The sequence below is a fragment of the Spermophilus citellus genome, assembly GCF_964194105.1.
Source record: "Spermophilus citellus genome assembly, chromosome: 2".
Lineage (NCBI taxonomy): Eukaryota > Metazoa > Chordata > Mammalia > Rodentia > Sciuridae > Spermophilus > Spermophilus citellus.
Genome location: NC_138183.1, coordinates 232,983,113 through 233,127,291, shown reverse-complemented (window position 1 = coordinate 233,127,291; position 144,179 = coordinate 232,983,113).

Genomic DNA, 144,179 nt, shown 5'->3' with positions numbered 1-144,179 from the left:
GGAATTGGAATCTCCCAAACAGATCAAAAAGGGGGTGGGTGGGACTAAAAAGGTACTTGAAGAAATAATGACTGAAAATGACCTAAAGTTAAGCAAAATATAGACAAAAGTAAAGGAGTTGAGTGTATTTTTTTTCATGTGCAAACCCAAAGAATACCATACCTTGATACAAAATAGAAAAGATCTTTATATTAAAACAATGGAAAAGTTATTGAAATCAGAGAAATAATATTTTACACAAAATAATGTTGAATGACAGCAGATTTCCTACTGTAATTCATGGAAGACAGAAGAAAGTAGAACAACATTTTTCAAGTGGTTGAAGAAGAGAATTGACAATTCAGAATTTATACACACACACACACACACACACACACACACACACATATCTTCATCCTTCAGAGAAATCAAGACGTTCTCAGATAAAGACAAAACAAAGGAATTCATCATTAAAGTCTATGTCTAGGAATGGGTAAAGCTTTATTTAAAAAAGTAATGATAAAAGTTTGAGGCATGGAAATGAAAGAATGATTGAAAAAGTAAAGTATGAATAAGTGCAATGCATGTCCTCTTGAATTTTCTTGACTACATTTAGCACTTTAAACAAAGAGTGTAAGATTTTCTATTCTGGTTTTCAATATTTATAGAAAAATATTTAATGCAGTAAGATAGTTACATTAATTCTACACTTTGCTACCATGGTAAAATATCAATTGGAAAATTCTGAGACGTCATGTAGCCATAATCCTGAGAACCACGAATAAAATAAATGAAGAGACATAATAAACAGTGCTATAGAAAACCATCACATAACTCCTAAAAAAATGTTTAGGTAGCCCACAGGAATTCAAAGGAAAGACAACAGTAAAACAAACAAAAAGCCAAAAACAATGGGGCTGAGATCATAGTTCAGTGGCTGAGCACTCGCCTTGCATGTGGAAGGCACTGGGTTCGATCCTCAGCACCACATAAAAAATAAAATAAAGGTATTGTGTCCATCTCTAAAATAAATAAATAAATAAATAAAACAGTAGACCTAAGCCCTAATTGATCAATAATTACATTAAATGTAAATAGTTTAAATACAATAATTTAAACATTGGCAGGTTATATTTAAAAAGTAATTTTAATATATTGCCTATAAGACTCATTTAAAACATGAAAATATCTTTTCAATCATTTCAGTTTATGAAAACAGTACTCAAAAGAAAATAGAAGTGGAAATATTTATCAGACAAGTGGGTGTTAATGCAAGAAAATTACCCAAGTGACATTATACATTGGTAAATGAATCCATCTTCCATAAAATACATTCAAAATTTGTATACATCAAACAACAGCGTTAACACAACATATGAAGTAAAAATAGAAATGAAAGGAGAAATAGGCAAATCCACAATTATACTAAAGTGTGCCACCATAACTCCCTCAATAGTTAATATAAAAGCTAGATAGAAATAAAAGTATAAAAATTGCATAAACCCACTGGATCTAAACAAAATTTATAGAAAATACATCTAAGAATAATAGAATACAAATTCTTCTCAAGCACCCATGGAACATGTATGAAGAATGAATCAAGTATGACTATGCCTGAACCAGAGGAGAAAAAAAAAAGACTAGTGGGGATTGAAGTGGAGCAAGGTATGTTAAAAAAGTAAAACCCCACTATTATGGATAACTATAATGCACAAAACGTGAGTAAAATCAGAGTGTTCCCTGACCACACAGAATTAAAGTTAAAATCAATAAAAGAAAAATCTCCCAACACTTCTAGCTAAATAATGTACTTCTGAATAATCTGTGTATCGAGAGGCAGTCTCAAAGGAAATTTTAAACTACATTAAACTGAAAAGTGAAAACACAAAATATTGAAATTGGAAGGGGCACAGTTTATGAATGCTAAGAACACTAAGTGGTTACATTAAAGAAGAGGAAAATATGATTCAAATCAATAATGCAGGCTTTCATTCCCTCAACCTACAAAACGAAGAGAAAAATAAATGCAAAGTAAGCAAACAGAACAAAATGAAAATAAAAACCAGAAAATGATGAAGAGCAGAATAAAGTAAGTTGAAAATTCTTATAGATTAAACATGAAGATATTGTTCTAACATTTATGTTCTAAGTTATATAAACCAGGACAACAGTGCCAGGTGCAGTGGTGCACTTTTGTAATCCCAGTGACTTGGGAGGCTAAGATGGGAGGAACACAAGTTCGAGGCCAGGCTCAGCAACTTAGTGAGGCCCCTATGAACTTAGGGAAACCTTGTCTCAAAAAAAAAAAAAAAAAAAAAGGCTGGGGATGTGGTTCAGCGGTACAGTGCCCCTGGTTTCAACCCCTGGTTTCAAAAACATAAAAAGTAAAAAAGGGCAATATTGTATGATTTCATTCATATAAAATACATAGAGTGCTCAGATTCAAAAAGTTGACATTCAGTCAGAAGGTATGCCTCTTTCCTAGAGTGGAGTGAGGGAGAATGGAGTGTTACATTTTCACAGGTATGGAGTTTCAGATTGAAGAAAATGAAAAAGTTCTGGAGATGTATGGTGGTCGTAGTTGGTTGCAGAGGTTTTAATGTACTAAGTGCTATAAGCTGTGTACTTAAAATTGTTTAAATAATAAATGCTATGTGTATTATACCCCAACTTAAAAATGACAAAAAAAGAGAAATCAATAAATTTGAACCAAATTGAAAAGTTCAAAAAAAAAAAATCACTTGTTATTAGGGTTCTCTAGAGGAACAGAATCAACAGAATATATAATTATAAAAAGGAGAATTACTAGGTAGGCTTACACGACCAGAAGCTGGGTAGTCCACAGGCCGGAGAGCTGGAAGAACCAGCAGCTACACAATCCAAGAGACTGAAGTTCTAAAACAAGAGGGATCGGTGGTGGTACCCTAGTCCAAGACCAGATGATGGCAGCAGCAATCAATAACCCATTCAAGAAGAATTGGCCTTGCATCTGCTGATGTTTCCTTGTCCTCCCAACTTTTATTCTATTCAAGCCATCATCATATTGGACACTGCTGCCAACACACTTACGGAGAGTCACCATTTCAGTTGGCTATCCCACATGCCAATCATTCCTAGACACACTCTCATTGACACACCCAGAAGCCTCCTAATCCTCAGCATCTCTTAATCCAATCAAGTTGACAATTCAAATTAACCATTACAGGAATGAAACAAAATTAGTTTAGTTTAAGAAAACCAATATAATTGACAATTCTCTAACAAAATTACTATGGTTTAAATGTATTTCCCATTCAAAACCTGTGTTGAAATTTGTCATTTTAATAATATTGAGCGGAACCTATAAAGGTGATTAGGGTATGAGAGCTTCACTTTCATGAACAGAGTAGATTAATGCATTATCATATAAATGACTTTGTTATCTTGGAAATGGTTCATTTATAAAAGGATGGTCTTTCCCCTCCTTTTATTCTCCTCCCCTCGCCCCCCCACCTGTCGTTCTACCATGTGATAATGCATCAAGACGGCCCTTAGCAGATGCCCACACTTTGATATTGGACTTCTCAGCCTCCAGAACTGTAAGTCAATGCAGTTTTCATTTGTTATAAGTTACACAGTCTCAGGTAATTTGTTATAGCAGCATAAAGTAGACTAGAAAAAAAAAGAGGGAGAGAGAAAGATTAAATCTCAGGAATGGAACACATCATATCACTGTAGATACTGTAGGATTGTAAAATGAATATAAATTAATTATATGAATAAATCTATATATAAAATTTGATGACTTCTATGAAATGGACCAACTTCTGGAAGTACATAGACTCCTACACCTCATACAATGTGAATTGTATTATTGGAATAGTTCTACATAACTCTTAAGAAAGCTGTGTTTGTAATTTAAAAACTTTCACAAAAGAAATTCCAGGTCCTGATTATTTTACTGAAAAATTTTCAGGACATTTACAGAGAAAGTGACACTAATTCTGTTACTGTTTTTTCATAAACTAGGGGAGGAGGAATACTTCCTATTACACTTTATAAAGCTTATGTTTTCCATTTCCAAATCCAGACCATGGCAATATATGGGGGGGGGGAAGGAGACAAAACTACAATCCAATGTGCTCATAAGTAGATATGAAAATCTCTAATGAAAACATTAAAATTGGATTCATCATGTATAAAAAGAACTGTAACCCTGTAACCAGGCAGATTTATTCCAGGAACTCAATGATGGTTCAATATTTAAAATTCAATCAATATAATCTACTATTATAGCAGTTTAGCAAAGAAAAAATTACACAATTACATCATTCAATGAAAAAAAATGCATGTGACACAATTCAGTGTACATTCATCATGAACAATCTTCAGAAAACAGAACTAGAATAATACTTTCATAATGGAAGTTTAACGTGTGAAGCTCTATGGTTAACACTGTACTTAAAGGTAGAAAACTGAATCATTTCTCCCTGGGGTCAGGAACAGAGCAAGGCTGTCTGCTCTCATAACTCTTAAGGCAGAGCTGGAAGTTCTTGTCACTGGAAGAAGGTTAGAAAAGAGAATAACTTCGAGACAAATTAGAAAGAAGTAAACCTCCATTTACAGATGACATGACGATATCTTTAGAGAATGCCAAGCAATCTACCATAGAACTTTCAGAATTAAAACACTGAGTTTATCAAGGTCATATAATAGAAGACATATACAGAAATAAATTGTATTTCAATATGCTAACAGTAAACATGGGGACACCCAAGTTCAATATCATACCATTTACAATTCATAAGAAGAAAAGGGAACACTTAGGTGTAAATACAATAAAAATGTACCAAGTTTTATATGCTAGGGCTGATGAAGGGAGTCAAGGAGATCTACTTAAACAGAGACATCCCATGCATATGGCTTGGAATCAGTATAGGAATCATAAAAAGGCAACATAAGGGACCCCTGTGGTAATAGAGATACTCTGTCTCTTGACTCTGTCAATGTCAATATCTGGGTTGTGATATTGTACTAGTGTTTTGTAAAATGTTACCATCGGGACAAATTGGTAAATGTATATGGGATTTTTGTATAATTTCACACAATGTCTTTGAATCTGCAATCACACCAAAATAAAGCAGATTAACTTTGGAAAAGTTGAAATGTAAGGGAAATAGGTCTGACAGAGAAACTAGATAGGGGTAAAACAGAAGTCAATGACATTTTAGAAAGCATTCAGAAGACATGGTGGAATATTGAAATGACTGCTTGAAATATAATTTGAGTGATTCCAGGTTTAAATTAGGAGAAAGTAGCAGAGCTCCCTTTAAAAAAAAAACTGCATTATGCAGAAACAGACACCCAACAACAGAGCTAGGAGAAATAACTGTGATTTCGAAGTTTTATTATAAAATACAATCTCAAAAATTAGGATAAAGTTTATCAAAGTGTTTTAGCACTTTTTTATAGCCTTCAAATTGATTAATGTTAGAATGATTGAATATTGGTAAAACCTGCTGTGCTAAAGCTAAAAATCAATGTTTAGTTCTCCCTGTTTATTATGTGAAGCTACACAAAGTACATAACCCTTTAATATAATTTTATATTATTTCTGAACCATGAGATGGAATATAAGCCCATTATCTAATTTTCTTCTAATGGTGACAGTTAAATTAATGGTGCATAAAAAATATGTACAAAATTATTTACACTAGATTGTGAAAAACAAAGATTGTGACTGAAGACTTTTTTAAATGTGCTTTTGAATGCATTTTATGGCTTTAAAAAGCCCAAATAAAAATGATGATACTGACTTTGCCTATATGGAGTTGGAAGCATCCATCCACCCTTAATGAGCTGAGTCCGCAATCCAAAAATTAGTCTTCCTAAACTACACTGCTCCCAACTTCACAGTGAAGCTGTCCAATGAGGTCTCTTTTGGTCAAGCTGTGGAGATTCATCTGTCAGAACTGTGCTGACAATTCTAATGCAGAATGGAGTTTGGTTTTATCAGCCCATTGCTCTTTAGAATTTGCAATGCTAGCAGGAGCTCAATGTATTTTTGTAGGTAAAGTCAGCAATTACAGCACTAAACTGCACTTTGGAACAAACAGGAGAGTGCCACTTCTGAGACCACAACTGCATTTTAATGACATAGCTTTCTGCTCTCTAAGCATAGGTCAAATCTGAAAATCAAAACCAGAGAGAAATATTAGGAGAATCCATGGTGGCATTTGTTAATCTCATGCTTATTTGACAATAAACATTAAATTAAATTTTACTTGACCTACGTAAGAGGAACTTAAGAATTGCATATGTATTTATATATCTATAAATATGTGACTCATAAGCCCCTAATATGTACAGGAAATACTTCGAACATATTAATGTACCCAATAATACTTGTAATAAATATAAAATAGGGTCTGAGAGGATAATAGTATAGTATTATTACTTCAATGAAACATTGTGGTAGGTATAAATAATTGAACTGAATGGTAATTTGCTGTGGAGAACAAATGGTACATATTAATAGCAAGTGATTGTAGATCCTCCTCTTAATATATATTACATCCAAATTATGGTCTCTGGGCTAGCAGCCACCATGTATTTGGAGGATGTTGAAATGCAAACTCTTGGGTCCAACTTCAGTGCTACTGAATTAGTTAAAATGTTCCATGATATTTGGGTAATTTATTTTCACTTTAAATTTTGGAAACATTTCTCTGACTTATATACTTCTGATGCATATAGTGGAGATGAAATTTTATTGCAGGATGCTTTGAATGACAATATGGCAAACTATGTGAAAGTACCTTCTTAATTGGGGATGAATTGACTAGGATTGAAACTGACAATAGAGAAATAAATAAAGGTTTAAGTTAAGTTAGTCTCTGTTGCAAAAAGAGCAGAACAGCCGAAAGGCTGGACCTGTTACTGTTACTAAGCAGTTGTCTGTTTCGGCTCCCAATCTCTGTACTGCTAGGGCTTTTCACCAGCTGCTGCTATTTTCAGATACCCCCCTTTTTATGGTATCCTGAAGTTTTCATAACTCTATTCACTGTTAGTCATTCCTTTACCATTTAGGAAGTTGGCTGCTTCCTTAGTTACTCTCTTTGGTTCAGTTCATGGTTCTTTCTGATTCTTAGCCTTCCAATACATAGGGAAAAAAAGAAAAAAAAAAGGACCTGTATTAAAGTATATCAGTTGAAGAACTTAGTATGGTTTCTGTTTTCTTGAATAGATTCTAACTGATATAAAGGTCAACAAGCTGAGATTGCTCACATATATTTTTCAGAATACTTTCAAGTTTATTATGATTTTGTACTTCGGCAGGATTTGTAGGTTTCCATACACTTCAGTTTTCCCTATTGTTTCACATATTTTTAAATTTTGATCCTTCTTAATAGACTCTTCACTGCCTATTTATGAATGCAATAATGTTAAGCATAACAAGAATAATGGGGGCTGTGGTCGTACCTCAGTGGCAGAGGTTTGCATAGCATATGTGAGGCCTTGGGTTTGATCCTCAGCACTACATAAAAATAAAGGAATCTTGTCTATCTATAAATAAAACAATTTTTTTTTTTAAAAAAGAATATGGCTGGAAGTTTCATTGGCTTCATTACTTTCTGTCCTGCATTTATAGTCTCCTTGTTTCCAGAGATTTTGTATGCTTGCCTAATTAAATTCAGAACTAGATCTAACTCTAAAAGTTGTGGTCATGAGTGTGTGTGTGTGTGTGTGTGTGTGTGTGTGTGTGTCTGTCTATCTGTCTATAACCATGCTTACTAGAAATACTGCTATCCTACCCACACTTTTATTTTGCTGTGGGGGGTTGTACCGGGGATTGAACTCAGGGGCACTCGACCACTAAGCACATCTCCAGCCCTATTATGTATTTTATTTAGAGACGGGTCTCACTGAGTTGCTTAGCACTTCACTTTTGCTGAGGCTGGCTTTGAACTCATGATCCTCCTGCCTCAGCCTCCTGAGATGCTAGGATTACAGGTCTGTGCTACCATGCCCAGCTCCTACCCACTCTAAGGACCAAGCAGTGTTCTTTTGCCTGTGCACACACCCTTCCTCTCTTAGGTTTGCAGTACCACTCTCCTCCTCGATGAATCAATAGCCTCAACTATCTTATGGAAAGGAAGGTAATGGTATAGATTCAGTTCAATTTCTGGTAAAATTAAAAAGCCATTGTTAATCATGCTGCTTTCTCCATTTCTTCTTCATGTGACGAATATCGTGTTCTCCCCTCCGGCCCACACTTGCTGTATTTTGCAAAACCAGCTTGCAGATGGAGTAAAGGGATACGCTAATCTCACCCATATCACCTCAGTTTGGCAGACCTTTATGTGACTGGTCACTTCATGGGGTTCCCTAAATGCCTAATGAGGATGTGCCTTTTGAGCATGATAGGTCTTGTTTATTGGGTAGAACTGAAAGATCTAGTAAGCCAATAACCGCCCTCCAGCCCTCCGTACTGGGGCAGGTCTCAGTTTACTAACACTATTCTCAAGGGTTATTCTAAGAAACAAAACAAATTCAAAACCCTAAGAAGGCAACAGACTTTTCTCACTTTTGAATTTGGCTAAACCTTGTCATTTAGTTCTTGGCAATACAAGCTCTAGTATACAACAGGCTCTGGTAAGTTATTCCTTTTCAAAGGCAAACATAATTGATAAAAAAAAAATACTTCAGCCTGAACTGTTCTTTCTGTTCCATATGATAAAATTGAAGTTGTTCCTTAAAATTATACTCCAATGCCATATCTTCCATGAAGATGCATGGTGAAGGAGACAGTGTACAATCTATCTGTTCTATAGAAGAAGGCTGTACCCAGTTAAAGGGAATATAGTTTGAATTCTGAGATCTTGGGACAGTGACCAAGATATTTTAGGTGCACAACAATGCTAATTAAACAATGAGTGAGTTCAACTTTGTGAGTTGGTTTCTATAGTTTGTTAATGTATTATGTCAGAATTTAAAAAGTATTGTACTGACTTTTATTACGTACTTAGAGAATCTATCTTACTTACTGAAATGAAAACACAAGAAGTAAAATCAAGAGTCAATAAATGGGATGGAATCAAATTAAAAGCTTCTTCATAGCAAAGGAAACAATCAGGAATGTGAACAGAGAGCCTACAGAATGGGAGAAAATCTTTACCACCTGCACCTCAGAGCAATAATCTCCAGGATCTACAAAGAACTCAAAAAAATTTAACAGACACACACACACACACACAAACAAAACAAAACAAAACAACCAAATAACCCAATCCATAAATGGGCAAAGAAAATAAATGGGTATTTCACAGAAAAAGAAATATAAATGGTAAAATAATATATAAAAATGTATAATATCTCTAGCAATTAGAGAAATGCAAATCAAAACTACACTGAGATTCCAACTCACTCCAGTCAGAAAGGCAGTTTATCAAGAATAAAAGCAAAAATAAATGTTGGCAAGATTGTCGGGGGGAAAGTTACACTCATATATTGCTGGTGGGAATGCAAATTGGTGCAACCAATCTGGAAAGCAGTGTGGAGATTCCTCAGAAAACTAGGAATGGAACCACTAGTTGACCTGGTTATATCACTCTTCAGCTTATACCCAAAGGACTTAAAATCAGCATACTAATGTAGCCACATCAATGTTTATAGGAGCTCAATTCACAATAGCCAAGCTATGGAACCAACCCAGGTGCCCTTCAACAGATGAATGGATAAAGAAAATGTGGTATATGCACACAATGAATATTACTCAGCCATAAAAAAATGAAATTATGGAATTTGCAGGTAAATAGATGGAACTAGAGAATATCATGCTAAGTGAAATAAGCCAGTCCTCCCCACAAAACAAAGGCTGAATGTTCTCTCTAATACGTGAATGCTAATCCATAATAAGAGAGAGTAGGGAGGTGAAGTATAGAAGTTTATTGGATTAGACAAAGGGGAATGAAAAGAAGGGAGGGTATGGGTAATGGGAATAGGAAAGATAGTAGAATCAATTGGACATAACTTTCCTATGTTCATATATAAATACACGACCAGTATAACTCCACATCATGTTCAACCACAAGAATGGGATCCAAATTGGAATGGGTTGCACTGCATGTATGCACAATATGTCAAAATACACCCCACTGTCATGTACATCTGAAAACAACAAAAAAAGTCAAAACAAGTGAAAATATCTGTTTGGTAGCACATATTCCAGCAAATAATTGATAACTCTTAATGATCATTTTTCTATTTTCCAGTTGCACACAAACTATGGGATTAATAATAAATTTAGAAATTTTTCAGGCACCAGTGTCATATTGTCATTAATGGCAGGGATATCCAATTATTTTCTCATTGCAAGGCTTTGGAAATAATAATATGCATATGGCCCACTGAAGTAAATAGAATGGGATTCTGGCAATACCTAGTCTCTGGTCCTTCCTGGCTGCCTTAGGAAATGAGGCAAACAGTGTATAACTGAACTCAGTGCCCATTGTAATAATATGCTACCCATCCAGCTAGGAACTTTGATTATGTTATGACAGTTCTAAATCCTACCTTTTCATTGTTTTTAAATCATGGAGTATTTAGCCATCTTTACACAATATTATACCCCAAAACTCAGATAAATATTCTACATTTGTTGAGTGAGTTTTAGGAAATCAAGAGCAGCAAACGAGTCAAAATACTAGAGGAAGACAAATTTCTAAATGGTCCCCAGTGTCAAGTGAAAAGCTTCACAAGTAATAGTTGTTCAATAAATACTAGATGATTTAAAGTACACCATCTGCTCTAGTGATTTCCTGTCTTATTCCTTTCCCTTTTGTGTACGTAGTCGGGAGTGCCCTTCAAATATTGACCTGGGAACACTGCAAGTGTCTTCAGGTGTGACCACTTATCTATTATAGAGTTCTCCTCTCCTGTCATTTATCCCTGCCATTGCTGAGTGGACATTTGTGAGATGCATGCAACCTCATTTGCTTCTTTGCAGAACTCTTTTTTTTTTTTTTCCTTTTACTAAGGATATGTGGCAGGCACTACTTGTTTAACATTCCCCACACATCTCCTTCCTGTCTTCTTTCCTAAAATATTAAACTGATAGTGTTCACTGAAGAGGTAAGGCTGGGTGACTGGGGTAAAGGTAGGCATATTGCCATGTTCTGACCAATGAGATAGAGCAGCAATTTGATGGAGAGAAGGACCCCTGGAAATAGGTGACTTTCTATATTTTTTAACTTGCCCCTGCTTTCTGCCTTGAGCACAGAGTACAGATTAGATGTTCAAAGATGCTATGATCATCTTACTGTCATGAGGGGCAAGCCAAGCAAATTGCAGAGAGGCCACATGAAGCTCCAGCTGTGATGAGCAAATGAACTTTTCAGTGTGAACTTCCAAACTTTTTGTTAGATGATAAAAAGAAACTCCTATCTTTCAAGTCCTTTTAGTCACATTTTATGTTACTTGGAGCCAAACCACACAATGATTAATGGATGACATGGGCTTATACAGTCATTGTAGCATTTCTTTGCAATCTCCCATGACTTTTGTGATACGATTTAAAATTCTTCAGATTGAGAATGTCTAATGGGCAATAAATACAAATTTTTCAACTTAACAAATGTTTACTTTCTCACTTCTCCGTTAAACAATGAGTTAATCGAGGACAATATTTTATTCATCTCTGTGTCTCAAGTATCTGGTAGATATTCAGTAAATTATTCTTGAATGAATCATATTTTAATTGACACCTAACTGTAGAAATTTATGAATTATTTGATTACTATGCAAGGAATTGTGTTAGAAATCAGTGACACAAATATGAATATCATATACTATTTTCATTTAATTGTGTATTTCAAAATTTAGATAATATTTGTATACTTTTTTTTCCTTTCCCAAGCCCTATTATACTCTGAGGGCAGGGTCTATGTCTGCTTTGTCCTTGTAGGTCAAACAGTTCCCAGTACTGGATCTTATATTGCTAAGTTAAAAGTCCAATAAAATTTGGGGCTGGGGTTGTGGGTCAGCAGTGGAGTGCTCACCTAGCACATGCAAGGCCTTGGGTGTCATGCTCAGTACCATATAAAAATAAATAAATAAAATGTATTGTGTCCAACTACAACTAAAATATAAATGTTTAAAAAGTCCAATAAAATTTATAAATATGTGTCAAATAAATGTCTTATGACTACTCAGCTCACTATTAGTCTTCAACTGTATGGCAGTTGTCTTAGGAATTTCATTCTTAGGTTCTGTTTGGTTCTTCCATTTGAGATCTTCTAAGAAATGCCACAGATTGGGCAATTTTTAAATAATATAAATTTATTTCTCAGTTAAAAGGAAACACAGACTGTTGGTGGGAATGTAAATTAGCATAGCAATTATCAAACAGCATAAAATAAAAAAAACTAAATATAAGCTATCATGTGACTTAGGGATCCCACTGATAGGTATATACCCAAAGGAAATTAAATAAATACATGGGAGAGACATCTATCCCTGATGTGTTGCAGCAATATTCATAATAGCCAAGAAAATGATTGACTTAAGTGTTTATGAGCAGATGAATGGATTCAAAAAAATGTGGGATATATACACAATGGAGTGCTACTCAGCTTTAAAAATGTGGGGTATATAATTTACAACCACAAAGTTGAGCCTGGAGGACAATATGCTAAGTGAAATAAATAGCAGGCACAGAAAAATGTCTCACTTATATACAGACTTGAAAAAAGCCCATCGTAATAGTTCATGTGGAAGAAAGAACATGGCATTGAGGTCTTCAGCTTCTGATCCTGGTGGGCACTGGAACAACTTTGGATTCCTTATTCCTACCTGGCTGTAGATGGTTGAGGTACAGGAGGTAGCCAGGTGGAATACACTGTGGCCAACTTCTTGTCTAGGCAGGTAAGGGAGTCTTTAGCACACACTGCAGGTAGAAGCCATATGGGAGCATCCTCTCCCCACCACAGGCTGGCAGCTTTTCAGGGGCTGGAGTTGAATGCCCTTGGGCTGGCCCAGAACCAGTATCTGTAGTGAACATGAGCCCAAAATATAGCAGTACTCAAAACATTTACAGGTGATAAAGAAATGTTTATTAAAATGCTTCTGAAATTCAACTGGAAGAATATCTTGGACAAAACTTGCACTTGTGTAATAAAATTGAACCCAGAGAAGATGACTTTCAATAATTACTAGGGCCCTCTTGGTATATTTCATCACATTGAGCACTGTTGATTAGAGAAGAGGATACAGAAACATGTAGCATCTAGCAATCTGAAGTTCCTGTCCCAAATTTAGAAGATTTATGGTATAGATACATTTAGATATTTAGCATGCCTGGTTCTGTAGTGGCCATTTTCTTTGTTTCCCTATGTCAATGAAAAATCAGTTTCATAGAAATAGAGTAGGGTAATGGCTCTTTCCCTTAAAAGCTGCTTGTGTGTGTGTGTGTGTGGCCAGCTCCCCAGATTAAGCTCAGTATCATTCTTGGCAAGGTGGTGCTAAAACAGTAATAATACAGGCGGAGCTTTCCTAGTTGCACCTTGCCAAAGTGACAGGAGAGGTGTCCCACTCCCCCAACTCTCCAAATTCCTAAGTGTGCTAAATCCACGTCGTATGTTCTCCACTTCAGTACCTGGGTTCAGAAAGAAAACACTGGGAAGTTGTATAACAACAAGAAATATGATCTCCTGGATCTGTAGAACAAGAAATTGTGTCTTGCATCAGGATCTCACAAACACAAGGAGAACCTGAAGGCCAAAAGGTAAAGTGGAAAGAATGGCTATATCCTCTGTGCAAATAAGCGGTCCAGGATTGAGCATCACAGAGTCGATAAAACTGGCAGAAAAAAAAAAAAAACAATAATAATGGTGACTAGAGGTTGGTGCAGAGTGTAGAGAGAAGTTGGATAACGTACCAAGTTACAACTGGGAGGAGCAAGTCCTAGGGTTCTATTGCACGGTAGGGCTCCTCTAATCAATATTGTATGTTTTGAAAAACCTAAAAAAAAAAGGTGTTTGAATATTCCACCTCAAAGCAATATTTGAGGTGATGGATGTGCTAACTACCTGATTTGTTCATTATAAATCTATCTGTGTACAAATATGTATATATATAAAATAATAACATTGTTAAATAATGACATTGTACCCCATACATTTTTACAATTATGTTTCAGTTAAAAATATAACTGTTTCAGAGTTCTGAAGGCTAGGAAATTCAAGGTCAAGGTCCTGCAGGTTTCAAGTCTGGTGAGGGTTGCTCTTCTTGCTTCCAAGATGGTGCCTTGATAACCTATTCTCTGGAGAGGATGAACACTGCATCCTCATGTGGATAAGGTTCAAGGTCAAAAGGAATCCCAGCGAATTTCCTTCAGCCCTTTCACAAGGCACTGGCCCCTTCAGGAGGGACTTAATCACTTCCCCAAATGCCCTACATCTCAACACTACCATGATGAGGAGTATTGACTTTTAACACAATCTGGGTAGAGGACACACATTCAAACCAGAGGAGTCAGATTACTTTCATCCTATTTCAACTTTTTTTTTTTCATATTTTCTCCCCTCTTACATCCATTTAAAAGTGTGCCACATATTCCATACAGTTTTAATTCATCCCCCTCCGCCCCCCCCCCTCACCAGCTTTCTCTCTGGACAAGGGTCAATTCTTCTATGCATATCTTGGCAATTTTTTGTATATGTCTCATAACATTTAACAAGTATATTATTACATGTCTTCTTTGAAATCAGTGTAGGGAAATCTAAGCACATGATTATCTTTTTGGTTATTTTTCTTGGATTTTTACATGTGCTACGCATCTCTTATATTTATTGTTCTTTGACAAACCTCACTGCTCTTTACAGCTGGTAAGAAGTGAGGCTAGATAAATTGTCAGAAAATAGAGAATGACCAGAAATGGTTTGAAATGACATTTGATTACACTTGTCTGTGATAATAAAAAGAAAAATAAGTTGTTCCCTCCAACAGATGATTGTACCTGACAAGCAAAGCTTGTGGTTTATTAATAATTAAAAATATTTTTATGTTCTACTACTGATGGAATATTTAATCACTTGTTCAGTCAATACCAATGTACCATTTATTATTCATTAAAGATAAATGTAGTGTAATGGCCTTGAATTGCAATGTGTTACATTGAGATTACAAAGGGCACAAAAAGTTGATTTATTATTTAGGAATTGATTAAACTTCTCTACTGATCTCAGTGACTGGGATAACCCATCAAATCTCTACAGTGACACTGAGTTTTAATTAAAATAAATATTGTCACCAACCTTTTTTTTTTTTTTTAAGCTAGCTGAATTCAGCCTGCTCAAGACAGAATTAAAGGGAGACTCTGCTTTAAGGGTTAATATGAGTTTCCTAGAAAACAAAGTGTGAAACCAAGAATGACTCCCACATTTTTCAGAGGCTTCTTTTTTTAATTTTATTTTTCCCCACTTTCTAGTGTGAGTCTGTCCAAAGCTTCTGCTTTTAGCACATGCTGTGCTGGGTCATTGAAGCTCAGCTGAGACTCATTCAAGACCTTTAGATTCAGATGCCTATTTTTCCCTTTTCAGGTAGAGTTGGTAGAATGTTTAAGGGCTTTATGAATGATTCATTTCCCTGTCTTTCTAGGTCTTTTAAATTTTATACTCAGATGAGGACCAAATATCAGGAAAGGATAGACTTTTCTCCAATTCTCATTCAAGTATTTTTGCTGCCCTCAGTGCTACTAGAAATGAAAACTTTCAGCTATTATCTCTCCTCTCCTTTCGGAACCTAAACAGTCTGTCCATCACAGGATCTAGATGCTACCTGCATATTTTTAAAGGCCTTTTATTTCTTTTTATTCAAGAGACATCAGAAAAAGTGAGAGAAAGGGAAAGAAAAAAAATTGTTTAAGATGGACCCTAAGACTTCAATAGATTTGTTTCCTATTTACATCAGCCCATAAGTTTGAACTTTAATCTAGGGCATGTTGCTATCATCTTTGAGAACAGATGGACTTGAGCCACAGTAGGCAATAAAGAGGGGTTCTTAGTATCCTGGGGCATTTAAAAGTCACAGTAACAGCTGCAATAAAGAAGCTTATGTTTTGGTGCACAAATGGCTATATGCTTGGTTCTTGCTATAGGGAATTATTTGTGTGTTTTTGGAACAGAGTTCAAATAGCATCCCAATATATAAAGATGATATTATGGAAGGGGATTAGGTAACTTCATTTTGGATTTTCAGATCTGTCAGAAATAAATTCATATGGTTTACAAATTACCTAATCTGAGGCATTTTTGTTATAGTAGCAGGAACTCTCTGAAACAGATTTGAGACAGTAGCAGTGATACATCAAATTCAACTCTGTAAAAGATCTTCTTGATTACAGAATGTCCATTGAATGACTTCTGTATACTGAACACAATGTTAGTTTATTATACCAACAGGTATAATTCGATGGAAATAAGGAAGAATCAGAAAGATATAATCTCATTAAAATAGAAATTAAAAATATAAATAGCTGTTTATAATTCTCTAAGGTTAGAACATAGATGATTCTGAAATATTACAATATATTTTATTTGATTTTTTTTTTGGTTTTTAATAATGTTATTGTATTTTTATTTTTATACCTTTATTTATTTATTTTTCTATGGTGCTGAGGATTGACCCCAGTGCCTCACACATGTTAGACAAGTACTCTACCACTAACATCAGCCCCTCATTTATTTATTTATTTATTTTATTTTTTTTTTTTAGATTTAGAAAGTTGCAGAAAACATGTACCCTCTCTTACCTTCTGTTACCAAGCCTTGAATAAAGTTTATGGCCCTGTAGCAGACTTTTGGAAAGTTTCCTAGTGCTATTTTTCAATTTCAATTAATTATCTTCATTTTTCTAGACCTTTATCTCTCAAAGCCATGGCATGTACATGATCCTAGCTCTGCTAAGAGAGGGATCTACAGTTAACAAAACGTAACGTTCTTATAGTGCTCTCTGAAAGTGATCAAATGTTTGGGTTTGTTTCAAAACTGTTCATCTCATATTCCCAGGTATGAATCAGGATACAGTCATTTGATTCAGAAAGCTCCAATACTTTACATTTTAAGCTGCTTTTTCTACCCTTTTATTTATTCACACAAGTTAACATACATAGTCTTCCATTGTGAAGATTACCAATTCGATAACTCCAATTTGTGACTTCAGTTTCTTTAAAGAATTTTTTTTTTAATTGTATCTTTTAGAGTTTCAAATCTTCTGTGGCCATTTAGGAGTCTCCGTGTAGATCTAGCTGTTCCTGCTTCCATCTCTCAGAGACAGTGGTAATGCTTTTCAAAGACCAATTTCATTTTCTACCTTTGTTTGTTTCTTTCATTATGATTCTCATAACTAGGATTTCAAGTCACACAGTCTTATCCTGCAGTTGGGAATGATATTTATTAAACAAGTTTCACCATGTGCCTTTTGGATAACAAATGCTGTGTCCGACACAGGATGCACCAGTAAGCATTTTGGAAGGCATCCCTTTCTCATGGAGCTTACGGTCTACTTGACACTAACCAGAGGCAGTGGAGAGAAAAATATACAAAACAGAAATGCAGGAATTCAAAATTTTAATAGGATCATAAATGCTATGAAAATAACTAAACCTTATAGTAAAGTACCAAACTGAAATCTGAATGACATGAGAGCCATTCCTGCAAAGATCTCAGCCCAAGCAGAACAGCAAGGCAAATGTTCTAGGACAGAAACGAGCTTGCAAGCTCCAACTACAAATAGAAAGGCAGAGAGGCTAAGAAAGCATGAGTGAGGTGGAGCGCTTTCATCTTTGCTCCCAGCCCAGGCCCTCAGCAAAGGCTACTAAGAAGGACTAATAAAAGTGAAAATGCAGGAACAGAAGTGGCATAAGAGGCATGAAATGCAAAAGGTGGTAAAGCCCACATGAGGATGTATTTTCAATGATAGGAATAATAGGAGGGAGGGATCTTTTTTAGAATTTGAGGAGCCCTTTGAAAAATCATGCAAACTATACCTAAGAAAGAACAATTACCCACCAGTTACCCTCATTCATTGATTAGGGGTTTCGAACTCTAGGGATCTCTCCCCACTCCTTCTGGGATGCACATGTTTTGGCCTAAGTGGGAGTCTGTTTTTTCCCTCCCTCAGCAACAGTGGAGAGACCTCCGAGGTATGTGGGACATTAGGGCATGTGAGGAAGTTGCTGTCAACTTGTACCTGAGTGAAGTCTGTCAGAATTCATCAAGATCTGGTGTCCATTAATGGTGAACATAGAGACCAAAAGGATCTGGATGGTGTATAAGTTATTTTTTTCCAAAGCACTTGGTTTGAGAGGATAAGCAAAGGCCAAATCTTCCATAGATCATGGTACTGAGTGTATGTTTTCTTAATAAGCATGTTGTAAAGACAAGAAAGATTGTTAATCAAGATTTCAATATAATCACTTTTATATCTGTAATAGTTTTCTCTGGGTTTCATGTGGAAAATCAGACATTGAGGTGTGGGTAAGAGTGGAACAGGTCCATCATAGGACTTTGAAAACTATGACCCTGGGACAAATCCAGACCATCTCCTTTTTGAAAATAAATTTTTATTGGAAGAGAGGTACAATTATTTGTTTCATACTGTCTATGGCTCCTTTGAACTGCTATGACAAGAGTTTGGGCATTTTAACAGATATCAGATATACTGAAAAGCCTACAATATTTATCTGATCATTCTCAGGAAAGTTTTGAACACTAAATTGCAGTAACTTTACTGTAACATGGTCATCACAACAAAAGCAACAGGAAATACAAGAAATCATAGCGAGCAGATAACTTTATGATTTACTGTAAAAATAACTTTAATTAATATATAACAAAACTTTCTTTGAAATGCAAATACTTCTTCTTTCAAAATGCATACATTTTCTTATATGTCCTGTCATTTATCTTATCCAAAGATAAACAAAATGCTGAGAACTGTAACCAGTGCTTCATACAAGTGAAATATATTAGCCTTGTTGCAGTTTAAGAAACCACACAATTTCTGTAGTTTGTAAGAACAAACATTTCTTTTGCATTGTTTGTAAGCAGTTTTAGTGAGCTGCTGAATCTTGGCCCCGTGAGTTTTCTCATTTTGGTATCTCAGTGGAAGAAACAGTCACTATTTGGGATATACCTTTTTCCTGAGAGTTGCAAATAATAGTAATTTTTGGAAATTCGAGAGTTTTTGTTCTAATAATACATATATTACTTCTGCTCATATTTCGTTGGTCGATGAATGCCACTTGGCCAAACCCAACATCCATAGAGTGAGGATGTACAATATTCTGTGATTGGGTGGACAAGGCGAATATCACCTATTAACAGTGAAATATGTTATACTCTATCAGGAAAGGTTGGGGGAAGGAAATAACTAGGGCCTGTCATCAATATATTGACTCAACTTCAATTCTGCATTTTATTGCTTTGTGTGTGTGTATGTGTATGAGAGAGAGAGAAAAAGTGTGTGTGGGGGGGATCTACAACATCCATGTTCCTACCCAACTTTATCAAATATTTTTGCTTTGCTTTTTTGATACTGGAGCAGGATCTTGTTAATGTTGATTCTTCAGCCAGTTGGCTCGGTGTTAGGCTTGGTCAATAGAGGGTGCTGGAGGGACGCTGCAAAGCAATTGCAGTAGCAAAGGGTTTTCCCTGATTAAGGTTGCCAGATATAGCAAACAAAATAAAAGATGCCCATATCAATTTGGATCTCAGATAAATAATTAATGATTTCTTTACAGTAAAATTCTGTCCAAAATATCCCACAGGACACACTTACACTAAAAATTTATTCAATGTTTGTTTGAAATTCAAAGTTAACTGGACAACCTGTATTTTTCTGGCCTCCCTATCCAGTTTCCAGTGAGCTGGTTTTGCAATCAGAGGATCATAGAGTAAGAGGCATGGCAACAGCTACTTTAGGAACCCATATTTCAGCTGCAACCTTGCCCTCGAGCAAGTTTCTTTATATATATCAGTTGGTCATCAATTTCAAGGGGATATTTCACTATGATGGGGCAGCCATATCCTCTCCAAAGCATTTGAATATCAGCTTTGAGGGAAGAGACTCTCAGATGGTCTGTCCCTTCCTCCTTTGCTCTACTTTAATATTGGTGGTAATAGCTGCTCTATGCCTTTTTACTTACATGCCCTTTAGAATTTTTTTTGTTCTTTTTTCCTAGTTAGCCATCTTTTATTGGTTTACAGTGATTTATATTAAAATTTTCATGTGAAAATTACTAGTGATGGTTCTCTGTTCCAGCTAGATTCTCACTAACACGTTAGGGATGTTAATGCAATCTACGAAACCACATAATGGTTAAATGACCCAGTGAGAAGATATTCTATGCCATTTTACGGATAAGAAGCTGTCTTTAGGAATTTATATAATGACTGAAAGTCACATATCTAGTGAATGATGGAGGTGAAATATGTTTCATGTTTAGACTCTCACTAAGGTTTTCCTTGACTATTTTTCCATACACTAAGCAAAAGATTATTTTAAATTTTACTCTGAATAGTCAATATACATCATTGAAATTATCAACTGGTAGAGTGGTACCTGTGTTTCTGCTCTCCTTTGCCTACTTATTCTGGTTGTATACTTGTCAATGTTACAGGCTGAAGATTTAGAGATAATAAGAGAATTTAAGAAAAATTAAAGATCTGGGTAGAATTTTATTCACAAAAAAACTGTACATTTTAAACTCCTAGTTCTTAAAACTTCAAAATGTGATCTTATTTGGGTGCAGGGCTTTTACAGAGAGAATTCAGTTAATGTGAAGCCATTTGGATGGATCCTGATCCAATATGGCTGTTGAACTGATTAAAAAGGGTAAATCTGAACACAGAGGTAGATACAGAGGAAAGATGATATACAGAGGCACAGGGAGAAGCCACAGAGAGAGCACTGGACACTCATTGCCTCATCACCTTCAGAAGGAATCAAACCTGCCAACACTTTGATTTGGGATTTTTAGCCTTCAAACCTGTATGATGATGGATTTCTATTGTTGAAGCCACTCAATCCATGATACTTTGCTATGGAAAAGTAATATAATTATTATCAAGTATTATCCTTTTATAGGAAGAAGGTGTGAATTTTCTCAAATTTGCTTTTCTGAGGTCCATAAACCTCACTTAAAAAATGGTTAAGAAGGCAAAATTTCAGACCTCCTCTCTCCATTAGTGAATTGGAAACCTCAGTTTAACTAAACTTATTCTTTTTTTATTTTGGGGTACCAGGGATTGAACTCGGGGGCAGTCAATTGCTGAGACACCTCCCCAGCCTCCCCAGCCCTATTTGTATTTTATTTAGAGACAGGGTGTTACTGAGTTGTTTAGTGCCTTGCCTCAGAAGCCACTGGGATTATAGGTGTGCACCTCTGCGCCCAGTCATACTTAAACTCTTTAGGGAATTAATAGGTATATAATATGTACATTACCCACCAAATCTCCCCCCAAAAAGAAAAAAATAATACTTATTTTTTACCTCTCTTTTGGAAATTTCTAAAGCAATACTTTGGATTGCTGAAGCTACCTTTTTGGAAGCACCAGAAATGTTTAGCAGGTCACACAAGCTCATCTATTTGATTCACAGCTGGTTTGAAATCAATTACCTGAAGTTGAAATGTCTCTCAAAACTCAATAATGTGATAATTGCTTTTAATTGTTTCACTGTGACTTTTTTCCTGCCTACTTGCTATTTGAATCATAATAGATGAGCTCTGGAATCTAGAAAGAGCCTTCCAGATGAGAGAAGAAGAGATGAACATTTAGCTTGTTGTGGTTATCCTGATATCTGGATAAATAGATGGGATTAGTTAAAGTTAAAAGTGAGATAGACTTCTGGCTACATTAATTGACTTTTGTTATCTTCAGATTCCCCTTAAATGAATTTCATCAGCTGCAAAGTTCTAAAAAAAAAACACAACATATTTTTCTGTTAGAATTAGTACTGATATTGAATTCTGCTGGATTCCACTTCATTTGTGTCTTTAGATTCTTTTTTTCCTAATACAAAAGAAACATTAGTTTGTCATTGAAGTTTCATGCTTCTAATTTTATTGTGATCAAGAGAGAATTGTCCTTTATCTTCTGGCTGGGAAAAATGTTCAGAAAAAGAATTAAAATCTCACAATTTTTTTCTTTTGGTTTTGGAGAAGTGAAGTGTCAGGAATAAGACACTCAGTTACTGCTAGTGGGAATATAAATTTGTAAAAGAAAAGGAAAAAAGAGAAAATTAATGTCATCTAAATTATAATTGTACATATCTTTTAACCCTACTATATCTTACATTTATCCTACAGTTTTACTTGTATAAATTTAAAATTGCATGTGAATAAAGTCGTTCACAGCAGCATTATTTGTGAAGGTAAAAAAAAAAGTCAGGAACAATTTAAATCTATAACTGGCTAAGCATAAAAGTCATCTGTTTCGAATTCCACTATTTGTATAAAAAGAGGAAAAGAGACTGTGAAGGCTTGAGCTGCTCCTATTAGCACAAAATATATCTGAAGGATATCTGAGAAACAAATGCATGTAAGGAGAGGATATGGATGAGAATGAGAAATTTTACCTTAGACACCAATTTGGTTTCAGATTTTGAAATCATTCAAATAAACATTAAATTTAGAGCTAGAGACAAAGCTCAGTGGTAGAGGACTTGCCTGGAATGCATAAAACCCTGTTTGATCCTGGTGTAAAAAGATAACAACAAAAAGGATTGTGTTTGAAAGCAATAGCAACAAAACCAGTTGCAACAGTCTATGATATTGAATCAGTACTGGAAGGTTCTAAAGTAATAATCAGGTTACTCCCGTACAGTCTACTAAAACAAATGCCAAAATTTCTCTGTCTCAGGTTTAGTATCGAGACTAAAGAAAGTATTTGTTTTAATCTTGTGCATGGAGAATGTACACATTGTAAAATGCTCAGGGATGGCTTTACACTTGTTATGAATTGTAATGAACATAACCATCTTAATCTATTTTGCTTGTTTGGTTCCCCCAGTGCTCAATGTTTGCACTACCAAACTGTGCTGGACAAATTCGGGTGGAAGAAACTACATGAATGATGAGAGATTCCCACTGTCCCAAAGAATCTAAACATGGTTCTATTTCATGCTTCAGAGCCTCTTGGCCACTTCTGACCCTCCAGTAATTAACTTCCCAAGGTACTTCCTTCTAATATAAGCTGCATCCACAGGACACCTCCTGCTGGTGACTAGCCACCATCACTAGCTGCATTTAAGAGTGTTCTCCATGGATATTGTAGGGTATTAATCAAGACAGAAACTTTAGATTCTCATTTGGAAAAAAATGCTTTGCAATTATTTATAAGTAGTAGGAGAAACAAATCAAAGCACAGAGAATATAAAATAAATAGTCTCTTGTGAAGGTGGTAGGTATGATCTCGGGCTCATTTTCTTACTGAGTTATGTAAACCTCACTCCTCCTTCCCCATATCATGAAGATATGACTACTTTATTTTACCCAGACCAATCATGTTGTTTTACCCTTCTAAATGTCTTTGAAATTTGTATTTCCTCCCACAGAAGTACTACCCCCCCAACCCTATCTACCTTCTGAACTCTACTTATCCTTCAAAAGAGATGCAGCCTTTTAGGTGAAGCCTTCTTGGTTCCTGGGTGGCTGCCTCAGATGCATTTCTTCTTCATGGGTGTTACTGCTATTTAAACACACTCCTGCAGGGACTGCACAGTGATTTTGTAGTTATATGTTCCTATAGCTGAAAAAAACACATTTTCTTAATTCTTTACATGTGTTCTAATAAAAGAATTATGACTTTTAGATTTACACAGATGCTATTTTGGGGGAAAAAAAGTTTAGACTGTAAGTATAAAATCCCATTAAATTAAACATTTTGGATTCATTCTCATTTTAAAGTTCATTGATATGGCATTTGGAATCTCATGAAGTATGGACTATATGACCACTCATATATCAATCAAATATATTTGTATATATACATTCATAAAGTTACTACATGCATTTATCCCTGCATATAGTACAATTACCTTAGAGTTCAGAGTCTCTGAAGTGGCATTCATACATAATAAAGTGTGTGTGTTTTCATGACCTCCTCACATGCTCCCATCTTCATGTTCCTCCTAGGGAAGAAGCACTATTGATTGGAGAGATTCCAGAGTACTGATTAGGCTGTCTGTGAAAGGGTGGGATCACTGGGCTGAAAATGGTCAGCACGTAACCCAGCATTATAATTCCTAAGCCAACATCTGTTACTGTCTCTTCCTCTGCTGGAGCTCTCATGTGATGTGTGCCTGGATATTAATTTGAATTTAGCCCCAAGGCACATTTATTTAGTCTCATCTGGCTCACCAGAGATTTTCATTGATTTGTGGGGCTAAAAGACAACTTGTGCATTGACATTCGTTGGCTGTAATTTCTTTCTTTTATGTTCTCTGAGAATGTTGTAAGGCAGAAAAGCAAGATAGCCTGAGGAGAGAATCTGGAATTTCTAAACTTCTTTTACCCTAGTATCTTCTAATAATATCCCAATCCTCACATTCCTTCTGAAACATGGATAATCCTTTAGTCCCTTTAACAAGTGTTAAGATTGAGTCTCATTATGTGTGTTTCTTCCTGAAGACACTTTCATGTTTTGTACTTGAATTTGGAAACTTCTGAAAAGTTTGGATTGACATGGGCACCTTTAGGCTAGGATTGTTGGTGGAGCATTAGGTCTGTGGGTGGAAATCCAGGGATTTACAAGTACTGGCATTCTGAGTTAGAGCATTAGCATGGGTGTGATCAGCATGTGGACAAGTGGTAGGAGTATAGTGTAGATATAGAGCCCCTGGGGTGTGCATTATCCCCTAAGGAAATTCTCAAATCTTTTCTCTAGGATTCAAGGCTTTAGTTGACAACCAAAAGATGTCTTAGATTCTACCACAGAGCTAAATACAGATTTAAAATTCAATGACAACATTATTGGTACATTACAGAGATGAGAGAATTGCCCTTTTTAACACTGGCACAAAAAATGAGAAAGGGTACCATCATTTACAATGTTTTCAGTGTACTTTCTATCCTCACTTGATTCCAAATTTGGGGGATAATTTATACCACAGAAATTCAGGTTTCCTAATATCAAAGAAAATATATCATTAGCAAGACTCTGTTTAGAATGTGAAACGTAGTTGGGTATGAAAGCAAGGCTAGTTTAAGACTTTGGTCTTGTACTCAGTGCTGGTGGCTGTGACAATAGTCATGTTTTATCAAGCAAACAAAGTGTGTTTCAAAAGCCCCTCAAAGTGTTTTAAAAACATCAGGGCTGATTCATGCAACACATTTGAATATCAAACCACAGGTATAAAAGAAAACTCTAAAGCAAATGTATAATAACAAGGTACTTATAAACAAATCAACGTGCAGCACTAGATACTGAAAATGCTCCTTTGGCAAGAAAATAGACTTGTTGTGCAGAACTTAGAAAGTCACAAATGCTTCAGGGTTTCTTTAAAACAGGGATATCATTGTCTCCTTGACATGCATGTGCCTGGGTTTATAATTTAGAGTTGTGTTGGTTTTGAAGAATTCTGTATCTGGAAACTTACATGCATCTGTATGATATGTAAGTGGGTATGTAGAGAATGTAAGTAGAATTTAACTCACTTATGTTTTGCAGGATTAATCTTCTAAGTAATGATTAAAATTAAAATTATTTTTAATTAATTGCACATATTATAGAATTGAGAATTGTCATTTTTTTAAAAAAAAGATAAAAGCATACAACATTTCTAACTACTTTTGGAAAAAAATACTTAGAAGATCTGGTTTCCCAGAACTTTCATTCCATTAGAATAACTTGATTTCAGAGTTCCAGTCTCCAAATATGTGAGAGAATACAATTGTTTTCATAAACAGAATGTGCATTTCTTTATTATAGCACCCTGAGAACTTTACATAGTGTTTAGTAAAAAAAAAAAAATGCTTTCTGAACTAGAGAAACTGGATGGATCTCTAATCTAGCCCCTGGTTATTTTTATAGTCTTAAGGATTGATATTAAAAGTAAGTACTTTTAAATTCTTACTGCATAGTATACAATTTAAGTATGATTTCACATTTAAACTTTCCCTAAAATTTGGGACAAATATTTAACACAATTTATAGAGGTAGACTTTAATAAAGATCTAACAAAGTGGTTTAAGGTAGGCTCTTGGGTGAAATAATTTACTGCTTTATGTCTTGGATTTCTTTATCTGCAAATCAGTAACAATGCTAGAAATAGTTAACAATACTAGAAAGCTAGTATCCCATTTTTTGTTAAAATTTAGTATTTTTTACAAAAATATTACTCTAGGGTTATGGGGAACATGAAGCAGGTTTAGGATCCTGGCTGTAAGGTAACAAGGGTTATGCAAGTGTCAGAGATCATTCAGTTTTCAAATATTTCTAACACAAAGCACTTTAAGGACCATACTATACAATGTCATATTTTCATAACTTTTTGAGAAAATAAATTTTAAAATCTCAATTGATAAGGAATGCTGAGCTGTTCTGACTTTTAGGTCTCTGTAGAACACATGACCTAATTTTTCAAGGAAAATGACTACTACAAAGAATCAGGTTCCACAGTGGGCCGTTTTGGATTTTCAATGACACATACTTCTGAGGAAAATGGTATAGCATCATAATCTCCATATGATATAAGACAAGGCCCTTGTATTTGTGTGATTTTTCTAAGTAATGGTAAAACTGGTTCTCAAACAAAGGTGTTCCAATTGTGTGTTCAGTTATTTTCTTCACAACAGGTTGGCTGAATTCAAACACATACACACATATACACTCATTCACAAACTAATTTGAAAAATACCATATCTTATCGCTATGCTTCCAATTTTTAAAGAAAGCTAGTATCCCATTTTTTATTACAATTTCTACAACCATCAAAGCATTTTAAGTTTTAAATTCCTGTTGCTAATGTTCTCATGGCTCTTTTTATAATCATACTTTTAAATTTCCTTACATTTTAAATTTCTTCTATGTCATTTGGCATTTTGTGTATGTTTAAGAAATCTCTCATTTTCTATTGCATATATCACATAATATGCACACACCTTTTCTTTTACATTATTTTTCTAGTCAATTTATATAATTTGTATGAAAAATACCAGCTTCTAGTTTAGAATACCATTATGTTATAATTTATCAAGAATGAATGCAAGAAGTTGTTGTAGTCAAAACACATACATTGATATTGATATCACAAATAAGAAACCATGCAGAAAAGAATGATCTCTTAACTATCCCATGTGGGATTTTTTTAGGTGGGTGCAGGGGGAGGGAGGCCAAAGACCAAACTAAATTTCAATGTCAATATAACCTCGCAAGACCTCTGAAATTTCACTAGCTACTAGCTGCTTCTTTGTAATTGGAATGAGGTCTAGCTGTCATTGCAGTGCAGGTAAGATCCATGGAGAATTGCTGTTCAAATTGGAAAGGAGTTTCCTTTCATTAAAAGCAAAAGAAACCAAGTGTAAATAGCATGGCTGTTAGGAAGGACCACATGGCATTGGCTCTGCTGATCCCTGGGGTTACTCTCCAATTCCAGAGGGAACCAGGGATAGAGCAGGAAGAACATCTCTTTTCTTCTTCTATTAATATTCAATTCCAGCTCACGGAGTACCTTGAAAGATATGAGGCTCAAAACAGAGATCTTTGGATGACAAGAAAACAGTACACTGATAGAAAAAAAGGTTTGGAAATGATAATATGTAAAATAAGTCAGCTGTCAATTTTCACTTAAAGTAACTCTACAGATTTTTCTATATTAGGTTTGATATTAATACTGATCTTTATAAATGCAACTATTGTGAATCTTTGATATTCTTGTTACTTGATAAGCATTCTCACATTTGGTCACAACCATAGAAACTAAAGAATGTGGTAAATTATTTAAAATCTTGAGCTTTAGAAACAAAATTCTGGGGCTCAAATATCCATGCTCTTTGCAACTACTTACTTGTCTAACTTAATTTTTATTTTCCTCATTCAAACAGTTTCTTGACACACAACAGTGGTAGTATTTTTTTTTTAAATGTTGTCATCGGTTTTAAAACAAATAATTCATCTAAAATATTTTGAGAAGTACTTGGCATAGATTCATGACTTAAGTGTTCCTTATTATTCACTCCTTTTACCACTTAAGAACCCAGACAGATGGTAAAAGAACACCAGCACTTTCCCAAGGTAAGACAGTAATTTCCACACTAGCGACATGACCAGCCAATCTTCTTCAGATATTTTTTAATTTTTATAAAACTTTTGGAGCTTTAAAGATAAAGTGGACACTCAAAGTGCTCACTAGAGAACAGTTTTATTATCTATCAAATTCAAATATACTCTCTGTTAGCATACAATATTTTTTTTCATTTCAAAACTTTGTTTCTCCTTATATAGTAGTAGGTGGTTAAATATAACTTCCCTGAAGTCTTGGCATATACAACAAAGTTCAGTGAAGCGATAGGCATACATTTCTCCACATTCCACAGTGAAATGTTAGAACACTCATCAAGAACCTGCAAAGGAAAAGGACCAAAATTAGATCTATCACTATTAGGCACTTATACATTTCCGATACATATGACAAAGAGGCAACTTATTTACTAGCTGAATACCAGAAAATCCTTTGAGATAACTCAAATATTTCATTTGTGAAAAATTAGTCCACAGAATTAGTTTATATAGAGATAGTGTAAGAAAGAATGATGTTACTTTCTGCTAAGAAATTTTAAGGCTACTCTGTACAATAAGCCAGTAAAATATTCATAGGTATTTACCATACATCCATTGACCCTGTTGTACACTTTCTGGGGATAAGAACTGCCTGCTTTCCATATTGTTTTAGTAAGATTTTTTGTTGCTGTGACCAAAGAGCTGACAACAGTTTTAGAGGAAGAAAAGTTTATTTGGCACTCAGGAGTTAGGAGGTCTCAGTTCATAGATAGATAGCTGGATTCTTTGCTCTGGGTTCGATGAAAGGCAGAACATCATGGAGGATGTGATGGAGGAAAGCATAATAGGACTTGACAATGGAAAAACAGAATGAGACTCCACTGACCAGGGACAAAATACATACCCCAAGGGCATACTGCAGTGACCTATTTCCTCCAGCCATATCCTATCTGCCTACAGGTACCACTCAGCTAATCCATTCAAGTGGATCAGTGCACTGAATAGGTTAATTCTCTCTTAACTGAATAATATCACTTCTAAACTTTCTTGCATTGTCTCACACAAGATTTTGGAGGATACTTTGTATCTAACCATAACGCTAATTGATCTTCAAAGTGTAAGGAAGAGTTTGTGCTTCATCAATATCATTGAGAGATTGAAGATGAAATTACTCTGAATTGCCCAAACAGTGACCAACTCCTTAAGTTAGTGATCTTTGTAATCACTAAGACAAAGAAAGATTTCCATGTAGACTACATGCAGCCATGTACATATCATAATTTCTGTTTCAGCAGCACTTTGAACTAACTATATTTTCATCAGCAGCTCCATTGACTTTGAAATCATGTGTAGGAGACTTAGGGTAGAGCATCCCCTTTAGTGTCATTAACTCAATATTATACATCCCATGTACCCTATCCTTAAATATTGTATCTACTATTTAATTAAATAAGTTTGGAGAAAAATTAAATCGATGAGCGATTATATCAAAACTATCTTTCATACAGACAGAAATGAATTGCCCTTGGTGACTTTAATAATATATCATGGGTCAAACTGTGAACTCTGTAGAAAAAGGCACATTAGTAGATGCTTGTGGCTCCAGAGTTGGGACAGTTAATACAGAAAATGAACACAATACCTGTGCATAAAAGTGATACAATGTTGAAAGAGTGAGAATTTTTATATAAGAATGGAAATATTACTTTCTATAGAAAAATAGTAACACTGGCTCTATATCTTGCACAAACACAATGGTCTTTAACCTAGGAGCAGCTGAATATGTTTCACTCTGACTTGAGCCTTTTAGACCAGGACATTTCACAACCTATCAAGCAATATATGCATAAATATCTACACATCACCTGTTTCACCCTGGCCCTGTCCTCCTTGTCCACTTTACAACCATTCCTACATTATTGATCTTCAGCATAAGAGTTGACATGTGGAAATATTTCACATGTTCTTTCTGGTCTCCCAAAGTGTAAATTAGAGAAGGATGGATCGCAAGTGTCAGGTATACTATGTCCCATACCACAGTCACTGCGGACATCACTATTACCTGCTGGAATTTCATTCTTGCTGAGTTTGGACATGAATGTGGAATCCTTCCTAACCTTAGTAAAACAGAGAATTGAAGTCTATGTTCAGAGTTGACACATGAGGTATCTTAGGCATTTATTGTGTAACCATATTACCACAAACTTAGTGACCTAAAATGACATGCATATATTATCACATTATCTGTGGGTCAGGAGGCTGCACACAATGTAGCTGGATCTCACAAAGCTAAAAGGTACAGTCTGGGCTTGGATTCTTATCAGAGGCTCCACTGGAGATGGATTTGATTCCAAAGTCCTATCGTTGCTGGCACTGGTTTGTATCTTATGGATTTGTAGACCAAGAGGTTTCTTATAGATTATTGGATTCAGGTCCTCAACTCTTAGTGACTGTCTTGAGGCTACCCTCATTTTTCTGCCATACAGACCTTCTCAACATGGCAATATCTTTACTCATCTGCAGCAAGGGAAAGAGACTGATCTTACAAAATAAGTGTATGAATTTTATGTAACATGATAACATAATATCACGTATCCTGTCATTTTGGCTACATGCTATTGATTAGAAGCAGGTCATAGGCCACACACCATATGTAAAAGGATGGAGTCACTTAAGAGAGTGAATACTAGGAGTCGGGAATCATAGAACTGCCTTAGATATGTCCAGTACATGAGGTTAAAAATACTTAAAATTCTGGCAAAAAATTATTAGTGATAGTTATAGAGATGCAGTTTTTGACCTTGCTTAAGGGAAAACCTTTTAAAAATTAGAGCAACTTGTGATTTAAGTATGTAACCAGGGACGATTTTTCAAATAGAAGTTGCAGCAAAATGATCCATACTTTTAATGAAATAAAGTAGGACTGAGATTTGACTTCTTGAAGTTCCCTTCAAGGCCTAGAATTTGGTGCAACTTTATAAGCAAAATAAAAAGTCCAACATACTGTGTGTGTAGCACAGAAGGAAAAGAGAATGTTTTGTAGGTGTGTAAGTCCTTTTGTCCTCCTATAGCAAAATACCTGAATCTGGGTAAACTATTTCATACATTTCTCAAAGCTTGGGAGTCCAAGATCAAGGCACAGTGGATTGAAGCCTGATGATGGCTGCTCCCTGTCTCCAAGATACTACCTTGTTGCTGTGTGTCCACCAGGGAACAAACCCTGTGTCTTTCTGTGCAAGGAGGAGGAAGAGCAAAAAGAGCCTACCTACTTTCCTCACATCTTGAATAATGTAGCTAATTACTTTCATGAGGTCCCTATTCTCAGGACTTAATCATATTCTAAAAGCTCTATCAATTAATACTAATTAATACTGTCATTATAGTTTAATTTGCAACATGAAGTTTGGAGGATTGCAAAGATTCAAACCAGAGAAGTAAGCATTTTAAATTTGTAGTGAGGGCTTTACTGCACAAAACAAATTAATGTACTTCCCAGAATGCATGTTTACAGAATTGTTAAGTGGTAAATATCTTTTTCTAAAAGCATTTATTGGTCACCTACTCTATGTCTGAGACTGTCTTTGCAATGGGGAATATAGGAGGAGAAAGAGATACATTTTATTTTTTTACTTCATAGAGTTTACGTTAAGTGGTATAAAAATAGGGTTCACAAATAAGTTTAAAATGGAACAAAATAAAAGAGGAAATCGAATCAAATATTTTTATAGATACACCTTTGTCCATTTTTTCTTTATGATTGGAAAAGGCAAAGAATATATAGAAATCAAAGTCCAAATCTATGAACATTTTCCACTACTGTTAATACTTTAAACAGGGAGACATTGAAATAGTTGACAGAGATGTTTTGTTTTGTTTGTTTTTGTTTACTGGCCTGGGAATTGATCTCAGACACTCTACTATTGAGCTACTCCCCTCCTCCATCCCTTTTTCATTTTTATTTTGAGACATAGTCTTGCTAAGTTGCTTAGGGTGGCCTTGTACTTAGGAGCCTCCTATCTGAACCTCCCAAGTATCTAGAATTTTAGATTTCCACCACCAAACCTGACTGAGGGAAATGCTTTTAAAGCTGCATATTATAAAGAGCAAATTCTATTGAAAATTGGTGGAAACATCACAAAGAGATAAAGACTTTATTTCCTTCAGTCATTTATTTTTGGTTATAAAACATACAGTTTTTGAGATACATACACACAAGCATGTGCATAAAGGTATTAAGTTTTCCATTACAAAATATTTTGATCTTTATGCATTTTGTTTCCAGCTAAAGCTTCCAATAATCACAAATCAAAAAAATCCAAATTTAACAGCAGAAATACAAAAAGAAAAGAAAGTCAGTGAGACTTTAAGAAGAATATAAACACCACAAAGTCCCAGACCTTCATCTGCTCTTGTGTGTGGTTGTGTATGATTTTGCTTTTTGGCTGATGTATCCCAAGCACTCTGAATGACATCTAAGTATATAGCTGTTGCTCAATAGGTGTTGATAAATAAATAGTCTAAAGTTCTAATATATATTTTTCACAATTGTAAACAATACTAACCTGCATGCAGGAAAGAAAGACATAGATTAAGTGAAATGGAGAATTTGGGTTGGTTTTACACTAATGGTATTATCTTGACTCTGATTTTAGATCTATATTTGTATTGAAAGGTGCAGGAAATATGTTTTTCTCCTGCACAGAATGTACTGAAACCTGTGTTTCTGTGTCTATAATTAAATGTGGTACTTATCTTAATGAGCACATGCCACTCTTCTCTCTGTGCAGAGCCTCTTAACACAACTGAAATAGACCAGTGATCCCAAAGAGCACACTGCAGAATCCTGTCACATCCTGAGATACAATTAGTTTCTGTAACAATGTGGTTGTTTTTTTTTTAATTGTGTATTTATCTTCACAGTGCAGAGAGTGAAAGTGGCAGGTAGCTCCATTTCCCAGAAAATGATTCCAATCCAGGTTGTCCTTTAGAGAGGGATCAGTTGTCACAAAAGAGGTTGAGTCTTGTGTGAGACTGTAGGAGGTAAAGTGGATCTGAGGGTTTCCTCCAGCCTTCTCTTTAGAACAATCCCAATCCTAGGCATCCACCTTCACCCCAAAACTCAGTTTATACCTCATGTGGAATAAGTTGTGTTCCCAAAAAGATATTTGGATGTTCTAACACCCGGCACCTATGACTTTGCCTTATTTGGAAGAAGGATATCTGTAGTTCTAATCAATTCAAAATAAGATCATGCTTGATTAAGATGGGCTCCAAACCTCCTGACTGGTGTCCTTAAATGGGAGAGAATAGAAAAAACAGGATGCAGAGGGAAACAGGTCATGTTTTGATGGAGGCAGAGTTGGCAATAATGAAATGGCAAGCCAAGGAACACCAGGAATTGCTAGCAACTAACAAAAGCTAGGAAAACTTCTTCTCTAGCATCTACAGACAGATCATGTCCCTAAAATACTTTAATTTTAGACTTCTGGCCTCCAGAACAATGAAATACTTTTTTTTCTTATTTTATTCCACTTAGATTATAATGATTGATGGCAGCCCTAGTAAACACATACAGTGCCTTCCCTGTATAAATGTGCCTGGTGTGTAGAGGCCATTTGCTTGAACAATATTTTATCTCCATGCCTTAACCCTACTTTCTTATAAAAAGAGTGAGCTCTGACTTTGGAAAGGGGTTTTCCATGCCTGCTTTTGAAGGCAGTCATTTTCTTCCACTTAACAACCATTTAGATGAGACCAACTATCTTAGGCCGTGCAGGTGACGATAACAAAAATATCACAGACGGGGTGGTTTAAAGAGCAAAGCTTTCTCACAGTTCTGGAGGCTTTGAGTTTAGGATCCCAATGACACTGACAGGTTTGGCGTCTGGCAAGAATCCACTTCCTGGTTCAGCTGTCTTCTGGCTATACTCTCATATGTTGAAAAGGAAAGGTGACGACAGTTTCTGAGGTTGTTGTTTTTTGTTTTGTTTTGTTTTGTTTTGGGTAAGGACACCACTTCCCATTTATGAGAATTCTGCTTCCTAATATCCAAATAAAGGTTACAATGGCTACATATGAAATTTGGGAGAACACAAATATTCCATGCACAGCACCAACTTGACAGCCATTCCATGGTGAAGTTGAGCTAAACCAAAACGTACCTGGTATGAAGCAGGGACAACTTTCTATGGAAAGGATGAAATTTTGCATAATGTGCTCACATATTTTAGTAAGAAACATTTGAAGAGAGGCAGAAATTGGGGTGATACAACTAAAAATTAGGAAAGCAAGGACTTTGTGGTAATCACCAGAAGACGGAAGGGGTGACTCTCCCTAGAGATTCATAGACAGTCCTGCCATGCTGTGATTTCAGACTTCCAGCTTCCAGAATGTCTGTTTTAGTGAGCTTTTTTTTTCTTTTTTTTTTTTCTTTTTTGCTGCTGTGACTTAAAGATCCCACCAAAACAATTGTAGAGGAGGAAGCATTCATTTGGAAGCTTACGGATCCAGAGGTCTCAATCCATAGACAGAAGGCTCCATTTCACCAGGCTTGAGGTAAGGCAGGACATCTTGGCAGGATAGTGTGGCATAAGGAAGCAGCTCACATCACAGTGATCAGGAAGCAGAGAGAGTGAGTTCACTCACCAGATACAAATGTCTGTACAATTCCCACCACACCCTACCACTTCAGTTGCCACTCAGTTAATCCCTATCAGGAAATTAATTCACTGATTGGGTTAAGACTCTCACAATCCAATCCTTTCTCCTCTGAACCACCTTGCATTGTTTCATATGTGAGCTTTGGGTGGACACCTCATATCCAAACCATAACAATGTCACAAGATTAATTTTGATTGGTTTAGTCATGCATCTTATGGTAGTTCATCATGAAAGTTAAATGAAATTATATGCACTAAACAAAACAAATAAAACATTGTTAATGATAAGATTTATGAAGGAAATATTACAATTGTATTTTTTAATATGATATTCACCAGTCATATGTGACTACATAAATTTAAACTTAAATCAATTTAAATATAATATATTTTGAAACATAGTTATACTAGCCACATTTGAAATATTCAATAGTTACATGTGACTATGACAGCTGTATCGGACAGAGCTACTATAGAATATTTTCATCATAGAAGTTTTTATTGGATAGTTATGCATTATGGTTTCAGACCTGTAGGAATTGCAGTTAAATAAATGGAGCAAAATGTACATATGTACCAGGAACTTGATCGGAAAAAAAGGGGGGAGGGGTTTGTATTCCTTTCAGAATTAGAAAATTACACATAAATAAAAATCAAATCAGATAATCAAGTTGCCTAATCAATATGTGTCATATTGTGTCCCTCAAATGTTTAACATTTTTCTAATATGTATTACAAGACACACTGAAGCATTTTAAGCTTTACTCAGTAAATTCACATTCTCTGCTTCTGTAAAAATAGAAACATACAACTGTTTATAATTGACATATATGTTCCAAAAACTCCTTGAATGAAAGAATATTTAAAAATACAAATTACAAAATATTTAGAAAATATGGGTATTAAAACACAAATATTTCACAGGAACACCTGGAGATCTCAGAAAACATTGTACCCATTAAAAATTATATATGCTTACTGACAATAAAAGAGTTTTAAAAATTGGAAAACTAATGAAAGTCACTCAATCTTAAAAATACAAATCAATCAACTATAGAAACCAAAATATGTAAAAAGAATCATATACATAAAATTAAAGGAAGTAGTTTATTTTTTAATTGTAGAAATTTTCTCCTCTGTCAAAGGCCCCAATTAATCACTATTAAAGCAAAAAGTGAATACAGAAATGTTAAAAAAAATCACACACACTATCTCTCTCTCTCTCTCTCTGTCACACACACACACACACACACACACACACTCATACACATGCATGAGATATTGCAGAATTATAAGACAATATCATATGAAACCCTATGTAGTGAAAACCACAAAGAAATTTCTGTTTTCCTAGAAAAAGTATAAATTACAAAATTTACCTTCAAATGATTCTGACTTTAAAAATTCACTGGAAACAGATGGTTGAACTAAATTTTTGTCATTTTTTAAAGACTTTAATACAGTTTAAGCTTTTCTTGAATAGAGAAAACATTAGAAATTTCAATGATAACACAAAAGGAAACATAATTATTCTCCCTTATGAATTAAGAAAAGTTATTCTTAAATATTTAGGGAATGGAGTCTACAACCCATCAAAAGAATCACATATGCTATGATAAAGTAGGTTTTATTCCAGGAATTCAAGAATGATTCCATATTTAAATCTACTAAGATAACTCAAAAACAAAAGTTTTTCTCTGATCATATTACCTTTCCTCTTGGTTTGCTTCACTAGCTGATTTGGTTTTTTTTTTTTGTTTCTTTTTGATCCTACATCTAAATATTCAAATGCCCAAGAGACTTGAACTCAATGTACAGTCCATAGACCAGCAGCACCGGGAATATTTATTGAAATGCAGAACCTGAAGCTCTATCACAGACCTGCAAAATCAGAATCTCCATTTTAACAAGATCCCACTTGATCAATATTCACAACCATGGTTGAGAAGCACTGGACCAGCACAGTAGAATAACAACAGTTGACAACAATTAATTGAATATTTCAAAATAGCTAGGAGAGATGACTTTGAATATTCCCAACACAAAGAAATGGTACATATCTGAAGGGATATATATGCCAATCTGAAGTGATAGATATGCCAATTGCCCTGATCTTATAATTAACCATTGTATTAGTCATATAAATATGTACAATCATAACATAGTAATTGAAAATGAATATATTTTAAAAATAGGGGAAAAAAACAATACCCTACGGCTTGGTACATAGAACTTACTGTAGCTAATTCACTGCCTAATGTATGTGAACTCACCCATTCTCCTATCTTTACATATCAAAACTATATCACTGCTAATGTTAATGACAGAATTGCATCTTCAATCTCAATTTATCCTCAGAACTCTTTAGTTAATATACATTTAAATTTAATATAGTCAAAATTGAACTTTTGATTCTTTCCACTCTGAAAAGTCTGATTTTTCACCTGGTCTTCTCATTTCAATAAATGATGTTAACCTCATTATTCAGGTCTAAGCTTGAAGATACTCTCATATTCTTTCTTTATATCACAGAGAATCGCTATTATCAAATGCTTTTGACTCTTGTTCAAAAGTTATCTCAACTCCATGATTGCTTACTATGAACCTGGCTGGTTGCCCTTCTTGGACTTCAAATGTATATATAAAGTGTGACATTGGTGACCAGTGGAGGAATACAAAGGCTAGCTTTATATTGGGGTCATAATAGAGAGGTTCTGAAGTTTTAAGTTCATGAGTCCTTTGCATTTTGAAAAAGTTAGCATATGATAGCTTCGTCCAAAAGCAATAATCTGTTTTTAAAAGGAACTTAAAATTTAGACCCTGTGCGAAGTTGCTGAGGTCTTAGCAAATACCCATGTTGGTAGCCTTGACCAAAGTGAACAGATGCTTGGGTCTTGAGAAAAGCAGAAGGGTGTGTAAATAGAATCAGTTGGCTGCAGAGATTCAGCAAAGGCACAGGGAGGGAGGGCATTTATTAGGCACAGGCAGCCCCAGGGAAGGTACTGCTTTAGGTCATTACATAGGCACGGTTTTGTTTTGTTTTTTTCTGGATATGAGTGGCTAAAGAAGGAATTTATATGTAAGACTTTTCATTTGTACAACTTTGGCTGTTCTTAAGGCATTTGTCAAACAATTCTGCAAGAAGTTGCTTTGAACATAGGTAGTCTGTCCCTTAATTCTACTCATAGTTATTATTTTGAACTGCCATCAAAACAGCTTTTGGGAGTAGATGTTCAGATAACTAACCTTGAATTCATGTGCTTGCCCACTGGCTCAAGAGTCATTCATAGCATCAGTCAATTTGGACATCAATGGTCTGATAATAGTTTGAGAATTATCATATTTAAATTTTGGTTTCACCCATGGAAAGTAGGTAAATTTTGTTAATAAACAATTAAAAAAAGATTTGGAATATGTTTTTGACATGGGCCAGCTATGGGCTATGTGTGTGAACTATGCGCATTTGAGCATATGAGGCAACTGGATTGACACTGCTGCTCTGTCTGGGCTGTGCCAGGTCTGTCCTTTTCACTTTCTCTGCCTTTGATCCCCATACCTCGCCTGAGATGGGTGTGGCTTTCCAAGATGTCATTCAACCTGCTGACCGCAAGATACCACCAAGCAACCCCCCGGAGCCCAATCCCCTGCCTTATTTGGGTTGAACTTTCTTGAATGACTTCCCCTCAATAAATAGGAGTGCTTCAGGCATATATTCTTTCTCTCTCTCTCTCTCTCTCTCTCTCTCTCTCTCTTTATCTCTATCTCTATCTCTATCTCTCTCATATCTGCCTCTCTTGCCTCCTTGATAGGAGCTGAGGTCGAGGAGCCTGAACCCTGAAAATGGTATTTTCTGTCACTGTGTGGTTATTTAGTAGCCAGCCCAAGTCACCTGGAGTGACCCTGACTGAATCAGTTACATCGTGGCAGACATTTTATCAATATTACTATGATGATATGGCATTTTCTTGGGTTGAGCAAGAAGAAACAAAAACCAAGAAGTTACCAAATACCTAAAGACAGAGAGTTTAATTAAAATGCCTTATACGTGTAATATTGCCTCTGAGAATTAAGTGTTAATAATGTCCAACAAATTTATTATGCTTAAAAAGCTGTATCATTCATTAGTTTTATTATTAGAACTGGAAAAATGAGAAAAATGGCAAACAAAATCACAATAGGCTGATTAAAGAGAAAAATTTCCCTAGAAGATGGGTGAAAAATTCGGCAAACAGGACACATAAGAGGGAGGGGTTTATATCTTAAGGTCCTACATTGACAGATCAGTTCAATATTAGTGTAAAAGGGGAGTATTTCCTGGGTGTTATTGTTCATCTTGGGAAGTGAAAATGAATGAAATGCAATAATGAATGATTTAGGCAGGTGCAGGAAACACATTTTTTTTTTTTTTATAATGGAAGAATTCACTGGAAAGATTCTGGAGAAGGGTGTTCTAGAAGGCAATGGGAGAAAGCAAAGAAAGCAAACCTTCAATGCCAGCCCTACCTGTAATGGAGAAGGAAAAGGATAGATCAAGAATTAAGCTGAATTCTATCAGGAATTTACTGGAATCTCCCTGCAAAGGACCTGGGGTACATAGAGAAAGCAAGCACCTTCAGTGCCCAGAGGGGATCTCCGGAGAGATAAGATGACTGGTTCCTCCATCTCACACCTTTCCCCAGCTTCGGATACTCATCCGTACTTGGGATTACTAGTAAAGTTCCTCTTAATCCATTCTAATAGATGTGCAGTGGAGTCTCATTGGGGTTTTAGCTTCCATTTCTCTAATACTAAAAACATTCTGCTTATTTAACATCCATATATTTTTGTCGGTGAAATTTTTGCCCCAAATCTGTCTCCCTCAGTTTCGTGTTCTTAAAGGCATCATTTGAAGGGAAGTTTAATTTGGATGAAGCTTACTTTTCTTTCTCTTTATGATGGGTGATGACTTTGTTGTCATATTCAAGGAAAGATTCCCTTTGTACTTAATGTTGAAGTTTTAGTTTTCTAATTCTAGTTCTATATTGTAGCTCTGCAGTTTTAGGTATTATTTGTAGACTCAAGACATGTTCAAGTTAATATTTGTGTATGATGTGATATTTAGTTGAAGGGTGTGTGTGTGTGTGTGTGTGTGTGTGTGTGTTGTATCCAGTTCTTCCAGTGCTCCACTTTTTAAAAGATCTTTCTCTAATGATTTGTTTTTGGAATTTTGTTGGCAATCCTTTGTCAATAGATGTGCAGTTCTATTTCAGGATTTTGCCCACTGCTCTATTGATCTAAGTGCGACCGTTTGATTATGTTTCTTGATTATTGGAGCTGTACAATATATCTTACAATTAGGTAATGTTTATAGTCAACCTTTTTTTTCCATTCTGATTTGGTGATTTTTCTTTGTTTCTATTCACTTTCACATCAATTTTTAAAATCAGCTTGTCAACTTCAATGAAAAATCCCTGTGACATTTTATCTGGAACCCCAAAGAATCTATATATTAATGAGTAAAGGACAGAAATCAGTACTGTAGTGAGTCCCTACTAATTTGGATATAGATCAGCATTTAGTAGATCTTTTAATTATTTTTTGTGTTGTGGTTTTTAACATCCAGGTTGGATAAGTGTTATGTTACGTATATACTTAAGGGTTTCGATGTTTTAGAGTCACTACAAATTATGTTGCTTTTCAAAAAATCTACCTTCAAATAATTGTATATGGTGCCACGTGTTATATAAGAACCTTTAAACAGTATGTTCCCAACTCCTGCCTCCAGTCTTATAGTCTTATGTCATAAAAGTGTCATATATTTAATTTTCCAATTCTATAAACCTAAAAACATGTTGATCTTTGTGTCTTAAACAATTACTTTTTAGAAAAATTAAAATGAAGACAAAAGGCATTTATATCCAAACCCAAGCCATTTTCATAGCATTCTTCCCTTTGTGTAAGATCATGCTTCTGCCATATAAATGCTTAAAGAAACTTCCCTTACATTTTGCATGGCAAAATCTGCTGGTAATGAACTCATTCAGCATTTTGGCCTGAATAAATCTCTACTTTATTTTAATTTTTGAAATATATTTTTACTGGATCTAAAATATGGGTTGATGATTTTTCTTTTAGCACTTTAAGTATACCATTCTATTGTCCCATTGTTTAAAAAGTTTCTGATAAGAAGTCTACTGAAACTCCTTTATTCTGTTCTTCATGTAATATGAATTGTTTCCATAGCTTCCTTCAAGACTTTTATTTAAATTTGTATTTCATTATAACTACCAGTTTGAATATAAGTTATTAAGAATGTGTGTGTGTGTGTGTGTGTGTGTGTGAGAGAGAGAGAGAGAGAGAGAGAGAGAGAGAGAGAGGATTCAAAATTAATTATTTTTAGAAAATTCTTTTTATAAAAATTTTATTATCACTTTATAATTTGTGCTACTACATACATTTAAGTCTTTAAGTTCCATTTGTTTTATATATATATATATATATATATATATATATATATATATATATATATATATAAAACAGTAGAGTATATTTCTGATATACTTGTACAAATATGGAGTATACCTTAATCTAACTGGTATCCCATTCCTGGTTGTGCATGATGTGGAGATTCATTTTGATTATTGATATATCTACATAGAAAAGTTTGTATGAGGTTAATTTCACTATCTTTCCTATTTCTGTTCCCTCCTCCCTTCCCTTCATTCTGCTTGGTCTAATTCAATAAACATTTATTCTTCCTCCTCACCCCCACTTCCACTTATTGTGTGTTAGGATCCACATACTAGTGAGAACATGTGATCTTTGTTTTGGGGGATTGGATTTTTTCACTTAGCATGATAGTCTCCAGATCCATCCATTACCAGCAAATGTCATAGTGTCATTCTTTTTATGCCTGAATAATGTTTCATCATGTGTAAATTCCACATTTTCTTTATCCATTCATTTGTTGAAGGGCATCTAGTTTGGTTCCATGGCTTAGCTATTGTGAATTGAGCTGTTATAAACAATGAAGTGGCTGGGTCACTGTAGTATACTGATTTTAACTCCTTTGAATATATACCAAGGAGTGGTATAACCAGGTCAACTGGTGGTTCCATTTCTAGTTTTTTGAGGAATCTCCCTATTGCTTTCCAGAGTGGTTGCTGAAACCAGTGCAGCCAAACTAGCAGGTTTAGGTGAGGGGCAATGGGCTATTAGAAAAATAAAGACTCTCACACACAGATTTTGAAGATAAAATAACTGGATGAGGTGAAGTGCTACTCTCTGATGGAGAAGCAGATCTAAAGAGTTATGCCCGGTGGGTCAAATGATGGTTCCATTCCAAGTTTTCTGAGGAATCTCTATACTGCTTTCCATAGTGGTTGCTCCAATTTGCAGTCTCACCAGCAATGTATGAGTGTTCTTTTTTCAACATATCCTTGCAAACATTTATTGTTGCCTGTATTCTTGATGGTTACCATTCTGATAGAAGTGAGATGAAGTCTCAGAGTAGTTTCAATTTGCATTTCTCCTAATTGCTAGAGATATTTAAACACTTTTTCATATTTGTTGATCAATTGTAGTTCTTCTTCTGTGAAGTGTCTGTTCAGTTCCTTAGCCCATTTGTTCATTGGGTTATTTGGGGGGTCTTTTTGGCATTAAGTTTTTTGAGTTCTTTATACATCCTAGAGATTAATGCTTTATCAGAGGTGGATGTGGTAAAGATTTTTTTCCAATCTTTAGGCTCTCTCCTCAATTAATTGTTTTCTAATACCCAAAATTCTTAAAATCAGCATACTATAGTGATGCAGCCACATCAATGTTTATAGCATCTCAATTCACAATAGCTAGATTATAGAACCAACCTAGGTGTGCCTCAAAAGATGAAGGGATAAAGAAAATGTGGTATATATACTTAATGGAATATTCCTCAGCTTTAAAGAAGAGTAAAATTATAGAATTTGCCAGTAAATGGTTGGAGTTGGAGAATATCATGCTAAGTGAAATAAGCCAATCCCACAAAACCAAAGGCCGAATGTTTTTCTAATATGAAGATCCTGATTCAGAATAAGATGAGGAGACAAGGGAAGAATAGTATCACCTTAGATTAGGGAGAGAAAAGTGATGGGAGGGTAAAGGAGGAAATGTGGTGATAGAAAAGATAGTAGAATGAAACAGATATTATTACTCTATGTATTTATGTGACTACATGATCATTATGATTCTGCAACATGTACATTCCAAAAAATGAGAAATTATATCCCATCTATGTATGATATATCAAAGTCCTAAATGCATTCTACTATCATGTATAACTAATTTTAAAAAGTTTTGCCAGCAATATTTACTTATATATGACTCATTATCAGATTAAAGAGTATGCAAGCATTATTCTTTGTAATCAGAAAGTTACAGGACTAGAAAAATTTATGTAGCTTTTCCAGTTTAAGTTTACAGTTGTAATGTGCAATTTTAGGAGCTTTTTGTAGCTCTCAGGAAAGTTCATTGTTTAAAGTTGCTGTTAAGTGGGCAGATTCAGAAGTAATGGAGCTGGTGAAACATTGTGGTTGTTTAGCAGGAGTATTCCTCTATTATCAGGAACTATGGGTCTGAGATCAAGGTCAAGGCTGATAAGACTCTTCTGCAGAATATTCTCATGCAGGGCATTGCTATAGCAGCTAGGACCTTGCACCCTTACACGGGAACATTCCCAGGCACTAGGCTTGCCACAGCCATGAGGTCCTCAGAGACCCCAGTCTCAGACATTGCTCCTCCATTATCCCTCACTGCTGTCCACAAGTGGTTGCATCAATTTGCAGTCCCACCTGCAATGTATGAATGTACCTTTTCCCCTACATTCTCACAACCATTTATTGTTACTTGTATTCTTGACTGTTGCCATTATGATTGGAGGGAGGTGAAATTTCAGTGTAATTTTGATTTGCATTGCTAGAGATGTTGAACATTTTTTTTCATGCATTTGTTTAGAAAATTCTTGGCCACTGTTTCAATATTTAATTCTCCTGATTCTCTTTTCCTTCTGTAATCCCAAATACAAGTATAACACCTTTCTTCCTCACAGGGTTCTGGCATAGGGAACTAGCATTCATATTTTGGCTCACCTTTGAGTGAGAGAACTCAAAGCAGTATGGCTTCGGGGCTGGGGATGTGCCTCAAGTGGTAGCGTGATCGCCTGGCATGCATGGGGACTGGGTTCATCTGCCAAAAAAATTTAAAAAAAAAGCAGTATGGCTTCAAGGAAATGTGATAAAGCTTATATATTGCTGATATCAGTGGTATGTTAAAGTTAACTTCTACAGAATAAATAGCATCCTCACAACATTCTTGTGTTGAAAACTAACCCTCAATGTGATCATACCTTGAGATTGGACCTTCCAGGTTAAAGTAAGGTTAAATGAGACCATAAGTGGTCGTTGATCCATTAAGGTTAGGACCCTTTATTAAGAGTGCACATATGTTGAAGATGCTATCCTTCCTCCATTGCATGCTTTTAGCCCCTTTATCAAATATAAGATAGTTGTAACTTTGTGGATTAGTCTCTGTGTCCTCTATTCTATACCATTGGTGTTGGGAAAACTGGAAATCCATATGCAACAAAATGAAACTGAATCCCTTTCTCTCGCCATGCACAAAAGTTAACTCAAAATGGATCAAGGAGCTTGATATCAAATCAGAGACTCTGCATCTGATAGAAGAAAAAGTTGGCTCCGATCTACAGATTGTGGGGTCGGGCTCCAAATTCCTTAATAGGACACCCATAGCACAAGAGTTAATAACAAGAATCAACAAATGGGACTTACTTAAACTAAAAAGTTTTTTCTCAGCAAGAGAAACAATAAGAGAGGTAAATAGGGAGCCTACATCCTGGGAACAATTTTTTACTCCTCACACTTCAGATAGATCCCTAATATCCAGAGTATACAAAGAACTCAAAAAATTAGACAATAAGATAACAAATAACCCAATCAACAAATGGGCCAAGGACCTGAACAGACACTTCTCAGAGGAGGATATACAATCAATCAACAAGTACATGAAAAAATGCTCACCATCTCTAGCAGTCAGAGAAATGCAAATCAAAACCACCCTAAGATACCATCTCACTCCAGTAAGATTGGCAGCCATTAAGAAGTCCAACAACAACATGTGCTGGCGAGGATGTGGAGAAAAGGGTACACTTGTACATTGCTGGTGGGACTGCAAATTGGTGCGGCCAATTTGGAAAGCAGTTTGGAGATTCCTGGGAAAGATGGGAATGGAACCACCATTTGACCCTGCTATTGCCCTTCTCGGACTATTCCCTGAAGACCTTAAAAGAGCATGCTACAGGGATACTGCCACATCGATGTTCATAGCAGCACAATTCACAATAGCTAGACTGTGGAACCAACCCAGATGCCCTTCAATAGATGAATGGTTAAAAAAATGTGGCATCTATACACAATGGAGTACTATGCAGCAATAAAAAATGACAAAATCAGAGAATTTGCAGGTAAATGGATGGCACTAGAGCAGATTATGCTTAGTGAAGCTAGCCAATCCCTAAAAAACAAATACCAAGTGTCTTCTTTGATATAATGAGAACAACTATGAACAGAGCAGGGAGGAAGAGCAGGAAGAAAAGATTAACATTAAACAGAGACATGAGATGGGTGGGAAAGGGAGAGAAAAGAAATATTGCATGGAAATGAAGGGAGACCCTCATTGCTATACAAAATTACATATAAGAGGTTGTGAGGGGAATGGGAAAATAAACAAGGAGAGAAATGAATTACAGTAGATGGGGTAGAGAGAGAAGATGGGAGGGGAGGGGAGGGGGGATAGTAGGGGATAGGAAAGGTAGCAGAATACAACAATTACTAATAGGGCATTATGTAAAATTGTGGATGTGTAACCGACGTGATTCTGCAATCTGCATTTGGGGTAAAATTGGGGGTTCATAACCCACTTCAATCTAATGTATGAAATATGATATGTCAAGAGCTTTGTAATGTTGTGAACAACCAATAAAAAAATAAAATTAAAGAAAATAATAAAAGAATAAAAAATAATGAAAAAAAAAGAGTGCACATACTCAAAACAGAGCTTGTGTGGTAGCACAATGAGAAGATGACTATCATGAGTCAGGTAGAAACTGAACCCTGCCAGACCTGGACCTTCTGGCTTCTGTCTTACCTTAAACTTCAAACCAATTCTGTAGAAATGCAATTTATTAATAGGTTCAAGAACAGTAATGATTTTGTAGAGTGTAATGTTATTATGATGCAAACGCTGTAGCTCTATGTATATGCTATGCCTAAAATGGAAGTTATTTCTAACATTGTGAACTTTTTACATATATTCCTCAGAGGCCCATTAACACAGACACATTCATCCTCTCTTCATATAAATGATTTTTGGTTAACTAAATCTTCATTTTTTAAAACTTTTTATCACAAAGTAAATGTTATTCATAGCAGGATAAGTATTCTTCTGGGAATATGTATGCTTTCTTTTTTGTATGACATTTTTTTTTCTTTCTGGAAGTTCCTAGATTTCTTACATTTTTATTGCTTAATTTTTATTTATCTGTTACTGATTCCTTCCCAAATTCTTAGCCAGAAAAGTAAATACAATCATAATGTAGTCATATGCTTATAATGTGGCTCTCTGGCACTGAAGGAAATCACAGATTTCCCAGGATTGCAAAAGAAAGTATCAGACCGTGCGGCATAGACATGAGAAATTTTTTTTTTTTTCTCACAGTTCTGAAAGTTGGAAGGCCCATGTCAAGATATGGCAGGGTTTAGTTTCTCATGAGGTCTCTCTTCCTGCTTATAAATGGCCACTTCCCATCATGTCCTTACCTGGCCTTGCCTCTGAGCCTGAGAGAAAGAAAGCAAACAATCAAGTGTCTACTCTTAAAAGGGCACTGACCCTATTGGATCAAGGCTACCCTGATGACCTCATTTACCATTAATTATCTCCTTATAAGCCCCATCTCTAAACATAATTGCATTGGGGGTTAGAATTTCAACAAATACATTTTTGGGTGAGGTAAAATTCAGTCCATTAGCAACTGCCTTCAGGATCCCACTGACATTAATAATATTTAAATTTCAGGTTTTCCTTGGATACATGCCACTTAGAACCCTCCACTCTCTTACTGCCAGCTCCACTAGGTGCCCCGACCAAGTCCTTGTGTTTAAATGCCATCTTGGAAAACTCATTCCCCATCCATCTGGGAATTTTCTTATTATGCTAGGTAGATTGGTTTTGAACCACAATATGTTCTTTCTTGGTTTATTCACAATTCAAGTCACTTCCTGTGGAAAATAAGAAAGGCTATTTCAAAAGATTATAGAATTTTATTATATTTTCATTCTATATTAGGATTTTGTCAAGTGGAGTTCTAGGTTGAAATGATTTTTTCTTCAAAAATGTAGTAACTACATTCACTGTCACGTGGCTTCCAATGTTAGTATCCGGAAGTCACATACTGCTGTGATTCTTTTCTTTCTTCCTTTTCATGTTAGATTAGTTTTCTCCCTAGAAGCTTTTAAAGCCCTTAATAGCAATATCTTCAAATTTCTAACTAGTGCTTAATAGGGCTTGATTTGTACAGCAGAAGCTAACAGAGACAAGGAAAACATAGAAGAAAGCAACTGAATTTCTTTTATCATGAAAAGTTTTACTGTTATAAAAAAGGAGAAGGCTAAATCCTGTCATTTCTTTCTCAAAAATATATTATTTTGGTGTAGAACTAGACTAATTATCTAATTATACTTTCCTCAATGTCTTATTTTTATCTACATATTACTTGCAGATGTCCTTTCCTTTATCTCCAGCATTTTTCTCTATATTTTTTAAAAGATTGCATTGTTATATTTAAAACAGATTATTCTTATTTTCTTTTTTAAATTTTTTTTAATTCTTATTTTCTAAATATATTTTTTTGTATAGTATACTATTCTTATTCACTCAGGAAACATCTCATTTTATCTTCCTGATATATAACAAACAAGAATTACCTTAAGTTTTTTTTTTCATCCAATTTTACAATGTGTGTTTCCTACAAATTTTCTTTTTTTACACTTGTTTTGGTCTTCACTGTTATCTGTTTGTTTTTCTAAAATGTCAATCTGTTACTATATGTAAAATTCTATTTGGACATTCAATTATTTAATGTTGAGTGGTTGAATTCAGGATAAAATTTCATTCTTTTTGCTTTGTTTTCTTCTTTTCTTTTTTCCTCCACCTCCTTCTCACTGCTGCTCGTGCTCCTTCTCCTCCTCCTCTTCCTCCTCTTTCTTCTTCCCCCATACCCTTTTCACTTTTTTAAACACTGAATCTCTATAGTTTGCCCAGGCTGGTCTCCAACTCCTAGGCACACAGAGTCCTGCTGCCTCAGTCTGCTGAGTACCTGGTATTATATTTACATACCACCATACTTGGAAGGATATAGAGAATTTAAATGTCACTTCCCCCCCACACACCTTTTTTTCCTGCCCAATATTTAATTGGTGGATCATAGTTGTGCATAATGGTGGGATTTGCTGCTACATTTTCATACATGTACACAATATAACAATATAATTTGGACCATATCAGTCCTTAGCACTTCCCCTTCTCTCCCTACCTCCCACCTTCTGGTCTGTTTTCTCTACTGATCTCCCTTTGATTTTCATGAGATATGCCTCACCTTTATTTTCCTTTTTCCTCTCTAGCTTCCACATTGGAAAAGACATGTGAAATAAAACCTTGACCTTCTGAATTTGACTTATTTCACTTAACAGAATGATCTCTATCTAGTTCCGTCCATTTTCCTGCAAATGACATGGTTTAATTTCTCTTTATGGGTAAATAAAACTCCACTGTGTGCATATACCACTTTAAAAAAATCCATCTATTGATGGCACCTAGGCTGGTTCCATCATTTGGCTGTTGTGAGTTGTGCTGCTCTGAACATGGGTATGCATGTATCACTGTGGTAAGATAAGGTTAATTCTTCAGGATAAATACTAAGGAGTGGGAAATCTGGGTCATACGGTGGTCCCATGCCTAGTCTTTGGAGAAACCTCCATATTTTTTTTATATAGTGGTTGTACTGATTTCCAATTCCTCCAACAGTGTATAAGTGTTCCTTTTTTCCACATAGGCTCTAGCATTTTTATTGTTTGGATTCTTGATGTCTGCTACTCTGACTGGTGTGAGATGAGCATATTTAACCTTCAGTCTTTAATGGGATAAAATCATTAAACCTTTTGCCTCAGTGGCTGTTATTTTTGGTGCCATTATTCTCTAAACTGAGCTCAGTAGGGAAGGGAGCATGTTGATCTTCTAGTTCCTTAAGTAGACTTTAAATATCTGTTTTCTCTGTGGATTATACATACATACGCACACACACTACACACTCACTCTACATACCCGTGCCTGGTATCCCAAGATAGAGTTAATATTTCAGCTTCTTCAAAGAGTTAACTGCCATCTTCTTGATTTTTTGCAGCCATTTCCCAAAATGAACTTATGTTTGGGATAAGTTTTAAAAGGAGACTAGTGTGCTAGAATTGGATAATTTATTTTTGGAATTTCCTCAGAAGCAAAATTGTACAGTCAAATAAGCTCTGTTTTAATTCTCTTTCTGCTTATTCAGATTTGGGATGTTATTGCCTCTGACCATCTCTTTTTAAGTGACCTTCTTCCTGTCAATTCATATTTAATGATCAGAGCCATGACCTAAGCTCCCTTTTGTCTTAGAATGATGCCCTCTTTTTGCTAAGTTTATATCCACATAATTTTGCTCTTTTCCAATTCTGTTTATGCAGGATATGAGCAAGGATGCAAGCCTTAACAGATCTATCAGATTGCATAAGTCATATAAGCAGAGGTTGTAACTAAAGAATAATGCAGATTAAAGGAGAGAATGGGGGAAAATCTGGGAAAAAATGTTTCAGAATCAGAACCCAATTGTAGATTTTTCACCTCAAAATCTACAAGGTATCACTACTCCACCAAGTCTCCTCTCTCTCTCTCTGTCTCTCTTTCACACACACACAAAGGTACACACATACTCTCACACACACTCACACAAACAATCTTTAGTGATTTATATGGGGACTAAAATTTGGAGATGATTTTAAAATGTTCTGTGTAAAAGGCATTCCTAAGGTATATAAAAGTGCTAGTTAAAAACATTCTGCATTGTGCCAAGCTTGGGATGAATCATATTAATTTTATGATGCAAACAAATTCACCCAAGTTCATCTGTTGATTGTTATCATCCTCATCACAAGACATGTACATTACAGGGCCATCACTACCAAAAGTAAGTGCTTGACTACATAACAATTCTCTCAATCCATCAGCTCTTTCTGATTTTGAAAATTTCAAATAATTTTATAGCCTAATTCCTGATGTTCACCTGTATTCATACACATTGGTATCTTGGATGGGTTGTTGTATTAATTTTAAACATTGATTCAGTATTTTCATCAAAGGATAGTGCCATTCAAGGCACTGTTTATTATTCTGTATGTAATTTTTTCATTCACTCCAGGATATCTCAAACTGAATGGGAAATGGATAAAACTGTAGGTTAAGCCTCATGAGACTTTCCTTTGATTGCCATTGACTATACTGTAAGATCAAGGTTATAAACCTTTATTATTCCAAAGAATCATATATCACACTAGCAATATGGCCAAGTAGAAAGTCCATTACTTCCCGAAATGAATACAGTGATTCAGCAATAATTCAAGGGCATATTCCCTTTGTGAGAAGTGAGAAACCAACTGAAAGGCTCATACATGCTAGGAGATGCAAAACCAATTCTCACCGAAGTCATTAGGAGGCTTGAGACACCTACTTGACAGAAAACCTGCTCCAAGTTCAATGCTGCATGATCAGGATGTGACTGTAGGTGCCATCTTCACCCAAAAAAGGAAAGAGGTTGGTTTGTGAATTCAACTTCTCAAGTTTTTTGAGGAGGCTTCACAATGGACTAACTTCTGCTTGGAATTCTGAGTCCATGACATCCTGTCCATTTAGGTAGAGCACTTGCCTAGCCTGGGTGAAGCCTGCATTCCATCCCTCACACCACTCATACACATGCATGTGTTAGCACCCATAAACACATAAACACAAATTCAGAAACACATGCTCACCAAGGTGAAGAGGACAATGCATTAATGAAGTAATGTTTAGCAGAGAAAGAAAACATTAAAATATATAGACATTCCTCGTTTTATTGCACTTCACAGATATTGCATGTTTTACAAATGGAAGATCCATGCCAACCCAGCATGGAGCAGATATATGAGTGCCATTTTTTCTAATAGCATGTGCTTGCTTCATAACTCTGAGTTACATTTTAGTAATTAACATAATATTTCAATTTTTTTCATTAATATAATTGTCAGGGTCTTCTATAACCAGTGATTTTTTATCTTACTATCACCACTATTTTGGGGAGCTGCAAACTCCATCCATATAAAACCGAGGAATACAGTGTGCATTTGGACTGCTCCACTTACTTGTTTTTTCTCTCACCTATTTCCCTATCCTAAGGCCTCCCTATCCCTGAGAAACAACCATATTAAAATTTAGCCAATTAGCAATCCTACAATGACCACTGAGTGTTCAAGTAATAGGAAGATTTTCATCTTTCTTGCTTCAAATAAAATGCTAGAAATTATGAAGCTTCATGAGAATTGCATGCCAAAAGCCAATATAGACTTAAAACTGGGCCTCTTGCACTAACCAGTTAAGTTTTAAATGTCATGGAAAAACTTCTTGACGGAAACTCAAAAGTGCAACAAATAATTAGAAAGTAAGCATTATTACTGCTGGTATGGAGAAAGTTTTAGTAGTCCAAATAGGAGATGAAACTGTCAAGCCATCTGTGGGCTATGTATGAACCAAAAATGGGCATTGTAGCCAGTGAATAGGAGAATCTGATGCCTGGGAACTTCCAGTGGACATTTCCTCTGGCCAAGACCACCCAGACACATGTGAGCCCTATTCAAGCTCTGCCTGGTCCCACACAGCATGGTAGATGGAGTGACCTGCTGCAGCCCCACAGCCTCTCAGAGATGGGTATAACCTGCCGAGATGCCAACCAACCTGTTGACTGCAAGACGTCAGGAAGCAAGACTCCACCCCTGAAACCTTACTCCTGCCTTTGATGCTCCCCCTCTAAAGAAACAAATGGAGCCATTTTCCTGATTGTCCAGCTCCAGCTCCAGCTCCTGTGGGGGCTGAACCTACCAGGCACTGCATCCTTTAAAACTATAATTTTGACTCTTGTCTTTTGTTCTTCACTAGTTATTTCTGACTTACCTTTTCTGGGGGCTTATACCCTCCTGGGCAGGAAAAAAGGACCCCTGACAAGGTTCAGGCAGCCTAGTGATAAACCATAACTTTTCTTTAAACCGAATTCTAATCCAGAGTTAATGCTCTAACTTCCTTCAATTCTATAAAGACTGAAAGAGAATGAAAAAATTGCAGAAGAAAAGTTTAACAAAGATTAATTTCTGAGGTTTCAGAAAAATAACTGGTTTTCTAACATGAAAGTGTAAAGTGAAAATCCAAGTGCTGATGTAGAAGTGGCAGCAAATAATCCAGAAAAATCTGGCCACAATAATTGATCCAATTATTGTCTACCCCAAGCAACAGATTTTTAATGTAAGTGAAGCAGCTTTGTAATGGAATAAGATACCATCTAGGACTTTCATCACTAGGGAGAACTCATGCCTGGCTTCAGATATTCGAAGGACAGGCTGACTCTCTTTTTAGGGGCTGTTGCAGCTGGTGACTTTAAGTCAGTCAATAATGATTTATCATTCTGAAAATGCTGCGTCCCTTAAGCATAATGTTAAATCTACTCTTTCTGTGGTTTATAAATGGAACAACAAAGCCTGGATGAGGGTACATCTGTTTACTACATAGCTTACTGAAAAATGTAAGCCTCCTATTGAGACATACTGCTCAGGGAAAAAAATATTCAAAATATTATTGCTCATTAAAAATGCACCTGGTCACCCAAGAGCTCTGATGAAGATGTACAATGAGATTAATGTTTTCATGCTTGCTAATAAAACATCAATTCTATAGTTCATGGATCAAGGACTAAGTCTGACTTTCAAGTCTGATTATTTAATAAGTACACTTCATCAGGCTATAGTTTTCAAAATGATTTGTCTGATGGGCCTGAGTAAAATCATTTGAAAATCATCCTGAAAGGATTCTTTATTCCATATACCATTGAGAGCATTCCTAATTCATAGGGGGAGGTGAAAATATCAACACCAACAGGAGTTTAGAAGTTGAGTGCAGGTCTCATCAATGACTTTGAGGGGTTCCAGACTTCTGAAGATAATAATATTGTAGATATGTTGAAAATAATAATAGAAATAAATTAGAATTAGAACCTAAAGATGTGACTGAATTAGTGAAATCTCATGATAAAAAATAAATAGTTGATGAACTACTTCTTGTAGATGAGTAAAGAAAGCAGTTTCTTGAGATGGAGTCTATTTCTGGTGTAGATGCTGTAAACATTGTTGGAAAGACAACAAAATCCTTAGACTATTACATATTGGTAGTTTGAGAATGATGCAACAGGGTTTGAGAGGATGGACTGATTTTGAAAGAAGTTGTATGTGAGGTAAAATGCTCTCAAGTTGCATTCCAGGCAACACAGAAGTTTCTCATGAAAGTAAGTGTAAATTGATGCAGCAAAATTTATTGCTTTAGTTTAAGAAATTGCCCCAGCCACCCTAACCTTCCATTACTGTCGTCCTTGACTGTCAGCAGAAACCAATATCAAGGCAAGATGGTCAATCAGCAAGTAGAATATAAGTCTCTAAAGTTTCAGATAATTATGAGCATTTTAAGCAGTAATGTATTTTTTGTGTTTGTTTTGGCAGTACTAGGGATTAAACCCATGGCCTCGTGACCATAGGGAAGATATGTCTGATTTATTCTACTGTCTTTTCTATTCCCATTTCTGCTCTGTTCATTTCATTCTCCTCTAATTTAATAAACTCTGAATCTTCCCCTCCCTTATTGTGAGTTGTCATCCACATATCAGAAAAAATATTCATCCTTTGTTTTTTGGGGGACTGGATAATTTCAGCACAACATTCTCTAGTTCAACCCATTTACCAGTATATGCCATAATTTCATTCTTCTTTAAGGCTGAGTAATATTCCATTGTGTATAAATACCACATTTTATTTATCCATTTTGTTGTAGGGCACCTAGGTTGGTTCCATAGCTTGGCTATTGTGAATTGAGCTGCTATAAACATTGATGTGGCTGTGTCACTACAGTATGCTGATTTTAAGTCCTTTGAATATAAACGGAGGAGTGGGATAACTAGGTCAAATGGTGGTTCCATTCCAAGTTTTCTAAGTAATCTCAATACTGCTTTCCAGGGTGGTTGTTCCAAATTGCCGTCCCACCAACAATATATAAATAAACTTTCTCCACATCCTTGTCAACACTTATTGTTACTTGTATTCTTAATAACTGCCATTCTGACTGGTTGTCACAGGAGGCATCACAGTACCAGACCTTAAACTATACTACAGAGGTATAGTAACAAAAACAGCATGACATTGGCACAAAAACAAACATGAAGACCAACGGAACCGAAGACACAGAGACATTCCCACATAAATACAGCTATTTCATACTAGACAAAAGTGCCATAAACATACATTGGTGAAAAGGTAGCCTATTAAACAAATGGGACTAGGAAAACTGAAAATCTATATGTTATACAATGAATTGAACCTCTATCTCTCATCCTGTGCAAAACTCAACTCCAAGTGAATCAAGGACCTAGGCATTCCACTAGAGATTCTGCACCTACTAGAAGAAAAAGTAGGCTCACCTATCCACCATTTTAGTTTAGGAATGAACTTCCTTAATAAGACTACAAGAGTGAAAGAAGTAAAATCAAGAATAAAAAAAAAAAAGTGTGACATCAAACTAAAAAGCTTCTTTACAGCAAAAGAAAAACTCAAGATCATTGACAGAGCCTACAAAATGGGAGAAATTCTACCACCAGCACTTCAGATAGTGCATTAATCTCTAGGATATACAAAGAACTAAAAACAAACAACAACAACAACAACAACAACAACAACAAAACCTTTAACATCAAAAATAAATAAATAAAAACCCAACAGTAAATGGGCTAAGGAACTGAACAGGCACTTCACAGAAAAAGAAATACAAATGGTCAAAAAATACATGAAAAAATGTTCAACATCTCTAGCAATTAGAGAAATTAAAATCAAATGCACATGAATATTTTTTTCTGGACTAAACCACATGTTGTTTCACAAAAACATCTTTAAACACTTAGGAAGATTGAAACCATAATAAGCAGTTTTTTTCTGACAACTCATTAAAATTAGCAGAAGTGAATAATAGGAGGGAAACTGAAAAATTCATAAATAGATTAATATTAAACTACATATTCTCTAATATTCATTGGGTCAAAGAAAAGATGAAAAAGAAAATGGAAAATGCATTGAGACTAAGAAAAATAAAAATATGCCATGCCAACACTTACGAGATGCAGCCAAAGCAATAATGAGAGGGAAATGCATAGTGGTAAAAATCTTTGTTGAAAAGAAGAAAAGAGATCAAATAACCTAACTTTGCACCTCGAGGTGCAATTAGCCTAAATTTATCTGAATGAAGAAAATAACAAAGATTGGAGCAGAAAGAAATTAAATAGATAATTTTTAAAAAATGGTAGAGTTGGCTTTTTGAAAGAATAAACAAAATGAACAAACCCTTAGCTAAACCAAGGAGGAAAGGAAAAAGGACTGTGAGTGAGGGGACTGGGAAAAAAACAGGGAGAGAGGAAAGGAGGGAGGGGAGTCAAATAAATTTAAAATAAGAGATTTTTACAACTAAAAAAAAATAATGTGTCGATGAATCAAATAATCTGTAAGAAATGGGTAAATTCCTGGAAACATTACAAGTAGAAAAATCAAATCATAAAAAAATAGAAAATGAATCGTTCTATGATTAGTATGATATTGAATCAGCAATGAAAAACTTTGTAACAAAGAAAATTACTGAACCAGATAGCTTTATTGGTAAAATGTCAGAATGGCTGTATCAAAACAAAAACAAACAAACAACAACAACAAAAAAAAACAAGTGCGCACAAGGATGTGGAGAAAAGGGAATCTTTGCATACTGGCAAATCTTTGACTAGTGGCAATGCAAAATGTACAGTTTCTGTGGAAAAGTGTATGGACACTCCTTCCAGACAGGGAATAGTTACTACAAAACCTAACAATCTTACATCTGGACACTGTATCTAAAATAGTTGAAATCTGGATCTCAAAGAGATGTTAGCATCCCTGTGTTCATTGCCACACTATTTACAATAGCTAAAATGTAGAAACAAGCTAAATATCCACTGATGGACAGATTTTTAAAAATATGCTATATACATACAATAGAATAGTATTTGGCCTTTAAAAATAAGGAAATTATGCAATATGCAACAACATGAAACAATGAGTGAACCTTGATAACTCAGTCACAGAAAGACAAATCTGGCACCATCCCACTTTTCAACATACTTAAAATAGTAAAGAATAGTAAAAAGAATCATCGGGTGGAGTGGTGGTTATCAGGAACTTGGAGGAGGGAGGAGGAAATAGTAAGTTAATTATAATCAATGAGCATATAATCAGAGTAAAGCAAGATGCTTCAGAGATCTGTTGTACAACACTGTACACTGTTTATCCATAGGTGACAGTATTGTATGATACATGTAAAATTTATTGATACATCTTGTGTTCTTTCCTAAATAAAAGAATCTCATAGAATCTTGTTAATAACAGTTTCCCAATGGGACTTCAGAGTACTTAATTTTGAGTGAGCCCGCGAAACATGCATTTTTAAGCAACTAAGTAATTTGTCCATTACAAGTCACTCTGAGTGTTTTTTTCCCCCCTCGAAGAAAAGTGATTTAGATCTAACATATAAAGGTGCTAATGAAGACAGCCTTCTCTTCTTTCACCAACTTTATATTCTCTTCTGCCTCTTTGGGGTCCTTCTAGTTTTCTTGTTTCTGGATTTCTACCTTCTGTATCTTCATGTTCTCTAAGTCGAAGGTATCCACATAAAATAACTGGAGATTAAGAAATATTCCTTTATGCTTTCCATCTTCTCTTCTGATATCCCCTTTTATGTCTATGGCACCCATAATAAAGCAGAAGCACCCACAGAAGGTCACATGTCATACTCCAAGCAGGCCCTCAGCAATTCAGTGTAGAGCATTTCTTCCTGGTCTCACCATCCTTTTGGGTATTCAATGCAGAAAAAAAAATTATATCTCTGCTGTATTCCTAACAATTATTTTGATTTGCTTTTGGATGATAGGAAAATATTTTAGTTTAAGGATATACATTTGAACTCCTACTTCTGTCGCTTCTCAGTGGCCTGCAAATCCTTGGCAGGTATCCAGCAATTATATTTGTTTTACCAGGTGTAGGTTTTAATAAGAGAGTTCCTAATTAACTCTAATAATTCAACTCTATTTATACCTCACCTGTTACAGGCAACTGAAAGTGACGTTTGTTTGCATATATGTATGGGCATTTATAAACATTGATATTTTATTTAAATTTTCTATAAATATTGTCATATCAAATCACAAAAGGTATCTGCCAATTAAGTTAATGTAATCATATATAGATGAGGAAATCTTTTATGCATTTGTTGATACAGACTAAAAAATAAAATGAAAAAAAAATAAAGCCCGTCATGGTTTAGGATATTAGTGAAAAAACTCAGGGACTAATTAAATTATTTAAAAATAATATTCTGACACCAAAAGGATTCCAGAGACCTACATTCTCCTTCCTAGGATACAGTCGTTAGGAAGGTGATTTGGTATAGATTTAAAAAAAAATGCAATTCTTGACTTTCATCTTCTGTGAAATAAGCTTGCAGGGTTAGATAGACTTCATGTCATTTATGCTTTCAATTTTGTACTGCTGTGGTTTTTAAAGTGAACTATGGACCTATTCCAACTGTCTCGCAAGAAATACATAGATAAATTTCAATGTATTCAGCATTATTTATCAATTTTTGTTAGACCGCAAGGAACATAAATAAGAGATATTAATTTCTCACTAAAAGTTTTATATATTATAGAAGTGATATAAAATGAAATACTAGAAAAATGTTAAGCTTTATTTTTTAGGGGATAAGATAAAATTTGTTTTCTCGTTAGAAAAAGTAAACTGTTTCAAAGGTATATTCCATAAATGGAGTGTACCTGAAATTAGATGGCTGTGGGTCATATCCACAGACTTTTCTAGACCATAGATCAATGGCAGAATTTTACCCTGAAGAAGGCAATATTGAAAACATGAGAGGGTTGTTTTTGGCTCTGTCTGGTCATGGAAAAATACCACAATGACCTTGAACATGTAAAAAGGAATGTTATTTCTTGTTTTTATTTTCTAATGAATTATTATAAATTTGAGGTGCCTATGTAGTATCATTTTATAATCATTAACAAAAAACACCCATAAAAATTATCTTCTGTGAACCATAATTAGCCTTGGTTGATTTCTTGACTAGAAAATTTAGAATTGTCTTTCTGACTAGTTTGTGTGACTCTGACCAGCTTAGTCTGCAGTTTTTCCTACAGGTGGTTGGAGTTAAGCTTTCTCAGGCATGATTCTAATCAGGTATAAAAGCTGCCCACAAGTCCCATTGTCTAATTCAGAAAGTATAAAGTCCAAACCAAGTCAAGCAGCTTCTGATACCTTTCTCTTGCCTATTGTTCAATAGGCTATTCCTAAAATAGTATTAAGTATCTTATATATTTCAGGTTGTGCATAACCAAAGCTTATAGCTATGACAAACTGCCTAAAGTTCGTTTAATGCAATGTTTATTATGAACTTTTTCTCTTTTCTGACTCTGCCCCTCTTACTGAAAATTTTTATTTCACTTTCCTCTTTCAGAACTCCCATACCAGATGCATACTTACAAAGGAAAACACTGCTTTTCTTTCATATGCTGTCTTCCTTTTGTTGCAACAAATATATTATTCCTTATAATCTAAAATCAAAATTAATTAGAAGAAATAACTGATTTTAGGAAGCAAAGCAAATAAATTGATTGAAATGCAAATGGATGAAATTATTTTGAGCTTTGCTATTCTTACCATAGCAAATTAATGGGCACTGTGTTTAAGAATGGAGTATATCAGAAAAGACATGTATCTTGAGTCTGTAACTTGGTGAATTTCCACAAAGTGATCACCCATAATTTCATTTCTAGATCATGAAACAACACAGTAGCAGAAAACCAATAGCTTCATATTTTATCTTACCTTCAGTTCCCCAAAGTGTGACTACTGACCTGATTTCTATTAACCTGGATTAGTTTTGCCTTTTATGGGCCTTTTGGAATCACATATTTCGAACTTACTTGTAACTGACTTCTTTGGGTCAACATCAAACTTGTGAGATTCAACCATGATCTGACAGGCATTTGTAGATATTCAAATACACACACATGAACATATTTACATACACATTTTTCTTTGTTGTCCATGCTAAGAAATAGAAAAGCTAGAAATACACACGGTGAGTTTTAGTGAATATTGTCCATTAAAAGTGACTAAGCCAATTTCCACTCAAAATAGGAATTTCAGTGTTTGGTTGCTGATTATTGATTGGATGCATGCGTGTTGAACATATTTCTTATCCTCATTAGATCACCTAGAGAATTTTCTTGTCATTGGAGGAAATGTAAGAGGGCCAGTGGCAACAACATTGTCTATTATGGCTCTGGTTGAGAATTGGCATCCTGTAAAGTCTGCCTATATTTTATTGGTGCAAACAAATATACATCATGTCACAATATCAATAAATGCCACCTCTTTAGGGGAAAGAGCTGAAAAAACACATAATGAATTGATGGATGTAGAGAAACACTAGGGACAACATTGTAATAAAGCACAGTTCTCTTGATGATAATCATTTATTTTCTTCCCACACAAAGCACACTTGCTTCCCAAATGCTATGGTCTAGATATGTGGTATTCCCCAAAAGCTAAATTGTGAGACAATGCAAGAGAATTTAGAGGTGCAATGGTTGTTTTGTGAGAGCTTTAATCTAATTAATGCATTCATCTGCTGATAGGGATTAACCAAGTGTTAATTGGAAGCAGGTAGGGTGTGGCTGAAGGAGGTGGGTCATTGGGGGTATGACTTTGATTTCTCTCTCCTTTCTGATTGTTATTTCCTGAGCTGATTTCCTCCATCATGTCTTTCTATCTTCATGTTCTGCCTAGCTTTTGGCCCAGAGCTGTGGAGTTGGCCATCTATGGACTGAGACCTCTGAAACTGTGAGCACCAAATAGACTTTCCCTCCTCTAACATTGTGAAAAAGCTGACTAAAGCATCAAGATACTCCAAAGTTATTATCTGATCCTCATATCAGGTGTGAAGACCAGAATTCTATGCTTTATGTTAGGTTAGTATTTTTATTCACCCATATTCAATCTGTAGGGGGACAAAAGTGCAAGTCTACCTTTATACAGACTTAACACTGGGAGAGAATATCACAATTAGCAATTTCATTTTTAAAGAGTGATGAATAGGGGATTTATGACTGTTTTCCTATACATTCTGGATCTCAGTGCACAAATGTTGTTGGGTTTGGCTGTCTTTAGGATGGATACAGAATGCTCCTTGATTGGACTCATTTCATACCTTGAGGTGGTTTCCAAGTTCTATTTGTCTCCATGACTCTTAGATCCACCCTGAGATCTTTTTCTTCCCATCATTTTGTTGGTCGTGTTTAAAGAGGCATTATAAGATATTTTATTTTTGCCCCCCAAGATGGTTTCTCAGGCTGTTTCTTGGTTATAGAAGAGATGTTGGAACTTGAGTAGCTTTAGTATTTTACAAATACAATTATTTTGCGCATTTCATATGCAGTGCTATCCAATCAGCTCTACATGACAAAACTGTGCTCACAATTATCATCAAAGCACACCTTTCCCTTCAGACTTCCTCATGGGTACTGCGGGCATATCAGGTTTCTATTAATTTTATAGTGGAGAGGATCTACTAGTTGTTACCTTAATATCTCTCAGAGTTCTCAACAAAGGATGTGATGGCCATGACCTTGTGCTGCTTCATGTTCGGACACGATATCTTAGTAGGCATGCCTTTTATTTTATCTTTCCTTGTAAAATGTAATGTAATTTCCAAAACTTTTATTATCTGTGGAGCCTAGATATGACAAAAAAATGATTTCCCTGCCTAGCAAGTATTAGAAATTTGTGACTCTCTGTAGACACTCAGTTATGCTTATACACTACCAGTTATATTCTGAGCTTCTCTTTCTTGGAGCACCTGGTCATCGCTGGCATTTTGCACAGCAGTCTAGCTCACATTTTTCACATCTTGCTCAGAATCTTCCCTGAACAAAGCCATAATTCCTTCAAGTAAACTAAGTTCTAAATAATCACAGAAAATTTACCTGTGAATTTACCTTCTATATAAAAGCTATTTCCATTTTTCTATTTCCTCTAACAGTTTCTTTATCATTTCACAGAATCAAACAATAGTTTAACACTTTTTCCTAAATGCAAAGTATGTTTTCACATTCGTTGCAACCATATCATACTTCTACTTATGTATTTCTGTACAGCAAGATGATGATACAATCATATTGCATTAAGAAGCACTCATCAAATTAGATTCCTACAACAAAGTGATTTGTTCTTACCTATGTCTGTGAATCAGCTAGAAGTTCAAGTATCCACACAGGTCTTTCCTGGGCTTTTTTTCAAGATGTATCCTGAGTGTATCCAACCTATTTATTAGTTTTTTGGAAGCACTGGGATACCAGGGTCATGTTCTTTTCATGATACAGATAGAAACAGAATGCAGTAAGGTATGTATGTGTTATCATATGTCTTAGTCTAGGATCAAAATTGACATGCTACCAGTTTTTAACAAATTCAGTTAACCGGAGCAAGTCAAAAGCCAAGCTAGGTGTCAGTGGGACTGAGAGACATTTTGGTATTAATGAAAAGAAAGGCAAAGTCACATGGCCAATAAAGAACAAGAAACAAGAATACAATTTATCACGTTATCTATTATATACTAATTATATCTTAACAAATTCTTAATTTTGAAGCAGTCCATATTTTTCTCCTTATCCCTTAATTGCTAGTGCTTTTCTTTTTTTATTTGTTCTAACTACTTATACAGGATGGTAGAATGCATTTAGACACATCATATACAAATGTAGTATAAGTTTTCTTATGCTTGTACATGATGTAAAATCACATTAATCATGTAGTCATATAAATAAATATATAAATATATATACACACACACAAACACACACATACATACATAGGGTGAAATGTCAGATTCATTCTACTGTCATTTCTAACCCCATACCTCTCCTCTCCTTTGTCTCTCCTCTACATAAAGTAACAGCATTCTTCCCTAGCAGCCCCCCTGCCCTTATTGTGAATTAGCATTGGCATAGCAAAGAAAATATTTGGACTTTGGTGGTTTTTTTTTTTTTGGATTGGCTTATTTCACATAACGTGATGTTTTCTAGCTACATACATTTATCTGAAATTGGGATAATTTCATTTTATTTATGGCTGAGTAATATTCCATTGCGCATATATACGTATCACATTTTCTTTATTCATTCATCTGATGAAAAACATCAAGGTTAGTTCTGTAGTTTAGCTATCATGAGTTGAGCTGCTGTAAACATTGACATGGCTGCATCACTGTAGTATGATAATTTTTAATCCTTTGGGTGTAAACCAAGGAGTGAAATAACTGGGTGAAATTGTGATTGAATTCCAAGTTTTCTGAGGAATCTTCATACTTCTTTCCAGAGTGGTTGCACCAGTTTACAGTCCCACCAGCAATATATGAGTGTACCTTTTCTCCCACATCCTTGCCAACATTTATTGTGGATTTTATTTTTGATAATTGTGATCCTGACTAGAGTGAGATGAAATTGTAGTTTTGATTTTTATGTCTCTAATTGCTAGAGATTGAACATTTTTTCATATATTTTTGATTGGTTGTATTTCTTCTGTGAAGTGTCTGTTCAGTTCCTTAGCCCATTTATTGACTGGGTTATTTCTTTTTTTCTTTTCTTTTTTTTTTTTTTTGAGTTCTTTGTATATCCTGGAGATTAATGATTTGAAGTGCATTTGGTAAAGTTTTTCTCCCATTCTATAGGCTCTGTCTTTGCATTATTGAATTTTCCTTTGCAGTGAAGTAGATTTTTAGTTTGAATCTATCTCATTTATTGATTGTTGATTTTACTTCTTGTGCTTTCGGAGTCTTGTCAAGGAAGTCAGATCCCAGGATGACATGTGAAGATTTGGACCTACTTTTACTTCTAATAAGATGGTGAAAAACAAATAGAAAATGGTGCAGGGTCTCTCTTTTATTGCCTTAGTCTTTGATCCACTTTGAGTTGAGTTTTGTGCAGGGAGAGATAGAGGTTTAATTTCCTTTTGTTACATGTGGCTTTCCATTTTTCCAGCACCATTTGTTGAATAGGCTATCTTTTCACCAGTTAATGTTTTGGGCAACTTTGTCTAGTATAAGATAACTGTATTTGTGTAGGTTTTTCTCTGTGTCTTCTATTCTGTACCATTGGTCCATGTCTCTTTTGGTGCCAATACCATGCTTTTTTTTTATTACTATGGATCTGTAGTATAGTTTTAAGATCTGGTACTGTGATGCCTCCTGCTTCACTCTTCTTACTAAGTATTGCTTTGGATATGCTGGGTCTCTTATTTTTCCAAATAAATTCCATGATTGCTTTATCTAGTTCTATAAAAAATATCATTGGGATTTTAATTGGAATCACATTATATCTGTATAATGTTTTTATAGCTATAGAAATTTTGACTATTGATGCTGCCTATCTAGGAGCATGGGAGGTCTTTTCTTTAGTGTTAAGTAGTTTTCATTGTAGAGTACTTGCACTGATTTTGTTAAATTGATTCCTAAATATTTTATTTTATTTTTGAGGCTGTTGTGAATGGGGTAGTTTTCCTAATTTCTCTTTCAATTGATTCATTACTGATGTATAGGAATGTGTTTGACTTATGGATGTTAATTTTATATGCTGGTATTTTGCTGAATCATTTATTAGATCTTTAAGTTGTCTGGTGTTATTTTTTTAATCCTCTAAATATAGAATCATGCCATCAGCAAATAGCAATAGTTGGAGTTGTTCATTTCCTATTCATATCCCCTTAATTTCTTTCATCGGTCTAATTGCTCTGGCTAGAGTTTCAAGGACAGTGTTGAATAAAAGTAGTGAAAGAGGGCATCCTTGTCATGTTTCAACTTTTTTGGTCTTTCTTTCAACTTTTCTCCATTTAGAATGATGTTGGCCTTCAGTTTAGCATATATAGATTTTATAAGGTTGAGGTATGTTATTACTATCCCTAGTTTTTCTAGTGTTTTGAACATAAAGGGATGCTGAATTTTGTCAAATATTTTTCCCACATCTATTGAGATGATCATATGATTCTTAAAGTCTATTGATGGGATGAATTATGTTTATTGATTTTCATGTTGAATCAATCTTGCATCTCTGGGATGAGCCCCATTTATTAAGAGCAGTCTCTTTTTAATATGTTTTTGTATGCAATTGCCACAATTTTGAGAATTTTTGCATATATGTTCATCAGGAATATTGGTGTGAAGTGTTCTTTCCTTGATGTGTCTTTGTCTGGTTTTGGTATCAAGGTGACACTAGTCTTGAATAAACTTGGAAGAGTTGCCTCATGTTCTATTTAATAAACTAATTTGGTGTTAATTCTTTATTGAAGATCTTGTAGAACTTGTAGAACTTGTAGAACTCGGCTGAGAATCCATTTGGTCCTGGGCTTTTCTTGATTTGGGGCTTTTGTTGGCATCTTCTATTTCATTACTTGAAATTGATCCGTTTAAATTGTGTATGTCTTCCTGATTTCATTTGGGTATTTCATATGGCTCTAGAAATTTGTCAATGTCTTTATAATTTTTTATTTTATTGGAGAATAAATTTTCAAAATAATTTCTAATTATTTTCTGTATTTCAATAGTATCCATTGTAATGTTTTTCATCACTTATTACAGTAATTTGAGTTTTTTTTCTCTCTCTCCATTAGCATGGCTAAGATTTATCAGTTTTAATTATGTATTCAAAGAACCAGATTTTTTTCAATTTTTGGATTGTTTCTTTTCTTTTTTCTTTCTTGATTTCCACTCTTATTTTAAATGTTAGGTCATTTATTCATTGACTTTTATTCTTTTAATGAATGAGCTCAATGCAATGAATTTTCCTCTTAGCACTGCCTTCGTAGTATCCCAGATATTTTGATATGTCGTATCACTATTCTCATTTACCTCTAAATATTTTTTAAATTTTATCCTTGATTTCTTCTGCTATCCATTCATCATTCAATGGAGTATTATCTAGTCTCCATGCATTAGAGTAGCTTCTGTTTTTTATTCTGTCACTAATTTTATTCCATTATGATCTGATAGAGTTGCTTTGTGGCATAAGATATGGTCTATTTTAGAGAAGGATCTGTGTGCTTCCAAGAAGAAAATGTATTTGCTCATTGATAGATTAAATATTCTATATATGTCTGATAAGTCTAAATTATTGATTGTATTATTTATTTCTATAGTTTCTTTATTTAGTCTTGTTTAGACAATCTGCCCAGTTGTGAGAGAGGTATGTTAAAGTCACCAAGTATTATTGTGTTCTGGTCTATTTGATTCTTGAAATTGAGAAGGGTTTTATTTGATGCACATAGATGCTCCATTGTTTGGGGCATATATATTTATGATTGTTTATCTTACTGATATATAATTCCTTTAAGCACTATAAAATGTCCTTCTCTGTCCTTCTGATAACTTAAGCTTGAAGTCCACTTTATCTGATATGAGGTTATAAGTAATATGTTTTTTTCCCATTCTTTCACCTTCAGTCTGTAGATAAAGTTAGACTCTTGGAGACAGCATATTGTTGGTTCTTGTTTTTTAATCAAATATGCCAGTCTGTCTTTGGATTGATGAGGTTAGGCCATTTACATTAATGTTATTATTGAGATATGATCTTTATTCCCTATCATTTTGATTTATTTCTGGTTTTTAATTTGACTTAGTTTTTCTTTTGATTATTTCTTTAGTGTAATTCCTCCCTATTTTGGTTTTCACTTTTTTTATTCATTTCATCCTCATGGAATATTTTGTTGAGGATATTCCATAGTACAGGCTTTCTACTTATGAGTTCTTTTAATTTTTGCTTATCATGTAAGATTTTATATCATCTTCAAATCTGCAGTTTAATTTTCTGGATATAAAACTCTTGGTTGGCATCTATTTTCTTTCAGAATTTGAATATATTATTCTAGGACCTTCTAGCTTTGAGGGTGTGGGATGAGAAATCAGTTGAGATCTGAATTGGTTTTCCTCTATATGTAATTTGATTTTTTTTATTGCAGCCTTTAAAATTCTCTCCATATTATCCTTATGTTATTCATTCTTATTATAATATGCCTTGTTGTGGGTCTGCTATAATTTTATATATTTGTTGTCCTGTAAGCCTCTTGTAGTTTATTTAACATTTTATTTTTTAAATTTGGAAAATTTTCTGATGATAATGTCATTGAAAGGATTGTGCATTCTTTTGCTTTGTGTCTCTGTTCCTTCATCTATCCCAATAAATCTTAAATTTGATCTTTTCATGTTATGCCATAGTTCTCAAAAGTTGTGTTCATAGTTTCTTACCATCTTCTTTGCATGGTCAACTTTATTTTCAAGATTATTTATATTTTGTCTTCATCGTCTTCATTATGTATTTGTCTTCTATTCTGTTTGACGCTTTCTATTGAGTTTTTAATTTGGTTTATTGTTTCAAGGATTTCTGCTTTTTCTTTATTCCTTTTTTCAAAATCTCTGCCTCCTTATTGAAGTGATCTTTCACTTTCGGTATTTTCTCTCTAATTTTATTTCTTATACTGTATGTACATTCTAAGCTGATTCTCTGACATTTCTTCCACTGTGGTGTCCATGGATTGTGTTATTGGAGTATCTTGGTTTGTTGGGGCAATTTCTTTCCTTCCTTATATCAAAAAAGTGATATAGGATGTAAGGATTATAAGGAAAAGGAGAGAAGATAAAACTAAACCTAAAAGGAAGAGGGAAAGCAAGAATAATAGTGATTGGCTGTTAGTGGAAGAAAAGAGAGAATCTTGGGATATGGGTAAAAGAAAAATATTTATACAAAGTAAAAATTTTTAAAAAATTAAAAATAAAAAAATACAAAAGTAAATATACTAATCAAATCTCCTAGTTCACAAAAAAATGAATGCATGAAAAGTAACTGACTTTAAAAATGCTAGAAAGGAGGGGAAAAAATGTGAAAATGTATAAACATCCTTGAACCATCAAGGTCACAATTAAATAGAGAAAAATATAAAAAAAAGGGGGAAAATGTTGATGAAAGTTAAAGAGTTCTTCCCATTAGAGTTCAAAATATTTTCAGCTTCTCTTCTCAGCAGTTTATGGTGGGGTTGTCAGGAGCGTGATGCTCCACCCTCTGGATTGCTGGAGTGAGAGAGGTGATCCCATAGACAGAATTTCTGGAGGCAGGGTTTAGGCCCAGCTGGGCCTCAGGCTCTTTGCTCAATGCCAATTGGTCTAGAGATTTTTAAATCAGAGCACCTCCAGCACTCAGTTCTTGCTGATCTATGCTGGAAGACTTTATCCTAAGGATCTATCTCCCTTGAGTTCCATTTTTGTGGTGAGGGAGCCGATTCTTAGTCCCCTATGTCACTTTCATACCCCATGTTTCTTGGTCTCATGTTCAGACTCCAAACAATCTTTCCTCCTCCCACCCTTCTGAGTTCCAGGCCAGATGGGTCTCTCCAGGCAGGTCCTGCAAGCAGTTGGATTAGAGGGGAAGGGGTAGAGCCAGTTAGATTTCCATGGCAAGTTGTCCCCTGGGAAAACCTCTCTCCATATTTGATTTTTTTCGGGTCACTTGAGCATACTCTGTGTTGTGCAGTGTGTGTTCACTGGGCCTGCTATTTTTGGTCAAACTTAGATTTGCCAGGAATTGGATTCCTCAGTTGTTGGCCCTGTACCCTGGCTGCAAAATACTTCCTTTGTCCTCCACATGCCCACTAGAGAGATAGTGGCTCTCCCCCCCCCAACACACACACACACACACACACACACACACACACACACACAATGTGCTGTGTGTCTTTCAGGTTTGTTGGGCAATATCCTTGGTCTATAAACACTCTGTACCCACACATGCCTTGGGCATCGCCAAAATGTGGGTAGCTTTAATTCCCTTATCCATCTACTATGCTCATGGAGGGACGACTCTGGCAGGTGCTTCTGGCTCAACTGAAGCAGTGGCTGTGCTTCTGGGATTTTTAAATTTTATTTTATTATATCCAACCTCCTGAATCCCTGCTCTGCTTTGAATGTCCAGTTTTAAATTCCAGTAAAGTCTCCCACCTCTCTCCTTTTTGTTTATCCACCTTGCAGAGAAGCTGCCTTTCTGCTTTCTTGGTTTCACACCATAGACCAACCAGGAACACACCTCCACTATTCCTTCATCTTGAAAAAATCCTTTTTAAAAAAAAAATATTCTAATTCTCTGATATATTAGGCGCCTATTCATTTATTTTCTGTTTTCTTTGATTACGTTAAATATGTTAAAGTCTTTGTCAGTTAACTCAAACATCATCATTTATGAGTTTACTTTTATTTCCATTTTAAATTTATTTTTATTTCATTTTATTTTTTATTTTATTTTGAGATGGGGACTCACTCTCTTGCCTAGGCTGGTCTCAAACTGTTGGACTCAAGTGATCCTCCCATTTCAATCTCCCTGAGTTGCTGAGATTAGAGGTATATACCTACAACATCTGTTATATCTACCTTTATAGCCTCCTGTTTCTCCTGGTCACAGTCTCATCCTGTGGGTGAGATTTTTGAGTATTTTATTTTAGTTTATTTTTATTTTTATTTGATCATTTATTTTATTTTATTTTTTATTGGTTGTTCACAACATTACAAAGCTCTTGACATATCATATTTCATACATTAGATTGAAGTGGGTTATGAACCCCCAATTTTACCCCAAATGCAGATTGCAGAATCACGTCGGTTACACATCCACAATTTTACATAATGCCCTATTAGTAATTGTTGTATTCTGCTACCTTTCCTATCCCCTACTATCCCCCCTCCCCTCCCCTCCCATCTTCTCTCTCTACCCCATCTACTGTAATTCATTTCTCTCCTTGTTTATTTTCCCATTCCCCTCACAACCTCTTATATGTAATTTTGTATAGCAATGAGGGTCTCCCTTCATTTCCATGCAATTTCCCTTTTCTCTCCCTTTCCCTCCCATCTCATGTCTCTGTTTAAAGTTAATCTTTTCTTCCTGGTCTTCCTCCCTACTCTGTTCATAGTTGCTCTCATTATATCAAAGAAGACACTTGGTATTTGTTTTTTAGGGATTGGCTAGCTTCACTAAGCATAATCTGCTCTAGTGCCATCCATTTCCCTGCAAATTCTATGATTTGTCATTTTTTAGTGCTGCATAATATTCCATGGTGTATAAATGCCACTTTTTTTTTTTTTTTTTTTTTTTTTTTTTTTTTTTTTACCATTCATCTATTGAAGGGCATCTGGGTTGGTTCCACAGTCTAGCTATTGTGAATTGTGCTGCTATGAATATCGATGTGGCAGTATCCCTGTAGCATGCTCTTTTAAGGTCTTCAGGGAATAGTCCGAGAAGGGCAATAGCAGGGTCAAATGGTGGTTCCACTCCCAGCTTTCCCAGGAATCTCCAAACTGCTTTCCAAATTGGCCACACCAATTTGCAGTCCCACCAGCAATGTACACGTGTACCCTTTTCTCCACATCCTCGCCAGCACTTGTTGTTGTTTGACTTCATAGTGGCTGCCAATCTTACTGGAGTGAGATGGTATCTTAGGGTGGTTTTGATTTGCATTTCTCTGACTGCTAGAGATGGTGAGCATTTTTTCATGTACTTGTTGATTGATTGTATGTCCTCCTCTGAGAAGTGTCTGTTCAGGTCCTTGGCCCATTTGTTGATTGGGTTATTTGTTATCTTATTGTCTAATTTTTTGAGTTCTTTGTATACTCTGGATATTAGGGCTCTATGTGAAGTGTGAGGAGTAAAAATTTGTTCCCAGGATGTAGGCTCCCTATTTACCTCTCTTATTGTTTCTCTTGCTGAGAAAAAAACTTTTAAGTTTAATTAAGTCCCATTTGTTGATTCTTGTTATTAACTCTTGTGCTATGGGTGTCCTATTAAGGAATTTGGAGCCCGACCCCACAATATGTAGATCGGAGCCAACTTTTTCTTCTATCAGACGCAGAGTCTCTGATTTGATATCAAGCTCCTTGATCCATTTTGAGTTAACTTTTGTGCATGGCAAGAGAAAGGGATTCAGTTTCATTTTGTTGCATATGGATTTCCAGTTTTCCCAACACCATTTGTTGAAGATGCTATCCTTTCTCCATTGCATGCTTTTAGCCCCTTTATCAAATATAAGATAGTTGTAACTTTGTGGATTAGTCTCTGTGTCCTCTATTCTATACCATTGGTCCACCCGCCTGTTTTGGTACCAGTACCATGCTGTTTTTGTCACTATTGCTCTGTAATATAGTTTGAAATCTGGTATCGCTATACTGCCTGATTCACACTTCCTGCTTAGAATTGCTTTTGCTATTCTGGGTCTTTTATTTTTCCATATGAATTTCATGATTGCTTTATCTATTTCTACAAGAAATGCCATTGGGATTTTGATTGGCATTGCATTAAACCTATAGAGAACTTTTGGTAATATCGCCATTTTGATAATGTTAGTTCTGCCTATCCATGAACAGGGTATATTTTTCCATCTTCTAAGATCTTCTTCTACTTCTCTCTTTAGGGTTCTGTAGTTTTCATTGTATAAATCTTTCACCTCTTTTGTTAGGTTGATTCCCAAGTATTTTATCTTTTTTGAGGATATTGTGAATGGAGTGTTTTTCCTCATTTCCGTTTCAGAAGTTTTGTCACTGATATACAGAAATGCCTTTGATTTATGCGTGTTGATTTTATATCCTGCCACTTTGCTGAATTCATTTATTAGTTCTAGTAGTTTCTTTGTAGACCCTTTTGGGTCTTCTAGGTATAGAATCATGTCATCTGCAAATAGTTATAATTTAAGTTCTTCTTTTCCTATTTTTATGCCTTTAATTTCTTTCGTCTGTCTAATTGCTCTGGCCAGTGTTTCGAGAACTATATTGAATAGAAGTGGTGATAGAGGGCATCCCTGTCTTGTTCCAGATTTTAGAGGGAATGCCTTCAACTTTTGTCCATTCAGAATGATGCTAGCCTGAGGCTTAGCATAGATAGCTTTTACAATGTCAAGGTAAGTTCCTGTTATCCCTAGTTTTTCTAATGTTTTGAACATAAAGGGATGCTGTACTTTGTCGAATGCTTTCTCTGAGTCTATCGAGATGATCATATGGTTCTTATCTTTAAGTCTATTGATGTGGTGAATAACATTTATTGATTTCCGTATATTGAACCATCCTTGCATCCCAGGGATGAATCCTACTTGATCATGGTGCACAATTTTTTTGATGTGTTTTTGTATTTGATTCGCCAGAATTTTATTGAGGATTTTTGCATCTAGGTTCATTAGAGATATTGGTCTGTAGTTTTCTTTCTTTGAGGTGTCTTTGTCTGGTTTTGGAATCAGGGTGATGTTGGCCTCATAGAATGAATTTGGAAGAGCTCCCTCTTTTTCGATTTCCTGAAATAACTTGAAAAGTATTGGTATTCATTCTTCTTTAAAGGTTTTGTAAAACTCCGCTGTATACCCATCCGGTCCTGAGCTTTTCTTGGTTGGTAGTCTTTTGATGGCTTCTTCAATTTCATCCATTGATATTGGTCTGTTCAAATTGTGTGTATCCTCCTGACTCAGTCTAGGCAAATCATATGACTTAAGAAATTTATCGATGTCTTCACTATCTTCTATTTTATTGGAATATAGGTTTTCAAAATAATTTCTAATTGTCTTTAATGCAATGCCAGAAACCAGTTTAAAAACTGTCGAGGACATTGGGGATCCATGTCCCTATGTCCCTATGTAGGCAGGCAGGGTGGTGATGGATCATGTCATTCAACTATTGGGAGGTGCTGAATCAAAGCTAAGTTTAAATGCTGATAAAACTGAATCTTATTGCAGCTCGCCCCTCTTTCTAGGTTTTTTGACCAAAAACTTTTTTATGCTATTTGACTCAGTACTTGAACAGATCACAAACTAACCTTTCTCTGTTCTGCTTTCCAGCCTAATTCTGCTTAGGTCCTACCCCTCAAAATTAAAGTTCATCAACTATACTAAGAGAAAAATGATCATTGCACTTTAGTTCTCTAATATTTGCCCAAACTCCTCCATTCCTCTCTCCCCTTCGCAAGGTGCCTGGGTTGTAATTCCTACACTTTTGGCCTATTGGCCATAACTAGAACCATTAAATGTCTCCAGGGTAAAGGTAGTTCCAGGGGGTACGTTCATCTCACTGAACTTCTTTCTCATCAATCTTAAGTCTTTGTGGCCTCTTTGCTGATTCAGACAGAATATTTTCCTATTTTATTCAGCCTTTTCTTTTGAAATAGGCAAGCACACTGATCTTCTATCAATTTCTTAATACTATAAACAAGTAGAAAACTTTTCTTCTATAAAATTGGTCAAAAAATCTACTTTGTCATAATTTGTGGGAGTCATCCAGCATGCATTTATTTCCTGAAAGAGATCATAAGAACATGCCTTACTTGATGGCAGAAATTACCTCTAATTGAATATTTTATGTTATACATAAAATTTTATCCTTTGTGGAATGAATTATATATAGCATAGGTCCCTTTGGTAATCTAATAAATAATGTGAACACCAACCAGTCAAAATAAATCACAAACATACATTCAAATGTTTGGATATAATTGTTGTGGGTTTAACAAACCTTCAATCACTCCATTAGCTGCCTAGGCTTTATAGACCCCAAGTCTGCAAAAAAGCTATTGGAAAGCCAGTGATTCCCCTTGTTTCTGTTATTACACTATTAGAGCCCTATTGTATTATGACAAAAATATTATATTTCTACAACAATTACTTGAAAATAATAGTGACTACATAATTTCCTTAACTTACAAAGGGGATATATCTGAATAAACCCACCATATTTTGTATAACAAATAATATATTATTTTAATACACCTAAATTGCAGAACATCATAGCTTACAAGCAGCACATTGTAGAGTTTTGTTTTTATTTCCTTATGATCGAGTGGCTGTTGAGGGCTGCATCTTACTGCCCAGCAGCTCAAGATAATTTTTTACCACATCTATGGATTTTGATTGCCCAACATTGAATTTTCCATGATGAAATTTGTTTAACATGCTTTGAAGAAAATTTATCTTTATTTTATTTTTAGATACCAGTGTTACCAATGTTCTTTTTAGATACCAAGAAACCCCTGTTACTGTGACAATTAAGCAGATATCCAACAGGCTTCTTCTGCCACATGGGTTATTTTCCATTTGAAACCATCAAGAGGTTGATCCATAACTTTAATCAGCTGGATACTGTCTTCCAGATCTGATATCCAGAACATGGTAAGAAAGGAGTTTGTACATTCTGGTGTTGGTGCTTGAAAGAGAAAGAGGATCAACTTCTGTTATAAGACTTTCCAGAGTTTCCCTGTGGAATTAATTTCATGACCTATACAAATTCCTTATTATGTGTTTTTTTAATAAGTTTTGTTTGGCCCAAGTTAAACATCAGCTAACATGCCAAGATATGCACACATTAATACATAAACAGGCATTAAGCCCCATCTCAACATAATAATTACTATACTTCCCTTCTTGAGCAAGCAGAAAGATTCACAGAGCATGGGTCCTGAGACAGGAATAAAGATACAGGAGATGAACACTGGGGAGTGGATCATCACAGGGAGATATTGCTGTAACTGAGGAGATGACTAGGTTCTGTCAACCCACCATGTTTTCCCCTTTAGGTTAATTGTGAAGTTTACCCATCTACAGCACCAAAATTTTCATCTATATCTTCATCATATATATCTTTCATATCTGCATCGGATATAATAGGGATATAATAGTCCTTAAGGCAACTTCTTTTACGTTAGCATGTTATTTCTACTCTGTGACAATAGAAATCAGTATTGTTTATTACACAGTGAGGTCAAGACATGGATTTTACAGTTCAGTTCCCTGCTTTACCCCTTACTAGTTGTGTTACCATGAGCCTTTGACTTTTCTGAACTTTGGATTCTTCAGTTTTAGAAAGAGGATACTTGTATGGTGTTATTATATAGATTCAATTAGATGGTATACATAATGGACTTGGCACAATGCCTGCACTGTATTGTGGTTAGAAAAACAACAACAACAAAACTTGGTGCTGTATTTTTCTTTTTAAAAGCTCTTCAGTGAAAGATAAATGAACATTTAAACCAATGCTTAATTTTATCCAATTAACAAATGAAATACATAATTAAATAGGAGTGTGTGTTTTGGCTCTGATATCAGAATTCCACCATCATTTTTAAATACATATAACAATTAATTGGGTATATATAGTGCATGAGAAAGAGTAAAATTACATTGAAGGATGGAACTATGAGAATTATGCTACTACTCCCAAGAGGAAAATAATCTGAGAGAAATGAATCTTTATGAAAGACATTGGTCTTTACATTCATACTCTAAATATTCTCCAAGGAAAACATGTTCTTGAGTTTTGTAGAGCATATCTGCAAATGAAATCAAAGCCTTCTACAATAGCTGTATATTTGTGGTAATATGAGACAAACCCAAACAGTCACACTTTGAATGAATGTTGTTTTAAATGCTTGAGAAACCATGGAACAGAAAAGGATTTTTAAATATGAGGAGTGGGGAAGAAAGCAATACATTCAACTTACCAGAGAGAAGGACATTCTGAAGACCCTAATCTTGTGATTTGAATTGACTTTATTTATTCACTTTAAAGAAGCCATTCAAAATGTAATAAATAGTTCCTTCTAATGAAAAGGGAGGTACAGAGTATGCTTAATAAAATGGAAAGTGTAGGCTCAGGGTTTGTGGAGAACAAATAATATTTTCATGAAATTTTAGAGGAAGAAAGAGCTTTAGCCCATATTACTTTTTGTTTTAGAGTGAGGAAATGGAGAATCAGATTCAATGCGTTTTTAAATCCATACAATTGAGAGTAAAGCCAAGTCCCAAGCTTCTGATTTCATTTTTTAAATAGAATCCTCTTTCCAATCTGCAAATTTTCATGAGGTAATGAAAACTCCATGACGTTTTGATAGCATTTTCATGGATTTGAAAAAGTTCAGTGAATATTTGTTCATTATTGGCCCCAAATATGGCACCATACACATCACATATCCAACTGTTCCTTCATTTCCAAGAAATTAAAAAAGGTGTAAGAATAAATTCAAGTTCATTTGAGAACACATACACAATATTGTCTCACAAGTGTAGGGTAGCAGAGCATTAAATATAAAATTTAAATTCCAAGGTAGTTTGCAAAGTACCACTTAGTGGCAGCAGTTAATTTCATTTTCCCTTAAATCTATTTACCAGGTCTTCTCCCTTAGGTAAAAAAAAACAGTGGACTTGGTGAAAGCTCTATCTAAAACTTCTCTCTATTCTCCATGAGATAGAATGAGAATAATTGAGGAAACAAATGCTGCGAGAATTGACCAAAGAAGTTCTTCTTCACACCAGATCCAGAGTCCCAGCCTACATAATGTCCACCTAGCTCTCTCTGGTCACTCTTCTGGTTGCCTGTTGTCTTGCTGTAGCTAGAATTCTCAAAGTTGGCATAGTTTTCTCTTGATATGAACTACTCAAGGGCTCCTGTTCTTTTACAAATTATATATTTGATGTTCTTATTATCTATTTTATCAGTTGATCAACATGTGACTAGAATTTTCTAATTACTCAGGTCTCAACGCAAATATCTTTCACACTACCATTTCCTCCTCTACCTGAACCAAGTATTTTCTGACTGATTTGTCTGATTTTGTATTCTATCTCACTACTACTGAGATTATTTTACTTAGTTCTAAATTTATACATACTGTACCTTTCCCCCAGAGGGAAGTAGAATGCTTAATAAAGGCAGAGACTTCCTAAATTTTTTATAGCTATATTCTCTGTACCAAAATATTCCTTCAATGTAGTAGGGAATTTAATCATATTTGTTGCAAGAATAAATAAATTAACACGTATTTGAAGTATATGTACCTTCCCTATCCTTCCAATTTCTTCTTGATATATTTAATTTTGAATTCTACACTGTTGCAGAGCATTGATTGACTTACTTAAAGACTTTAGGAGTCTGATTAATAGTTGCCTAAGGAGAACTTCCTCTCCATTTGCACTATATACTTTGAGAGGAAATTGAGAAAGCAATGTGGTTTTAAATACCTCCTGCAATCTCCCTGATTACATAATTACCAACTCCTTGGCTTCTTCATTCTGTTAAATCTATTCCCTTTGTAACATCTACTGGTAAAAGGAGTAAGGGCCATTTTTAATTAAGATAATATGTATAGGAAAATACAGAAAATACGAAGAGTAAATGGGATTTGATTGTTGTTGCTTCATCTTTAGCTAGAAAACACATACTTATATATAATTGTATTTTTCTTCCAAACTTTGGGAATAAAAATGTATTAGTTTAATGTGGCTTTTGTGGCAAATACAAGAAACTAGGTAGCTTAAAACAACATAAACTTATTCCCTTACAGTTCTGGAGTCAAAAATCCAAAATTGAGATGTAGGGAGGGCTGCACTCCTCTGGATGCCCCAGGGTGAATCCACTCCTTGTTCTGAGTTCTGGTGTCTTTGGCATTCCCTTACTTTTGGCTGCATCTCTTCTGCATCTTCACATCACCTTCTCCTCTCTCTCCCTGCATGCATGTGTGTAATGTGTGTGTCTAGCACCCTCTGCCTTCTTCTCCATAGGATGGAGATATGTATATATGTATATGTATGTATAAATATGTGTGTCTATGAACGCATGTGTGTCTATGAACATATATGTGTATGTGCATATATACATATGCATGTAGATATATATGTATGTGCATGTGTATATATAAGTATGTGTATGTGCATTTGTATATATAAGTATGTATTTGTATGTGCATGTGCATGTATATGTGTATGTGTATGGGCATGCATATATAAGTATGTGTATATGTGTATATGTGTATGTGTGTATGTGTATGTGTATGTATGTGTATGCATGTGTGCATATTATGTGTATAAGTGCATACATGTGTGCATGTATATGGGCTTACATATGTGTGTATATATGTACACATACATGTGTATGTCGATGTGTACGTGTGTATGTGTACATGTACGTGTGTATGTATATATATGCGTGTATGTTTGTGCATATGTATATACACATGTGTAAGGACGTGTGTATGTGGGTGTATGTGTGCATGTATATGTGTGTATGTGGTATATATGTGTAAAAATGTGTTTATGTGTAAAAGTAGGTGTGTGGTTATGTGTGGTATGTATGGGTGTGTGTACGTTCATGTATGTTTGTATACATATGTATACATGTTTCCATGTGTTTGTGTGTATATATATGTGTGTATGTGGGTGTGAATGTATACATATGTGTGTATATATGTATATGTATATATATGTGTATACATCTGTATTGTGTATATGGGCATGTATGTGTGTATATGGGTGTATACGTGTACATATGTGTGAATGCATGTATGCATGTATACATGTGTGTATATAAATGTATACATGTATGTGTGTTTGCCTTATAGATGGAAGTATATGTGTATGTGTGTATGTGTCATGTATATATACATATGTGTATACACAGATACATGTGTATGTGTGCATATATATACATATATGGATGTATGTGCCTATGTGTGTCTGTATAAACGTATATGTGTATGTGCCTGTATGTATAAGCATATATGTATATGTGCCTGTGTATATTTGTATGTGTGTATGTGCTTGTATGTATAGACATATGTGTGTATGTGCCTGTATATATATGTGTGTATGTGTGCATGTAAGTATAGACTTGTATGTGCATGAATGTATAGTTGCATATATTTGTGCTTATAGAGGCGCATGTGTGGGTGTGTATGTGCATGTATGTATAGACATGTACGTATGCATGTGCATGTATGTATACGCCTGTGGTGTATGTGTGTATGTATATACATATGTGTAAGTAGGTGTATGTATAAATGTGTATGTATATGTGTGTGTATAGATGTATATGTGTGTGTATGTTTAGAGGTATTTGTATGTGTGATGTGTGTATGTATAGGCTGTATGTGTGTGCGTATATATAGATGTATATAGACGTATGTGTATGTGCATATACATATAGATGTGTGTATGTATAGACATATGTGTGTATGTACATGTATGTATAGACACATATGTGTATGTGTGTATGTGCATATATGCATAGGCTATATATGTGTATCTATAGACTTTTGTGTCTATATGTGCATGCATGTACAGACGTATGTGTGTGTATAGACTGTGTGTATATGTATAGACTATGTGTGTATAGGTGTATAAGAGTGTGCATGCATATGTATAGGCATATATGTGTGTGCATGTGCATGTGTATAGGCATATATATATATGCTTGTGTGTGTGCATATGTATAGGCATATGTACGTATGCATGTGGATATCTGTGTATAGGCATATATGTATGCATGCATGTGTTTGTGTGTGCATGTCTATAGGCATATGTGTGTGCATGTGTGCATATGTGTGCCTTTGTTTAGGTATGTTTGTGTTCATGTGTGTATGCATGTATATGCATACATTCGTATGCATATGTGTATGTGTGTATGCATGTATATGTGCACTCATGTATGTGTATGGGTATACGTATGTGTGTTGCATGTACATGCATGTATTTATGTACATGTGTGTCTGCATGTATGTGTATGCATGTATATTGTTTGTATGTGTATGTATGCATGCATATGCATGTGTGTATATGGGTATGCATGCATATAGCACACATGTGTTTATACATGTATATGCATGTGTACATATGCATGTATGTATATTCACACACATGCACATGTGTGTATGTGCATGCACACATACACATGCATATGCATGTGCATGTATGCATGCATGTGTGTATGTATATTCATGCATGTACATACATGTATATGCATATATATGTGTATGTGCATATGTGTATGTATATATGTACATCTTTGTATGTTTATGCGTGTGTGCATGTACACGTGTGCATATGCATGCATATATATACGTGCGTGCACACATGCACACACACGTATGCATATACATATGTGTATATGTATATGACATTTATGACCAACCCAAATAATCCAGGACAGTCTTTTTACTTCATGATCCTTCATTTAATTATATCTGTAAAACTTTACCACATAAGGTCACAGTCCCAGGTTCTGCAGAATAAGATGAGATATTTTTGAAGGCAACCATTTCATTCTTCTACACAGAGTTAGAATGAATATTAAGTCAATTGGATGCTCTTGACATGATATTCACAATGGCCTTGCCAGTAAGTGACCTGTCTCCCCATTCTCCTTTCCTCTTTTCCTTCCTTCCCTAGCCCAATTCTGTGCTTGTGCCAACCTTGCGGCCTCAGGTATGCCTAAGAACTAAAACCAAATCCTAACCCAGGTTTACTTGTCCATCTCTCAGTTATTCAGGGCCTGGAAGGGCCACTTGTATTCCCTCTGCAGAGGTATCAGATTTGGTTATCGTTCTTTCTTCTGCTACTAAAAGTCATTGATGAAGTGTTCTGCTTTCTTTCCAGAAGTATAATATCATCACAGTACTGCAGAGCATGTCAAACTGGGCATCTTTCAGGGTGAAGGAATTTCAAGAGAGCATTCAATGTGGACGATCATTCATCTTCTATAGCAATATTTCTCTCTTCAATAGAAAGTCTACTCTTCTTACTTCATAGATCTTCCTGAATCTCCTCTAATTAACATAATGTCACTTTCTTCACTCCAACTAAACCACCAAGTTTAATATTTCTATATCTTCTTCTATGATTAAGAAAGTTTCTTCATTTTGCTTGATTTTTGAGATAAGATCTTTCCCAGAAAATATGGACTATACTTGTTTGATGACTCTCCAAAAGAACCTAATAAAATCACACTACTAAATACCAGCAGTCCTGGTATGAGAAGAATTGAGATAAAGGTCAGAAAAAGATGTAAACAATATGTGAATAGGTTTGTCTTTGTTGACAAAGTTTTTGTATCTCAGTATAAGCTCTAGACCATTATATGCAACATGATTTAAAAGTTTAATAGTCATCTCAGACATAACTAAATTCCTGATCCCCACCCCTCCATGTTACTGTTATTCTTTCAGGTTTTTTTTTTGTTTGTTTGTTCAGTAATGGAGAATCCTTTTTATCTAGTTGCCTCCCAAAACTATTGGAGGCAACTTGACTCCTCTCTTTCTCTTAAACCACATACATAATCTGTCCATAAATCTGAATACTCTCTTATGTACCCTGAATTTAAGCTTTTATGAGAACCTCCACTACCACAGCTTTGGACCATTGTGCCACATTCTCTTACCTAGATTATTGTGGATATCTTATAATCACTGTCTCTGTTTCCACTCTTGATCTCCCACAGCTCATGGTCTACACCACAGGAGCAAACACAAGTCACACTGTCATTTCTGTCTCAAAACCAGTGACCTCCCATCACTGAGAATAACCCCTGAATATGGCTCATAAGGCTGAATCTAACTTTGTCCCATGTGTCTCTTAGACTTCATTTTTGCTCCTTCTCCTTCTCTCATGATGCTCCGCCAGGTTTAAGGGTCACTTGGTTCCTCCCAGAACTGAGCAGACTCAAACATTTCAAAATGGCTCCCTCTTAGGTGCTTTGTACGTTCTTTTTCTTCTGCACAAATTGTTATCCTGCTTCTAGGGCCATGGCTCACAGACACGCCTTGTCACCCTCTGCCTGATGCCTCGTCATCCACTAGAGGCCTTCCACTAGAGCAAACCCCACCACTCTCTAGAGGCCACACATTGTTCTCTCTTTAATTCATGGTCAGTAACCCCACCTGAAAAATTACAAATCAAATGACAAATTGCACATCAACTTTGTATGTTGGCTTTGTTTTGCATCAACCCCATAAGGATACGCACAGTTCTGTTTTTATATTCTGTAGAATCCCCAGTTCTTAGGGCAGTGCTTGTCACATATTAGGAACACGATTTAACTTTTTTGTCCAACAAATGAATGAACATATAAAGCTTTATGAGTACTGTGACTTGAGAATGGAGTGAGGTGGGGGTGAGAATAAGTGATAGTGCAAAGAAAAACTTGAGTCTGAGTATTATTCTGGTTCTTTTCACCTTAAATTTGGCAAGTTAGCTAACTTGTAAATGTATGACACAAAACACACACACACACACACACACACACACAATAGTGCTTGGTTTACTATGGTTCACCTTATAATATCTGTTGACTTCATGATGGTGTGAAAACTATGTGCTTTCAGTGGGAACTCTACATTGAATTTTGAATTTCTATATTTTTCTGGCCAATACTTGATAGTAGGATACTGTCTCATGATGCTGGGCAGCAGCAGTGAGCCACAGCTCCCTGTCAGCACCACAAACACAAGAATGACCAGCTGTTGCTCTCTAGTATACTGGGTTGCCAGGCCTTAATGTTCCATAGGTTAGGTATATTAAATGTATTTTCAACTCACAGTATTTTGCAACCACACTATAAGTTAGGGAATGCATGAGAGAAACAAAGAAGCAAGAATTATGTATACAAAACTTTTCTCATAGTATGTGGCCTCTGAAAGTCAATAAAGAACCAAAAAAATTAATATACACACACACATACACACACATACACACAGCTAACACAGTTAATAAATGGTCAAATGAAATGAAAAAAACACTTCTCAAAAGAAGTACAAACTGCCAATAATTATACGTGGGAAAAAAAAAAAGAGTTCAACATCTTAAGCCAGAAGGGAAATGCAAATCAATACTACATCAAGATTCCATCTCAGTCCAGTTAGAATGGCAAGCATCAGGAATACAAATAGCACCTGGAATGGTGGTGCACACCTGTAATCCTAGCAACTTGGGGAGGATGAGGCAGGAAGATTGCAAGTTCAAGGCCAGCTTCAGAAATTTAGTAAGACCTTCAGCAACTTAGCAAAACTCTGTCTCAAAATTTAAAAAATTAAAAAGTTCTAGGGACGAAGCTTAGTGGTAAACCATTGTTTGGTTCAATCCCCAGTACTCCCCCCCCCCAATAATAGCAAGAAATACTGGGAAGGATGTGGGGGAAGGAACCCTTATGCACTGATGGTGGGAAGGTAAATTAGTACAGCCACTATAGAAAAATCAAATCAATATGGAGGTCCTCATAAAACTAAAGAAAAAACTATACAATCCAGCTATACTACTCCTCAGTATATATCCAAAAGAATTAAAGTCATCCTACTGTAGAGATACCTGCATATCTGTATTTGTTGTCGCACAATTCATAATAGCCAAGTTATGAAAACAGTCTAGATGCCTATAATCAGATGAACTGATAAAGAAAATATACCATTTAGGCATAATGGAATATTATTGAGCCCAAAAGAATGAAATCAGAAAAAAATGGATGGAATTAGAGATCGTCATTTTAAGCAAAATGAGCCAAACTCAAAAAAACAAGTATCACATTTTCCTTCATATGTGAAATCTCAAAAAAAGCAAAAAAGTTGCCACGAATATAGAAGGGAGTCCATTATTGGAGAGGAAGAGAATTAGGGGAGGGGAGAGTAATGCTGGGTAGTGAAAATGATTAAAATATGTCATATACCTGTGCAAATGTGCCACAGTAAAATTCACGATTATGCATAATTATTATGCACATTTTTGGCCCTGCCCTTTCAACCTTCCCCTCTGGTTTTTCTTTCTTTTATTTTTTATTTTTTAGTACCAGTGATTGAACCCAAAGGTGCCACTGAGCCACATCCCCAGCCCTTCGTATTTTTTTTTTTTTTTAATTTTGAGACAGGGTCTCGCTCAGTTGCTTAGGGTCTCACTATGTGCTGAGGCTGGCTTTGAACTCACCATCTTTCTGCCTCAGCCTCCCAAGTCTCTGGGATTACAAGGGTACACTATTGCACCCAGCACTTTGGCCCTTTCTTCTTTGTGTATCTCACTCACCTTGCCTAGATTATGTCTTGGCTGGTGTCTGAAGAACTTCATTGCTACCATGAAGAATCCTTGAGAGACCCATAAAAGGCTCCTCCACCAAGATAAGTGGAGGATGTGTGCCTATGTTTGTCTGCAAGTTTGGCTTTTTACAAGCAGTAGATGTTTTGTTCGGCAGAATTTTGACATCATTTGTCTCCCAGCGTGGGCCATGAATTATGTTGATATCTAGATTCAGGTTGGGAACTGCCATTGAAATTAGTGTTGCATGAGTCTCCTGCTGTTACCTCCAAAGGGTGACTCAGATCCTGGAGTTGAATGTGGATTTAATTTAAATGCCTCTGCTGATGTGCTAAGTGCAAAAGGCACATTCTCTGCAGCATGTTCATGTCCTGTGCTGCCATATTATCTGTTGACTCTCACTCAACCGTAGTCTGACAGAGTGGGGAAGAGAGGGCCTATGATCCAAATCAACATGCCGTATGGCTAGCACAGTGGTTCAGAGCTTGGCTTCTGTAGGCAGACTGCCTAAAATTGCATGCAGACTTCACAAAGGTTTAGCATCAGGGCCTTGGGCAATTGATGAATAGGTTCAATTTCCTCATCGGTAAAATCAGGATGACCCTTTATAGTACTCATCTCTTTGAGTCATTGTGAAGATTAAAAAATATATTTAAGTAAAGCACTTAAGAACACTTCCTCGAATGCAGTGGCTTTGATCAATAAGTATAGGTCATTGTTATCAGGTATAGAATAAGGTGCAAGTTGAGCCAATCGGAAAGGACCATTTAAGGAAATGTGGAATCTCCTAATGAGACAGACTTGTAAATAACTGATACAGAAAAAAGGTGGAGTCAGAAACAAAATATTCACAAGAAAATGCAATGGATTGTAGGAGAAAGAAAAATTCACCAAAGGTTAAGGATGGAAGGAAGGAATATATCAAAGAAGAGAAACTGAATTCTATTTAAATAGAAAGAAGTAGTATTTGGCATTGTAAGCAAAGACATAGGTACTATTAAAAACGATCTTTCTTATTATGAAAGGTATAGAAGACTTTTATCTTATTTGAAGGGTCTTTCAGTTTCTAATTGAGGAACTAGTATTCACATGTGGCCCTCGTCAGTGAGCACTGGGGGCCAGGAGTGTTCACTGTGCACTGGGTTCCAGGCCAAGAAATTGGCTTTTAACAGTATCATAAGTTTTCTCCATTCTTATGAGAAAATAGAGCTCAGATGGATCAGATAGATAAAACTTCCCTTAGCTAGTAGAATTCTGGGTATAAATCCAGGTGTAAACAGCTGTGGTTTTGCATACTTTCTACAGTGTTGTGTTATCTACTTCTTTTCCCTAAGTGGATACATATTCCAGATTTCTCCCTTAGAAATTAATTCTGTATGTAAATCATCTTACATGGCACGATACATATAAAATATGGCAATATTTGTCAGGCACACAGAAAAAAAACAGATGAGGTTGCCCTAGTCGCTGGCTGCCTTAATCCCTGAAGAATTGAGGGAAAGAGTCTCTTAACAGGACTTTGTTCTTGGTACAAAGGCACAAATCTGGGCTAGAGGAATAAGATACATTAAATCACCCTCACTGGCTGCTTCTGCTTCTGTCACTTCCTTTGGGTTTTGCTAAACCACCGAGGAGCAGATGGCATAAGGAGACCCATGGCATAGGAATACCCACCGTGAGTTCTGCTTAGGAAATCACCACCCAGTCTCCTTTGCCATTGCTGTGGTTTGGATATAGACACGGTTTGTTCGTCTCTCCCAAGGTTTCATGTCTTGAAATTTACTCAGAGTGTGAACACCTAATCTGTCCATGGTGTGGAGGTAGGGTCTTTGGGAGGTGGTTAGGTTAGATAAGGTCATGAGGGTAGGACCCCAGGATTGAATCCTGGTGGCTTTATACAAAGAGGGAGAAAGACCAGGAGAGTGACAGATACATGCATGTGCTCCTTGTCTCTTGGCACCCAATGCTCAGCACCATCAGAAAGCCATTACCAGATGCAGCCCTTCAGTCTTGGACTTCCAGCACCAGGAGCCAAAATCGACCTCCACTCTTTATGGCTCCCCTAAGCCTCAGTGTTGTGTTGTTGGCAACAGATAAAGGACTGATGCAGCCACATGAGTGAAAGCTCAGTGCAAAGAACATTTCAGGAATTGAGCATTCTCTACAAGGCTATTCCACATTTTGACTGTGCCACGAAACACCATATGTATTTATATCACACGAGTGAAAACCTTTTAAGTCAGTTTTCACATTATTGCAAATGATGGGAAAAGATCATTTTGTTTCACTCCTGTGGCTAGGAAGGTAGGCTTTTTATTCCCTGCCAGTCGTCAAGAGGATCGAGTGTTTCTACACTTGTGATGATTATCCTTTAGGACCTGCAGGGTCTGGCATACATCTAGGTGGATCTGACATCTTTCTATAACTAGATGCAGAATGCTGTGGCTTTCTCTTTCCTGATTGAATAAACTTAGTGTCCCTCTTACCTTAATCTTATTGATAATCCTGTATCCAACTGCTTATGGGAATTTCTTCATTGTCTGTTTCGTCAAGGCTTATTCTGTAGGTCCAGACCTGTACTTAAAAGAATTGTTTTTTTTTTTGTTGTTGTTGTTTGTTTGTTTGTTTGTTTTTACCTTCTCGACTCATACTGAGTCTTATGTTCTGAGTCTTCTTTCCCAGCTTATTGGAATTTATTCTGTTTCATGACCTTCAGACATATGACAACAGACACCCTCCATGTGCAGCAGGTCTCTTTGAAAACCATGCTGGACATAGCTCCAGGCCAATTCTTACCTGGGTAAGTGGCAAAAGATATAGGGAAGGGAAGACAAGAGGAGCTTCAGTAGAGGCAGCTGGGTAAAAATTGTAGGAGGTAAGTGGGCTGATTCCCTTTCAATGTTAGATCCTAACTCAAAAGTAACTTTTCTAGGACATGTTATAGTTTGTATAGAGCTTCTTACATCTGATTGTCTGTTTTTAACTTAAAGAAATTAGTTTTATGTCCATATCGTGGGATTTCAAAAAGACTACTTTCTGTATTGCAATAGTACTGTGAGCTGTGATACCAACCATTGGCTTCAGGTTTTTAAGAGGCCTGCATTCTAGAAACATTAGTGATATCCCATGCATTATCATCAGCTTCCAGGATGTCTAAACAAGAGAATTCAGGCCCTCCAGGTTCACTTCCTGAGATTGTGATATGAAAATTTCAAATTACAGAAGAGGTTACAAAGAAAATCTAGTGAGAAACGAGGGATGGAAAAGGATTGAAGGTCTAAAAATGATTTTTTGAAAGGGAGAAAAAATACAGTGAAAATGCACAGGGAATGGCTAATAAGAAGGAAGTACTTTGTGTCCGGCCAAAAACAAACAAACAAAAACACTTGGTCATGGATTAAATGTAATCTATATATTAATTAGAGCCTATAAAGAGAGCAAATACCTATGGTGAGAGACTCCAACATAATGCAATTTAGAATTAGAAATGTTAATGTGTTATTATCTAGAACTGACTAATGATTTGGTAAGGAGTGAAGTTCTAGCCGAGAAGAAAATAATCCTAACCATGCTGGAAACACAAACTTTCTTTTTTTTCTTATTAGTTCCTCAACACATTACAAAGCTCTTGACATATCATATTTTATACATTCGATTCAAGTGGGTTATGAACTCCCATTTTTACCCCAAATACAGATTGCAGAATCACATCAATTACACATCCGCATTTTTACATAATGCCATATTAGTAACTGTTGTATTCTGCTACCTTTCCTATCCTCTACTATCCCCCCTCCCCTCCCCTCCCATCTTCTGTCTCTACCCCATCTGTTGTAATTTAATTCTTTCTCTTATTTTTTCCCTTCCCCCTCAAATTCTCTTATATGTAATTTTGTATATCAAGGAGGGTCTCCTTCCATCTCCATGCAATTTCCCTTTTCTCTCCCTTTCCCTCCCACCTCATGTCTCTGTTTAAAGTTGATCATTTCCTCCTGCTCTTCCTCCCTGCTCTGTTCTTAGTTGCTCTCATTATATCAAAGAAGACATTTGGCATTTGTTTTTTAGGGATTGGCTAGCTTCACTTAGCATAATCTGCTCTAATGCCATCCATTTCCCTGCAAATTCCATGATCTTGTCATTTTTTAGTGCTGCGTAATACTCCATTGTGTATAAATGCCACATTTTTATCCATTCATCTATTGAAGGACATCTGGGTTGGTTCCACAGTCTAGCTATTTTGAATTGCCCTGCTAAGAACATCGATGTGGCAGTATCCCTGTAGTATGCTCTTTTAAGGTCTTCAGGGAATAGTCCGAGAAGGGCAATAGCAGGGTCAAATGGTGGTTCCACTCCCAGCTTTCCCAGGAATCTCCAAACTGCTTTCCAAATTGGCCGCACCAATTTGCAGTCCCACCAGCAATGTACAAGTGTACCCTTCTCCCCACATCCTCCCCAGAATTTGTTGTTGTTTGACTTCATAGTGGCTGCCAATCTTACTGGAGTGAGATGGTATCTTAGGGTGGTTTTGATTTGCATTTCTCTGACTGCTAGAGATAGTGAACATTTTTTCATGTACTTGTTGATTGATTGTATGTCCTCCTCTGAGAGGAGGTCCTTGGCCCATTTGTTGATTGGGTTATTTGTTATCTTATTGTTTATTTTTTTGAGTTCTTTGTATATTCTGGAAATTAGGGCTCTATCTGAAGTGTGAGGAGTAAAAATTTGTTCCCAGGATGTAGGCTCCCTATTTACCTCTCTTATTGTTTCTCTTGCTGAGAAAAGAACTTTTTTTTCTTTCTCTTTTTTTTCTTTTTTTTTATTGGTTGTTCACAACATTACAAAGCTCTTGACATATCATATTTCAAATATTAGAATCAAGTGGGTTATGAACTCCCATTTTTACCCCAAATACAGATTGCAGAATCACATCGGTTTTTAGTTTGAGTAAGTCCCATTTGTTGATTCTAGTTATTAACTCTTGGGCTATGGGTCGGACACAGACTTTCTAAGCAAGAAGTCAGATGACAGGGGCTTCCTGGAACATCAGCCTTGGCTGTTTGCATTCTGTGCATCCCAGGAGGCCTGTGGAGTACAGAAGGCAAGAATAAGCCTGCAGAGGAGATTCCTTATGGAGCTATATTTGGCTACAAGGCCCAAAACCATTAGCTTTTAGTCTTTTTTTTTTTTTAAAGAGAGAGTGAGAGAGGGGAGAGAGAGAGAGAGAGAGAGAGAGAGAGAGAGAGAGAGAGAGAGAGAGAGAAATTCTTTTTTAATATTTATTTTTTAGTTCTCGGCGGACACAACATCTTTGTTGGTATGTGGTGCTGAGGATCGAACCCGGGCCGCACCCATGCCAGGCGAGCGCGCTACCGCTTGAGCCACATCCCCAGCCCAGCTTTTAGTCTTATTAGGAGAAAGTCTCTCCCTTCATCAAGCCCTCATCACCTCAGGAACAGAATAGTGATCTTTTGGGAATATATTTCCTGGTTTCTATTCTGAATGAATCTACTCATAAATGTACCACCAACTCCACACACACACAGACCACAAGTTCTGTGGGTCTCTGTCTCTCTCTCTCTCTCTCTCCCCCTCTCCCTCTCCCTCTCCCTCCCCCTCCCTCCCTCCCTCTCTCCCTCTCTCCTATTAAGAAAATCCCAGATTTTCTTATTCACACAGACACCTATAGTTACCCTCCTATTTCCGGAGGGTGGATTTCCAGTCCTAGGGATTCTCATCTCTCAGGAACCTGGACTCAAAATGAGATAAAACAAAGTGTTGGGGTGGGGTGCTTAAATACACTCCAAACTTAAATGTGTTAGAACCAGAGAGAGTGTGGATAAGGTAGGTTTTCCTTAGAATTACAAGGCCTAGCCCATTTTAAATAGCATAAATAGGTGGCCCACACCACAACCCCACCATAGGAAGAGGCAAGAGGTTCTGAGCTCTCATAAAAATGAGGCTGAAACCCCAGACTCCTTCTTTGTCTCCCATACTTTAAATCTCCATAAACTTTACACATTCTCTATTACCCCCTGATTTCCAATTTTGAAACCTTTGTGCCCATCATTAGCAAAAAATCCAGATAGCCTCAGGTTGTTATCTCAATGTTGTCTTTATCTTCCTGACAATGCCTCTTCCCTTGTGAGCCTCTCAAACCACCAGTTCTGGAAAGAAGGCAGCCATCTTTCTTTTCCCTCCCAAGCTTCCAGAATTTTCCTTAAAGGCCACAGTTTACAATTTCATGTCATCATATTATGGCATCCACTTGCCACTCTTCACTGATGTTCATACTTACTAGTCTTCAAGTGGCTTCCCTTAATGTATAAGTGGTTTCAGGTCTTGCTTCAATGATACTGTGTCTAAGATGACTTAATTCCCAGAAATTTCAGTGTAGATGGAACGAATCTTTCCAATGATTTTTGGCCTCACTCCTTGGGCTCCTGGCTTTTAAGGATCTGTGTCTCTAATGCTACTTTAACTCATACCCTAAATCAACCGTGACTCTCCTTCCACTTCAGATATGGTGAACTGTCACCTGATAACCATTACCCTTCTCTTCCATATAAATCCTTCTATTACTGAGATTTTACTAATCATCAGATCCTGATAAGACTTCCATTATTTGATTCTATCAAATTTGCACTGCCTTTTAAGAGAAACAGCTTATATTCTTTCTTTTTTATTCCATGTTAATTCAAAGATCAGTCATTATAATAATTTTCTTCTCTTGCTTTTCAGTCATTATTCTTTCCCAAAACACAGGTTGGTTTAATTCAAATCCTCACCCACCTAGTATGTATAATTATTCAGTTTACTATACCAGGAACAAAAACTTAATCTTACTGGTAGGTCTCCTTTATTGAATTTAACTAATCTATTTTGCAGTACTAGGAATTGAACCACAGCACTTTACAACAGAGCCACATTCCCAGGCTCTTTTCATTTTGGCAAAAGGCCTTGCTGAATTGCTAAGGCTAGCCTTGAACTTCTGATTCTCTGCCATAGTCTCTTGAGTTTCTGGGATAAGAGGTGTGCCACTAGTAGTTCCATTTAAACTGATGACAATTTGAAACCAAAATATAGGCCCTGAAGTGTGCTTAGTAATCACACTACATAGTGTTGGCCAATCCACTGTCTTGCTACTTTAAGTCAACACTCAGATGATGATCCAGTTTCTGATTAGATAAAGAAAACTGAAGCAATTGGAGAAAAAATTCTCCTCACATCAGCTACACATATTCTCAAACATAGTGTGACTCTTGTTATTATATTTGAGCTATATTCATGTCTAACTAAAATATAATTCCTGTATTTGTGCCCTAAATCCTACCTATTCTCGCCTACTCAAAAATCTTATTAGAAGAAAAAAGTCTTATTAGGAGAAAGTCTCTCCCTTCACTGTCTCTGTCTCTCACAGTTTAAATGCTTTTTCTCTCTACTGGCACAATTCCCATTAGTAATCAAACATGCTACTATTTTTTTTTTATTTTGAAGAAAAAAATTTTTATCATTTCTCTGGCCATCTTTGTATCTTGTCTCCAATTCCCTTTACAGCTATGTCTTTACAATATATCCTATCTGCTTCTGATCCCTATTTTACTATTCTTTTTTAAACTTACTACTTCAGGCTTCTTTCACCTTCAATGGAAGCATTTTCTTGTCAAGGTCATGCTATATTAAAGGAAACTGGACTCTGTCTTCATCATATTTGAATCACAATAACTATTGACACAGGGTAGTTACTACCTCCTCCTGATGCACACCTAGACATTTGGCTTTAAGAGCATTATTGTCTTGGCTTTCTTCACGTTTCACATGTCACTTCCCAACCCTTCTTTACTGGCTCTTCCTTTAATGACTTTTTTATTTTTTTTTATTTTTGGCGGGGGTGGGGGGGGTGGGGGCAGTGGTACCAGAAGAGCTAACCACTAACCCACATCCCTAAAACTTTTTTATATTTTATTTTGAGACAGGGTCTTGCTGAGTTGCCTAGTGCCTCTCTAAGCTGTGGAGGCTGGCCTGGAACTTGCAATCCTCCTGCCTCAGTCTCTTCAGTCACTGGGATTACTGGCATGAACGACTGTGCCTGGCTTCTTCCTTGACATTTGTAGCGCTCCTGCCTCAGAGATGAGTCTTTGTTCCAGTTGTTTTCTCCATCTGCACTTATTTCCTTACTGGTTTTGCCTCGTCTCCATGCATTTTCGCTCTTCCTGATGAATACCTCCCCAAAAGATCATCATCTCAAGCTACAGACTGATAAATAGAAGTGTTTACTCAGCATCACTGATGGGATGCATCATAGAAATCTCAAACTTAGCATGTCCCGTTTCTGACCTGCCTTCTAAATTCTACCTATCCATCTGTAGATGTCACCAGCTCAGTTATAAAGTTCTGTTCTTCTACATTCTGGGACTAAAAATCTTGGATCGTCTTATATTTCACTCTTTTTAATCTCTACATCTGATTGCAATGGTAATTCTATTTGCTGTATCTTCATAATTCATCCAGAATTTTACCATGTTATATCCCCTGTGTCAGCCTTCTCACGGGTCACCCTATTTCCAACTTGATCTCCTATACTCTAGAGCAGAGTTATTCTAACAATAAATCAGTAAATGTCACTTCTTGGTCCTAAACCTTCCACTGTCTCCCATCTCATGCAGTTTAGAACTCGAATGCCTTTCTTTACCCTAAAACGTTTGTACATTTATGAGCTTAACTATTCATTCTTCTCCAGAAAAAAAAAAAATCTGCCTTCTTGCTATTTGTTATGGTTTAGATGCAATATGCCCCCAACAGCTCATGTTTAAGACAATGCAAGAAAGTTCAGGGGTGAAACAATGGGGTTATGAGATCCTTAACCTAATCAGTGCACTAATCCACCTGAATGGTTTAACTGGAGGTAACTACAGGCAGGTAGGGAATGGCTGGAGGAGGTGGGTCATAGGGCTGTGCTTTGGAGTTTATAATTTGTAGTAAGCAGCACTCTGTCTGCTTCCTGACTGCCATGTCCTGAGCTGTTTTCCTCCTCCCCGCTCTTCTGCCATGAGGTTCTGCCTCACCTAAGACCCAGAGAAATGGAGTCGGCCATCTGTGGACTGAGACCTCTGAAACTGTGAGCACCAAATAAACTTTTCCTTCTCTAAAATTGTTCTTGTCAGGTCTATTGGTCACAGTGGCAAAAAAGCTGACTAAAACACTGTTGTTCTCATACCATCTTCCCTGCCTTATTGACTTTTATGTGAGCTCTTCTTCTTCTTACAAATGCTCTTCCTTTAAGTTTGCACCTATCCAATTCACTTGCCTTTTAAAAACATTTGCTTAAATATCACCTTCACAGTGAGGCTACTGAGTACCCATTTACAATGATGTCCAGTCCTCACCCACCCCCATCCTCACACCATCCTCTTCCTCTGCTCTTCCCATCCCCCACATACTCATTATTTTTCACATGGTGATATGTTTTACTTTTAAAATTATATGGGTGTGTATCATTTGCTCCTTATGTCCTCCTCTATAATGCAGGAATTATAAGAGCAGAATATTTTCTTTGGTCATAGGTCTCAATTTCTCAGAATGGTGTTTAGATCATAAAAGCTCAATACATAGCTATAGAATAAATGGATGGCCTGGCGAAGTGGCACACACCTGTAATCCCAGTGACTCGAGAGGCTGAGGCAGGAGAATTGTGAATTCAAAGCCAGCCTCAGCAAAAGTGAGGTACTAAGCAACTCGCGGAGACCCTGTCTCTAAACAAAAGACAAAATATGGCAGCTGGGGATGTGTCTCAGTGGTTATGTGCCCCTGAGTTCAATTCCTAGTACCCCCCCCAAAAAAAAAGGATGGATAATTGAAAACATGATGAATTAGCTATTCTTAGCTTTGTTCTCAACTAAAGATATCTACAGAGAGGATATACAGAAGTCTTATATACAGAAAACTTTCTGTATACAAAAGGAATGGATTTGAGATAGTCTGCTGATATTTATTAAAAATATGAACATATATAAGTTATTTCCCCCTATCAAGAAAATTGGCATAACAATATATACTTCTTAGATTTATTTTGAAGGAGAAAAAGGAAATGAAATGAATAAGCATTTATTATAGTCCCAGAAACATGGTGAGCACTCAATAAATGCTGACAATGACTGTGTGCTTTGTACTTAGTAGCCACTTTCATTTTACTACTTCTGCTTGCTTCAAAGAGAAGTAGTTGGTAATTGTGTTACTTTTGTAACAGACCCCAGCATTTCTGAGATAAAGGGGGCTAAAAAGAATGTCTGATCAGATTGTCAATAGTGTGCCTGACTCTAATGGGTAAGCACATTGTTTGCACAAGAAAAAAAGCAATTGTTTCTATGTGATATTTGTGTCTGATTAGCTCCAACAATTCCTACTCATTTTCAAATACTGGTTCATATCAGAATAATGTTTCTGCTGTATGTATTAAATGAATATAAGATTGGGTTTCTTCTCTCTGACAGCCCAAGTACAAGCCTTCTAAAGGTAAACATCAAATACTCCTACATAGCACATGAATTCTATTTCTTTCAAGTAGGTTGCCATACTACCAAGAACACAAATCGGCCTCAATAAATGAAGAGACTTGCTTTTCGGAGTGGAATGGCACGGACAGAAATGGAGAAGAGTGTTCATTCAGACTGGATGGGCAAAACCTTCAACATGGAATATGGGCCAAATGAAGAAAACTCTGGTAGCATTTCCAACAGAAACAGCATGTCTTATAGGGTTTCTCTTTTCTTAATTCCTAAGTCACAGAGCAGTTGAAAAGAGTAAAAGACCTGGCAAGGATTTTTAAAAAATCAGATAAACCAAGAAACCACTCAAGGTTTGGATCACACTAAGTTGTGAAAACAAATTGTGAATGAAATTGAATTTGGCAGATATTTCTAGAAATTTACTTTCTTCATTTGGCAAAGTCACTTTGTTAAAAATGAATGGTTGCAAAGAACAGGAGATAAAAAAACAGTTATTAACAAACCTGTTCATTCACGGAGTCATCATATGTCACAGTAGGAGGGCATCTTTTGAATCATATTTTTTCACCAGTTTTAGGCAAGGAAACTGGTAGCAGTTTGCTGTGTCTTGTCTAATATCACATGGAAGTTGGGCCCAGCTCCATTTCCCCCAGAAATCTAATCCAGGATTTTCATATTCCACTCATGCTTTATTTCCTACTGTGTCATCTAAGAGGTGATGACACTAACTTCATGATTTCCAGTTCTCTTCCATTTGGTTGAACACCTTAAGAGCTAGTCATGAAACATTAGTGTTAGAACTTAAGAAGAGGAGGAAGTTATATTCAGAAGAAGGTCTGGCATAACTGGACTCGAATCTGGGTCTTTAGAAGAGTTGTAATGTAATGGCAGAAAACTAATCCATGCAAAGGAGTTGTTGCTCAGATGACTGGTGAGCCAGATTGATTTTGCATGATTCATGCAAAATCCTTTAACCTCATGCCTGGTATATAGCTGGTGGGCTCAGTACATGCTATCTTCCTTTTTTCCGTAATAATTATCTGGAGATTCATATAGATTATTGGGTATATCAATAGTTATTTAATTTTTACTGCAGAGTAGTATTCCATGGTATGGATTTACCACCATTTTTGTTTGTTTGGTTGTTTTTTTGTTGTTGTTTTGTTTTTTTGGTACTGAGGATTAAACTCAAGGGCACTCAACCACTGAGCTAACTCCTCAGCCCTGTTTGCATTTGTTTTTTAGAGACAGGGTCTCACTAAATTGCTTAGCACCTTGCTTTTTGCTGAGGCTGGCTTCAAACTTATAATCCTCTGCCTCAGCCTCCAGAGCCACTGGGATTACAGGTGTGTGCCACTGTAACCAGTTTTCCACAGTTTTTTTTTAAATTTATTTTAAAACCATGAATATAGTTTGTTTAACCAGTTGATGATTTAAATGTAGAAACATATTTGGGGTTTTTCTAGTTTGGGGCTATTACATATAAAACTTACATGAACACTTGTGCATAAGTTTTTTATGAACTTAATTTTTTTCAAGTTCAGGGGATAAATTCCCAGGAGTCTGATTGTTGCATCATAAAATATTTAGCTTTAAAAGAACGTGTCTATCTGCTTCCTCGAGTGGCTGCACCATTTCACATTCCAATCAACAATATATGTGTGATTCAGTTTATCCATACTCTTGATAGCATTTGGTGTTATCATTTTTTTTAATTTTAAATTTAGTCAATGTGATAGATGTCTCATTTTGGTTTTATTTGTATTCTTCTCACAATTAATGTTGTTGAACATTTTCACTTATTTATTCTTTTTTTATTTACGTAGAACACCAGGATATACCTTCACATTATGAAAAAGTGACGGAAAACAAACCCACTCCAATTCAACCCCCACCACTTCCACCCTGCCCCCCATACTCGCTCCCTTTCCTCCATTCCACCCATTTACACCTTCTTTTTTTTTTTTAATTTAAAGTAGTGTCCTGAGTATGCACCTGATACTGGCACCCACTATGTTCATCTATGCATGCACATACAAAAAACTCAGATTTGTTCCACTATCAAACATTTTTTAATGGGTTTATTTAGTGTCTGGACATCTTCCTCGTATCTCTTTATGTTCTTTAGCCCATTCTGTAATCAGATGACTTGTTTCAAATGGGGCTTTCAGAAATTTACACATCACATTATTATGTCACCTGGAACCCATATCCATTTGATTTTAGTTACGTTGGACACCAACTCAAAATGTCACTCTATCTGCTTGAGAGTTCTTCTTATACTCAGTGTCTAGAATACTCAACATGACATTTTGAAAGTTATGTAATGAATCAGACTCTATTCAGTGCCAAGAGAGCACTAGTACAATTCACAAAAAGGAAGGTATTCCCCAAAATGAAGCACCTGGGAAATTAAAGCTCCTTTTTAATTTAGTATCTCAGTGAGAGTCTTACAAATGTAGTATGGATTTCAAAATGTCCCTGATGAAAAAAGGAATGTTCTTTGCTATTGTTTAAGTCTATTTCGAGGGTTGCTTACTTTTTCTTGATTGAGAAAGATGGATAGGCTGTGTCAAATCTTCCAATTGGGTTTTCCTTTTATTTTAGATTTCATTAAGGGAAGACATGGAGTAACACCACTGGCAAAATGTGCTTAATCACACAGGACTATTGCTTCATTTCTATGACTCTCTAGGAAGGAAGCTGTTTGAAGGATTAATTATATTAAAGTTCATTTTTGTAAATGCAAAGGTGAATACTGGACATCTAAAGGAGAACATGAATCTTTATTAAAAGAAAAAATAGAACCCTAAGAGAAGGCTATGCTGGTTTTCCTTATCTTACAAGGAAGAAAAATAAATACTGAAAGAGTCTTTGTGACCTGTTTTGCTTATTCTACTCTTAGTGCAGGTATTATTTCATATCAAAGAGTTTTAAAAGATAGCAAATTTCCTTCCTTAAAATCTTCGGTGATTATAATTTGCCCACTGGGTAAAAACCACCCTCTCTATTGGAACATTCAAAAACTAGACCTTCAGCCCATCCTGCCTTTTAAATGTCTGCTCAAACTGCATTTCTCTGTGCTGCCTCTGTCTGAACACACTGGGACATTTTTATCTACACCTGTGTACATTTGGCCTCTATCTTCTCAGTAGCATCCCCAGTACCCAAGAGTCTGTGAATACAGGGAAAAATCCTACACATTCTTCTTTTATATTCCATTATCAACTAAGATAATAATTGAATACATAGATTTTCATACCCTACAAATACTTAGCTAAATCCTAAATTGAGTAGGATTAGAGTCAGGTCCAAAAAATTAAGAATACTCTTTTCTTTTTTCATTGCCTAAATACCTGTTGTTATAATAGATCAAGGGATGCTTTTCCTACCCTGAGATTCTTATGCACAGGAAAGTCAGTTCAGATTATAAAAAGGGAATCTAAATTCCACCCCAAGTTTATGTCAATGAATATTTTCCTAGTAAAATATCAGAACTTTTGTCTTAATTTTCATCTAGAAATACATATTATCATGGGAAAAATAGAAAAGGGATACATTAATCCAAAAATAAAGTAACCTAACAATGACAACTTCTCAAATAATTCACAGAATAATATAAAACACAAATCAACTATTTAGATGGTATATAAGATAATATATATCAAGAAACAATGAAAACAAAATAGAATTAAAATTCTATCTAAAACAATATTCTATAATTGGTATTTGACCATTAGCAAACTGACATTTCCCACCCCCAGTTCTAAATTGAGTTCCTGAATTCAAAATCACAGGTCACTCTATGACTTTGTTTTGTGATTTGTAAAATGGGAATTGTAATAGTACCTGCTCCTGAGAGAGTTTATGAATACTAGAGTTACTGCAGAGCGTGCAGCATACAGCAAGTACTACATAGTGTTTAGTATTATTTGTATTCATAGTCTTGAGAATCCCTTCAATGCTGCTAATTCAGTCAGTTACTGGCCCCAGAAACTGGGAGAATTCAAGGTCTCTTCTTCAAGGTAGATCCAGGACAGAATTATTTTCTAACTCCTACAGAATACAGTACAGCCTACCCTGGCAGATTCCTGCCTTGTGAAGTGGAGGATTAGAATATTTCTCTTTTGAGTATTCAGGAAATTTATTTTTTTTCTTCTCCCATCTTCATCACAAATGGGGAAACCCATAATTCCATGAAAATTGATCCAACCACCACACTTAAAGAATATTATCCGTTCAATTTCCTCAAAAGTAAGGAATCATCTTTCTTACCAAGTCTGTTTACCCACTAAGACAATGTCTAAATGTTACTTGTGGATGCAGATTCTGTGTCCTCTGAGAAATTATTTCAGAGAATGCCCTCCTTCCTGCATCATGCCACCTTCCAGGGTCTGCAATGAGCTTCTGCCCATTCGAAAATTCATCTTTCCGTGAGTGTCCTGTGCTTCTCAATTAATTATAAATTTTGTAAGAGCTTGGGCCATGAAGCATACTCTTTAGAGTTAACACTTAGCTAATAATCTCATAAGTGACCAGCTGTACAAAATAGAAAATTGTATTATTTGACTTAACTAAGATAGCTAGGCAAAATAAAAACACTCTTGGCTAATTTTGAATTTCAAGTAAATACCTTCTTAAAAATATATCTATTACAATAAGAGATATAGTTATTTTAAATTCAAATTTAACTTAGAATCTTATTAATTACTTGATAAATCTGGCAACCTTAGACTTAGCTTCCTCAGCTCCAACACAGAGAAATCATATTGTCTTCACAGGGTTGTTTTTTATATATATATATATATATATATATATATATATATATATATATATATATAAATATATATATATATTTAGTTGTAGTTGGACACAATACCTTTATTTATTTGTTTTTTATGTGAGCTGAGGATTGAACCTAGTGCCTCACACATGCTAGGCAAGCCCTGTACCACTGAGCCACAACCCCAGCCCTTCACAGGGTTGTTTTGAATTTAAAGTTCATGGTATAAATGAGCTACTCAGTCTTATGCCACCTTCTCCTTGAAGTCACCTGTAGCTAACTTGTCTAATAGATTAAGCCTTTCCATGACCTCATGTCTCCTTTTCTTATTCATATTTTCCCTTCTCCCTCCTCTCATTCTATATACCTCACATCCTGTATATTTTCCTTTTTTATCTTGCATATTATTTGTCTACCCTAACTAGACTCTATCTCCATGCAGGCAGGGACTTTTGTATATAAGGTCAAGTTTTATATAACTCGTTCACTGTTGTATCCCTACTGTCCACGAAGTGACTGGCACAGAAATGACTGTTGCTTGAGTGAATGAAAGGACCAATCAATAAACCCATGTTTATTTTGGAGCTATAACTTTTCTTTGCTACACAGCTGAGAATATAATGTTCTTATCCAAAGTTTATATTAGTTCTGTGAGTCACCAAAGGCTTGTGGGCAGAAAAAAAAAACACAATGGACTAATAGAAAAAATATGCATAGATAGATCTCTGAAATCTGGGGCATGATCCAGAGTGGTTAATAAAGGATAAGGGTACAGAGTACCCAATGTAGAAGAACTGAAATTAGTATGGGCAAAAGTTGCAGCAGTTTTAGAAGTGGCCCTTCAATTATATGGCTACTCTGTTCTCCATGGTAAAGTGTTCCCTTAGAGAAATAATTAAAATACAAAAAAACGTTTTTCACTTAAAAAAACTGAGGCTAAAATGGAATTAAGAGATTTAACCAAGTTCAAAACCTAAACAGGCTCTAGGTTCACCTTTCTTTCAACTGCAGCACGAATATGCTTAAACACTATAAAGAGCTTCGAAACAAATTTTCCACTAGCCTTAGGCAGATTCACAAGCCTACATTTTATAGAGTCCTTATCCATAAAATGGGATAATGCCACAATCTGCCTTGTAGGGGCAATTAGAGAGATTTGTAGGTCAGGTTCGCCTGGTACTTGGGGGAGGGAAGGCACAGTGCCACTTAGCCACGAGTCATCATTTTGCAAAACCGAACACCTGAAATCTTCAGTTTCTGGTCATTTATTTTATGCTTTTTTGACCAATGAGCAGTGAGAGCTACCCTTTCCTCCTGTTTCCTGGCAAAAGAAAATCTGAGGAACTCAGAATTATTTATGCCGGAAACTTACCTTTCCAAGTTCTTCAAGGATCTGAATCACCGTGGCATATGTGTGATTATATCCATTTGTATACACAACAGGCCATAATTTCCTTGGGTTCTTGATTTGATTTACAGTCTTCAGGCAGTTTTATAAATGTCTCTGTCACCTTTTCAGAATGGATAGCCTCCTTGGGACCATCCCTTGTTGCTGAGATTTCCTACTCTCAGCCCTCTGCTGTTTGCACATAGGCTTGACTACTTCAATGCTCAATATTTGATCAGAATGAAATTCCTGTTACATATAAGGCTACCACAAACAATGTTATCCATAACTTGAATGAAGAGGCAGAAAGAGAATGAGAGGCTGAGACTGTTTGGTCAGGAAAGGGGGATGCGAGATCACACCTGCATATCTATGAGTGATCCCATTAAGTGGGAGCTAGGGACTCTCAGTCCAGGTTCATCTACAAATTATTTTCTCAATCTTTTTTTTTTCTTTTCAACTTTTTTTTTTCCACAACACAAAATTTTAGATCTTCTTTGGGGAGGAAAAAAGGGTTAGGTCTACCTTGAATCTGGTCGTTCTTATCCAATATGCAAATAAATGTGAGAGAACTTCACACTTTGCACATATAATCTGTTGGATAAATCCATTTCTAGGAAGTAATACAGTATAAACTCAATTGTAAGGAAAGTTACATATTACCCCTGAATGAATATTGTGTGTATCAGATAAGCAAGATTGGTACATATAACATTAGTAGCTAACATTGATATGCTATTGACTTCATGTCAGCCTATGCCCTTAGTGACCTTCAGTTGTTGAATTACTTAATCCTCAGAACAATATTCAAGGTAATAACTTGTAATTGCTTATGTTTAACAGATGTGAAAACTGTGGCACAGAGCAATAACTTGTTTGAAGTTGTGCATCCAGTAAGACGTAGAGATGAGATTTGACCTCAGGCTCTCTGTCTTTGAACTCTCTTCTCTCATTTACCGTGCATGTGCCATAAGCAGATATTGGTAGGTAATTTCCTACTGCCACATCAAAGATCAGTCTGAGAGACATCAGTGTGCTTTTTTTTTTTTTTGAAGGGAGATCTTAATTTCCAGCGGCTGTCACCTAGTGAAATCTTTTTAGATAGCATCTCACAGATTCAGTGATTCCTAAGATTATAAGCAAAAGGAACTACAGATGAAATTAAGTCCATATATTTGATTTGCATTTGCTCATTTGTTTCTTATAATACTGCTAGGAGCCACAAGCAAATATACGATGTATGGCACCTTTGGTTGTAAAGTGACGCCAGCTAGCCACTGAGATGATTATGTTAAGATTTACATTCATATGGAAATTGGACTCCCGCTGTTCACCTTGGCCTGCTACCGGACTCATGTTACGGGACTCATGGAGAGTTCCCATTGGTTGGGGAAGGATAGTAGGAGGGAATTCCGGGGGAGGTCCGGGGGACCCCGGTTCCGGGGAACGGGCGGTTCTGGTAGACGCCCGCGTGAGAGGACCGGGTTTGGCTTGCCGGCGCCTACAGAGTCTTGGCGGCTTTTTCAAAATAAAGTTTTGCTCCTGCTTGAGTGGCTCGTGATTCTGTGCCCAGCCAAGACTGCGGCATAATACAGCAGTGAAAATAATTGTGCTAACTCATCACTTCAGGTCAGACAGTCTGCTAAACATCTTTATAAGAGTGTTGAATAGAACTGTCATAAAAGACTTGGAAATAAGATACATAAAGCTTAATTAACTTGGCCCAAAGTCACACAGAATAAATGACAGAACTGGGACTCACAGCCCTGTCTTTCTGTCTCTAAGCCTGTGTGAATGACAATATATGATGATATTAGTTGAAAGTTATAAAGAACTACGTAGATGTTAATGTGGATAAGTATATATTTGTGTAATAGAAATTAAAACAGGGCAAAACGTGAAAGAAAGTAAGGCCAAGCTTTATATAACTGAAATGTGGGCAGTCTCTGGGTCTGTTTTACTAACCTACACCACAACTGTACACCAGCATTTTTCTGGATTCACCATTTTTTTATAAGTGCTTCAGCATTGAAGCTGCCAGATAATGACAGCATAAGGACTGGTCACTTTGCCTTGTGGCTCCTTGCCCCATGCATTCCATGTATGAAAATCCTTAACTTTACATTTCTACATTCTTTACATAGAAACGCTGTATTCCTGTCTTAATTTCGTAGGAACTTGTCAGGGATGAAAGTGAGCTAAATTGTGGCTATTGCTTGGCTACTTTATACCATGAATTCTGCTTAGTTTATGATTACTTTGGAAGGGAAAAGAAATGGTGTGTCTTAAAATATAACCATGCCAATATCCCTTTTGAGAGTATTTTCTATACAAACTAGGACACCTCCAAATTTTTTTTTTTTTTAGTGGATTTTGTATTTTTTCTGCTTTTTAAAGTTTTGGCCCATTCCTGGTCATGATAATTAATGATTGCTAGACATCTGCTTGAAATCATCTGTTCTTTTATATTTTGGTTTGCATTTAACTCTAAAACCCCTTTTGCCAGATTATGTGGCACATGTCTGTAATCCCAGTGGCTCGAGCAGCAGAGCAGGAGAATCATGAGTTTAGAGCCAGCCTCAGCAATTAGGTGAGGTGCTAAGCAACTCAGTGAGACCCTATCTCTAATAAAATACAAAATATGGCTAGGGATGTGGCTCAACGGTTGGGTGCCCCCAAGTTCAATCCTTCCCCCGACCTCCCCCACAAAAAAAACTTTTAAAAGGGGATTCACTTTCACTTTCTTTCTACTAAATATTTAAAAGGGCAACAGGTTAAGAATATTTTGATGCATTATATAATGATATTTATTTTCCATCTATTTAAGTATCTGCTTTTTATTCAAATACCTATGCTTGTTGTGTGTGTGTGTGTGTGTGTGTGTATTGTTTTTTCTGTAGGAAAACACTATTGAAACCTCTGTCACTGTTCAATAAAAGTTTTATTATTTGAGAGTTCTTACTAATGTGTAACCTGCATAGATTTGGTGTAATTCAGAGCCATTTCCTCTTGTTCAGCCCTATTCAGAGGTACCTTTTCCATACAATGACTCTTCTTGAATGTGAAGGCTGTTATTAAAGAATGGGCCTGGGGATTGTCCAGGGAGGAATGGAGCCTGCAAATTGGGACAACTGCAATTGGGATGTACATTGTATTGTATCTCCAGGCTGAGAGATTCATCTGTTTTCAGGGAAAACATACATTCCTGTTTCATCACAGCAGGAAGGAGAGGAGCTTTCGGTACAGAATACAGGAGCACAATAGCACCACCTTGCACAATGCAGACTCATAATGGAAAACAAATTTGACCCATTTTACAACAAAAAACCCCACTCCCCTTGGTGCTTCTGTGGTCCAATTAGCTGTCTTTGAGCCCACAAAAATTAACTACACCATATTGTCCAATTATTCCTCACTCTCTTTCATCAAGTGCTGTTTGGAGTGCAGAAGGTGGACAAAATGCATATTCCCATTTGGGCCCAGACTATCTAGATAGACAGGGAGATGAAAATGGAACATGGAAGGAGTTTGCAACAAGATAATTGTGGTTTTATTTTAGCCCGATGAAATGAAATATAATAGAAGGAATGGAAAAGAGCTTGATTTCCATCAGTTGAGTCATCTTTAAATCATAAGCAAAGATCTGGAAGAAAAATGGCCTTTGAGTCTGTATGATAGATATTTTGGCTTAAAATGTAAGAGAACTTAATTTATTAACTGCCTGCCCCCTGTCAGGCTCTGTCACACATTTTTCTCTACTTGACTGTTGAAGCGGAAGGGGACTGGTCAACCAAATGCCCTCTTTACTGAACCTGAGTTCAGAAGCAATGGAGAAACGGGCACATGAGATGGAAGGATGGAGAAGAAATCATCCTGAGCTTTGTGACGGATCAAGCTGTTGAAGAATGTCATTTAGATGCAGCCCGCTGTACTTGCAAAATCTCTTCATGTAAATGGAGTTCCTCGCAACCTGAGAGCCCATTCTTTGGAGGAAAGCAAAATGGGAATGCAGAATTTCAATCCAAAAGGGAAGGAAGCTGAACCTTCCTAACCCAGCTGCTTCTCACAAACCCAGCCATCAGAAGAGTGACTACCCTCTAGAGAGGAAAGATTAACAGAAGAAACCTTTGGTTTTATTGTAACGGAAGCCTCTCACCTGGAAAACAAGTCTAGAATATGGAAGAACTGTTACGAGGGGGAAAGTGTTCCTTGCTAACATTTCTCTATCACGATATCAAGAGTTAGAGGTGAAAATTGATATTTCCCAGAGCCTCATTTCTTCACATGGGAGAAATTTTCCACCCCAAGATCTGGGAGAGAAAATGGTTAGAATACTTCTGGTCCCTTGCTATCATGTCTTACTCCCCACCTCTTTCCCAAAGGAGGAGAGGTGATTTATCTGATTTGATGAATTTGAGAGGTAAGCAAGCTTGGTTTTATTTCCTGTGGCTCTTTCCTTTGCATGTGGCTGCCTTCAGGTAATTTGACAGTGAACATACCAGCATAGGGTCTAAATTTTGGGGGTGGACAGGAACTGTGCTATAGGGCTAAGCACAGATTGGGGGGACTCAACAATTTCTGGAAAAGTCCTTTGTGACTAAATCTCTAAATGTATCTCCATTCAGCTTTATCAGTAACCAAGCTGGCACCCTGAGCATTTTAGTATCATTTAAACTACCCTAAATGCCAATTAATCAATCCTAACTCCAGAGGGAATCGGGGAGTGTTGGTTATTCCCCCAACTTAGACCTTGGTCTACACACTTGAAAAACCATCATTCGGGGATCAATTTCAAAGCTGTTGAACTGGCACAGATTGGTAGCTTTAGTCTTAGGCCTTAGGCACGGATGGCACAAGACCACCTGCCTTTTAGGTAAGAGCTGATAATGATGTTTTAATTGTTTTTATAGATGCAGAGATAGTGGAAGTGCGAACACAGGCTTCCTAGGCCTCAATAAGAAGCATGAAATCTTTGCAGATTGAGTTGCTGCAGGAGACACTGATCAGCCTGAGCAGACACAGATTTTATCTGTACAAATGAAGCTCAAAGTTAGAATGAAGGGAAGAGCAAGGCTCTCGCTATTTATCCAAAAACATTTCAAACTGACAAAATTTTAAAGTATAGGCCTCCTGGCTTGTCCTGTTAGTATGGGGAGACTGAACAGTATTTGATTCAAGGCTTGTCTTCAGGCTGGATTCTGACACCACAAAGACAGCTGGTTTCCACTAAGCACCAGTGTGTTGCTGCCTTTGCCAGGTGTAGTAGGCCAAACTAGATCCCATCCAACTAGATGCCAAGTGCTATTCCTTTCTATGTTATTTTGAACAACATTTACAGCCAATGGAAAGGACTAAGGAGAGTCTAAACTGATGGGGTTTGTCATGGCTCAAGGCTTAAACCCTCACCAAATAGTGTCAAATTGACTCCAAAGAAGTTAATTACATAGTCTTTGAATTTAATTTAAAATATCAGAGTCCTACCATTGATTCCATTCCATTGTTATCTTTATTTTTTATTCCAAAACCACTTTACTTTGATTAGTATAGTTTTATACTAAGCCTTTAAATTCCTCCAAAGTTCTCTTTCGCTACTCGGCATTGTTTGGCTACTGCATATCCATATATTCTTGTTGTTATTATTTTATACTGTCCGTGATTGTTTAAATGGTTTAAATTATAATAAGACGTCTTGTATTTACCACCCCCTCCAAAAAATCAGAGTCCTAGATAGGCTATTCACACTTTTTTTTTTTTTTTTGCTTGAAAAAACAGTGTGCTGACTAATAAGCCGATAAATAAGATCAAAAAGACCTACAGTTAGAACAGTCTCCGAATTGATTTTACTCAGATAATTGAGGAGAAATTGTATTACTAAAAAAAAAAATTTCACTTTAAATACCAGAATCAGAACAATATGATGATGAAAGAAAAATGCAAAGACATTATATAATTCAGCTAAAAAAAGAGAAATACTTCATTAAAAGAGAAACTGCTAACTAGACTAGATGGATACATATACACAGAAAGTCAGATATTGAAAACCAGGCTAGATGCATTAGAAGAGCCAAAGAGATGTGTTCAGGTTGAGCTGCTTGTAAGAGGAGGACTCAAAAAAGGGCAGGTATTTTAATAGTCATTAGAAAAGATTGATGAATATGATCACATAAATCAAATAGCAAAGGAGAGAAAATATGTCAGAGACAGAAGTGGCAAACAGCTCCCCCAACAGTCCCAGATAAATGATTCAGCAGTATCCAGTTATTATTAATAAACAGAGCCTATGTCAAGAGCAATTGGAACTATATTTGAAGAACAGTTTAAAAAAGGGAAAAGAAGAAAAAGAGAAATTGAGGGATTTGAGATCGAAAACACATGATGGTCAGTATAAGAGATGTTAATCTCTCTGATAGGAACATCAAGTTGACATTATTACCCTAAGAAAAGACAAAGGTTTTCTGTGTCCTGAGGGAGCCAACATATGAACTGCATGGAGTTAGAAGTACCTGGAAATGCATAAGGAAGACAGACACCGAAGAGGAGATAGGCCGCACAAGAATGGACCATGCCGAAGCCTGGTTGTTGCTTTGAATTTCCAACCTGATTTTACTCTGCTCAGAGAGTTGAGATTGGGTGGAATTTGTGTAAGCACTGAATTCTTTTGACAGAGTCAAAATTACCAACGTTTCATCTTTAGGAAATGGAGTATGAAATAGAACACAATCAAGAGAAGACACTAAAAATTAAATGTGATTTTTCTTTAATGGAGACCAGAAAGCAACATGAAAGTAATTGTTATGGTTTCAAATATGTTGTTTGTTTAAATGTCATGTATTAGAGCCTTAATCCCCAATGCAACAGGTGGGCCTGGTAAGAGGTAATGGGGTTGATGTCATGATGTGGGAACCAGCTAGTCATCACAAGAGTGGGCTGTTATGAAAGTGAGTTTATCCCCATCCCTCTTTCTTGCTCTTTTACCTTCTTGCCCTCCGCCATGTGCTAGCATGACAGGAAAGCCCTCATCAAATACCAGCACCAAGCCTCTGAGCCAAGAGCCAAAAAACTTCTGTTATTTATCAATTACCCAGCCTCAGGTATTATGTTCTAGCTTCACAAAACAAATCCAAACAGTAAGAAAGGACAAAGATCCTCAAATCAAGCAATTACCACCAGCCCTGCAGGTGAGAAAGAAGGAAGGAGGCAGGATAAAATGTGAGAATCTCCCCTAAAGTTTCTAGAAAGTGATAGAAAATTTTCAAAGGGAAAGAGAATCCAAGCGACATTCATATCCCAGCATTGAAAATAAAAATATAGAATGTATTTTAGCAGCCATTGAAGTATTATTAATTATTCAAGGCCAGCAAATTTTAAAGGTGGGAAAAGCCAGGTACCAGAAAAGAAAACATAGCAAAGGTACCCATGCTTATGATGCCACTGGGGATATAATCATCAGAACTATCAGCAGAGTCTGTTCAGGGGGATTTTTCTGTACAAGGTCATGTGAGAGTGAAAGGGAAACTTCTGTGAGGGAAGGTTTGTGAGGTCAGGCAATGCTGTAGCAGCAGAGAGTGGTAGTTCTCATCTAGTAGGAGACGAAATGACTGCCTTCAAGTCAGAGTAGAGACTGCCAGTAGAGAGTCTACCCTCTGTTCAGCACTACAGTGCCGGAAACTTAAGATTTACAGGGAAAAGGGAAAATGAAAATGTGTAAGCTGGCATCTCACCAGTACATCTGTAAATGTGCGAGAAGACAGTGGGCAGTGGACATGCAGAGACCAGTGCTTTGTATATCTGTTTCCTTAGACAGCACATGTAGAAATGCAATTAATAATGGGAATAGAAATTTCTGCAATTTAAGTTTCAACTCACATGGCAGGAACAAGTGCCACAGAATGATTGGCATCTAGAAGAAGAAAAGATAAAAACCAGGTTTACTTGTGCTTCATTTACCCAACTTGCCTCCAGTAGAAACAAATCTCTGCTTGCTCTTTGATAAAAAGTGGGCTTAGATTATGTAAACATCTCAGCTGTGATGATGTCATGTCCCTTGGAGAGCTCTATCAAATCATGAGTATTTGCTTATGTTTCTAAATATGGTACATTTAGGCTGGTGCCGAGATGAACTTGTGTTTCCTATTATTATTTTATACTCTGAAAAAAAAGTACCCTGGTAGGATGCACACAGAACGAGAACATCATTTTTGTAGGATTGTCGCCAAACATGTGTAATCTGAATCTGATGATGAGGAAACATGAGACAAAACCAAATTGAGGGAGATTTGCAAAATCACTGGCCTATAATCTTTGAAATTTCCAAGATCAAAAAAGAAATTACCAAAATGAAGGAGATTAGAGAAATACACAGATTTCAATCCTATAGGAAAAGGAATATTAGTGTAGTGATAGGTGTAGTCTGGGTAAGGCACTTAGGTTAGAGACAGAACATCATTGTGACAATATTAATTTTCCAGTTGTAAACATTATACTGGTTTTATATAGGAGAATGTCCTTTCTGTAGAAGTAAGGAGACATGATGTTTCTAACTTATACTTTTTAAAGAATGGTAAAATAGCAACATCATGGGAATCCGAGAACAGAGTACATATGTAGTATCGTGAGACATTGTGGTTTAAGTGTGAGGTGTCCCCCAAAAGCTCATGTGTAAGACAATGAAAGAGTGTTCAGAGGTGAAAAGATTAGATTATGTGGATTATAACCTAACCAGTGGATTAATCCACTAATATGGATTTACTGGGTGGTAACTATAGATAGGAAGTAGGTTCCTGGGGGCATGCCTTTGGGGTTTCTATTTTGTTGAAGATAAACAGATACACAGATATCTCCCCCCCCCCCCCCCCCCCGCGCCAGTCTCTCTTTCTCTCTCCCTGTCTCTCCCTCTCCCTCTCTCTCTCTCCTTCCTGGCTGCTGTAAGCTGCTTTCCTCTGCCAGAACCTTCTTCCATGGTATTCTACCTCATCTTTAGCACAGAGGTATGGAGCAGGCCAGTCATGGACTGAACCTCTGAAACTCTGAGGCACAATAAACACTTCCTTGTCTAAATTGTTCATGTCTTGGTATGTTGGTCACGGTGATGTAAAGGTAAGTAAAACACCAGATTTTGCAAATAGAAATATAAGACACCGTTAAATTTGAATTTTTGATAAGCGACATTTTAATTTTAGACATTTCTCAAATATCACACCGTATATATTGATGTTAAAAATTAATCTGAAATTTAAGTTTATTGGGACATCCTTTATTTTGTTTGAAAAATCTAGACAGTATTTATACTAAAACAATTTTTTCATTGTCTATATGAAACTCAATTTAATGGAATTTTCAGGCAGCATTATGTACAAACTTCTGGCATTCCCCTCTGCCACCTTTGAAACCTTCTTATAGCTCTTCAATTCTTTCAAAATAGAAAGTCAAACACCACATAGTACCTAAGAGACTTGGAGTCTAATTCTCTCACTTTTAGAGGTATTAAGGGACTTGTATCCTTGCAGTTAAAACAAACAAACAAACAAACAAAAACGCCCAGGTGTCTTCTTTGGAAGGAACATTCTTCTATCCAGAAAATCATATAAGAATCCTGAGACAGGGCAAAATAGAAATTGGGCAAGGCTATAAAACATGGGTGATTTAATTCACTTGGATCTTACCTTATGATTTCCTAAAATCTGTGGAAATTTGATAAGGGTAGAGAGATTATATTCAATTTGAGGGAATTTATTTTGCACACATGGTATTTCTTGAGTTTATTTATATTCTCCCTTAAACTCATTATCTACAGATGTATTGTACAAACTGAATATTTTGAGAAGATAAATGGACACAAGTGTTATTTTCAGTCAGAGGCAGAGCAAGGTCTGTGGGTAAGTCATGTGCTGTTCTGAAATATTTCTAAACTTTCTGATGGTAGGGGGAGTGCAAACTCCTGCCCATTGAGGATACCAGGAGAATTGCCTGAGGATCAGAGTTTGGTATTAGGGATTGACTAAAGTTGTTCTACATTACCTAGCCGGCAAATCTGTCCCATGCAGGGGAGAAATATCAACAAGTCAATTAAAGCTTTTTATTTAAACTGTCCTATCCAGCCTGCTTTATCAGCAACAAAGCAAAATATTCACCTTTACCTTCCAAATTCAACATTCTATTTTTCAATCCTGAATGTTGTATGGGGAAGAAAATAGTACTTTCTTATCCCTTGGCTTCCCCAATTTTTAACAGTGTCTGTATATGAAGTGAGAGAAAATGTGGTTAAATATCTTTCCCCAGGTTACCTTTATAGTAAGTCTATTATTATTATTATTATTATTATTATTATTATTATTATTATTATTTACAGTGCTGGGATCATACCCACTCCTTACAAATGCTAAGCAAGTGCTATATCACTGAGCTATATCCCAGCCTTCTAGAAAATCTTAAACCCCAGATTTAACTTCTTCTGTCCAACTTCATTGTCAATTTTTCAGTCTTGTGACCACCAATAGGAATAGACTCATACATAATATTATGTAATATTATAACATTCACACACAGCATCATAATAATCACATCCTTCAATGATATTCATGTTTTTCCCTATATTACATGGCTTATACATGTACAGTTTTTAATTATGGATCCAATAACTTAATAAAATCTAAGTGCTTAATACTTCATGGACCACTCTTGTTTTACTTGGGTGGTACAGTGGAAGTTACTCCTATTTTAAGTAAATATAATTTATTTCAATTTTCCAGGCATAATATAAACTCCATTTTACCTGTTTGGCTCCCGATTAATTTACTTCATCTATGTCAAGTTACTTTAGGTTTTTCTCTAAAGTCATGCAACACAGTCTGTTACCAAACCTCTGAGCTTTATGTGATCAACAGGAGAATGTCGTTCAGCATAAACTGTCTTGCAGACAAAAGAAAATCCACCAAAATCAACTTATGGTCTTTTGGGAAAGAAAATGGAATACTTGTTATTCTGAACTACTGAGGTTTGGGGTAATTTGTTCTGTGGTATAATTGAATAGCTGACTCTTATATTACGCTTGATCTTGTTTGAAAAGCCATTACCAAACCAACTAACTGGGAGGAAAATGCCCTGTGTAGGGCCTCTGTATGAACACATTCCTCTCTGTTCTAATGTTTCTAACTGCTGGATGTTGAAAAATAAGGGACTAAACAGAGATACAGTGTGGGGTATAGTGAGGGGCTGGTTCTCTACTGCACCTCTCCACTGTCTCTTGTGGAGAAATTAATGACGTTGGATGTTTCCTTGAATGGCACACTCCTACAAGTCTCCATAACAATTTTTGGCAAGCACGCTGTAACTCTACTAACACTTTCACGATAGCATATTGATATAAATACAAAAGCAAGAGTGATGTGTTTACAGAGACATTATTGAATATCCTTTAGAATTTATAAAAACAGTGGATCATAAATACTAGCATTTTATTACTGACCTGCCAAACTGCCAGTTATGACTGGAACTGTCTCACTATGGTAAACTGTTTTCCACTCCAAATCCCAGTCTTGTGTTAATTCCCCTGCTATTCCTTTCTTATTTCCTATAAATCTGTTTTCTTCTACTACAGAAATTGAGATTGTCTTAAACATTAAATTGCATACTAGTGTGTTTTTTTGGCATACAGTAAATGCTCAATTATTTAAAATCTTTTCATCTTTCCCTCTCCTCATGTCCTTCTCTTTAGTACTCTTCAAAAAATAAAACAATATTTAACTTCTTCCCATCTATATTTAATATAAAACACACTATTTTGACCCTTGAAAAACTTTTCTTTATTATCTCATAATTCATTGGAGTTTAAAAAAAAATTTTTTTTGGTTGTTGATGAATGTTTATTTTAGTTATTTATTAATATTCAGTGCTGAGAATCGAACTCAGTGTCTCACACATGCAAGGAGCGAGCTCTACCACTGAGACACAACCTCAGCCCAAATTCATGGGATTTTTTTTTTAAAGAGAGAATGTCAAACTTCTGCTCAATGCTCTGTCAAACATCCCCTTCCCTGTTGCACAGAATGTCTCTTAATGTTATCTCACTCCCATACCATAATTTGTAGGTACTTTCGGTTATTCAAACAGACTCATTTCAACGACCCTAGTTGACTTAGTCCTGCCCATCTTAAGATCATCTCCTCATAGGTTCTGTAATTTCTCCTATTCCTCCAGGTATAGATTCCACCTCTGGTTCCAGTTCAGGGTTAGCAATCAAGAACAGTTATGTAATTTCTTTTTTCTACCCTCCATGGCTTCACTCTCCTTTCTGTGTATACTATTCTGATGTGAAAATAAGGGGGAGAGAGAGAGAGTGAAAATGGAATTACCTGATGGCAGGTCAGCAGTCTCCTTTTCTGCCAGGAGGAACTGATTTTCACTTTTCTGTAGCTTCTATTTGCTCGATGAGGTCTATGGATACCACAGTAACATGACTGGCTATTTTATTTTGGCTTTGTTTAAAAAAGTGCTCATTACTGGCTCTTTTTTCAAGATGTTGAGGTTGGGTGAACTCCTTTTTACAACTCTGGTGGTTGCTTCTTATTGAGTCCCTTGGTATGAAACATTTGACTGGGACTCAGCTTCCTCCTTCCTACTTTTCCTAGTTTGTATCTTAGTTGGTGAGTCCTCAAACCTCTTGTTTTTGCAGTATCCTAGTTTAAAAAAAAAATGCTCCTTTGGGGAGTGGTGTGGGCAATGTAGTGCAAACACCAGCTGGCTGAAGATTTAGGTAACTTGTCATGCCAAATGGAAAAGGAGGCTGCTTCTTTCAAACTCTCTTTCTTAGTCCACTGTGTTAGGTGGCTTTTCATCACCATGACAAAATATCTGAGATAAACAACTTATGAGGAGGCAAGTTTTATTTTGTCTCAGAGTTTCAGAGATTTCAATCCATGGTTAGTTGGTGCCATTGCTTCTGGGTATGTGGAGCACATGACAGAGACAACTGCTTAGTTCATGGCATTTGGGAGCAGAGAGAGACAGGAAGGGGCTGAGGTCACAATAGTCCCCGAGGAACATGTACCCAGGGAGCTAACTTTCTCCCTACAGGCCCTGTCTCCTAAAGACTCTACCAGTAGTGCCATAGGCTGGTGGCCAAGCCATTGGGGGACCTTCCAGATTCAAGCCACAGCATTGATTCTTCTCGAGTTCTTATCGCTGCTGTAGTCTTGTGTGTAAGGTCCACAGACTCTCGTCTTGATGGACATTGTTTGAGTGAATGGTTTTCCTCTTCTAAGGTTTACCCAGGTCTCCTCATTTATCTCTTAAGGCCCTCCTTTTATCATCTTAGAGAGGGGAGACCAGTTGAATTTCCTGCTTGGGTTGGACTCCCCGTTTCAAGGCTATTTGTTTTTTCTAACTTCTGTCCCTCTTTTTCTAATTAGTCTTAGAAAAGGACAAGAAAGTAACCTTATATATTTAGCATTTGCAGCACATATGAGACTCATATGAACAAACAATCCTCTCCAAAAACTGTTGTAGATTATTTAGTAATTAGTTTCTCAGTAAAGCAATGTCTCTCCCCTACGGCAGAGCCACCTCCATAGAAAGTGTATTCTGTTCTCACCCTACTAGCCTTGAGCTTGGCTTTGTGATTTCATTTGGCCATTGAATGTGAACAGATGTAATTTAGCAGAGCTTTAAATGAACTTGAATGATTTGTTCTACAACTCTTGCTATATTCAGGGGGAGACCAGGAAGACAGGTAGATGCAGCTTTTTCCACAATGGAAGATAGAGAGCAGACTTGAGCCCAAACCCAGGTAATGCACTGTTGATTTACTGTCAAAAGAGTGAGAAATGACTGTTTTCCATGATTTTGCAATGATCTGCTGGCATAGCAGAACAGATCAATATAAAATTCAATATATATACTATTCTGTAATCCCTAAGTACCTCAGACCAAATCTGTTAGAAAATCAGGACTGGTTCATTGGATCTGTGACTTGTGAAGTCTTACATGTCACAGTACTTGGTTTAATGGTCTTTTGGTCTTTTGAAATTCTTAATATATATTTTTTTAAATAAGCAGCCTCCTATTTCCCTTTTTCACTAGATCTCATTAAACTGTCAAACTGGTTCTATACCCTATGTACCTATTTCAATAGAATTTGATAGAGAGCATACAGCAGTCCCAAGCTAGAAATACAGTAACTCTGACATATGCTTTATTACATAATAATACACATGTCTGTGCATACCCTGTGCACATATAACATTGACTTTTGTTTGCTAGTGGAATGATTTTCAACTGGGTGACAAAGCTGTCAAATCTTGGCAACGTTGCTTAAATTCTCTTAGCCAAAATTGATTTGTTTGTTAAATGATTTTATGGCAATATACATGTTGTGGGGATGTTAAATGATTGATTTATCAAAGATAAAGAATCTACCACTTTGTATGATATTAGGTAATCAGTATCTCCCCAACATCTATTTTTATACAAAGTTTCATGTGAAACAAAGCTGTTTGAAAACCACTGTAGCCTAGATAGGACTCTCAACAAATTTAAGGCAAAGTTGGCAAGGAGTTGGGAGGGATTAAAACAACTTGGAGGAAGACAGAATGCTGTAGCTTCTGCTTTTCAAATGCTGTGACTCGCCTCCCCATTCTATTCTTTAATGATTCTCTAGGTTTCACTGAGGGAGCAACTTAATCATCAGGACTTTGAGTGTTTTTGTTTTTTTCCATAGATTTGCATGTCTATTTTTGCCAGGAGCAAGGCTTTAATTACCACACTGTATGGATGTATGGATGTATAAGGGTAGTCTAGAAAAATGGTCCAAGAATCAGTCCAACATCCAGGTCTTGACCAAGATGTTCAAACAGAGTAACTCTTGGTAAAGTAGAGAAAAAAAAAATAGAAGTATGACATTTTACCTTTTTTACATACTCACACTTGCATTACAATCAATAAAATGTACTAACATACAAACAAAATAGATTTTCTACAGAATTATTTCTACAACTTTTCAACAAGTTCAAAAGAAAATCAACATAAGGCCACAGAATTGAAATTTCTTCTACTGACTGTTCAAGTAAAGCTGTTTTTTAGGCAAGGGGAAGAAAGCAAGCAATAAATTCAGGCCTGGAGCATCCACGTTTTACCAGTGATTAAGAAAAGCATATAAACAAAAGTGCCTTTGCTTGCCCCAGTTTTTAGCTGGGCCACTTACTTTATTTTAGAACTGTTTAAATTATGGCAAATAAGAGAGTCGTTTCATGTCTTTTTTGCAAATGCCCTTCAAGATTACTGGGAAGTTGGGGGCTTATGAAAACCTTATTTAGAGCTCTGCCCATTTGCATTTATCTCCCCAAAAATATGTGCATCAATTGAGGAGAGTGACTGCAGTTCAAGACTATAGGATTGATCATGGGAATAAGAGGGACTGAAAAGGGGCTGGGGGGAGGGAAGGATGTGGGATAGGATTCTTTAGCGACACAGTTTCACTCTTGGAGGAATTTTGTTTCTGTGTGTAGATTAATTCCATCTACACATGTATTTAGTGACAGGTACTGTACTAACACGATGACAGCAAGAAAAAAAGTACTGAGCTCCTAATTATAACAATCAATGAACTACTCTCAACATGATACCTTACATTTTACAACGCCTATGCATGTACATTTGACCATGATTCTCTGTGAACCTCTCTTAACTACTCCAAGAGATCAGAAAACCCAGGCTAGGTGTGCAACAAATAAACAGCTATTACCAGGAGTGAAAATTAAATTTATGCTCTAAGGTCACAAGAATCAAAGGAAAAGGCAGAAGCTACACAGAAACAGAAGGGGAAGCCTTAGAATGCACTGAACTCTCCTAAAGCAGGAGAGTGTCCAAAGAGAGGGTGCATACTCAGACATTAAGGGGTGATAGTCTAGGTTCCAGCTCTATAGGATTCTAGTTTTATGTGTGTCTTTTCCACCACCCCAGTGTTTTCAAATGTGCATGTGATTCACAATGCCTTAATAAGCTGAATAAAAATAGAGACACCTAGGCTGAACATAAACCTACTGAAGAATCTACAGCAGTGAGATCTTACACGGCTTTCATCAAACCTCAGGCATACTTGATAGTAAGTGAAGTTTGGAGCAACTGCATTATACCAGGGGTGTGTGTGTGTGTGTGTGTGTGTGTGTGTGTGTGTGTGTATTTGACCCGTGTTTACGGAGCACTTTGAAATAATGGATTACAAATGTTTTTCTGGCTTTAAAGAGCAGTAAGAAGTAAATTATTACTCAATAATAGTAGAATAATAATAATTTCTGGTGGCAGTACTTATCTTTACTACACATCAAAACATAATCTTTTCCTTTGAATTTTGTCAACTTCATAGATTAATGGTACTCTCCTCTAGTGGACCATGACACACAATTTGAGAAACATGGTTTTGGAGATACAGCCTCAGGTGCAATAAGGAGAAGGCTGGGGATCCGCAGACACCCCCAATTTAAAGCAGAATTCTCTCCTCTTTCTCTTCTTTTTCCCTAATCTTCTATACAAAGAAACTATTTCTTAATTTTTTTGTAAATGTAGGCAATAGCAAGTTATTATAGGATTGGCCCTAAAGGAGATAAGAGAGATGAATTAAATACTTTCTGCCTTCAAGTTGCTTATCATATAATTGATGAGCTGTGACTAATCCATGTGAAGCAAATAGTAGGTAATTAAGTGTGAGGGAGATATGTTGGAATACCAGAATATTGCAGCCTGGGAGTTAAAAACAACATTCTAGGTTAAATAGTTATTGAACTTGCACTCTGTGCCAGGCTTTGTTTTAGGTATCAGGGAATATAATGACAGAAAACCGAATTCCTGCCAGCAAGGATCTAATAATCTAGAGGGAAAGAAGAAAATCAAAGAGGCTTTTATATTCAGATCTGATTAATGCTATAAAGGAAATAGTAGAACCACAAAGGAGGGACCTTAAGTCATTCAAAGGGTGAGGAGGAAGGGACTTAGGACCTTGAAGATATAAACCCTAGTTAATGGGAAAGAAAGACTTAGTATCCCTGTAGCATGCTCATAGCAGCACAATTCACAATAGCTAGACTGTGGAACCAACCCAGATGCCCTTCAATAGATGAATGGATAAAAAAAATGTGGCATCTATACACAATGGAGTACTATGCAGCAATAAAAAATGACAAAATCAGAGAATTTGCAGGGAAATGGATGGCACTAGAGCAGATTATGCTTAGTGAAGCTAGCCAATCCCTAAAAAACAAATACCAAATGTCTTCTTTGATATAATGAGAGCAACTATGAACAGAGCAGGGAGGAAGAGTAGGAAGAAAAGATTAACATTAAACAGAGACATGAGATGGGAGGGAAAGGGAGAGAAAAGGGAAATTGCATGGAAATGAAGGGAGACCCTCATTGCTATACAAAATTACATATAAGAGGTTGTGAGGGGAATGGGAAAATAAACAAGGAGAGAAATGAATTACAGTAGATGGGGTAGAGAGAGAAGATGGGAGGGCAGGGGAGGGGGGATAGTAGGGGATAGGAAAGGTAGCAGAATACAACAATTACTAATAGGGCATTATGTAAAATTGTGGATGTGTAATGGACGTGATTCTGCAATCTGCATTTGGGGTAAAATTGGGGGTTCATAACCCACTTCAATCTAATGTATGAAATATGATATGTCAAGAGCTTTGTAATGTTGTGAACAACCAATAAAAAAAAGAAAGAAAGACTTAGGTAGAAAGAGCTGGTAAGAGTCTCCCTGGTAAGCAGACTGAGGAGCAAGAGGTCTGGCTTGTGGGAAAACTGCTTACTGTTCAGGAAGACTGCAGGGCAGGAGATGGAGGAAGAAATTACCAGGATATATAAGCATAAGGCCTTAAATATCAGGTTAAACAGTTTTGACTAACATTGAATCATTTAAGTGTTTCCAAGAGCCCAAGGGCCAAACTTAGGTATGTTGTTGAGGGAAAGTACTTGGACTGATGGGTGGAAACTAGAGAAGGGTTTGTGGGGTTCAGGGAGCCAAGATAGAACTGTACTGAAGTAGTCAAGCAAGAAGAAATTAAGAGTGTACCAAATCATGTGCTGCGTGAACAAAGCCCATGAGTGACAAAAGGAAACCATAATTAAAGAATTTAAGAAGTGACCATTGACAGTAGATGTTAGTTCTAATTACAATTTTGCTACTAAATCGAACTATTATGTTGGGAAGTCTTTAACCAGGTTTCCTAAATTCAAAGTGAAAATATTAAATATATATATAATCTTGGCTTTCTTCCAAGTTTAAAAAAAAATCATACAGTTTCTAATAAGTCCCTTTCCCTCATTAATAAGGTGGATGAGTAGTAATGGCTAAGGACTGAGAATTATTTGATCCTAAAACATATTGAATCATACTTTACATTTTTATTAAGAGGAAAACAAGACCTGAAAAATACCAGACTTAAACTTTGTTAAATGTATTAAGTTTCATTAAGTAAACTTAAAGTGCCATTTTGCATACAATTACAGATAGGAATAAGAAAATACTTCTCCAGGGCATCAGACTGGGGCTCAGCGGTAGCACACTTGACTGACATGCATGAGGCACTGGGTTTGATTCTCAGCACCACATATAAATAAATAAAATAAAGGTCTACCAACAACAAAAAAAATTTTTTTAACAAAAAGAAGAAAATAAAATACTTCTCCCTACTCCCTAGCTCCTTTCTCATAGATTTTTGAGTTTTGATTTTTTTGTAAGCCATCACTGGAAGCTGATTATACCTCCAGACGTGCAACAATGAAGTCTGATTTTCTTTACTCTGATAGTTTCCTCTAAAAACATGTGTTGTAGTTATTGCATAATTTGTAGCTCACTATAGATATTAACATTGCATGTCTCTGGTTAGCTGAATAATGTGCTTATTTTAGGTAGCTCATTCCTTTGATGGTAAAGATTATGTGCTGAGAGATATTGAGTGCCAATTCTATGGAGATATTGCTTATGCTAATTCTTGTGCCTAGACATTTAATTTGGTGCATTTACAGTTCAGCAAAATGACTTGGTTTTACTTTTGTGGTGCAAGGGATAATAGATTTCTATAGATTTTTGACTATTATTAAGGGTTATAGGAGCCAGAAGCTAATAATAATAATAATCGCTACCATTTATCCACTGCTTGCTGTGTGCCATGAGTTATTCTAGTTTTTCTGTGTAATTTCCTCGTGTACATTTTCTCATATAGTACTTCCACTCACTCAGGGAGGGTAAGGTGCATTACAGTTTCCATTTTAGAGATGAGAAAACCCAAGCACATGAACTCACTTTTCAATCCAGTTTACCCTATTTTATAATTTTGAAGGACTTGACTCTTCTTAGTGCTTCTTTGTTCCTTTCTTTCTCCCCTTCTTCCTCTTTCTCCTCAGTTCTCTCTTATCTCCTCACCTTTATTTGCATCCTATCTTCTTGTTCTCCACCTACCTCTTCATCATTCAGATAAAACAAAAGTAATATGCAGTTGCATAGAATAGTTATCATGAAAGAATTAAAAATTAATTTAAAATAAAAGGAATTCAGTGACTCATTTAAATGCTTTTGACTTTCAGTTTCTGCAGTATTAGGGCACAGAGTTATCTCTCCCTCCCCCTCCCTTTCCCTCTCTCTCTCTCTCTTCTATTTCTCTTCCTAGTTGTCTCTCTTACTACTGCTTTCTTTTCATTGCTGGCTGATTTTAAAAATATCACATAATCCCTGTCACAAAGCATAAGATCAACTAACTGATGCTGAGAGTGTGATACATACACTGAAAGTGAGAAGGTATATTTAAGGGACACAGCAAAATCACATTTTTGTCCAATTTGGCAGTTTTATAAACAGCTTTGACTTTTTTCCCAACCTGTTATAGCCAGGTCAGAATTAATCTTTTTTACAGGCACCTGATAATAAACAGATGGTTTTCACCTCTAGGTCCCACATCTCCCAAACCCTTTAGCAAAGATATCTGTCTCTTTTCTAAAGATGTAAGAACATTGGCTGTGATGTGGACATATTTTTTCCATCAGTATCAGGTTTTCAAGGTTCAGAATATTATTCACCCATACCAGGAAACTCCTCTCTTTTCCACCCATTCCTGTCATTCCAACAAAGGTTCTGCTATCAGAAAGGAGTGGTCTTGCTTCCAATGCAAAAATGCCATGGATGAATGACATCTAAAGCTGAGAATTAACATATCAGTCCCAGGCAAACTGACCAGTTAGTTGAGGTTCTTTCTAATACAAAGGGGAGGTGAGTGGGCAGGAAACCCCCATGCTGCTGGTAAGAACTGGAGCTGAGGTGTTCCAGGCAAGATGAAGTAGGAGAAGGGAGGGACTCTCCAGTGAAATGGCAAACTTCCCAGTGAACCCCAGTAGGCTCCAAGTCCAGGGTTGACTTTAAGTTGAGTTTTTTGGTTTCTTTTAATACAATGTTTTAAAATACTCATGGTAAGCAGAAAAAAAAAAAAAAGCAATTTATTTGTAAGATTAGAACCGAGGCCTTAAAAAGTAGGCCATTTTACCTGGTGGTATTGGAGTGATCATTTATTGTGCTGCAAGGAGAATTGCATAGGGTGAGGGTATAAGCTTTGGAGTCTACCTGCTTATGTTTAAAATCAGGTGCTATGATTCTCAACTATCTTGACACTGCCCATGACTTAACTTCTTGTAGCTCACTTTGTCCATCTGTAAATTGGAGGCAGTAAAAATATCACCTATGCAAATTTAAATAAGACAACAAAGTAGCAGATATCATGACTGAATGAAGGTTGACACTTCTTGATTTTATTAAAATGTTAGAAAAATTATAAAGCGTTTGCTGAGGTGAGTAGAAAACACACTAGCACCATGTTATAATGTGCTCCATTCTGACGGAGTCATGCTCTCTTAAAATTAGCAAACCAGCTTGGGGTGCAGCTCTGCAGTAGCCTAGCATGTATGAAGCCTGGGTTTAATGCTGAGCACCCACCTTGGTGAGAAAACAAAAGAAAAAACAACAACAACAAATTAGTACAGCAAAAGTGTCTTTGCTTTTTTCTTTTCTTTTTCTTCTGAAATAGGATTTGGGATTTCAATTCAAACAACATTCTTTTATGCAAATATGGCATCTTCTGCCCTCTTCTGGCTTCCACAAGAAATTCAAGTATATGTACAAACTACATAGTCATTGTTTTTATTTTATTTTTAATGAACCCCAAAGTTTACCATTTTCAAGTTCTAGATGAGGAGAATACAAACATAATATTTTGTATGAAAATGAGAATTTTCAGAAATCTTTGAGATTTTTTTCAATAATTTTATTTTAATTGGCTATCTCAGTCTATCATTTAATTCGATCCCCTTCTTCAAGTGCAAACTCTAAATCTCATAACTGCTAAATAAATAATTTAAACAGGACCACAAATTATTGCAAAGATTAAAATCTGAGGTCATTAGAAAGCCTAGATAATTAATCAGTGTTTAAAATAGAACCAGTCATGTAAAAGTTTGATTATAGAAAAAGCCTGGGGCTAAAAGTCCCAACTCTATTAGAGATTGTATTGGATATTAACTCATTTTTACCAGCCTTCAAAAAAAAAAAAAAAAACAAAAAAAACAAATAAAAGTCCCTTCCCCCACTCTAGGGTGCTGAGGATTGAAACCAGGACCAAGCATAATTTTCTAAGGTAAGACAATTCAGGCAGAGTGACAGTGGTGGGGGATGGGGGAACTCCTTTTGATTTTTCAAATACCATGCAAATTGAGCTACCCTCTAAAAGGTTATCTGCATAATCCCACACCCAGCCAGAAATGGTTTGACATGGCAAAAGCTTTCATATTTAGAATGCAACTTCCAAACAGAAGTTTGTTCTGGTAAATATATAGGGAGCCAGAAGATGACTTTCTGTGACCAGAGTAATTTGTTCAGAGTCAGCAGAGATCAACTTGCTAAAGGAGGTCTTCCACATCTCCATGCTTCCTGCAGTAGGAAAGGATTAGCCAAATAGAATAAAAAGAACTTTAAAGGGGAAGCCCAGTTGGCACTGAGACAAGATTAACAAATAATTTAGGATGAAAACAGCAAAGTATGCCTGATGACACTGTGGGCTTTCCATTTACATTTTTTTTAATTTTTTTTTATTGGTTGTTCACAACATTACAAAGCTCTTGACATATCATATTTCATACATTAGATTGAAGTGGGTTATGAACCCCCAATTTTACCCCAAATGCAGATTGCAGAATCACGTCGGTTACACATCCACAATTTTACATAATGCCCTATTAGTAATTGTTGTATTCTGCTACCTTTCCTATCCCCTACTATCCCCCCTCCCCTCCCCTCCCATCTTCTCTCTCTACCCCATCTACTGTAATTCATTTCTCTCCTTGTTTATTTTCCCATTCCCCTCACAACCTCTTATATGTAATTTTGTATAGCAATGAGGGTCTCCCTTCATTTCCATGCAATTTCCCTTTTCTCTCCCTTTCCCTCCCATCTCATGTCTCTGTTTAATGTTTCTCTTTTCTTCCTACTCTTCCTCCCTGCTCTGTTCATAGTTGCTCTCATTATATCAAAGAAGACATTTGGTATTTGTTTCTTAGGGATTGGCTACCTTCACTAAGCATAATCTGCTCTAGTGCCATCCATTTCCCTGCAAATTCTCTGATTTTGTCATTTTTTATTGCTGCATAGTACTCCATTGTGTATAGATGCCATATTTTTTTATCCATTCATCTATTGAAAAGCATCTGGGTTGGTTCCACAGTCTAGCTATTGTGAATTGTGCTGCTATGAACATCGATGTGGCAGTATCCCTGTAGCATGCTCTTTTAAGGTCTTCAGGGAATAGTCTGAGAAGGGCAATAGCAGGGTCAAATGGTGGTTCCACTCCCAGCTTTCCCAGGAATCTCCAAACTGCTTTCCAAATTGGCCGCACCAATTTGCAGTCCCACCAGCAATGTACAAGTGTACCCTTTTCTCCACATCCTCGCCAGCACTTGTTGTTGTTTGACTTCATAGTGGCTGCCAATCTTACTGGAGTGAGATGGTATCTTAGGGTGGTTTTGATTTGCATTTCTCTGACTGCTAGAGATGGTGAGCATTTTTTCATGTACTTGTTGATTGATTGTATGTCCTCCTCTGAGAAGTGTCTGTTCAGGTCCTTGGCCCATTTGTTGATTGGGTTATTTGTTATCTTATTGTCTAATTTTTTGAGTTCTTTGTATACTCTGGATATTAGGGCTCTATGTGAAGTGTGAGGAGTAAAAATTTGTTCCCAGGATGTAGGCTCCCTATTTACCTCTCTTATTGTTTCTCTTGCTGAGAAAAAACTTTTAAGTTTAATTAAGTCCCATTTGTTGATTCTTGTTATTAACTCTTGTGCTATGGGTGTCCTATTAAGGAATTTGGAGCCCGACCCCACAATATGTAGATCGGAGCCAACTTTTTCTTCTATCAGACGTAGAGTCTCTGATTTGATATCAAGCTCCTTGATCCTTTTTGAGTTAACTTTTGTGCATGGCAAGAGAAAGGGATTCAGTTTCATTTTGTTGCATATGGATTTCCAGTTTTCCCAATACCATTTGTTGAAGATGCTATCCTTCCTCCATTGCATGCTTTTAGCCCCTTTATCAAATATAAGATAGTTGTAACTTTGTGGATTAGTCTCTGTGTCCTCTATTCTATACCATTGGTCCACTTGCCTGTTTTGGTACCAGTACCATGCTGTTTTTGTCACTATTGCTCTGTAATATAGTTTGAATTCTGGTATCACTATACTGCCTGATTCACACTTCCTGCTTAGAATTTCTTTTGCTATTCTGGGTCTTTTATTTTTCCATATGAATTTCATGATTGCTTTATCTATTTCTACAAGAAATCCTGTTGGGATTTTGATTGGCATTGCGTTAAACCTATAGAGAACTTTTGATAATATCGCCATTTTGATGATATTAGTCTGCCTATCCATGAACAGGGTATATTTTTCCATCTTCTAAGATCTTCTTCTACTTCTCTCTTTAGGGTTCTGTAGTTTTCATTGTATAAATCTTTCACCTCTTTTGTTAGGTTGATTCCCAAGTATTTTATTTTTTTTTTTTTGAGGGTATTGTGAATGGAGTGTTTTTCCTCATTTCCGTTTCAGAAGTTTTGTCACTGATATACAGAAATGCCTTTGATTTATGCGTGTTGATTTTATATCCTGCCATTTTGCTGAATTCATTTATTAGTTCTAGTAGTTTCTTTGTAGACCCTTTGGGGTCTTCTAGGTATAGAATCATGTCATCTGCAAATAGTGATAATTTAAGTTCTTCTTTTCCAATTTTTATGCCTTTAATTTCTTTGGTCTGTCTAATTGCTCTGGCCAGTGTTTCGAGAACTATATTGAATAGAAGTGGTGATATAGAGGGCATCCCTGTCTTGTTCCAGATTTTAGAGGGAATGCCTTTAACTTTTGTCCATTCAGAATGATGCTAGCCTGAGGCTTAGCATAGATAGCTTTTACAATGTCAAGTTAAGTTCCTGTTATCTCTAGTTTTTCTAATGTTTTGAACATAAAGGGATGCTTGCCGCAGTCTTTGCTGGGCACAGAATCACGAGCCACTCAAGCAGGAACAAAACTTTATTTTGAAAAAGCCGCCAATACTCTGTAGGCGCTGGCAAGCCAAACCTGGTCCTCCCACGCGGGCCTCCACCGGAACCGCGCGTTCCCCGGAACCCGGGGTCCCCCGGACCTCCCCCGGAATTCCCTCCTACTATCCTTCCCCAACCAATGGGAACTCTCCATAAGTCCCGTAACATGAGTCCAGTAGCAGGCCAAGGTGAACAGCGGGAGTCCAATTTCCATATGACTGTAAATCTTAACATAATCATATCTCAGTGGCTAGCTGGCGTCACTTTACAACCAAAGGTGCCATACATCATATATTTGCTTGTGGCTCCTAGCAGATGCTGTACTTTGTCGAATGCTTTCTCTGCATCAATCGAGATGATCATATGGTTCTTATCTTTAAGTCTATTGATGTGGTAAATAACATTTATTGATTTCCGTATATTGAACCATCCTTGCATCCCAGGGATGAATCCTACTTGATCATGGTGCACAAATTTTTTTGATGTGTTTTTGTATTCGATTCGCCAGAATTTTATTGAGGATTTTTGCATCTAGGTTCATTAGATATATTGGTCTGTAGTTTTCTTTCTTTGAGGTATCTTTGTCTGGTTTCCGAATCAGGGTGATGTTGGCCTCATAGAATGAATTTGGAAGAGCTCCCTCTTTTTCTATTTCCTATAATAACTTGAAAAGTATTGGTATTCATTCTTCTTTAAAGGTTTTGTAAAACTCTGCTGTATACCCATCCGGTCCTGGGCTTTTCTTGGTTGATAGTCTTTTGATTGCTTCTTCTATTTCATCCATTGATATTGGTCTGTTCAGATTGTGTGTATCCTCCTGACTCAGTCTGGGCAAATCATATGACTTAAGAAATTTATCGATGTCTTCACTATCTTCTATTTTATTGGAATATAGGTTTTCAAAATAATTTCTAATTGTCTTCTGTATTTCTGTAGCATCTCTTGTGATATTGCCTTTTTCATCCCGTATGTTAGTAATTTGAGTTCTCTCTCTTCTTCTCTTCGTTAGAATGGCTAAATGTCTGTCGATCTTATATATTTTTTCGAAGAACCAACTTTTAGTTTTGTTAATTTTTTCAATAGTTTCTTTTGTTTCAATTTCATTGATTTCTGCTCTGATTTTAATTAGTTCTTGCCTTCTGCTACATTTGCTGTTGTTTTGTTCTTCCTTTTCTAGGGCTTTGAGATGAAGTGTGAGCTCATTTATTTGTTGGTTTTTTCTTTTTTTGAGGAATGACCTCCAGGTGATGAATTTTCCTCTTAAAACTGCTTTCATTGTGTCCCATAGATTCCGATATGTTGTGTCTGTATTTTCATTTATCTCTAAGAATTTTTTGATTTCCTCCTTTATGTCTTCTGTAACCCATTGATCATTCAGTAACATATTGTTCATTTTCCATGTGATGTAGGATTTTTCCTTCCTTCTTTTATCATTGATTTCCAGTTTCATTCCATTATGATCAGATAAAATGCATGGTATTATCTCCACCACTTTATATTTACTGAGGGTTGCCCTATGGCATAATATATGGTCTATTTTTGAGAAGGATCCATGTGCTGCTGAGAAAAAAGTATATCCATTTGATGATGGTTGATAGATTCTATATATGTCAGTTGAGTCTAGGTTATTGATTGTGATATTGAGTTCTATAGTTTCTTTATTCAACTTTTGTTTGGAGGATCTGTCCAATGGTGAGAGAGGTGTGTTGAAGTCACCCATGATTATTGTGTTGTGGTCTATTTGATTCTTGAACTTGCGGAGAATTTGTTTTATGAATGTTGCAGCACCATTATTTGGTGCATTAATATTGATAATTGTTATGTCTTGTTGGTGAATGGTTCCTTTTAACAGTATATAATGACCTTCTTTATCCCTTTTGATTAACTTAGTCTTGAAGTCGATTTTATTCGATATGAGGATGGCCACCCCTGCTTGCTTAGGAGGACCGTGTGCCTGGTATATTTTTTCCCATCCTTTCTCCTTCAGCCTGTGTATGTCTTTTCCAATCAGATGTGTCTCCTGGAGGCAGCATATTGTTGAATTTGTTTTTTTAATCCATGATACTAGCCTATGTCACTTTATTGGAGAGTTTAAGCCATTAACATTCAGAGTTACTATTGATATATGGTTTGTACTTCCATCCATGTTTGATTATTTATCCTTTTTTTAAAAAAATTAGTTTGTTTCTCCATGATTATCTTTCCCCTCGCCCTCTGTCTTTACTGAGGCACTTCCCACTGATGGTTTTGGTTATTGTTTTTCATTTCTTCCTCGTGTAGTGTTTTGCTCAAAATGCTTTGCAATGCTGGTTTTCTGGCTGCAAATTCTTTTAACTTTTGTTTATCATGAAAGATTTTTATTTCGTTGTCATACCTGAAGCTTAATTTTGCTGGATACAGAATTCTTGGTTGGCATCCATTGTCTTTCAGTGTTTGAAATACATTGTTCCATGACCTTCTTGCTTTCAGTGTCATTGATGAAAAATCCGTTGTTAATCTTATTGGTTTACCCCTGAATGTAATCTGCCTCCTTTCTCTTGTAACTTTTAATATTTTCTCTTTGTTCTGTATATTGGATATCTTCATAACAATGTGTCTTGGTGTTGGTCTACTGTGATTTTGTGTGCTCGGTGTCCTGTATGCATCTTCAATTTGTATATCTGTTTCCTTTTTTATTTCTGGAAAGTTTTCTGTAATTATTTCATTTAGCAGGTTACTCATTCCCTGGGTGTGATTCTCTGTACCTTCTTCTATCCCAATGACTCTTAAGTTTGTTTTTTTTTATGTTATCCCATAACTCTTGGATGTTTTTCTTGTGATTTTTCACCAGCCTTTCTGAGTTGGCTAGACTCTTTTCAAGATGATATATTTTGTCTTCATTATCTGACGTTCTGGCTTCTACTTGCTCCACTCTGTTAGTGATACTCTCAATTGAGTTTTTAATTTGGTTTATCGTTTCCTTCATTTCTAGAATTATTGTTTGATTATTTTTAATAATCTCTATCTCCTGATAAAGATGCTTAACTTCTTCTTTTATCTGTTTATGTAATTCTTTCTCAATGTGTTCTTTCGCTGCGTGAGTTTGCTGTCTTGTATCCTCTTTAAGGTTCCATTCCATCTGTCTAAGGTGTTCCTTCAGTTCTTTATATGACCATTTTTCTCATGACTCTAGGTCCTCCTGAATATTTAGGCTGTCCTGCATTGTTTGTACTCCTTTTCTTCCTTGCTTTTTGAAGCTGCTCATGTTCCTTCTTGTTCTGTTTGACTGCTGAGTTACTGTTTACTCCTATAAATTTATTAGATGCTTGGGAGGAAAGGTATTAAAAGGGAAGGGAAGAAGTCACTAAAGAGAATGAGAGTAAGCAGGTAGAATTAAAGGAAGGGCAGATAATAGAAATGAAAAGACAAAAGAAGAACAAAAATAGGCAATAAAAAAAGAAAAAAATTTTTTAAAAATCATAAAAAAATTAAAATTAAAATTAGAAGAAAAAAAATTTGGGGCTGGGGATGTGGCTCAGGTGGTAGCGCGCTCGCCTTGCCTGCGTGCGGCCCGGGTTCGATCCTCAGCACCACGTGCCAACAGGGATGTTGTGTCCGCCGAGAACTAAAAAAAAAAAAATAAATATTAAAAAATTCTCTCTGTCTCTCTCTCTCTCTCCTCTCTCCTCTCTCAGTCTCCCTTTAAAAAAAAATTTAAAAAAATTGTAAAAAAAATTTAAAAAAACAAGAAAGAAAAATGAAAGTGAAAGAAAAACCCAAATCAAAAAAAAGTGAGAAAAGAAAAAAAGAAAAAAAAAAACTAATAAATGCAGTCTTAGAGTTTGATTAACTTCTCTTCCAGTAGGTGGCGCTGTGCCCACCAGGCCAAGTTTCTCCTGTCAATACGCAGGAACCAATCACTGTGCAGCAGCTCCTCCCAGACTGGGCGAGTCTCCAATCCTGAGTGCCTAGGGTCTCCTCTTGTGTCTAGTCACTTCCCACTTTTCCTTTAGCCAGGCCCCTCTCACAGGTGCTGCTCACCACAATACTGGCTACACGCCAGGTCTCCTGCTCCCGGGAGCCCTGTTTTCATGAATGACTGGGCACACTCTTCCAGTTTGCCATTCCCTCAGACCCTTAGTTTGTAGAGCTTGGGGCTGAGAATCCTCAGTGAATTTTACTTGCCCTCCAGTAGCCACGCCCCCGGTAGCTGGTGCAAGAGGCCTCAGCAGTCAGCCCTGGTGGGAGCAGTAGTTCCGCACCGCGGGTCTTGCGCCACCTCTGATTCCCTTGGGCTGGCTATCGGGCTCACGGGAGAGCTGGGAGGGGCCCTTACGGGAGGGCTTGGAGGGGCCCTTAAGGTTTCCCTGATGTGTGGAGAGGGAAGGCTAGGGAATTACACACCTGTAGCCGCAGGTCTCAATGAAGTTATCTCCTCCTCCGAAGTCTGATGACGTCAGTTCTCTGCCGTGGTGGTGTCTCTTGCAAATGGTGACAGTTCGTTTCCCTTTGCCGGGCGACCAATGCACGGGTGGGTCCTTACTGTCTCTCTCAAGTCCCATTTCAAACCTGTGGCCACTACCTATGTAGGCTCGGTAGGCATTTACCTCCGTAGGATCAGAAGGGCTGACCAGTTGTTTCAGCCGGATGGATTAGTGCTGAGTCACAGATGTTTGTCTTTGGGAAGCAGGCGAATGGGAGCTTGAATTCAGCCGATCCGGGCTCAGTGTGTGTTCTGAGAGGCCCAGACTGTTCACCCCAGATTCACGTCAGCTCAGCATTGCCTAGTGATCCTGAGCAAACAGATTTAGGTTGTTTACGACTCCCTATGCCCGCACAGCTGAAGAGGTCAGAGACTTGATCTCTCCGTGCCCGCCGCCATGTTGGAATCTCATCCTCCATTTACATTTTAAATTGTATAAAGCACTATGACTTCAAAGAGTCATAATCCAGAATATTATTATTCATCCAGTCCTGAATTATTATTGTCTAGAATTTGTATTGTTCATAATTTGCTCAAACCCACAAAAGACAAAGTGCTTTCATGGCAAGATATCTTACTTAGTCATTAAAACACATTATTATTCATAAAAATAAGCCAGTGCAAATAGCCTATTTGATTTGAACAAAGAGGAATTATGAGGACATTTTTCTCACCAAGTATTAAAGCACATTAAAAGAATATAATGCTTAAAAGTAAATAATTATTGCATTTGTATGTATCAGATTAAAATATTAATTTTTAAAAAGGACCATATTGACTCCAAAATCTACAAATAGCATAATGGAATAAGACATAAAACTGAGAAAAGAATTCTAGCCCCTGACAAACATGATATAAATTCAGGAGAAAGAAGCATTCTTAAGTAATACCATTGACACAATTGCTTATTGGGGAAAAATATTAGAAGATTAACACTGCTTTTCAAAATACATTCCAGGAAGGTTGCAAAGTTAACAGTTAAATGCATTTTACTTCATGTGTATGATGGCATATTTTATTGCCCCTCCCCCAGATTGATGCTGGATACTGCAATCTTTTGACCCAATGAAGATGGAAATGAAAGTGAGTCAGGCAAATAAATATGCAGACAAGGCTTTTGTTGGGGCTTCCATTGAGGAAGGGAGACAGAGCTCCTACAAGAGGATGTCAGGCTGGCTCCCTGGAAGAAAAAGGGGGCTCCAGGTTTTGGTTACTTGCAGATCTGGGAATGTTCACTCACACTCAACTCCAGCATTTCTCCCAGTGCTCAAGATAAGTTACTGCAGTTGTTCAAGAAAGCACAGGATATCCTGACTTCAACGATGTGAAGTTCACACTGGTTAAGGGTGTCACTTGCCACTTTTCCTGGGGTCTATTGTCAGGTCACAAGTCAAAGCCTGAAAGTGCATTTGCCCTTTGACCACGTGGTCTCAAAAATGACATTTTTATCGAAAACTTATTGCTTTGTACAAGTTATCAGTCTCAATTCTTCAAAGCAGGTGACACATGCATGCAGAATAATAATAAAGACACTGAAAAATAAAACCCAAATGGTAGTATTAGATTAGGGAGAGGCTGGTAGGAAGAATTTGATTTACTTTTTATAATATATTTATACATTTGTGTTTTCTAACATCTCCACAATACATGTATAATAATTTGTTATTTTTAAAAAATCAGGGCATGACATCCTCTATCGTATTCTATGGCTGATGTATACAATATCTGATTTGGAATCGAAAGCAGTGTGAAACCTAAAACTAAGATCCCTTTCTTTTTCTTTAAGAAAGTGGAGGAGACACTAAAACACAATGGCTTTTATAAGGTCTCATATGTAGAAGATAAGAAATCCTGCCCCAAACCCATATAATATTATAAGACCAGTAAGTTTTTTTTTCTGTTTTATCTTGAGTATTTGTATTTTACTATGACAACTGGACAGCATGATATGGGCAATTTGTTATATATGTTATGGCTAACAGATGCTTTACCCTCATGAAAAGAGAATTTGGAGTTACTTTGGGATTTATCATAGGAAATTTCTATTAGGTAGAAAGGGACAAGTGGTGTCAGCCAACTGGTTCTGTTTTGTCCATGTGAGCAATTTGGTTTTCTCCTTCATTCCCTTTTCCATTTGTAGAATGAAAACCCACAGCACTAAATTGGGAAATTTTTACAGAACGATCCATCAGCATGAAATTGCTTCTAATGAGGATGCTCACCGGCCTGAAAAGGTTAATCCATGTAAGAACGACATAGAAAGAACGTCTCTTTTGAGTTATGAAATATAACAAAAGTTATGTCTGGGAGAGAGCAAACTTTCTATAAAGGACAATGTTTGGTGGAGTTAAGGAGAGATGAACAAGACATAGTCCTCTTCTTTTGTGTAACCAACAGAGTCCCTATTTCCAGGACAAGTCCAATGTTTAAATTGAAATCTGAGCCTCAGAGAATGCTGATTCAATGAAGGCACAGATGAGTGTTATCTTTATATGTCATCTTTCAAATAATTATGGCCTCTTATCTAAGGCTTGCTACTTACTTGCCAGGCATTTTGCCAGGTGCTTTACATAACATATTTCTATATTGAATGCTTTTTGGGAAAAATCTTAAGAGATGGACAAAAAGCTTACGGTGCATATTCTCGGTTTGCAATGATTCCTCATCTGGAAAGGCTATCCCCAACTCATCTGAAATCTCCTCAGCAGTTGCTTTTGTAAAAATACACCACCTGCCTTCTGTTCCCTGCAGATTTGGCCAAGATGGGCAGCTTTTTGAGAGTGGGACATTTAAATTCTCTCTCACATGAATTTGAAAATGAAGTTAAGACTCGGATTGTTAATAATTCTCTGGAGATGCCTGGAAGAATAGCATACAAACTCTAAAATTGTCAATCTCAGAAAAGGAGGGTTGATTATGAAGTAGGTTCAGAGAAAAGAGATCAGAGTCTTTGACATTCCCTGACCCCCAATATCTGTCTTTACGTAAGTCATAACTTCAGGGAAATCCCATGACTATCCTCTCTTTATTTAAACTACCTAGAACAGGGTTTTTGAGAGAATCAAGAATGTTGGCTAATAGAGGGTATAATAAAATATATACATTCATATCTAACATTCATATATATGTCCATTGAAACATGTCCTCTTATCCTCATGACAAATCCAAAAGTTGGTATTATCATCCCCATTTTATAGATGGGGATACAGGTTCAGAGAGTCCAAACAATTTTCCCAAGACCACCTGCTTACAGACGATAATTGATCTGAGGTTCAAATAGCTTCAAACTCTATGATCTTCCTATTAAACATATTATTCCACATCTAGATTTATTCATTATTTTAGCATACACTTATGGAGAGCCTCTCAAGTCCCGGGCACTATGTTTCTGTGGTTTCACCAGGGTTGTCAAGTGGTTGTATTTACATGATGCTGCATCCATGTGTGTTCATGTACACTGCCAAAGGCAGAATACGCAGCTCAAGGTTAAGGGATGATCTTTAAGATTCATTATTCATACACTGTGCTCTCAGTAAGGATAAAATTAAGGCAAGGTCAGCTTTCAAAAGACAGAGGAGGTGTCAAAAGGTTTCAATATTACTGAAATGTCCAATAATAAGTACTTACCAAGCTACTGTGTATAGTTTAATTAGATCAGATGCCACCTAGTATAATTTTGTTCCTGTTCTTCTGACAAAAAGTGGTTAGGATTGTTAGGTTGTCAGAGGACTTGTAAAGAGCACCTGTTTCTATAATTTTTTTTTCTGTTTAATTATTTTTTGTTTGTTTGTTTTATATGCTATGCAGCCAGGTTATTTACTACCGTATCCCATACACTCTCATATGGCATCCTGGAAGGGATTTGATGGGTTGATGACCCAATAATGTTTCAAATTTCTTATTAAATCCAGAGAAGTCATGTAATTTTCTCAAGGTCACAAAGCTACTTGGTTGCAGAGATAAAGCTTGCCAGCTAGAATAGACTGCCAACAGAAATAATTTAAAATAATTTAGGTTCTTTATTTTTTATTCCTCCAAATAACAACACATGCCAATTAGATTCGTGTCAGAACCCATTACACATTCTACCCCTACAACCTGTCTTTTCCTAAATTAATGAAATGCAAATGGGTAAATTACAGCTTTCACAGTTGAAATCTACAGTGCTTAGGGTACAGTATAAAAGCCCCTATATCAATTATATGAATTCTAGATTATTATGTAAATCTGCCTTTTTGCTTTAGAACTTGAAATTGCCCTACATACTAAGAATAAAAAGACACACATACAGTTATTAATGTCATTTTCAGATGTAATTCCATTCTCAAAAATGGCAAGAGTGATATGTCATGGTACCTTGTTTTTTATAAGATTTATGCTTCTTATCTTTTGTTACGTGGGCAAGTAGAATATAAACAATATAGTCAATTACTCTAGAAATGGATATTTTTCTGGTTTGCAAGTGCCCAGGAGAGATTCTGGGTGTAAACTAAAAGACAATAATACCAACCAGCACATATTGGATGCTTACCTGGGCACTGTTCTAAACACTCACCTGTGGGGTAGGGGCTACTAGCTTCTCATTGTACAGGTGAGGAAACTGAGGCACAGAAAAAAAAACACTTCTGGTTCCAGCATTTCTCAGCCACTTTCTAGGTAGGCAGATGGATCTATCCAACTCTTGGTTTGTACATTCAACCTATGTGGTCACCTTTCTAGTAACTAAATGGCGAAGCAATTTTTCCTGACCTGGCAATATCTATATTTGGCTCAGATCACTTTCTCCCTCATTTTGCCAAATGAATTCGTGTTGAAACTTCAGTTCTTGCAAGAAATTCATCCTTTTTTAAAGTCTTACTTTTTAGCTAACACACTTTCATACCTTCATCCATACTCCTTGTCTTTCTGTTTTCATAAATCTGCTACTTTAATAAGGACATCATGGACTCCCTGCCCTATCCCAAAGTATCTTTATTTGCTCAGCTACTAGTCCCTTTGTGATATTTGGCACTTTTTTTTTTGTACTGGGGATTGAACCCAGGTGCATTTAACTACTGGGACACATCCCCAGTCCTTTTTAGTATTTTATTTAGAGACAGGGTCTCACCGAGTCGCTTAGCGACTCTTCTCTATTGCTGAGGCTGGCTTAGAACTGGTGATCCTCCTGCCTCAGCCTTCTGAGCTGCTGGGATTATAGGCATGTGCCACTGATCCAGGCTCTTTTGACACATTCTTTCAGGTTTCAGTTCTCCACGCCTCATTTTCAGTCACTGTAGCATCATCATTGTTATGTGCTCTCCCACTCTTCCTTGTCATCCCAAAGATAGAAAGTCTGTGACCCAGGTCTGTAGACAAAGTCCACCTACCAAATGGAACTTGGCACATGGAACCATCTCAATAAATACAGTCTAGTAATTTATCCTCATGAAATCTATCCCAGTGCTTGGGGCTTCAACAAATAATTCATGAACTACCCACATTGAGTCTGGAACTCTCAGGCTTAGGAGGTTCAGATTTAAATATAACCATGATTTTGGCTACTGTACTTTTTTTTTCCTTTCTCAGTGTTTTCTTATGGATCTCGATCTCGATCTCTCTTTCTCTCTCTCTCTCTCTCTCTCTCTCTCTCTCTCTCTCTCTCCCTCTCCCTCTCCCTCTCCCTCTCCCTCTCCCTCTCCCCTCTCCTCTCCTCTCCTCTCCTCTCCTCTCTCTCTCTCTCTCTCTGAAACACACACACACACACACACACACACACACACACGCAGGCACAATGAGGCCAGTTGAATAGCTGAATCTTGGGCATTGGACTAAATGCTTTGTCTATAGTGGTGTGAATCTTTTCTTCATGATAATTACTATCTAGACTTAAGGGCACCAACTCACTACACTGTTTTATTTGTCACCTCCTCCATTTCATTTTTTTTTTAAAACTCATAACAGTTTATGTTCTCTGGAAAATGTCTGTCTCTTATTTAAAATTCTCCAGCGGTTCAACATTACACAAACAATGGAATTCTATCCTCCTTAATATCTCAGAAAAATCCCTTTATAATTGATCCCTTCCTATATATTTAGTATCAAATTTTCCACTGTCCCTTTGGTATCTTGTTTTTTAGATATAGTAAGCTCTTTGGTGTTCCCTAATAATGAAAGGGCTTTGGTCATTTAAGTAACTTTATACATATCATCTTGGTGAGAGTTACTGGGAGGTAAAGAATCAATAGAACAATACTTCTCTTACTTGTACAGGTTCTAAGTTAATTTAAGAATATAGTGAAATAAGATAGGTAGAAGTCAAAATGTCACCTTAATACTGATAATAATTATATCTGAGGATGCAGCTTATACTTTTAGACCGGTAGGTAATCCTAGATCCAAGAAGAGACATTGCTATGCTATCTTTTAGTCAAAATCAGCACTGCAAAATTGCAGCCCAACCATAGGGGCTAGCTGGAGAAAGAGTTTCCTACTGAGTTTGTTGTATAATCCAGATAAAGAACAGAACACCAGATAACCAAACACAGTGAAATCCTACTATGTATGTAACAGTTGAACTCATATTAAGAGACTCTTAACCAGAGAAGATGTTAGTCAAATGGTACAAATTTGTGGTTATAGAGTAACTAAGTTCTGGAGACCTACTGTATAGAATGGTAACTAATATAATTTGCTACAAGAGTAGATCTCAAGTGTTCCTGACCATATACAAACAAAAAAAAAATTATAACTAGGTGAAGTAATATATGTTAATTAACTTGATTGTGGCAATCATTTTATAATTTATACACATATCAAAACATCACCTTGTATAGCTAAAATATATACATATTATATATGTGTGTGTGTATGTATGTATTTATTTATTTATTTATTTATTTTTATATTTATAGACCTCAACATAGTTGAAAAAAAGTCCTCAAATTTCCTTTTAAAATTCCTTAAAAATGTCATTTGATCTGCCATTTCTACTTCTTGGAATTATCCTAAAGAAATCAGAGTTGTAAACAAACATTAAGACATAGATTATCAACCCATTATTATCTCTAGCAGTAAGAAAATTTGTTAGAGTGAAGTGTTCCACAATCAAAACTGACTAAAGTATGGAGCATTCATTTTTATTTTATTTTATTTATTTTATTTATCTTATTGTTTGTTCAAAACATTACAAAGCTCATGACATATCATCTTTCATACATTTGATTCAAGTGGGTTATGAACTCCCATTTTTACCCCAAATACAAATTGCAGAATCACATCGGTTACACATGAGCATTCATTTTTTAAAAAAGGAGAAGGTACACAGCTCTGATCTCCTTCCAAAACCATCAACCATATTAAGCTTCTCTCTCTCTTCCATGGGGCAGGTGGGGAAATGGTTAGTAAGAAGGCAAGAAAGGCCAGGGTTTTATGAAAATGGATCTCCTCCAAAATCTAAGTATTTTTAAATAAATAGCAAATTACACACACACACACACACACACACACACACATATGTCAAATATACAAATATAACCATATTTCATCAGGATTTTTTTCATCTTGAAGGAGATGAGGAGATAAAAAAAAAAAAACAAGAAATCTTACTTTGCCTTAAAAAAAGGAATAAAACTGATTAGCTCACACAACTGAGAAGCATGGAATTGTCTTTGAGTATGGTTGAGTGGATCCAGGTAGTTAATAAACACCATAGTCCTTGGTACCTCTTCACCTCAGCTTTCCTTCGTCTCCATTTCAATCCCAGGCAGGCTCTTTCCTTCCTGTGCTAAGGTAGCAAGATGGAAATCAGCATTGGCAACTCTCTCAAATACCAGTTATACCTATGGAAAGAGTGCTGACTTGACTTTCTAAACCATTCTGGCATAGACTAGCAAAGACTGGAGGTTGAGTGTCATTCAAGTATTTAGGTCTGTGAAGTAAAATAATGTTTGTGTGTGTGTGTCTCCTCCTCTTCCTCCTCCTCCTCCTTCTCTCTTCTCCTTCTCCTTCCTAGACTTGATCATGTAAATCCATTGCAATTTTGGTTAAAACGAGGGTTATCTGTAGGACTTAGATGAGGACGAGTGGTCTACTACAGAGATAACAGAATGCTTTTTTTCCAGAAAAAGGAGATCTGCTTTGAACATGCAAGAACATTAAATGTCCACACTTTTACTCTTTCCTAAGCAAATGGATGAATGAATCTAGGTGGACAGGTTGTTTGACATCCATAAAGCCAAGTCTAGGTAAAATAACATTTTCTAGAACACACTTATTGTTAGAGGGGGTATTTATCCCTAATCCTATTGCAGCCACGAGGAGATGGTGCTTGATTTTTGTTAGCCTAGAAATCAGACCTTTAAAAAAATAGCTGAGTTTCGAAATCTTTGTGCTACACAGAAAATATTGTTGCTAGATAATTGTGGCAATAATTAATCAATAGAATTCTGTTAGAAATGAGCTAAGATGTAAATAGAAGAAATTGTAACCCCAATCTCTGCTGTCCAAAGAAAGGACATGAAAGCAGCTATTAATTTTTCTATTCTAATATCTCCTACACACACACACACACACACACACACACACACACAAATGGACTAAATCATCATTTACCTGAAAATTATGAAACAAAAATAAATGTACCAGCTTCCATTGAACAGAAATAAAAATACCTCCAAAATTCCAGCTTAATGGTATATGTCAGATTGTATTGACTCACTTGTGAAAGAAAAATTGCAGTATTACTCATTCTGATTTAAAATAACATATTTAGAGGTCTCCATGATTCACCATATGCAGCAAAAGCAGACCCTTTGTGCTCTGCCACACACTGGCAGGAATGTCTGGGTCAGCTTGTGCCTGCTTGTGTTTATTCTAATATGTTTTTCAGTCTTTTTTTTTTAATGTTTGAAAAATACAATAGAATTTTCTTCCCAGCATGTGGATTCTGCATGTGTTAAAATTACATTTTCTATTTTAAACCCACTCTCTTTAATTTAAAAGGACTTGCCAGAACATGTATCCTCCCCCTTCCCCTTACAGAATAGGAACTATCCAAACCTGGTCTTGAAAAAGGCAAAGGCCACCTTGTAGGAGAAACCAACAGAAAATAATTAAGCACGCAAATAAATGAGGACAAAACCCCAAACATCTGAAGGTCCACCTACTTTGATTTGAGATGAAATCTCTCTTGGGACTTGATATGAACTGCAGCACAAAGGAGTCATAGCAAGGACAGAGTGGGAATCTGGGAGAAACTTCTTGCCTAGGGATAATACTTGTACCCATACATATGTGTAAAAAACAAGAAAAGTAGCTGATTATTATTAAGAACTTATTTTTTCGCTTTTGGTACCAGGGATTGAACCCAGGAGTGCTTTACCACTGAGCTTATTCCAAACCCTTTTAATATTTGATTTTGAGACAGGGTGATGCTAACTTACATGGGGTCTCATTAAATGGCTGAGGCTGTCCTGGAACTTGCAATCTGCCTGCCTCAGTCTTCTGAGTCACTGGAATTATGGGCAGGCATCTCCATACCTGGCAAGAAGTTACTTTTGTGTAAAATATGCCTGGAGATGCACTTGTGCACATCCCAACCCAAACTCATTGAAATGTGTCTTTGGGGGATGCACCCCCTCAAAGATATTAATATATTCCCATGCCACCTGCTATAGTTTGAATTGAAATGTCCCCCAAAGGTTCCAGTGATCAAGTCTTGGTCTCCTTGGTGGCACTACTGGAGGCTATGGGATCTTTAAGAGGTGGGGCCTTGGAGGAGGGTTTTAGGTCATTGAGTGAGTGTTTTGAAGGGAGTTGTTGGACCCTGGTCACTTTATCTTCTGTTGTGTTCCCTGGCCACAAGGTGAGTGGTTTTGCTCCACCATGCACTTCCTCCAGACTCAACTCAACAGTCATGAACTGAAACCTCCCAAACCTTTTCTCTTTGTAAGTTCATCATTTTGGGTATTTATTTATAGTGGTAGAAAACTGACGAACATATACCTTCTACAATGTTGAGTTATAATCTTCATTTTACAGACCAGAAAGCTCATGTTGATCCACAGCCCCGAGATGAATGCTGTAGGGCACCTCTCACATCCCGCATCTCCATAACTGTTTGAAATCCTGCCTCCCAAAGCTCACAGCTCCAGTCTCACTGGGGCAACCTCTGCCACAGAAAACCTCCTTGCCCCAGGTTCCACTCAATCTGCTCACTGGCTGGTAGGAATATACCTTCCCACCTCTGCCTCAGTTTAGAGAATCTGGGAAAGCCTCCAGAATTCCCTCAGAAATTGGTGATTTTGATCACAGTGCTATATAGTTCCTCATCCTAACCAATCCCATTTCCATCATTCATAATCGGTCTTGATCAAGAGCATGCTTCAGAACATCTTCCTGATACCCATTTATGTCTCAGTCTGTTTCTAGCAAACAAAACTAACCGAAGACAGATACCTAAAGAGGTATTAACTAAATATGTGATAGTACAGTTTCCTACGAGAAGCACCTATTTTAATGGCATGGATTGTTCCACAGAGTCCATTAAGTAAAAGAGGAAATTTAGTCTTTGCCTTTTTTAAATGTAAATGTATCATCATTGATTTCTATCCATGCCTATCTGTGCATAATTCTTTATCAATTAAACTAGAGTCACTTTATACAAGAGATATATGTAAGGAGCATAAAGTCGGCTCTGCCCCAAATGCTGTTGGTTCACAAGAAATAGGACTGGTTATATTATTGGTCTTTTTCTGTTGTTATGCAATGTATAATAAAGGAATGTGTGGTCGTCAGTGCCTGAATGCCACTTTCAGTAATAGAAACGCCTTCTGGGGAAATAAGATTGGTGCCAGGACTAGAATATGGAAGCAGACTTGAAATTATTCCACTTCTATTTAAGAATGTTTAAAAAAAAAGAAAGAAAGAAAGGAAAAAAAAAGACAGAAGCAAGACCATTTTTGAGGGTTGCCACCACATGAGGAATTTGAATGAAAATGCCTCCAAAGTTTTCTGTAACCTATTACATAGAATTCCAGTGTCTTAGGTGCACATGTTGGCTGTGCTGAGTGACCTTTGCATATTGTCACCAACTGTGCCCCTTCACAAGCACTCAACGTTATCTTGGAAGTAGATTTAGTTATTCCCTGAACAAAAATAAAAACAAATGAGTAAGAGAAAAAATAAAATATCTTACCAAGATAGAGTAAGCTGACTATAGACATTTTTTCTTACTGATTACAACCCAAATTTCTAACCCAAGATAAAGTTACTGAAAAATAAAACAAGAAATGGCACTTTGGGGAGAGGAGTTGGACATTGAACAAGCACCCTGAAAAAAAAAATGAGCTACCAATTGCTTTTCTTAATTTTATATACATATTATTATTATTTTTCTTAAGGGGCCACCATTGATCTGTGGTGATAGTGGGGAAAAAAACAGCAAAACTTTGAGAGAATCCTTTTTTCACTCATTTGTCTAAAATTTGGGAAAAGGAGTCCCTAAAACCTGCAGATTAGGGGTAAATAGCACAAAGAGGGCATCTGGATGGTGGGATCTGGTAATGTTGTGTATAAACTGGTACATTCTAAACACAACACCGAGCATCATGTGATGTAGTCCTGCAAAGAAAAGAAAAAAGCTAAACTGATACTGTAAGTACCATGTAGGGAAGACAGAAACTAAAGTTTGAACTAAATATGTTGATTCTATCTGAACAACAAAAATAATCATTCCACAGAGGACTTTGGCAAGAACTAGCATCTATACAAAATATTTTTTAAGTATCTAGGATGCAATTCAAAGTAACTTAATCGGCAAAGAATCAGAGAAATGAAAAATGTTCTCAAGGGAAAAGAACAGCATCAGATGACTTCCATGGAATGACCCAGATGTTAGAGGTACTTGTTAGATTGGAACGTTCAACAGCTACTATAACTATGTTCTGATATAAAGGAAAACACAGTTGAAATAAATTAGAACATAGACATTTTCAGAAAAAAAAGAAACCATAAAAAATAAAGAGGTAAAAAATTCCAGAATTAAACAATCTGTATCTTAAATAAAATTTTCACTTAGATGGCTTGATAGGAGAATAACAATGAGAAGAAAAAGACCTGAAGACAGAAAATGAAGAAAGAAAAAATATTATAAAATGAACAGGATTCCAGAGACTTGTTGGGAAATAGCCAAATCAATGGGGTCTCATAAGGAGGGAAGAGAGAGAGAGAGAGAGAGAGAGAGAGAGAGATATTAGTGCAGAGATTTTTTAAAAATGAAGAAATGGTGGCTGTAAACCTTTAATATTTGTGAAAATTATATATCTACATATTCAAAAACTGGGGAAAACCCCAAATGAAATAAATTAAAATGTAAAAACCACCCAGACACATCACAATAAGACTGAATAAAACCAAAGCTAAAGAAAAAAACTTTAAAAATCGCTGGAGAAAGCTGATATATTGAATATGGGATGATCAAATTAAAATTACTTCCTATTTTTTTTTTTTAAATCAAAACCATGTAGGCAATGAGACAGGGAACAACAAATTTAAAGTGCTAAAAGAAAAGATTGGTCAACAAAGACCTTCAACTACATTGAAAACAAACTTCAGGAAATAATATGAAATAGAAACATTTGCAGAGGAAGGAAAATTAAGAATTTGTCACTAACCAATCTGCCCCCGAAGAAAAGCTAAAGAAAGATCTTCAAGCCAAGAGGAAATAAAAATAAATAAATAAATAAATAAATAAATAATAACAACAACAAAAAACCCTAAACGTACAGAAATAAAGAAGTAGAACCAGAAAAACAGTAATTATGAGGGCTAATGCAAAAAACTTCTTTTTCTCCTTCCAAATGCTTTAAAATATAGAAAATAAATAGCAGTGACAAGAAAAGTGGTCAAAGTTTGTATGTGTATATCTGTGTATACACTGCTATTGAATACACACACACACACACACACACACACACACACACACCCCAAACTATGAAGGAGGAAGAATATAGAACCTAATGTTCACAATTTTTTTAAAAATTTTATTGGAAGTAGTAAAATATTAACTTTGCATGGGTATAAATGAGTAGCTGTATCCATAAAGTTTAGTCTCTAGAACAACCAGAAAAAAAAAAGTAATACACTGAAATATAGGCAGAAAGACAGTAGATGTGTAAAAATTAAGTTTAGACAAGATAGATGAAAAGTGTAATATCTGTGATGAGAAGTCTCAGAAAATGAGGAATAGGAGACAGCATCCTGGGTGCTAGGGGTATAACTCAAAGGTAGATTTAATGACTCAATGTTATGAAAATATTAGTTCTCCCTACGTTGATATAGATTCAATGCAATTCTCAAAAGAATTCCAGTAGAATTATTTCACAGAATAAAAGCTGAGTCTTAAAAATGTATTTGTTAAGTAAAAGGAACTAAGAAGCTCTTTGTTCATGCTGATTTCAAGTTCCTGAAACTCTAAAACCTTGGCATTTCCCAAGGGCTTTTATTTTTGTGTTCATGGCCCTTCTGCTGTCACCAGGGCTGTTTTTGAACTGTGCTGAGTCCCTTCCCGGTCTGACTCCTTTGTTTCATTGCAAAATCCATTCACATGAATCATCACTAAATCAAATGTATGTTGCTTAAGATTTGTGGGAAGAAAAAAAATATTCACACTTTCAAACTGGATATTAGTCATCTGCATACTTAATTTTTTATTTCCATTGGCTCACATTAGAGGTAACTAGCAATTGCCCACAAATAACCCAGTTTCTATTTCTTCATCTTTTCTCTCATCATCTTTTCTCTCCTTTCATGCCTTTCTCAGGAAAAGAACTATTTTCTACCCTTGTTTCCTAAAAGCCAGCCTCATCATCAACTTCAGTTTCTTAGTTCCTACTGGTACCTGAGTCTTCAGTTTTTTCTTCTACTCTGAGCAGCTTATCAGGACAACTTTCCAAGGTCAGGTTCTTCCCAGGAGGGAACACAGTTGTTAAGGTGTTATGATAGTAATAGTTAGGCTTTGCCACAATTAACTGCACACTTTTACTAACTTGTAAACATCTACCTTTTTGTCTATTTCTCCTACTATTCTGTGTCATCCAGGGTAGCCCTCCTAAGCTTAGCACTGTGTGTGTGTGTGCGCGGGGGCGCGGTATAAAGTAAATGTTCAGTAAAGATGTGAAACAATATCCAGGTTTCTTTTCTGCATTACACTTGATGCACTTTATATACACTGTTCTTTGGCATTTCCACATGATACCCTAGAACTTCCCTCTTATTTGGTTACATTCTTGATGTTCCTACATTCATGCACAGGTATTTCTGTGAAACATTTTTTTTTTACTTCTTCAGATCTCTTCTTGTGTTGACAAGTTTTTGTTGCTGTGACCAAAATATCTGACAAGAAAAACATAGAGGATAAAAAATTATTTTGGCTCAGGGTTTGAGTAGTATACACCATGGCAGGCTGACTCCATCATTCTGGGTCCAAGGCAGAACATCATGGCAAAGGATTTGGAAGACAAACCAGAGAAACATTGCTCAGCTGATGGTAGCCTGGTCTCAGAAAGAGTGAGCAAGGTGCCAGGGACACAATGTAAACCCCAAGGGCACACCCATTAGTGGCCTACATTGTCAATCACACCCTACCTACTCATACTTATAGTCTACTCAAATGGATTTAACCCACTGATTAGATCACAACTCTCATAAGCTAATCATTTCAGCCCTTGCAAATACCTTATATCCAAACTATAAAAGTACTCTATGCCCTGAACCATATTTCTTCCTCTGGTCTACTTCTTCATTCAAGACCAGAGTCATGTTCAGTAAACTGTTACAGTCTTCTAGCATGGTGTCCTTCAATGAGCATTTAATAAATCTGATTATTCAACAAATATTTTATTTATTCAACCAATATTATTTTCCAGTCTTCTTTCCAACATAGTGGGGACTCTAGTCCCTCCACTAAAAGGTTTAAGTTCCAATGGACAAAGCCCAAGAATAAGCAAAAAAATAAATAAATAAGAGAGGTGATAATAAATACCATAGAGATAAAGTAGGGTTAGGGGATAAGTAATGGTAGGAAGAAATGTAAATGCAAATTCTTTTTGAAAATC